Raw genomic sequence first — 144,179 nt, 5'->3', positions numbered from 1 at the left:
ATTCTAGAAAAACCCATGCCTTTCTGAGTAGGGCACGTACATAAAATGCCAAAACTTGTTATAAAAATACTAACAATCCTATGCATAATTGGATGCATTATCACTAGCCAGTAGCCAGACAACTTGAAAAGGGAAGAAGCACTAAAAAAGCATCATTTATTGATGAACAAAACGATAAATTATTAATATAAATTTTAAAGATTTATACTAATAATTATATATTGTACTAACATTTAATCTATTGATAATATGTATTTTTTATATTAATAAATTATTTATTGGTCTTTCTCCTTCTTTTACTAGTAATTTTTATTACTAACGAAAGCAATTTTAATACTAAATAATTTTTTGTATTAAAATAAAAATCAAGAATGAAATTTACTTGAACACAAGACAAATATTATTATATATAGAGAGAAAATAATTTTGGGAAAGTCCTTATAGCCTATACCTATACTGTCATGTAAAAATAGAGAAAATAATTTTTACATTATACACTATTTTTGCAGAAAATTTCAAGCTTGAAGAATTATTTGCCAACAACATAATTTGATTGTAGACTACGAAATTCGAACATTTAAAAATTTAATCTTATTAAAAAATATATATTCGGAGTTTTGATAAAATTTAAGAATAATTATTGGATTGGATAGTAACAGGGATCACTGACTTATTTAAATGAAAGCAAATATCGCATATCATTTTAGCCAAAAATATTTTGGATTTTGTATTCAAATATGTATATATGCTTCCATTGGGTTGTACAAACTTTTGATATTTATTTAAAGCAATAATTTGAAATGGTTTTACATTAAATTAATATAATGTTGAAGAATCTGTCTAATCTCGAACATTCCATATATATAGAAGTTGGTTTGCAGATAACCTTGCACATCGAAGATGCTGAGTTGTTTAGGCACTTTAATAATGTCGTCACCCTAATGGGTTTCAGTAGCGAAATAATAACAAAAGAACATAGAAACATTCACATTTTGATTGGAATTTATTTGTGTGGAAATCCTACACGGCAAACATACAAAGAGGTGCGATCAGACTAAAAGCTACGATGTTGAAAGCCATTTTGTTTTCTAAACCTAAGAATTTCTTTACTTTTGTTTTCACTCTTATCAAAGTCTAAAAAATGATTATGATGTTGAGACATTACACTTTAATAATGATTATTATTATCACGTTAACTCCTAACCCTCTAACCGTACGTGGCCACAAATAACGCTTGTGTTGCTTTACTTCATTACAATAGAGCATGATTGATAATACAAGTTTATAGTATATTTAGTTAACAAAAAAATAATTAAAGAGAGTTTATTAATTTAAAACTTAATTTTTAGAAAGGTAATTGAAATAGCCTCTAGTGTCTAAAAGCTAGCCATCACTACTTATTCTTATTTTCACTCTTGCTTAAAAAATACTTACGAAGGAAAACATTTGTTTTTTGTTATCTATTAGCGGATAATAAATAAATATTTAATTCTTTAATTAATTGATTAATAATAAATTCACATTTATTTATTTAAATAACTAACTTAACAAAAAAATAAAACATTATTTATTTAATTAAATGGCTAATGATAATTAATTAATATTCGTAATATTTAATCCTAATATTCTACTAATACAATATTATATATCTTTTTAAAGTTATTTACTACATAAATTATTTTTAACTTATGGAATATTACCCATAACAAAAGAAAAAGTATCAATATATTTCAGCTAATTATATAACTAGAATTTCGCAACTTTCGGTTAATTTTAACAAATAGAAACTAATCAATTGTTTATAATGAAAAAGAAACATGTATTGTTCTGATAATCATTTTAGCAGCAAAGAATCAAAAGTTTGCATAATTTCTTGATCGTTTGAAGTGAGATGCTTGGGGAACCCTGTGACCCTAATAAAAGTACATAAATGGTTCAGAAACCCGGCCAGATACATTTGATCAATTTATCCAATCCAGATTTCAAACCAGGTACATTATGCTCTTTCTTTATTGCCATAAGATAGCATTATTGATTGTTTGTTGTGCTATGGAACGCCAATAAAATAAAACAAAGTTCCTTGGTCTTTTCTTATTGGAATAAGATTAATTGCATTACTGTCAAGACTTTTATTATATCTTTTTATATAACTTTCTAATAATCTTTTATTATTTTATAAAATTAATATTAAAAATATGTTTATTTACTATCTTAAAATTATATGCATTAAAATTTTGTAAAGATACAAACAAGAAAAATAACTTTCTTTATGCAATATTAAAAGAAAAAAAAAAACCAGCGATGCTTTGTTGAGTGGTTTTTGAAATCACGATGCGATAACAATATTTTTTTATCTTTAAAAATATTGTAGTTTTAGTTTTAATCCTTTTAAAAATCATATTCATTTATAGTTTTTTTTTTTAACAAAAATGATGTGTTTTTAGTTTCTTTCATTATAGATTAATAATGTTTATATTTTTTAAAAAAATTAATACAACTTAACAGGAAAAAATAAGAATGGATTTAATTTAATTTATTAATCAATATCTTTAGAGTATTGATTCACATTTTATTTAAATTTAAAATATTATTTAATTTTAAGTTTTAAATAAATTTTAAACTTTAAAATGATAGACCGAATACTGCTCATTGGTAATGTGGAAAACAATATAATAATATCTCCATTAAAAATAAAATTAAAATAATAAAGAAAGCAATAAGCATATTGATTGTCATCAACCCCACTAAAAACAAATTGGTCAACTATTAACTTAAAATATATCTCCATTAAAAATATCTACATAAAGTAACAGGAATAGAATATTATTCATAGAAGATATTGAAATTAATCAATCTCTATAGTACTTGATTTAGATAGTGAAATATACTCAATGTAACTTTTTTATCGATAAAACTCAAATGTTGGTAATACCAAGTTATAGGTACAGTTGTTGTCCCACATGATCTATCGTAGCCTGGCACAATTGTCGAATGTTATAGGGACTTAAGTGATAGACATAGCATGTTAAGTTGTGATCCATATGTATGGAAAGTTGTGTGTTATAGACAAAGAAAACCACAAGTAAGCCTCGGATAGCATATCTAACCTAGTTGCGTAGATGACCTTTGGTATCTTTGAGGTATTGGTGTTACAACATTTATGCAATGTTTTACTCTGCTAAAAATATACTTGAGAATGTTTTGAGGTAATGTCATTTAAGTGAGTACCAACTCAAATTTATCAACATAATCTTAAACTTTTCGTTGATAATCTTAAACTTTTCTCTTTTGCTTCACTTGAATATAGGAAGATAGAGAATCGTCGAATGTATTTTCAGAAGATAGAGTGATATCAGTTATATATATTATGACTACCTTGGATAAGTATTAAATTTTAAATTTATGTAGTTAAGATGTCATTTAGGACATTGTTCTCTAAGTGAATAGAAGTCAAACACACCTTAGCTTTTGGGAGATATTTATAGAGTCATTCCTTTATCCTGATCCAATTAACCTTAAGAAATTTAATTTTTGAAATTCTAATGGCATACTGATTTTGTGATGAAAACAGTCTTTGTTGGAACTCAAATGATGGTACTGCCATTCTCACAAACTCCAGCTTGCAACATGTCAAAGTTATTGGTTGATGAACATTCAGGTTAAGGAATCAATTGATTACTGGACAAGAGTTTAAGTTTGCAAGACGGGTAGTGACTTGATTTTTCTTACATCTCTATAGTGGATTTATTAATATGATTATAATACAATTATTGTAATACATCGATAAGTGTGATTATAATGTATATATTATAATACATTGATAAATGTAATTAGAACACACATATTATGACATATTAATTGATGTAAAAATACATAAAATGATACGATCTTAGTGTATGTGTTAGAATATTAATGATATAATTGTTATCATGTTTGACTTGCTGTAAATTATTTAATATAATACATAAGTTAGCATTATTTTGGCATATAGTATTGGATAAAGTTTTTGTATTACTTGTTTTATTCATAAAATAAAAGATTTAGTGGGCGGTGAATATTTACCCTTACAATTATTTTTCAAGAATTGAAATAAAAAATAATTTGTTCTAGAATCATATTCTCAATAGTGTTATAATAATTTTGATTAAGTCTTAATTAAAAATTAATATTGGTATATAAACAATTATATGTCACTTTTTTTTTACTTAAAAGAGTAGATAAAGTTTACTGTAAATAATAATTTGAAATATATTTGTAATGTTTAGTAATTAATTATCTCAATTTTACTTTTACCTTAATAGTAAATTTAAATTACAAAAATACATTTCTATTATGAATGAGAATTATACATAAAATTTTAAAATTTTAATAATTTCTATTGTTTTAAGATTTAAATCAACATAAACATTTCTTAATTCGTCAAAAATGTTACATGTTAAAGCTAAATATATGGCATTGGGTGAGGATGTTAAATAGAGCATATAAATACATAGTTTTATGAATAATTTTGGGTTGAATCAACAAGTGCCTTTTATACATTGTAATAGTTAAAATGTTATTCATTTGGTTAAAATTTCAGTGTACTACAAGAAGACAAAACATATTAATATCAAACTACATGTAATATTTAGTTTTATTAATTTTAAATTCAAAATATATAGTCTTAAACTTAAAAAAAAATATTAAAATATTTCACTTGCATTCAAAATATGATCAGAATATTATTTGTAAGACTTAAAAATTTTCTTCTTTAAACTAATTTAAATCAGTTTAGTTCAGTATTTTGATAATTTTTAACATTAACTATACTTTATTAAATTTTTATTATTTTATTTTTTATTAATTTTTTATTCCTTGCTTATTTCTTTAAAAGATAACATCAAAGAAGAAAGGGAGAGATTACTGTTACAAAATTGTCATGGATTAGATTTAATAAAAAATTATTGAAATTAATTATATAAAAATAAAAAATAAAATTTTATAGATATTATTATTTAATATTTTATATAACTTACAAATTTAAATTATAATTGACTCATAATTATTACTTTAAATTGTATTTAAAAATATTATTATATATAAAAATTTTAATTGATAGTATACAATATTAAAATTAAAAAAATACTATAAATTAAATTTAATAAAAAATTATTGAAATTGATTATTATAAAAAATAAAAAAACTCATTATAAAAAATTTAAAATAAAAAATATTAATTAAAATTATAAAAAATAACTTTATAAAGATTGACTTTAAGTTAGTCAAATAATAACTATGCAATAGGTCACAAAGCTTCTCCAATACTCCCTTTCTTTTTTCAAGAAAAAGAGCTCTTCTAAGGTTTGCTTAATCCTCACGTCATGCTAGCTCCATTTAGCCATTCAGTCGCTACCATACTCCAGGTGAGTTTTTGGTAAGAAATGGAGCTTTCTAATGAGAAGGAACACTCAAAGGATGAAGTGGATCTTTTTTTTTTCATAATAAGAAAAGGTTTAAGAAAGCTTCATCTTCCTCTGTGGATGCTCTAGAGCCTCAGTCCCAAGAAGAAGCTCTTGTTGATGACGATATGACTCAGGTGTTTTCTAACCCTAGCTCTCCCTCTTGCATATTATACAAAGATAAGGTTCCTATTGGTAATGCTCTAGATTTAGTCTTAGGAAGATGAGGATATTATTAACTCTATTCTTGAAGATTTTAACATTCTCCTAAAAATAGAAGACCCAGTAGATGATAATATTAATAACGTAAACCTTTGCTTTAATCTGAAAATTCCTTTGGAAGACTATGAAACTTGGTGTCATCCTTGGAAGCTTACCCTGATAGTAAAAATGTTAGGAAAATCTGTCAGCTTTAATTTCTTGAATAAAAAACTTAATAGCATTTGGGAAAAATCTGGTAGCCTGAAAATATTAGATTTGAATAATGATTTTTTCATTGTCAAATTTGAGACTGTAGAAGATTATAAACACGCCCTTTTTGAGGGACCTTAGCTTATCCTGGACCATTATCTCTTAGTATAGAGGTGGAGGCCTCTATTTAGGCCTAAAGATCATACCTTTAGGAGATTAGCTGCCTTGATACGCATTCTTGATTTACCCTTAGAATTATACAATGAAAATTTTCTATGACAGGTTAGAGCTTACTTGGGATCAATGCTTAAAATTGATCCCCACACATCCCAGATAGCTAGAGGAAGGTTTGCCAGAATTTGTGTTGAGCTAAACCTAAATAAGAAACTCATACCCTCTTTCAAAGTCCTAGGTCTTGAATATGAGGACTTGCACCTCATTTTCTTTCACTGTGGAAAGTATGGGCAAAAGTTATAGAATTGTGTTGATAGGCCTAACGTCCCTGCAAATAAGGATGATCTTATGTCTAGTCCTAATAACCCTGTTTTGCCTAAAGGTGAGGAACCTATCAATCCAACCTTCCATCCTAAGGATAGTTATCACGACATCCAGGTTGATAAGCCTGTTGAGGAACATAATAAGTTTGGCCCCTGGATGATAGTCAAGAAGCCACTTAGGAAAAAGAATGGCCAGCCTAGAACCTTTGTTGTTACTACCAGAATGGGAAGAGTAAAGAGTCTCTTTCAGGATCAAGATTTGGAATATTAGTGAAATCTCTTTCTGAAATGAACCAGGAATTTTTTTTTTTTATAACCTAGATTGTTCAGGCAACAAATTAGGGGATGGTATGATAGGGGTTATACACTCTAATCTTTCTAAATCTAGAGTTGTAGGACCAATTCTAGTAGACCATTATGCTCACAAACAGTAAAAAAAAAACCCATGAGACAAAAACCTAAGTTGAAACTTAAGCAAACTAGGAGGGAAGGGGTTCTTAGTTCTCATCCTGATAATGACTCTTTTCAAGAACCTGTTGACCAACCTTTAGTAAAAACCTAATATAATTAGAGCAAACTTTTTTTCTCTTATGCAACAAATGCAGAAGGACTTAGAAGAGTCTCTCCCTAAAAGTTGTTTCATCCAAGACCTATTAGGTATAAGTATCAAAAGTGGTTGGGCTCATCAAAATGAACTAATAACTTCTCCTAATGACAAACCTCCTGACAGCACCCCTCTAATGGGCATAGAGCTGTTAGATAACACTTGTTTTAGGGTAATTGACCCTTAGTTGTTGGATTCCAACCCTGATTATTCCCAGCATCAATGAGATGCTTCATAACCCTTCCCTTTCCTCCTATTGAATTGTTTATTCTAGAACTGTAGGGAGGCTGGCCACAAGTCCTTCTCTAGGAGTATCAATGACCTTATTGTCATTCATAAACTCGACTTCATAGCTGTCTTTGAATCTAGGATTAGTCTTGATAAAGCTAATAAAATAATCAATAAAATTAATCTAGATAGTTCTGAAAAAGTTGATGCTTTGGGCTTTTCTGGGGGTATATGGTGCCTTTGGAATACAAGGAGGATTAAAGCTCAAGTCCTTTCTAAATCTAAATATGTCATCCATCTTATAATTAGCATTTTTGGTCAGCATGATTGGATCCTCTCCTCTATTTGTGCTAGTTCTCAAGAGAAAAGTAGAAGTGAGTGTTGGAAGAAGCTCATTAGTTTTAGTCAGACAGTAGGCTTCCCCTGGTGCCTAACAGGGGATTTTAATTCAGTTTTTTATAATAGTGAGAAAGTTGGTGGTCATCCTGTAAACCCTCTCTTTACTAAAAAATTTGCTGATTGTCTTTATGAGTGTGATCTTCAAGACTTGAGTTTTAAGGGCTCTCCTTTCACTTGGCAAAGAGGAAACTTAAAAGAGAGACTAGACAGAGTGGTAGTTAATAAAGATTGATGCCTAGCTTTCCAGAACAACTATGTTCTCCATATCCCCCTCTTGACATCTAATCATATAGGTATTTAGCTCAGAATTAAGACTAGGGAGTCTTCCACCCCTACTAAAAAACCCTTTAAATTCCTTGCCCCTTGGTTGTCTCATCCTGATTTCTCCAATCAAGTTAAAAATTATTGGATATTATTCGGTTCTTAGTCGAAAAATGTTGGGATCTCTCATAAACTCTCTCAGGGTGACAACCCTTTCCTTACTAACCTCATGCAGTTCCTCTAGAAGGATTATAACCTAATATTGGACCAAGAGGAGGTTTACTGGTACCACAATTACGAAATCCAATGGGTGTCGCTAGGAGACAGAAACACAAGGTTTTTTCATAGGGTTGTTGTCTCTAAGAGATAGAAGAATGTTATTGAATCTTTAAAATTTGAGAATGATACTTGAGAATTTAATCCTTCTAAGCTTAAATTGATGATTTTAAACTACATCAAAAATATTTATCATGATCCCTCTCCATCTGAATTTAGCTTGCCTACCCATCACTCCTTTCTAGCCTTAAGTATTCCTGATATCTAGCGTCTCTGCTCTACATCTTCCATTGAGGATGTAAAAGCCTCTTTTTTTAGCATTGGTAATTTTAAGTCTCCAGGGCCTGATAGGATGCATACCATGTTCTTCAAAAGCCAATGGGAGATTCTAGCCCCTTTCATTTTCAAGTTTGTTCTTGAAATTTGGCAGGACCCTAGCAAGATTGTTGCTATTAATAGTACAATTATTATCCTTATTAATAAAATTAAGCATCTTATTTATATTAAAAACTTTAGACCAATCTCTTTGTGCAACGTTAGCTACAAAATAGTGACCAAACTAGTTGCTAATATGTTAAGGGACTTTCTTCCCTACTTAATTTCTTCTACTTAGACCAGCTTTATACCAAGTAGACAGGGCATTGACAATGCCTTAATTCTTCAGGAGTTAGTACATTCTTTCCATAGCTTGATAGGTAGAAATATCTACATGATCATTAAATTAAATTGAGAAAAAGCCTATGATAGGCTTAGGTGGAGCTTTATAATTGATACCCTGCATAAGATAGGCCTAGACCATAATCTGATTAACCTGCTTTACCATTGCATTTCTTCCCCTTCCTTGTCTATTAATTAGAACAACAACTTAACTGACTCTTTTTCTTCCTCCAGAGGTATCCGCCAAGGAGACCCTATCTCCCCCTATCTTTTTATTCTTTGCATGAAAAGGCTTTCTTAACTTATTAAAGATAAAATCATGAATGATATGTGGACCCCTTTTTCCTTTGGATCCCACGGCCCAAAAGTCTCCCACTTACTTTTTACTGATGATGTGATTCTGGTAGCTAAAGCAAACATTAATCAGGCCATTTCTATTAATGATACTTTGCATGATTTTTGCCAAGCCTCTGACCTCAAAATTAATTATGATAAATATTCTTGGTTTTTCTCCAAGAACATTGATGCCTCTCTTATTCACTTTATTAGTAGTTGTGTAAATGTTACTCCTATCAACAAACTTGGAAATTATCTTGGGATCCCCATCTCTCATCTTAAACCTTCTAGGAGCCAATTCACCTTTTTGATTGACAAAATTAGGCAAAAATTATCTTTATGAAAAATAAATTTCCTCTCTTTAACTGGTAGGGTTACCCTGGCCCAGTCTTGCTTAATGAGTATTCCTACTTATATAATGCAGTCTTTCTTAATCCCCTCTTCCATTTGTAATGAAATGAACAACCTCTATATAAGATTTATATGGGGGTCTTTAGGTAACAAGAAATTTCATCTTGTTGGATGGCAACACATTTGTAAACTCAAAAATGAAGGTAGATTGGGTTTTAAGGGCTTGTTTATGTTAAATAAAGCTTATGTTATGAAACTTTGATGGAGATTAGTCAACTCTCTTTGTGACCTATGGGCTCAAGTCTTGAGTCACAAATATAACTTTAGCCTTGGTAACATTTTGGGTTTTAGGAAACACTATAGAGAATCTCATCTTTGAAAGAATCTCATGATGTTTTGGCCCTAATTTTCCTAAGGCCTGGGTTGGTCTGTTTTAAGGATGAAATATCTATTAGGTTCTAGTTTGACCTTTGGATCCCTAATCTTGGTAAACTCTCCAGTTTTTCTAATAGTCCTTTGTCTGATCAAGATCTGGGCTCCCCTGTGGCTCTCTTTGCTGCTAATGTGAATTAGGTTTGGGACAAAATCAAATTCTTTCTTCCTATATCTATCTGTGACTCCATATCTTATATTAAACCCCCTGATAAGGTTAATGGCCCTAACACTCTGTATTGGACCCTAACTGATAATGCAATTTTCCCTATCAAGATTGCTTACCAATTATTATTTTATTCCATTCCTCATTCTGATTATTGCCGTGACCTGTTTAAGTCTATTTGGAATTGGGATGGTCCTCCTAAATTTTCTTTCTTCCTCTGAAAATTTGCGCATGGAAAACTCCTTACTACGAGGAGAGAGTCAAAAGGGGTATGACTGATTCCCCTTTTATGTCCTATAGGTAGTGACAATACTGAATCCATTATGCATACTATAAGAGACTGTTTCTATGCTAGGACTGTTTGGGATCATTTTATCCTCCCTGAGCACTGGGCTCAGTTTTTTAACTTTGGTTTATCTGCCTGAATGTTATCTAATTTATCTAATTCTTGTACGAGAACTGTCCATAACTGGCCTATGATTTTTGGCACTATTATGTAGCACATTTGGAAAGATAGGAATGAGTTTATCTTTCAAAAGCATTCTGCCCAGCCTCATTTGTTAGCCCAAAAAGCTATTCTTGATGCTAATTATTTTTCTGGTTGTTGCAGGAATAACTCTTATTCTTTGGCTAATTTAGCAATAGATCGTAGAAAGGTGAAATGGGTTCCTCCTCTTGTTGGCCAGCTGAAACTTAATATTGATGGGGCAGTATCTAGAACTAGTGGTACAGTTGCTTATGGTGGCCTAATTCATGACTACAATGGAAAGTTCATAGCTGGATTCTATACCAATCTTAACCCCTTCTCTCCTTTAGAAGCTGAACTTTGGGGCATTCTCATGGACATCCAATTTGTGGTTCAAATACCATTCAAACTATCTAGATTGAAGGGGATTCCAAGGAAACCCTCAATCTTGTCCTTCAAGTCCAGCCTCTTTCTCATCCTTTGCATTCTCTGATTTGTAGGATTAGAGAATCGCTTAATATAATTAATTTTGCTAGGTTTGCTCATTCTTGTCATGAGACAAATCTTTGTGTGAATGCTTTGGTCAAGATTGGTCTTAATCCCCCTTTCCCTTTTCTCCAATTTGATGTTCCCCTGTCCCTCTTATTCCCTTTCTAAATTTGGATGCTGGTGGTCGGTGGATCTCCATGCCTTTTGTCTGAGTGTCCTTGTTGTTTTTGGGCTGTTAAGTCCCCTTATTTAACAAAAAAAAAAAAAAAGACTTTAAGTTACCATCTTTATATATATAATTTATTTCAAAAGTTAATTATATGTTTTTGCTTTTTTGCATTTTTAATTTTTGTTTCGTATTCAAAATAATTATTTTATGATTGTAATTTTTTAGGCTAAATTAATAATTTTTGTCTTCTAACTTAAAGGTTAAATTTGATTTCATCTTCCTATTTTATTTTGATTCATTTTTATCTCTAATGTTTTAAAATGTTTTAAATAAGTTATTTTCTATTAAAAATATTAAACTCATTGTTATTTTTTGTCTTTTTGTACTACATGTACTATTTTACATTATTCAATGTCTTCTTTTCCAAGTATATGCACTATCTATCATTCTTTCAAATATTTGATTTTACTTTCTTCCTTGAGTTGCAAGATAGGGAAAGATTTAAATAAAAATAATGATTAACCTACATTATATAAATATAAAGGTTTGAGAGAACCTATGAAGAAGTCATTGTGTGCTTGTATAATTGACTATTTTTTATTTAATTTTTTTTCTTACGTTCTTCACATTTCTTTTTCTAGATTTTCATATAATAAGTTCTATGCGTGTACAATTGGGCTAATTTAAGTATAGAAGAAATATATAAAGCATGTATCATGGTTAAGAAATTGCCTCCATAATACTTTTACATTTGTTTATTTTTTATTCTTTATCCTCTCATTCTTTATGCCATTCACATGATAACTTTACCTTTAATTTAAGACCTCATTCATGGTTAATACTACTTATTATGATAATTTTTTTTAATTATATACTTTATTGCTAACATGAGAAAATAGAATTGATTGTTGCTCTTAACTTGAAGTGACTTGCAATCCTAATAAGCAAAATCAAATATTTGAATAAAAAATAAATAGTGCACAAATACGAGAAAAAAGACGATAAATAATGCAAAACAATATACATGACAAATTTTTTTTTATCAAAGTTAATATTTTTAATAGAAAATGAATTATTTGAAATATTTTAAAAAGTAAGATGATCAAAATAAAATAAAATAAAGTTAAATGATAAAATCAAATTTAACCCTTTAAGTTAGAAAATAAAAATATTAATTTTACCTTTTTTAATATTTAAATTATAATTTTTTAAAATTATTTTTAAAAAATAAATTAACAAAAATTATATAAACAAATCTTGAAACACACAAATCTATTTACTAGTTAACTAGTTTAACAAAGTTAAGGAAAAGAAAATGATAAAGTTACAAAATTAATTAAAAATTAAATTAGGTGAAAAAAATTAAATTAAAATTTTATATACACTTAAAAGAATAAAAATATAAAGTTAAATTATATTTTTTGTCTTTTGTTTAATTAAGTTTTTGGCTTATTTTATAAAAAATTTATCCAATTCTAACATTTAAGTTTAATTTAAGTTTCACTACATCTTTTCATTTTAAATTTAATTTTCTAATTTATTTCATAAAAATTATTTTAATTTTAATTTTAATTTTTTTAGTAAAGAGAAAAAAATCATTTTTAATTTAACCAATATTTTTAAAATAGCAACATTTTGACAAAAAAAATTATATATTTTTTACACATTTTACAATAAATCATCAGAAGAAACTTTTCAATCATCACTAATTTTTTTTATTTACTCAAAAAATATTTATTTATTTTATCAAAAGTATTTTTTATTTTTTATTTTAAATACTTAACAATCATTGTCAACTTATTTATTATTAACCATGTTTCATAATCTACAAATTTTATTGTTAATCATATCAACTCATATTTACATTTAAACCAAAACATCCTTAAAATTAGTAAAATTAAAAGATAAAATGAAGTTAGAGAAAAACTTTAACTATAAAATTATTTAAATAATTAAATTTAATAAATAAAATTAAAAAAATAAACTAAAATTAAAATCAAACACTTAAATTAAAAAATTAAAAGACTAAATCTAAATATTGTTTAAGTATAGAGAAAAAAAAAATCATTTCTATCTTCTTATAAGATTCAAAACTTAAATCCTTGAGGTTAAACACTGAACAATGAGTGAAACAAAGAAAAATAATTATAAAATATAAATAAAAAAATCTCCGACTAGTAACTTGTTGATAAACGTGCAGTGACGTTTCGATTATATTCAATCAAAGACAATAAAATGAATTTAATTTAAGTATTAGTATAAGGTAAGATTTAAATTAGTTGCAGTTGTTACTTTTTTTAGCAGAAAACCTAACAAATATAACTTTCCAAGTTCATTTTATTAATTATGTCAAAATCAAAAAGATTCTTGTAAGAATAATGTTATACTTTTATTAATTATGTCAATATCCATAGAAAATAAAAGTATATAGATATAAATATACTTAAATCTTAAAAAAATTAAAATTTTGATTTATTTATTTATTTGAGAAGTATTATAGATATAACTTTTAGAACAGTTGTCATAAAAATTAAAATTATCAGCCAAAAGATAATTCAAAATTAAATAATAATATAAAAACTATTCCCATTATAAGTATATTTTAATCAAATCTTGAATATATTATAAAAAAATTATTGTAATACATATTTAATTAGCCAACTCATCCCTCAATTTCGAGTCATGACATGGGATCCCATTTTTACATCATTTAAATCGGAGAAAATTGTAAAGATTAAAAGTGTCTAAATTCATGGGATTCTCCCCTGTAGCAAAATTGGAATCTACAAGATAAAAACAGCTATGAAAGTGCGGTGAATATCATAAATATTGCACACTTAATTGTCGTTTGCCAAATACAGACTGTAACAGACACATAACCTATATTTACCGCAGTGAATTTGGCAGCGGTGACTCTCAACCAATCACCTCTCTCCACGTCATCACCCCTCTTCCATTCCCTATATAACCCTCGCCGATTCTTCTCATCCCTCCAAATTCCCCCCTTTCTCTTTCCATCATTTATCTCTCTCCTAACACCAAGTCGGGTCGGGTCCTACATTCTCGGAGCTCACCGTTTTCCTCGCCCACCAGAGAAATGACGGGATCCCTAACGGCAAGGCTCGTCCTTCGTCGGTCTTTACCGCCGACTCGATTATTCTTTAGCCGGGGAGTTTCTCTTCCGGCGACGGAGAAGACGAAGGATGCCGTCCCCGCCGTGCCAGAATTACCGGCGTTCGATTACACTCCGCCGGCGTATTCCGGTCCCTCCGGCGATGATATCCTCGCGAAGCGCAGGGAGTACCTCAGCCCTTCCATCCTCCACTTCTACAAGACTCCGGTGAGGTCACGCGGCAGCGGATCATTCCCCTCTAACATCTTCCGACAATAACTGTTTTTATTCTGTTATTTCATTGTGCAACGGTAACTAATTAACTAACTAACTAACAAACAAATCATGGGTTGTGATTGTGTGGGGGAGGTTGCAGCTGAACGTGGTGGAGGGGAGGAGGCAATACCTGTTCGACGATAAAGGAAGGAGGTACCTCGATGGGTTCGGGGGGATTGCTACGGTGGGTTGCGGGCACTGCCATCCTGATGTGGTCGCAGCCGTCGTGGAACAAACGAAGCGGTTACAGCACTCAACGGTTCTATATCTGAACCATGCCGTCGCAGATTTTGCTGAGGCTTTGGCTTCTAAGCTTCCCGGTAATCTTAAGGTGAACACTTCAATATTTCTTTCTTTTTGTTACGAAAATATTTAGTTTTACCCGTCGTCTTAAACTATAAAAATTAGCGATACAAATAGGACCGAGGTAGTAATATAAAAAGCTGTGTCAAATCTTTTATTGTGAATTTTCATTTTGAATGTTTATTAGTTAATTTTTTAATTCATTCATTGATGTTATTATGTATTTAAGAGTTGTTGGTTACATGATATTCACGTCAATAATAGATTATGAAATATTGCCTATATAATATTTCTTACTTACCAAATAGTAATTAATTACTTAAGATTTAAGTATCATTTAGAATCCCCACCTTCCTTTTTTAAATTTAAAAAAAAAAACTCTATTTTTGAATATTTAATCCCAAAATAATGTTTATTAAAATACTTAAATTAAAGACAAAAATATATACTAATAAACTTCACTTAGAATATACTAATAAACACAGATAAGAATCTACTGTGATAGAAGCAAATACGATTCTCTCGTTGTCCCAAATAAATAAGAATATACTAAAAAAAATTATAATATAGTAAAAGTTGTATAGAGAAAATAAACATGAGTAAATGAGATTCGTTTATTAGTTGGAAGAGATAACCATGTTTTGATCATGTAACATGGAGTACGCAATAAGTATTGTTAATAAACTGCCTTGTCAATTTATAAGTATGTTCGTATCATGGGACTGGGGTCTGGAACGGATGCTATGCGTGGCGTAGAGTGATATCGATGAGAATGACTGGTTTCGGGGCTGATGATGACAATGACGTTGTCTATGTAATTGACACGTCGAGCCACGCAAACGACAAAACTCTCCGTTATCTAGTTTAGCAGGTGCAAATAAACAATCCACTGTTAACATGTTTTTTAGGCCGAAAAACCTTCATTAAAACATATTTTATTGCATCACAAATTAATGTCCATATTATTATACCAAAGTATTGGATATCCCGTTTGATTATAAGAAGGTAGATATGTTTCATAAAAATTAGTGTCTAATTTTTATACTGTTTGTAGAAAAATATTAAGTACAATATTATTCTTTCTTTTTATTAACAAATTTCTTTAATATATTATTTGATTTGAAAAATATATTTATAAATGTGTGCGTATGGTAGATTAATTGAAGTTCGCATAAGAATAAAGTTCCTACACCAAGAATTTCTATTTTTGTCAGTTAAGATTTTTATTATTAACAGTAATTATCTTAATTGTTTTATATAAGAGTTGGAGAAGTAATAGACTAGTGTTTTGGCAGTTTAATTTATATCCAAGTATATATGTTCAAATCCAAGCCTTGTCTATTTTGAACATAGGTGGCGTTTTTTACAAATTCTGGAACGGAAGCAAACGAATTGGCGATACTGATAGCAAGGTTGTACACCGGCTGCCATGACATTATATCTCTAAGGAATTCTTACCATGGTAATGCAGCTGGAACGATGGGAGCCACAGCTCAAAGCATCTGGAAATTTAATGTTGTACAGGTATTTACTTCCTCCTTTTTTAAATATTTATTTTGAGTTTTTAACAGAATCGTTTTATAAATGCTATTGTTTTTACTTAAAATGTTTAACTGAAGATTTCATATTAATCATTTCTTAATAAATCATGAACTTATACAAAAATTATTTCCATGAATTGAGAAAGAAATAATCAAATCTTTTTTATATGAAAATATTTGCTAACAGTTATTTATTATTTGATCGAGTCATTCAAATAATATTAGAATTTTCATCATCTTAACTTTTTAATTTTTATTTTAATTCCTTAACCTATACTCTCTTAACACTTGTTAGTAATAAACGTAAATAAATAGTAAAAGAGGTGGCCGGGCCATTTTAATTCAATGAGAGTCTTGAGATCGATTCTTTGAAGATCTATTTGCTTTAAAAATTTGAGGGGGTCTTTCGTGCTCATAGTCTGACCCAACTGATTTGAATTACTTAGATGGTGAATGTAGTAGTTAGATATCAGGGATTTTAAATCTAATACTAATAATAATAGTAATGGAGCTGTATGGCCCCTTTGGACTAGGACCCGTGGTAAAAGTTGCTTGCACAACTCAATTAATAAAGAACGAATCATGGTCTTAAGTTCACTTGGGACGAAGTTGACCTAGCTAATGGAGTGGACTAACTCGTAAGTAGCTGACGCACCCTTTCACTAACTTTATATGTACGTGTGTGATAGCAACAGCAACGGAGTTTGGCCTCGCTGGACATTTCTGTCCACCACGAAAGCGAACCCTTCATTATTGATAGTACTTGCAACGGACTTTCCTATGGAAACTAAAGATTTTTTAAAGAAAGAGAAAGAAAGGCAAACCATCATTTTAAATAAATCAAAATAATAATAAATTAGCATAATATTATATAGCTCTTTATTTAAAATTAAAGTATTTTTCCTTTTTTTACTTTCTATCTAAGTACTTTGGGATCAGTGCTAAGGTGCCGTGACGATGATTTCTTACAATGATGGAAAGTGTGGACCCCCTTACGCTAATAATATTATAGTTACGTGGTGTCTATATATATATATATATATATATACTGCTAAATAAACAGAGTATGCTTGTTAAGGGAAAACAATAGTCTTTGTGGCAAATTGCCAAGCTAATTCACACTTATGATATTTCTTCTATATTCTGCATTATTACTTTACATTTATGTTCTGTTCCGCTTCAATCTTAGGATAACATTTGATACACAGTGAATTGAGATGATTCTGTGTCCCTTTTTTTTTTTCCACCTCTTTAGTGGAATTAAAATATTATACTTTTTAAACTTATGTTTAGCCTTGTTCTATTCATTTATATATATATATATATATATATATATATATAGGAGTATTTGTTACACTTTTAATCACTTTTTTAATATATTTTTAATTATTATTTAAAATTTATTGAAAACATAACTAATTAAATTATAAATAAGATTCTAGTAATTTTATAGTTTTCAAAAACTTTTAAAAAAAGACCGTTAACGAATGTGTTCACGTTCCTTCTAAGTTCTGACCTGTCTAACAAAATGCTGCATAACCTTTTGGGAGCGAGTGTTTAAAGTTAAAATGGGATGGGAAATACTATGTGGCTAATTTGTTGTTTTGTTTTTGCTGGCAACAGAGTGGTGTTCATCATGCGGTAAATCCAGACCCTTATAGAGGTCTTTTCGGTTCTGATGGTGAGAAGTATGCAAGAGATGTCGAAGAGATCATTAGTTTCGGAACTTCAGGAAATGTTGCTGCTTTCATATCTGAAGCTATACAGGTATCTATCTATCTGTGAAAGCATAAACTGGTTCAACTTGTTATGATAACAAACTGACTAATAAAGCAAAGAGATGTAAAATGCTATATTAAGTTTACTAGTATAATTTCCTATCTAATATGAAATAGTGATAAGATGAACGTTTTGGTAAACAAGCAGTGCTCTTGTTTGTGGTAGGGAGTGGGGGGCATCGTTGAATTGGCTCCAGGTTACTTGCCTGCTGCTTACAGTAGTGTTAGAAAAGCTGGAGGTCTTTGTATTGCTGACGAGGTTCAGGCTGGGTTTGCTCGCACTGGATCTCATTTCTGGGGATTTGAGGCCCAAGGTGTTGTACCTGACATAGTAACAATGGCAAAGGTAACTTTTCTCCCCTCTTCCCAGTTGCTACTCTAGTCCTTTATTTTTATATATACATTATACAATCATACTTGACTTGTTAAGTCTGTATGCTCTTAATTGTTGGCTTATTTCTTAATTTTTCCTTTTTGCAGGGCATTGGAAATGGCATTCCTCTTGGTGCTGTTGTAACAACTCCTGAGATTGCAAAGGCCTTGACTCACCGAAGTTACTTTAACACCTTTGGTGGGAATCCTGTCAGCACTGCTGCAGGATTGGCTGTTTTAAGAGTAATAGAGAAAGAGAAGCTTCAAGAAAATGCTCATGTAGTGGGCTCCTATTTGAAAAATAGGCTTAATGAGCTAAAGGACAAATATGAATGTAATCTTTCATTACTTCTTATTCCTTTGTTTCTCTAGATTAATACACAACAAAACCATGCATGAATTTCACTCTAGGACCTTTAGAGAGAAGCATTAGTGTCACACAAGAATCAAATTTTTTTTTAATCTATCCTTTTATAATTTCTTAAGAAACTTCTTGGTTTTCTTGTGTAGTAATTGGTGATGTGAGAGGAAGAGGTATGCTGCTTGGAGTTGAACTTGTCACTGATCGCCAACATAAAACACCAGCAAAGAATGAAACCCTGCATGTGATGGACCAAATGAAAGGCAAAGTCTCAGTCCCTCTTGAGTGTCTTCTGGTCTAACCATAATATCGGTTTTATAATGACTAAATAATAAGCTTTTCTGCTGTTACCACAGAATTAGGAGTGCTGATTGGAAAGGGTGGCTATTATGGAAATGTGTTCAGAATTACACCTCCCCTTTGTTTTACCAAAGAAGATGCAGGTTGCTCTTGGCCTCAAGCTCTCACATTTGTACACTTTCGATTATTATGTATTACTTACAGCCACTGTTTATTTTTTTGTGGGTGCAGATTTCCTCGTGGATGCTATGGACTATACTTTGTCTAGAATGTGATGCTTGAATAAGATCCTAGTGTAGATAAACGTCTACTTTATTTTTATCGTGCCAAGTAAACTGTATTAGATCATCTATCTAGACTCAAGCAAATAATATTTATAAATTTTAATTTCAGGCTTAGACCTATTGCATCCCAATGTCACCGTAGAAACTAGAAAATGAATGAGCCCACAACTCGTTGTCTCGTTTATCTTATATCGACTACTGGTCCTAATTTTGTTGGCTCATCCTCTCTGCTATTCTGCCACAAATCTTATTCGGTACTTTTAAAGGGACAAATTACTTTGGGAAAATATTAATGAAGACAGAGTATTGGTTGAATAATTAAGTGTAAATATTTTTATTAAAAAATATTACAATCTACTTCCTTCGTGAACTTTTATTGATTTCTTAACTAATAATCTTAGAGCATTTATTAGTAAGAATCGTTACTTCAACACCTAATTTTTAACATCGTTTTTCCCATTAGGCAAACCTCCCTCAGTACATAACAACGTATCAGAAACTTAGCTTGACTTTTAATTCACTTGCACTTGAGATTCTCATTCGTCGCAGGCTGGTGAATATCTTAACCCTGTTAAAAAACATGCAGTGATGTCGAAAAATTCAAAGAGGATCGAGACTTCTATGGTTTTATGTCCAAGAATTGTTTTTTCACTAGGGATATTAAACCTCGGTTAGTTAGTATGCTTAAAAAAGCCAACTATTGACCAAATGAATCGAGTTTTGTTGGCAAATGAGAATTGATCTTATTTATCGAATCAAGCTCCATGGAGAAAAAGTTCTTGGTTTTGGTTTTAGTTTGATTCTTACTCACCTTAGTTACTGCTTTTTTCTGTTCGTAAAACAGAGTTAATAAAATTAAGAAAGATATTAGCTTTAATTCTAGCAACTAATAATAATAAGATTTTATTAAAAATAATATTTATTATATTTTTACAACTTTAATATAATGAATATATTCTTTTTCAATAAAAACGTCTTATCTCTTGATACTAAATTAATACTTATATGTGAGTTTAGCATAATTTACCATACATAATGGATGATAAGAAAATTTTATCCTAATAATGCAATGGAATCTGAACGAAGAACAAACAGGCCCGTAATCGTAATATTCACATGCTACAATCCAAGGCATTAGATGGCCAACCAAAGAATTACATAGGTGACATTAAAGGCGCAGTTCCTTAAATATTTTTTAATTAAAATGTTATCTTAATAATTTATATTATAAAAGTTTATATGTAAGATTAACACAAATTACTGAAATAAAATTTTTACTTTAATTAAAAATAAAACTAAAAATAAATAAATAATAACTGCAGTTAAATTTTCTCTTGAACTAATGCAAAGACAAAAGATAAAAAAATAGAAAAAGTAAGAGAAACTATCCTTTTTCGAGGGAAAGCACCTCCTAACCACAAGGGTCCTCAAATATGATTCTCCATATCCTTCATAATCTCAACAAATCCTCTTATAAAGGTGCTCTCATTATAACGTAACAAACTCAACAAAAAAACAAATAACAAAATAAAAAAGTAAAAATAATCCAGCAAAGCAAAACATAATCATCTAGAAAATATCTAATGTGGTCCTCATTTCAGCTTCTTGGGCATGTGGAAATCTTTCAAGTATTTGGGCCTGAACTTCACCCTCTTGCCTCGACCCAAGGATAGTGTGCTTTCATCTTCATCTTTCAAGTCATTGGGCTCTAACACATTCATATCCTCCTCGGGTTCTTCTGATTCATACATAACATCCCCCTCTCCTTGAGCAAATGCCTTGTCCTCAAGGTGTAAAGTAGGAAAATCTTGTGTGAGAGAGTGCAAGTCCTCCCAGGTTGCATCTTCTGGGTAAAGCCCACTCCATTGAACCAAAACCTTATTTGGGGAGTTATTGTCAACAACCAACACAGCCACTGGGTATACGTATGGCTGAGCGAGATAATTCTGATATGGTAGTTCCAAAGGAACATCATATGACAATCTCTTGAAGGGCTTCAACAGTAAAACATGAAACACGGGGTGGAGTTTAGAGAAGGGAGGTAAGTCCAACCTATAAGCAACGTCGCCAATGCACTCCACAATCTAAAAGGGCTTATAAAATTTCTTAACCATCTTTTTCAAACGCCGTCCAGCAAGAGAAGTTTGACAATAAGGGCGTAATCGCACCATGACAAGGTCATCAACCTTGAATGGAGTGGGTAAGCAGTGTCTATCAGCATAATGTTTAATAGCCGCCTGCGCCTTAGACAATTTTGACATCACCTTTGCAAAGATCTCATCACGTGTTTGCAGTTCTGTATCAACAACTTCTAAGTTGGAGCTCCCTATGTAGTAACGAGGCATCGAGGGTGGTGGTTTCCTAAAGACCACCTTATAAGGAGTGATACCTGTAGAGGAGTGTACTGAAGTATTGTAGCACCACTCTGCCCAAGGTAGATACTAGCCCCAAGAATGAGGTTTACTATGAGCAAATAACCTCAGGTACTACTGCAATAACTTGTTCAACACTTCGATTTGGCCATCACTCTGGGAATGGTACGCAGTTGACATACGCAGTTTAGTTCCACTCATCTTGAAAAGCTGCTGCTAGAAATTGCTAAGGAAAATTGAATCTCTTCAGAGATGATGATGAGGGGCATTCCGTGGTGTTTTCAAACCATGTCCACGAATAATTCAGCAACCCCAACCCCGAATGCAGTGAAATTCAGAGGTAACAGACCAAAGTGCCCAGCCTTAGAGAATTGGTTAACAATCACCAAAATTGTAGTCTTACCCTTCCTTAGAGAATCGGTCAACAATCACCAAAATTGTAGTCTTGCCCTTGTAAGAGGGTAAACCAACCACGAAATCCATGGCAATATCCTCCCAGACACCATTTGGAGGAGGAATAGGGTGAAGCAACCCATACGGTACATAAGTAGGGGGTTTCATCTGTTGGCAAACGAAGTAGCGTCCTACAAATTCTGTAACATCTTTTCGCATTCCATGCCAGAAAAAGTTATCACTCAGTCTGTCATAAGTTTTCTGGACTCCCATGTGCCCATCTACAGGAGTAGCATGGAACTTGTGTAACAACAATTGTTTCAGTTCAGAATTATCCCCCAAAAATATCTTTTTCTTGAAAAGTAATAAGCCATTCACAATTGTGAAATCCATAAGAGAGGAAGGATCAGTTTGAACTTGTTATAAAATTTCAGAAATTGCAGAGTCCTTACTGTAAGTGGCCTTCAGTTTGTGAACCAATTCAAATTGAGACACAGTCAGGGCTAACAATGATTGTGTTACTGTTAGAGTGATCTCAAGACCTTCAAATTGATGAGAGAGAGCATCAGCAACACAATTAGAAGCCCCTAGTTTATACTTATTCACATAATCATACCCTAAGAGTTTGCTTAAATAATATTGTTGTTTCGGAGTTTAGATGACTTGAGTCATCAGCTCTTTCAAACTTTTCTAATCAGTGAGTATTGTAAAGCGTCTTCCTAATAAGTAGTCACGCCATTTTTTGATCGCCTCCGTTAGAGCATGAAGTTCGCAGACATATGTTGAAGAGTGCACCAAATGCTCACAGAATTTCTTGCTAAAATAGCTAATTGGGTGCCCTTGCTGCTGCAATAATACAGTCCCTATTCCATGACTTGAGGCATCTATTTCAATCTAAAAGGGAAGATCAAAATTAGGAAGCCCTAACATTGGCGCTTTTGTCATGGCCTTCTTGAGATTATCAAAGGCTATTTAGGCATTCAAAGTCCAATCAAAAGCCTCTTTTTTTAGCAGATCAGTCAAAGGAGAAGCTATGTTGGTGTACTTCTTAATAAAGCGGTGGTAGAACTCTGTCAGTCCTAGAAAGCCCCATAATTGCTTAATACTACGGGGAGTGGGGCAATTCACCATGGCAGATATCTTCCCTTCCTCTGGTTCCACCCCATTGTTGGATATGACATGCCCCGAATAGTAAATTAAAGGTTGAGCAAATACGCATTTGGACCTCTTTAGGCAGAATTGATGCTCCAATAAGATCTGAAAGACTAACCAAAGGTGAGTTGCATGGTCTTCAACGTTGTTCCTATAGATTAGAATATCGTCAAAGAAGACTTATAAATGTCCTTAGTGCTCATACGTATCTGGTGATAAACAGAACATAGATCCAATTTGGAGAACCAATTCAGCCCCAAAAGTTCATTGATCAGTTCATCCATAGTAGGGATTGAATATCTGTCCTTGCTTGTTACTGAATTGAGGGCCCTGTACCTTATGCAAAAATGCCATGTTCCATCTTTCTTACACACTAGTAGGACCGACAATGAGTAAGAACTCAAACTACTTTGTATTACTCCAGCCTCCAATATCTCAGAAATTTTTTTCTCTATTTCCTGTTTCTGGTAATGCGGGTAACGATAGGGTCTAACCACTACAGGATGGAATCCCTCCATAAGAGGAATTTTGTGGTCATGGGAGTGGCAAGTGGGATGGTATGTTATTGAAGAAGATGATCAATGGTGGATGGTATGTTTAAGGGAGGATCCTGGGCCTCAAAGATGGGTATGACTTAAATGTGGAAGTATTTGAAGATAGAATCTGTGGCATGCAATCGTTTAAGTTGATAGGCTGTTATTTCATCCATTTTGGACCGAGTAGAGCCCTATAATTAGATAATTTTACCATCCTTCACAAATTTCATAGTGAGGCTGTCATAATCCGTTCAGATAAGGCCCAATAATTTGAGCCAACGTATCCCCAACACAACATCTGCCCCTGTAATGGCAAAAGATAGAAGATAAAGAAAAAAAAATGCAAGAGAAACTATCCCTTCTTCGAGGGAAGGCACCTCATAACCGCATATCCTTCATAATCTCAGCAAATCCTCTTATAGAGGTGCTCTCATTACAACGTAACAAACTCAATGAAAAAAAGAATAACAAAATGAAAAAGTAAAAATAATCCAACAAGGCAAAATAGAATCATCTAAAAAATATCTAATGTGGTCTTCATTTCAGCTTCTTAGGCATGTAGAAATCTTTCAAGTATTTGAGCTTGAACTTCACCTTCTTGCCTCAGCCCAAAGATGATGTGCTTTCTTCTTCATCTTCTAAGTTATTGGGCTCCAATACATCCATGTCCTCCTCAGTTATTCTTATTCATACATAACAACTAATTTCATCTTTATATATTTTTTAGGTCAACAACTTATTTCGTCTTTTGAAATGAGCTGTGAGTTGCAGCTTGGCTGCTACTTAGTAGTGTACTTAGTTTAGTTCAATCAAGTAGCTGGACATTGGTTTTCTGCCTTGGGCCCTGGCTTGTTTTTGGGCCTTTGGTTTTCTTGGTGTGGAATCACGTGACTAAAATAAATTTAGCTTTGATTTGACCAAACTAAAATTTGCTTTTGACAAATAAAAAAAAGACACACTTTTATCCCCAAAATGAAAATGTAGCTATTTATGATTTGATTTTAACAACAAACTAATTACGATTAATCGACCCAGGATGTTGGAGATCACTTCCTAAAATATGGCACTAAGTCAACTTCTAACGTCCAATTATCAAGCTAAAAAGATTAAAAGATGGGAAAAAAATATATGAAAATTTGAGTCTTTATTTATTTTTTGAGATAATGTAAATATAAATGATTTATAATATTTTTTAAAATTCTTTTTTTTAATCTTGAAATGGAGTACCATGATCTTTACTTAAAATTTTGATGATAAAAAATAAAAAATATTGATGAACGAATAAAAAAAGAAGTAAATAAAAATAAGAGCATTTAATAACTCAATTTAGGTCACCATGAAACTAAACTGAATATTTAAATAAATTAACCAATGCCAATTTAATCACAAGAAGATAAGTATGTTAGATAAATTATAAATTTATTTAGTTTACTTCTTTTTTTTTTTAAAGCTTTGAAAATAGTAGTCAGTACAAAATACAAGATGAGACACTTTTAAGTGTCTCTTTTATATTTGATATATATTTTGTAAAATATATATTAAAATAATATAATTACAAACTTTAACAACTTAATTATGCATCACATCGTCTAACATAATAATATCAATTAATTTTCATTATTTTCTTTGTATTTTTATTTTTTATTTTCAGCCATTATTTTGGTATTTTATATTTTTTTAATTTTTTTTTTCACTTTGGAAAGAAATTGGACTTGCTTAACAGGTGAGGTGAGACTTGTCCGTTAAGATGTAGAATTTTTATTTTAAATTTTGAGCTTAAATTATATCTAATTCTTTTTAACGATATTAATGAATCAATTTAAATGGATCCACTAATCCATTTTTTTAGTTATATTTTACTTTCACCGACTTACATTTTATTTAATCATTTAAATTTAATATTTTATCATCACATCAATTTTTTTTCATATTTTTTTCCATTTCACTTAAACTACTCATGAACTGATCAACTTTAGGTGGATAAATAACATTATACAAAGAACTAGTAAACTTCTCTAATGAGTAATAATCTAAAATATAACTTAGTCAACCAACTTGACTAATTAGGGAAAATTACAAACATGGGATGATATCCCAAATAAATAAAAATGTCTTAAATTCATCCCCATAGCACTCAGCTTTATGGATTAATTAAACATTAGGATCGACAAAGTTTCAAGCATCATCGGAGGATAAATAGTTATTTAAAATTCTTAAGGCATATAATTTGGTTTGAATGACACAACCGAAATTATAATTTAGCTTTTAGAATTTTAATTTTAACTTGGCCTAAATTAAAACTAGTTTGATATTATAAAAGAAGTTGTAAATTAAAATATATATACCCTTAAATTTTTGATGTGTGGAATAACCGTCCTTCATTAATTTATTTTTAAAATAGCTCCAAAATAATGTCAATAAATATAATAAAATTTATATGTAATTTAGTTCCTGAATCGTGTAAGCTCTTAAAAATCAAAGATTTAGGATAAGTTTGTTTCCAATTTTATAGTTCTTTAATTTTCTATTTTTAGGGATAATTTTAAAAATAAATTAACAGAAGGATTACTTTATACATATAAAAATTGTAGGTCAAAATATAACTTTTTAAAATTTAAGGATTATAGATTTTGTGTTTGTATTCTGTAAATAATTTTTAAAATCAATGCAGTCTTGTATAATATAGTGTTGGGCTTCCATTTCTTCACCCCAAATCACTACCATTTTCATGGTAGCTATTAGGATAATCCTTTTCCTCATATGCCAATTACTTATGTCGCATCATCCCTAATGCCTAAAATGATGCATCTCCCACTTTTGTCTTAAGGATTTATCGATCATTGTAAAAACATAAAAGAAACATCTTATTATTATTTTTAGGTTAACCATTACTTTGATGTTAGAATACTATGCATTGGGTTAGGGGCACTTAGTATAGTGCAAACTCCATCCTTTTGTGCAGGTATGATTCAAGTATAAGCTACTGTTGACCAAAAAGAAAAAATATATAAGCTACTAAAGTTTTTGTTTCAGACTATTAAAATTATTGATCAAAAGAGGTTTATAAAATTATATTAATTAAAAACATTATTAATTAGTATATAAATAATATTAAGAGTAAATATTTTTTACTTCAAAAATAAACTTATTGTTTTTTTGTGAATTATTTTTTTAATTCATTATTATGTTATTTATCTCATTATTTGACTTTTATTTTTCTATAATCCTAATTAAAATACATATTTTTTATTATTTAATACTATTATATTAGAGCAAAACATAGTCACCAACATATAAATTGTAATAAATATTAATTACTTAGTACACATATAATTCATATAAATATTTTCAGCAATTAAATTTAAAGTTAATAAAATATTATTTTAGATTAATGATATCTTAATAAAAATTAAATTATTATTTTAATATCAATTTAAAAAATACCAAATAAAATTTATTACAATGATTTTTAAAAATAAGTTTCAAATATCAATAAAAGTGTGGTACTGACGTGAAGTTGTTCTACTTTAATCTTTAGTTTTAAGTTTAAATTTTTAAAGATATAATTGTATTAAATGCACTAAAAGAATAATTTTGGAAAGGCCTATTTTAAAATTACACAGGTTATACAAGCTCCGGTTATACGAGCTATAATAGGGTTTCCTCATGTGACTAGAGTCTTAAAAATTAAATAATTTATATACTTAATTTGTATTAGAATCTTAAATTACTGATTAGTTAAAATAATATTATATTAAATATTAAATAAAATATTTAATTATATTAAGTGTTATTCTCAAAAGTGAGTCGCAGTAAAGCTTTTAAGAAACTCAATTGAATATATAAATTAGATTAATAATTTATTAACATTGTACTATAACTCTCTTTATAGATTTAATATTTTTATTCTTTATTTTTATTTTTAATAAAATATTGATGTTTAAAAAAATAATTAATTAAAATAAATAAATATTTGTTTTTAAATAATATTTTACTGAATTCTGATAGTTATAATAATTTATCACAATAATTTTAGGAATGTGGGGATTTTTTATTATTGAACTGCAGAAAAATAAATTTGTTAGAACAAGATGTCTTTTAGGTCAATTTGTATAACGAAGAAAATGACATCAAATAAAATTTTAGGGTTGCAGGAATTTTCTTTATTATTCATTTTTAGAAAGATAAAACTGTGAGAGCACGATGTCAAGTCAATTTGTCAGAAAAAAAAGAAGAAATATTATGAGGAAAAGGATATATCTTCCAAAGTTTTAAAAAAATAAAATGGAGAATATTGCAGTTATAGAAAAAGATATTTATCGTATCGTGATGCAAAATTTAAACTATTAATATGAAACATAAAATTGTTATAGATTTAGAAACTATTTTATATGTCCTCTTTTATACATTCCGCAACACTTTCACTTTTTTTTTCTCCATTTTAAAAGATTAAATTTTATGAAATACAGTACTTGAATAACATTGTTATATCAAGGATAAATATTTACGTTCATCTTGTTTGGTAGATGTTTATCAAATTAGATTATTCTATTTTTTGTTTATGAAAAAACTACATTGGATCCCTTGATAAATAAAAAGGCGTGTTGTGCTTTAAGCTATTTTAATATAAATATTTCTCATTGCAGTGATGAGCAACGATAAAAATGACATTCTAGAACATTTTTTTCTTTCTTTTCGATTTTTTATGTCACCAATAACTAACTCGAAATATCATACTATTCATTTTGGTTTTAGAATATACGATAAATGTATTAGATTTGAAACTTTATCTAAATTTTCTATTTCACCTTATAAAATTATAAAGTTGGTATCAGAGGTTCATAAATAACTGTAAATAACACGAAAAGTCGCAAAGAGAAAACTTACCATTAAGAAACTTGTTCAAATTTAACAAAAGAGCACAATTGAATTCTATAAGGAAAAAAAATGATATATATATATATATATATAATGTTTTCAAAATTATGGAAATAAATAATGTTAGTATGTTTTAAGAGAAAAAAAATACAATTTACTATATATGAAAAAAAAAACCAACCGATGATTTATAAATAATGAGAAAAGGCAAGAGAATCCAAAGATTAAAGCACTTCTCCAATTGACAACTTTAATTACAAATTAGCAAATAGTCTCATCTTCCTCAATAATTTTACAGAAAAGAAATTTCACAAAAATAAATTTATTCACACATATATAAATTAATAACTTGAGAATGACATTATATATATGGGTGCCTATGAGGCCAAGTGGCAGAAGAGATTTAGTTAGTTGGTAGATATGGACACAGAAGTGTCCACTTTCTTGAGTTTCACGTTTTCTTAAAAATTTGACCATTTACATTCCATTTATTTCGCCTCATCTCTCTCTCTATCTTCTCTCTCTTTCATTGATCTGAAATTTTTATCATAGTTTCTTTGGTCAAAATCCAATTTTTCCCAGAAGGTTGAGACACTAGATGCTAATTTCACAACTCCTTTTGACCAAATTTATGTTGAATTTGTATTCACATTCTCCAGTATTGGTATGAAATTTCGTTACATTGGTCATACTTTGCTTTGGATCCAATAGATGCATGTGCACGGCTAGTGGCAGTTCTTTGTGCTTTCAACCTTTGGAATACATTATCCATTCAAATTTTCACCAGCATTGTTGGACATTAATTTTGATGAGAGGCCTAAGTAGAAAGCACACCCATCAATGGAGATCTTAATGCAATTTATATCTCTTGAGCTTTGTATTTGGCGGTTTCCTTGCAAATTTTTTCAGATGGAATGGCAGATCCTGCTAGTTATGGGAGTCTTGATCGTGATATTGAGCAAGTTAGTTTTACCTTACTTTTCCCTTTATATTCCTTAATTTGTTTTCCATATTGCTCTACTTAATATGAGTTTTTCCCTCCTCTTGTTAACGGTGATAATGTAAATAAATATATGTTTCTTTAATCCATTTATTTTTTGTATTTGTGTAGAAACAGGCTCTATATTCATAGCAAAGAAAAACCAAAATTTTAGGGCCATTGTATTGATACCTAAATCTCAGCATATAGTTGGCAATTAAAATAGTAAACATGCACAGTAGTAAATACTTTGTCAACACTGTAGGATGATACGGGCTAATTGCACTAGATGTGGTTTGCAATCATGGTCTGGTATAGTTGTGGTTTTCCTGTGGTATAATTCTGTTTTTCCATGCCTAGAAAAGTATGGCTAAAGATAATATTTGCCTAATTGCAAGTTGTTTGATAACAAGGGAAAATGTGAGAAATGGAAAGAAATGGAAAGTTTTGATCTATTGTATATGTAGCGTAGAAAATCATAGTCATAAGAATGAGAAAAATGTTTATTTGAATAATGGGGAGTAGAAAAAGAAGAAGATGCAGTGATAAGATAAATAGAATATGGAACTCGAGTAATATTATTTGACATAATATCAATACCTAATTGATATTATAAGAGGAATAAGCTGACCATTTGCAGAATGGGAACAGTATTGTGCCTTTCTTGATTGTTTTTAATTTATCAATTATTAAAACTACTTTATTTATAAAAATGGCAAGAGAAAAAACAGTGTAGTTATTAAAAATAAATTTAGAAATATTGAGGATTGTGTTAATTTAGAACATCACTAACAAGGATTTAATGTACGTTTCAATTATTTCTAAAGGCACTCATCGCTTTAAAGAAAGGAACTCAATTAATAAAATACAGTCGGACCTGGTGAGATTTGTTGTTAATATAAATGTAATTCAATATTACCATGCATATTTAATATTTAGAGTAGGCATATTGTGTATGATGAATTTGATATATCTAAATAATTTCATGTCTAGTGACATCAACAGGATGAAACAACACTAATTTGGATTTCTCATAAGAAGGAAAGGAATTTGAAAGTTTCTTTGGTTTCCCGTATTATCCCTGGACAAAGAACTGTAAGTTAAATACTTGGTCTCTTTGCATGCAAGCTAATATTAATGGTCATGTTAACAATCTTTCATTTAAAGTAGCTCACATTTTCTCTGACCCTTTCTTTGTAGGCTGTTTTCAGAAGATATTTGCAACCAGAAAAATAATATCTTCCATTTTCACTTTGTTTATAATAATGGGGAGCGGACACTTGATTTGGTTAGAAAATATACTAATTATATCGTACTTTAATTTCTTAATTTGATGAAAATTTGAATATATTGATTTTATTTTCTTATTTATAGATATGCAAGGACAAAGCTGAAGTAGACGTATGGTTTACAGGCCTTAAGACATTAATTTCTACGTCGAAGGTTAATAAGTATACTAGAAGTGAGTTATTCGATGTGAGTTTTAGAAGGAACCCATTGAATGATCATTTTGCCCCAATTGCTCATTGTTTATGTGATTACATGAAGTTTATGTTTGTTTCTTCAGCTTTTTCATAGATAAAATTTTTACAATTCATGCAACTAGGAACTAGTTTATCTAAGTTCTAAGTTATAGGAAACGTTATAATTCTACCAACTTGAACATTGATTTTGATTTTTCATTTCTTTTCTTGTATTGTATATATCATATATATGACCTCATAAAACTCTGCAAATAATGTGAAATATGTGTATACCCGCATACATATAATTAACTTTAAGTATTATGGCTAATATTATTTATTAATCATTATTTTAAATATTTAACAACATATATTATTAAATATTATCTTTCAAAATAAAATTTTCATATAATTTATAATATTTTATTATAAGTTTTAAAAGAATAAAAATTAATGCAAAATTATACAAAGTAAATATTTTATCATGCAAAATGAAAGTTGTTCATTTACATGTTTAGAAAAGTGAATTAAAAAAAAATTGTTACTTCGTACAAAGACTATTCCATATAAGTATATTTTAGGAACAGGTTACTTAAGTACTTTTCAATTTTTAATTTTCAGGATGGTGATGATTTTATTTCAAATAGTCATATGGTGTAACACTAGCATTTACTACAAGCGTTGTTCATGAAAGGGTCTCTTTTGATTTAGCTTCTCATCAGTGTTTATTGAATTTAGAAAGTACAGATGTGGAGTTAAGAGTGTGCAAATATGCAACCAAGAACAAGTATTGGAGATGGTTTTCGTGTTAGTGTATCAAGTACACCTAGTTGTTCAAGTGGAGGGTCAGGACCAGATGACATAGAATCTCTAGGTGATGTTTATATATGGGGAGAGGTTTGGGCAGATGGGGTTTCACCGGATGGATTTAACATTCAAGCCTCTTCCACAATAGATGTATTGATTCCTAAGCCATTAGAGTCAAGTGTTGTTCTTGATGTTCAACAGATTGCTTCTGGTGTAAGACACATTGCTTTAGTTACTAGGCAAGGAGAGGTTTTCACTTGGGGAGAAGAATCTGGAGGAAGGCTTGGTCATGGAATTGATAAAGATTTTGGTCGCCCCCAACTTGTTGAGTTTTTAGCAGTTACTAATATGGATTCTATTGCATGTGGAGAGAATCATATGTGTGCTTTATCTACATCTGACGATATTTTCTCGTGGGGTGATGGTAAATATAATGTTGGACTTCTTGGCCATGGAACTGATGTTAGCCATTGGATACCAAAAAGGATTAGTGGTCCCTTAGAAGGACTTCAAGTTATATCTATTGCATGTGGCACATGGCATTCAGCATTAGTAACTTCTAATGGAAAACTTTTTACCTTTGGCGATGGAACATTTGGTGTCTTGGGTCATGGAAATAGAGAAAGTGCATCCTATCCAAAGGAGGTACAATTATTAAGTGGATTGAAGACCATTAAGGTTTCATGTGGAGTATGGCATACTGCAGCTATTGTAGAAGTTATTTTTCAGTCTGGTTCAAATGTTTCATCTAGAAAGTTATTCACTTGGGGAGATGGTGACAAATATCGTTTAGGACATGGAAATAAGGAAACATACCTTCAACCTACATGTGTTTCTGCACTTATTGAATATAACTTCCACCAAATAGCATGTGGGCACACTATGACTATTGCCCTCACTACATCTGGTCACGTCTTTAGTATGGGAGACCCTGAAAATGGTCAATTAGGAAATCCTTTAGCTGATGGAAAAGTACCTATCCTTGTACAAGATAAGTTAGTAGGTGAATTTGTTGAAGAAATATCATGTGGAGCTCAACATGTTGCTGCCTTAACATCAAGAAGTGAATTATTTACTTGGGGAAGAGGTGCCAATGGAAGACTTGGACATGGAGACATAGAAGATAGAAAATCTCCAACATTGGTGGAATCTTTAAAAGACAGACATGTTAAAAACATCTCTTGTGGCTCAAACTTTACATCTTGTATATGCATTCATAAATGGATCTCTGGAGTTGACCAATCTGCTTGCACTGGTTGTAGACAACCATTTGGTTTCACTAAAAAAAGGCATAATTGTTATAATTGTGGACTCGTGCATTGTCATGGTTGTAGTTCAAGAAAGGTATTGAAAGCAGCATTGGCTCCAACACCAGGAAAACCTCATCGTGTGTGTGATTCTTGTTATAATAAGCTTAAAGCTGTTGAGGCAAATACTGCTGCTTCTAGTCTTAATAGAAAAATTACTGCCCCACCACGTAGTTCCACAGAAAGCAGGGAAAGATTTGGTCAAGGAGAAATAAGGTCTTCAAGACTTCTCCTACCAGCTATCACAGAAACAACAAAATACCTTGAGATAAGAACTAATAAGCTTGTAAACAAACATGATTATTCTTCTATGATTCCAACTTCTCATGTTCCATCAAATTTACAATTGAAAGATATTGTATTTCCAAATTCAACAAATTCTATGCAAAATGTATCAAAGCCCACTATAGCTCCACCACCAACTTCACCTCTCAATACAAGACCATCATCCCCGTATGCAAGAAGGCCAAGCTCAGCACGTCCTAGCAGCCCAGGATTTTCAAAAAGTCTTATTGATAATTTGAGGAAAACAAATGATCGTTTGAATCAAGAAGTCTCAAAATTACAAAATCAAGTAAATTTACAATAATTTTATTGTATATTCTTTGAGAATTAACATCATATATTATCATTAATAAGTTTGTGGTTATACTTTTTATATAGATTCGAAATTTAAAGCTAAACAATGAGAAGGAAATTCAAAAGCTTCAGAAAAATATTACGGAAGCTACCTCCTTGGCAGTAGAGGAATCTTCTAAGCATAAAGCAATGAAAGAATATTTTGAGTCGACAATAGATCAGGTATTTTTATTTTATATATTCCAAAAAAAATATCTATATTTGTTGACTTTTTTAAATGTAATTTTTATGCTTCAAACATTAAACAATAGTAAATAAATATATGAATAAAATAAGAATCCAAAATTAATGTGGAGGAGGACATGTTAAGCAATTAATGACAAAAGAAAATATAAATTTCTCTTAACATAATTCTTTAATTGGATATAAAATCTTTCATTATATGTAATTTTTTATATAAATAAAATCACATTAATGTCTTGTAATCTATTATTATTTTCTTTTTATTACATAAAATTAATTTTAATACTTTTTGAAAATGTATTACCAAATGCAATAATATTATAACAAGTAAAAAATATATAAATTTTAATTAAGAAAATGAATTATAAAAAATACAATAGAAGATATAAATATATGAACTATTAATTTAAATACAAATTCTTTTATCTATGGATTGTGGTAAAAAAATAGACATTCTATATAAAATTTTTGTTGCATTAAATAAATATATAACTAATATTATATTAATTATAAGAGTGAGTCTATTGTTCTTCTAAAATATCTATTGTCACTTTTTTAAAAATGATTTTTATATAAAATATTTGTTTATTGGTTGATTAAAGTAATAATAATAGTATTTAATGGAAAAAAAAACTTAAATGATGAGTGGCAATAGACATTTTGGAGTGGTAATAGATACTTCATAATTATTAACATGTTTATTTGAATTTATGCCATGAAATCTATAAAAATAAAATATTTTGAAAAATAAACATATGCTCATTTTTTTTTAATTTCTCATGTTTAATCATGCAAGCTAAGAAAAATAAGATTTTAATAAAAAAAAATGAAACATAAAAAAGAACCAATCAGTCAATATTTCAAGGACATAATTTTAACTTGTTTTTCATTTTGTCTAGTTGAAGGAAATGATCGAGAAGTTGCCAGCAGAAATTTTAGACAATGAAAATTGGAGAAGCATGCTTACACAAGCCATAAATTTTCTAAAAGAAAATTCAGAATTTGAAACATCTTCCATGTCATCAAACATGGAATTTCAACAACAAAATGTTTCTAATATGTCTATTTCAAATAGTGATTCTTCCAATCTACAAGAACAAAGAATAGTAGAAAATAGTGAAACTGCAGGAGTTGCGTTATCATCTCAAGATGGAGGAAATGATGGAGGAAATGTCCTTCAAGAAAGTAATAGATCTTCATCTAATAACGAAGCAATAGTACCTTCGCAAAGTATGAAAAATGATTCAAAATCACAGGACTCTTCAGGAGAAAAAGAAGCACAAGTAATTGAACAATTTGAACCTGGTGTTTATGTGACACTGATAGTAAGACCTAGTGGTGTCAAAATTTTCAAGCGAGTTAGATTCAGGTATTAAAGTTACTTATTTATTTTATAATTAAATTAACATTAATTTCTATGTTAACATGCTTTATTGTTATGTTTGAAACAATTATTATAACACTCACCTTCATAAATTCAATATTATTATTACTTTATATGAGATTATGTATATTCAATTTTGCATGTTTTTGTGGGACTAAAATGTTAACTATATCTGTACTTAATAAATAATAAATACATTGTTTAAAAAATCTACTAAGTTTTAAATTATTCAATTACCATGAAAGATTTATATATCATAAGTTGCTGTTTTAATTTTTTTGTGTGTAAATTTCACATTGATATTTTTTAAAATGTATTTCTTTATGCAGTAAACGGAGGTTCCATGAACATCAAGCAGAAGAATGGTGGAACAAAAACAAAGAAAGGGTACTTAAGTATTACAATCCACAAATTACATATCATGAATGTACTGGGTCATCTAATATCCCACCACCCCCATCATCTCTCGAAGAAAATATTGATGCAGAGCCTTCCTAAACTTGAATCACAATCTATATAGGCATTTCTTTAGTTTGATAAAATGATAAATTATAGAAAATATCATTTATATATCTAGTGTAGCAAAATTTGTATCTACGTACATTAATTTAAGAATTTTACAACATTCTAAAATATAACATATATAATGTGTCCAACAAAGATAAAAATAATATATTATGAGAAGGAGAAATAAATAACTTAGATATAGAAAAAAATTATTTTTTTATTTATTAATTATAAAGTTATATGGATTATGAGATTTATATAAATGATCATAAATTAAATATTTTAATGTTTTTAAATCATATAATAGTCACATAAAATTTATGTAGTTTTTCATTTGTGAATTATCTTATAAAATTAACTATTTCAAATATTTATTTTAGTAAATTCATTTAAATAAAATGACTCACTATGTATCTAACAAATTGATATTAATTAGACTCCTCAAATAAACATTTATGAAATATTAGTAAGTCAAGTGACTTATAATATAACAGCATCACCTCCAATAAAAAAAATGCAATGTATCACAATTTGTATAAAGAAATGCACTTCTCACAAAAAAAAAATTCCTACTTAATTGTACTAATTATTTTGAAGTTATTAAATAATTTACACCAATTTTACAATGTAAATAAGGGGAACGAATCTCTTATAGCTTGAAAAAATTACAAAAAGTGAAATTTTTAATATTTAAATAAATCTCTTTTTCTCTTTCCTATATTAAAAGTATAATATATTAAAACTAAATTAAGGATTAAGATTTCATGCAATATTTTAAATCTTGCAAAGAACAATAATATATAATTTCATTGTTGTGATTAGTATCATAGTAGTAAAATAAAGACATACAAATGATCTAAGCAAAATTTTATCACCCTAAATAACAAAATTAAGTCAATTGCTAATAATTGAATTTATAAAATTAAAGAAATAAAGAGTATTTTATCCGCATGGAATAACTCACTTATAGTACACTTGTAATAAGTTTGATGAGGTGTTAGTATCCCACAAAAAATTATCTTACAGTCTTTGTTATCTTTTTTTTATTTTGAGAAACTTTATTTTATTTTAAATTATAAAAATATAATAATTACTACTTGACAAGATCATTTAATATTTTTCACCTTCTATATTGACATGTGTTTTGCATTAGAAATATTACTAGGTTGGGTTAGTAAGGTTATAAAGTATACAAGAATGAGAACTCATAGGTGCTTAACTTGTAGGAGTAAACCAGGCGAACGTAACAAATGTTATCTTCAAAAAATGAGTTTACTCTCATCTCTCAACATACCTCTTTCTTGTAAGAGGTTGATTAATGTCTTGAGATGCAAGCGATGTCTATGACAAATATTATCTCCTTTTCAAGGCATAAAAGGCCCCCATTAAGTAAAGTGCACCTAAAAGCTCTCAAAGACAAATAGAAGCTTGCTTATGAGGTCTTGTTTGCCAAACCTGAATGTCATTCCTTCGCTCAAGCATATTAAAGAACATTTGTCCTCATATGCTTTCTTATGCCTTAGTGTCCACAAATTATGAACTCGTTTCATCATTTGTCATTATTCCACGCTCTTGGTTTGTGAACTTAAGAAGTGCACTTGTGAGAGAATATCTTTTAGAAGAATCCTTTAATTTTTAGAGATGGTCCTAAGACTTCTTAAGTAAAAAAAATGTAAAAGAGAAAGAAAATTGTCTCTCATCTTTCATCCTTTATTCCTAATATAGTTTTTTTTTTCCTTGCTCTCCAAGTAGCACAATAGCCTTACCAACTATCTCATCTTTATCATTTCTTTTGATACCGCTTTCTACTTTTGGGTATTGCCTCACTTTGTAGCTTGAACTCTTTCTTACCACTTTTGGACTTAGTCCACACAAAGCTAAGAGCTAAGGTGTGATGTCTCTGTTCTTGGAAAGGTGACCTTGAAGGTCTTATCTACATAAATGATTGCTTATTGACATTCATAGCAAAAAAATGCTCATTATTCTGCTCTTTACTCAATAGTTTAAGGCTATGCCTTATTTCCCTTCACTTTGTTGTGAAAGCTTCTTTAGTTTTTCTTGGACTTTATGCTTTCATAATGTTGAGACTTTTCCTTCAAACACATCAAGTGTACCGAGTCTGTTGCAAGTAATAACTAATAGAGTACTAGAGTATCGTCCTCAAAGAACAATTCAAATATATTAATTAGTAAGATAAATTAATTAAGCTTATATACAATAGAATTGATAGATGATTTTCATGAAATATTGAATAACAATTAAAATGTAAAGCAATAATATAAAATATGGTAAAATTCAAGTTAAAAAGTTGGGATTGAATTTCATCTCTCTCTCTTTCTGTATTCTAATAATTCAGCGATAAATATAGTAACTATTTCCAATAAATTTGATGCAAAATACAAAAGTCTTATATTTCAATTCCTTGAAAATATATTTTTAAGATAATTTCTCAAACAGTTAATAAATTATCCAGCATTAAAATCAGGATTTAAAAGTAATCAATAACTTGAAATCTATTCCTAGAGTAACCAATTATTGAGTAATCTCAACCAGATCTAGATCTAAATAATATCTTTCCAAATATAACTCATATCTGAGCTCTAGAAACCATCAAATAGATAGATTCAACAATTAAAACAGATTGAAATCACCAAATCAATAGAAATGAAGAAGAAACAACTATATTTATATAAATTACTGAGAATACATCAAGTTTGAAGATTTACATTCAATCTCATACAAGGTTTAGCTGCTCATGGCAACCATAGTAACAAGAATTGAGATATAAACGGAGTAGAACATCAAAAATTGAGTATTCCTACTCTTTTCCTATGCTTTGCGTTGCTCTCCCTCTCTGAAAAATGTTTATGGAACAGTAACTCTCTTAAAAAACATAAAAGTCATCTTTTATACTGGTTTGCTCGAACTTCTCTCGCTACAACGAGGATATTTCGCTGTAGCGAGACATGGAGATAGAAATTAGGTTATTATGTTTGCCTCTCGCTGCAGCTAGGGTTCTCACTACAGCAACACAAGAGACTCTCGCTACAGCGACACATTCTCACTGTAGCGAGAGGAGCACATATTCACCTTCTTCACAATAAAGCATTCTCGCTACAGTGAGAAACTTTCAAAAACTAACTTTTTTGCAACTTCATGTTTTATATGCTCTTTTTCTGACTTTTTCCAATCTTCTTCAACTTTAAATGATGTCTCTCATTTGATTCCAACCACAAAATAGATCAAAAAGAAATCAAAATACTACAATTGTATTCTTTTCTTAAAATATACAGGTATTTGTAAAAGTTTCAAGTTTAAGGGAAATTTAACAAAATAATCCAACTTTTAACATGAAAAGTGTTAAAGTCACCATCTAAAATCACTTATTTTATACAATTATCACACAACACTAATGTCATTAGTGCTCAATAACTATGGTGTTTGCCTTATCACCTGATCTCATATCTCTTTCATTTATTTTTTAAATCTTTTATTTCATATTATTAGAATGTCCTATTTCTCTTGGTTCTCAACATTAGCCTCTGTGTGCTTGGGCATAGTTTTATGCCCAAGTGCATTAACTTTGTTCTCTTATAGACTTTGCTTTTTCTTCCTACAATATTTCAATCGATGACATGTAGTTGTTAGCAAATTTTGTTGTGTGTTATCTTAATTTCATTCTCCCATTGTCCTTGCCACTTTTTTATTATATGACTTATACTCAATTCATTTGTTTCTTTCATACACTTAAGATTTATTTTCTCCTTGGATGGCTTGACATCCTCAAGGATGAGCTCATTGATCACTTGGACATTTTCTATCTAAGCTTGGTTTTTACGATTTATAACTTAACTATTTGTATTTATAGCTTTCTTAACCCAACTGAGGAAACCATTATGAAATTTACTACTTATAAAGACAAATTACCATGCAAAGTGCTTCCAGCGACAGCCAAGGTTTCAAGTTTAATGTTCAAATTGAAATTGGCTCTTTCATGACTAGATAAAGCAAAAAGCGAGCTTTTCTGAACTTGTACCCATATCAAACACTCTTTGACTTGTTTTATAATAAATTAGAGTTTAAGTTCTACCTTTTTCCCTTAGTTTTGTTGTTGCAATTGACTTGTTAATGCAAATATTATATGTGAATATTATATAATGTTTTACAAATGTATGTTATGCATGAATGTATGAATGTTCATGGATGCATGTTATGTTATAATTGATTCCAAAAGCTTTTTAAGTTCACTCCACCCTTGACTGATTGAGCATCTTCAAGGATAAGCTAATCAATTATTTGGATATCTTTTGGAATTTTGGTTTCAAAGGTTATGGCTTGATCTTTTATATTCACAACTTGTTTAGCCTATTCTTTCAATGGAAGAAATTATGTTTCTCACTGCTCTAAAGGGTGGATTATTGCAATAAGTATACTAGGCGAACATCGAGGTTTCTGCTTTGATTACTTAACTAAGTTTGACTTGCTCTATGTTAGCTAAAGCAGAGGGAAAGTAAAGCAAGCTCGCTTCCTCGCTTGATGAGTTAATCATCCCAATCTGTCAATCTTTCTCTTTAGAGTTGCTTCTTTGTTTGTTGTTTGTTTTGTTAGTTTCTCTTTTGAATGATTGTACTCCAATGTTGGCTTTCCTTTAATAGCTACATGTTACTATAAGTTAAAGTTGCTTACATTGTCTAGCACTTGTTTGCTCTTTCAATATGCTTTATTATTCTTAGTCAAGTGTATTCATTAATCAATAGTAATAGAATGTTCTTGCAGTACACACTTAACCTATATTTTCAATCTAACACAAGTCCACATTCATCTTTCAATCATAATATATATATATATATATATATATATATATATATATATTCACATGTATTTACACATATATATACATCACCACATAAGTCAAACGCACATTTAAATAATAATCCACATATTCATATTAATCAAAATACTATTACAAAAATTGGAGTGTTACAAAATTAATTCTATTATTTGAATTAATTATGAAGATAATTATTTAATAAAAAGATTAAAATATCACTTGATAAGTTTATATTGCATGAGACGCAAGGTAATGTTAGAAAACAAAATTCTTAATGATTTAAAGTATATAAAAGTAGAAATGTTACATAATAACACTACAAATCGTTGCATTAATATGATAAAAATATTTTAATTCAATTAACTAATAAGTAGATAAATGAATATATTTTTTTATAATAGAGAATAGAGAAATATTTGAGAATGTATATTTTTAATAATAAAAAAAATTATAAGAAGTATACTTAAATTAGTGATATATATATATATATATATATATATATATATATATGATTAATTAGAGATGAATACTATTGAGTCTTAATAACTTATATTATTTAATAATTTAAATAGAAAAATATTTTAGATGATAAATTTTAATTAAATAGAAACAATTATGTAATTGATTAATTTTAGAATTCATATTTAATTTTTTAATATTATAAAACATAAATAACATTGATACACATAGGTTTTAATAATTTATAATACATAAAAGTAGAGTTATTGTACATTAGCATTATAAATTATCACGTTAATAAAAATAACTTCAATTTATATTAGTTGATTAATTAGTAAGTTAATAATTAGAGACAGAACATATATAATAATTATACGTTAATTTACAAATTAATACAATTATATTATTATTTATTTATTTATAAAAAATAATTTATTATTCATAAAATAGAAGAGAGTAAATGATAAATATAAAATTAAATCATATCAACATTCTATCGATATATAATAAACAAAATAAAAGATAATAATTCTAAAGAGCAAATAACTAATATAACAATTAAGAGATAAATAAGAAAATAAAATAAAAAATTATTGTTAATGTTAGAATAAAATAAATTTTATAAATAAAAATACAACTCAAATAAATAAAAATTTTCATTATTTAGTGTAACTTAGATAACTTGTTACTAAAAAAAGAAAAGAAATAAATTTTTTAAATTAAAAATAATTAACTAAATTATTAAAAAAAGGGAAAGGATCCAAAATTTAAAAACATTATATTTAAGGGGTTGAATTTTTAGAGTAACAAATAATTTTTATTTTTTTAAAGAGAGGTTAAAGAATAAATGGAGATAAGTTTGGTGGAAACTATAGTTGAGGTAATAGGTTGAGGAAGAGAAACTTTCATAACTGAGGGTAATGGGTTGAGAGGTAAAAGTTTTCATAGTTAGAGATATGGGTTGAGAGATAGGAAAAAGAAAGATGGAGAGAAAAAGATTATTTTTAGTTGGAGATGAGTTGAGAGAATGAACTTCCATTAATGAGAATGGTGAATTGAGAGAAAGGAAAGAAAGTGATGAAAGAAAAAACTTTATTGGTATATTTAGAAGGTTAGAAATGATTAAAAGTGGGTTTTATGAGCTTTATTGTATGAAACTTACATTCATAGTGTAAATATGTTTAAATATACATAAAAATTTCATAAATGTATGAGAAACTTATTTAGTGTTCTTGAAACTTTTTCTTGCTTTCCTTTGCTTTGCTTAATTCTTTTCTCCACCTTTTTCTTTTTCTTTTTATGCTCAAAATGTCTCCTCTCAGAGTTTTTCTTAGCCTCTCTCTTATGTCTCTCCTTTTATGGTTCTTTTCCCTTCTTTTTGTTGGCATGATTTTTGCTTGCAATGCTTTTACGAAAGGTAAAAAATTCTAATTTTTCTTCTTCTTTATGTATAAAGCAAGTGTTGATTTATGGATTTAACTATTTGCAATGTTTCTTTTTCCAATTTTAAAGTCAAATTTAAATTTTTCTATTTTGTTAAAGTAAACTTTTATTTTTTTAAAACATTTTGTACTTATTCCCTTTTTATAAAAATAAATTAAGAATTTTTTAAAAACAAAACTTGATAATTTTAAACAAAATTTAGATATTCACATTAATTTATTTTTAACTTTTGCAATAATTTCAATATAGATGTGTGATTTTTTATTTTTTTTGTATTATTTATTGTAAGATAACATGTATAGTTGCATTATCATATGCCCTAAATTTATAAAAATAATTTTGATCTTAATATAATTCTCTTTTATTAAAATTTAAGTTAACAAAATCCTCTCATAATATTTAGATAAAATTACATGATTTTGAGTTTCTCAGCCTTTAAATATATACCAACAAAGACTAGACTCGTCAAATTAAAATAATTTTTAAAATAATTTTTTCTTAAAATATTAATTAATTTTTAATAAATAAATTTTTACCTTTTAAAAATAAAATAATAAAAATTATTGTTAAGGATTTAGATAAATATTTTTAAAATTATAATAAATTTATTTAAGAAATCGTTGTTTAAATGAATGTTATACGATGTTAATATCTTTTTTACTTATAAATTACTCGCAAACTCATTTTTTTTCTTCTAAAAATCATGTATTTTTTTTAAAAAAATTTAAATTTTTATCAATTAAACTTTAATGATAACTCCTTTAATCTTTAAAAAACATTTTATCTTAAGTAATATTTTTTAAAATATTTTGCAGTTCCGTGTAACATGCCTAATCATTTAGAAATTTTCTCCTGTGAGATATAATTCTTAATTCTTATTTATTTGTAATTCAATCATTTTATAAGATTAAAAATATTATTAGTAAATAATTTTTTATTTTCAAATTAATAAAATAAAATAAAATATATGGTGTACAAAAATTAGAAAATATACAAAATAAGACGATAGTTTCACTAATTTCTAAATAAACTTCAACGGAGAGAAGAATATGGCTTTAAGTGAATAGAAAAAAAAAAATTAAAAAACAAACATAGGAGGCTAGGTGTTTTCGATTTTAAAAGAAGGTTAAAGATGAAAAATCATAAAATGTTGTTGAATGCTTAGAGTTTGTGTATGAATAATTTTGAAATAAAAACAAAATAAAACAAAACAAAGATAGGACATGAAAAAAGAGGACGCAAAGCAATTAATAATAGAAAAATGTTAAGAAGAGGAAAAAAAAAATAGAATTTGTTGAAAGATGTGGAATATGTTAGCTTTTCTATCCTACAGGTGCTAATTAGGTATAATTTTAAGTAAGGTTAAAATTATTTATGAAATTTAATAAAATTATATTCAAATTTAAAATGCTTCAACTATAAATTTTAAATATATCATTTTTATTTCTATTTATTTTTCGAGCATATTAATTACTACCTAAATTAATATTCAAAATGGGTTTACAATTTTAACAAAATACTATATAAATACCCTTAACTTAAATGAAGATAAAAATATTTTCATGTTATCTTACTCTTTTAATGAAACCTTACTTTTTATATATAAATATTATTGCTCAAAACCAAGTAATTAAATTCAAGTAGTAAATTATTGTCTCACTAGGCTTTCATCTTATAAAATCTAAGAGTACCAAATTTGGAGCAACCTTCGACCATTAATGAAACATGAACAAGTGATATAAGACAGAAAACGCACACTAGGACGGCCTGTGAGAGAACACGCAAGGTCAGAATCTCAACTCTACTTTTCATAACAAAACAAAACAATAGTGCTACTTCCAATTATAGTGTGTGTGAATTATATCATGTGTTTGTATCTGAAGTTGATAATAAAATTTAACAAACTATTTTAAGTTTAAGTAAAATTAATCAGATTCAAATTTTGTTAGTAGTTAATTCTGTATTGATGTTATTTTTAAAATAAATTATTTAACTATAAATTTTGACATTATTTTTGTAAAAAATGATAATTTTTTTAAATCAGTATAAACAGTAAAGTTCAATAGGACATAATTACATCCACTCAAATTTTGAATTATTTTTATTAATTGATCTTATCGGTTGGTATATGTGATGGTAGTATATTATAATTTTTTATTATAATCTAATTTAATTTATTAATTATATTTAATGTATTATCTTTTATCAGTATAATATATTGTTAAACTATTTTTCAAAATTGAATTGTTAAATCATTAAAAAAATAATTATCAATTTTTTTATTTTTCATCCGATTTAATTCAGATTCAACAATATGGTGAGTGAATCTATTATTGAAGTTTTTTTTAATACACAATAACTTAAATTTGAGACTTTATTCCACTCGCACTAAGCTTTATTGGTATCAACACTATATATTTTTAATTATATCTATGATGATGATTTTATTTAATTTAATATTTTGTAAGCATGATGTGCAAAATTTAATCTCTAAGTAATATATGATTAAACGATAATATATAAAAAGAATGCACTTGAAGTCAATCAAAATGGGAACAAAACAATAATCCAAAGGTTAAGTATAAGAAATGAAATGATTTTAATAACGTGAATTATATAACTAACGGTTTAAATTTTTTGCCCTGAGATGAGTCGTTGACATTAGATCAAATTTAATCACATGGCAACAAATTATGTGCGGTGTATCTTCCAAATTAAATGGTTAATGATTGACAACTTTTGGCTTTAATATATGCAAAAGCGATTGAGACCTTTGATGCGGTCATGAGGCATATGTCATTTACATATATATGCTCTTCCATTGGTTTTATTGGTAGGCTTGTCTCCTCTTTCCTATATCTTAGTGTTTAAAATTCGACAATTATTCTCACACCCAATTGGAAAACTAGACCCATTATATAAGTAACACTTCATTTTCATTATCAGAATCAATGTGATTAATCATATTCCAACCGTTTTGGGTTCTTTCGAAATGTGTTAATATTGTTATTATTGTCCCTTTATTGAGACAAAAGTTCCCACTCAACTTATTCTAAAGCTCTCTTTGTCCCATGAAATTCAAATTAGTTTATAATCATAATTTTATATAATGAATACAATTATATTAAGTTTAAATTAAAAAAGTTGGTTAAAAATAATAGTAACAATAATAATAATAGCCGTAAATAATCAAGCAAAAGAATTATAATAAATAATGATAGAAATAATAATTAATAAATATAAAATAAAATTAATGATAATAATCGTGAAGGATAATAAATACTAACGTGAATAATATCAATGATAATTAATAGTAGTAAAATGATAACAACAACAATGCATTTTAGTCGAATAATATTGATTGATTGATTATAATAATGATCGGAGTAGCAGTGTTGTTGTTAATAATAATAATAATAATAAATAAATAAATAAGATAATAATGATTATAAATAACAAAAAATAGAGAAGAAGATACTTGTATAATGTATTGGTGAAGTTAAAAAATTTGATTTTGAAATAAGAATTATAAATTAAGAAGTGTTAATTTTTTTTTTTTTGTGTTAATTGTACTTCAATAGAATTAGGTCTTGAAACTGTGAATTCAATTTTAAAAGGACTTTCAAATATCTTGATTAAAATTCGTAGTTTTGATAGCTAAATGTCAAATGCTCAATGTTAGAAAATGTTTAAGTTTGAAACGAGTTTTTTTCAAACGGATGTGAAAAGACATTTGTTGAAAAGGACAAATGTTAAGGTAAGCATACAAATTATTTGATGCTAGATTAGAGAAAGAATATGCTAAAGTCGAAAAGGAATATAAAAAAGGAGAGTTTTCGAAATGTTGAAAAACTGAGTATTGTGGCCAAATTATATAATTTGAATGGCAAATTAAAAATAAAAATAAAAATAAAAATAAAAATAAAAATAAAATGCTTGATGGTTTCGATTAAGTATCAAAGTTCATGTCCTATGGTTCTGACGAAATATTGAAAGATTTTTCAATATCTTATTTGAGAGCAATTCAGAGAGGCCCATACTGCAGTCTATTGTGTGTAAAATTTCAAATTATGTAGTTTTTTTTACCGTTGTTTAGTATTACATTCATGAAGATGTGTCAAATGCTAGACTATATACTACGTGTCAAGTTATTAAGAATCATCAATTATGTAAATTTGTTTATAAATACGTTTTCAAAAGATGTAAAAGGAATACTAAATTCTTTAACTCACTCTTTTTAATACTTGAATAAAATTATTAAAAATTATAAAAATATGAAAGATAATTATTAATTAAAAATTAAGTAATATAACTTACATGATTTTTATATTTTAATAAATTATAATTAATAATTAAAAATGTGTTAAATATTATATTGCTAGCTTAGACCCTCAAACTTTCTTAAATGTCTATTATACTTGCAATCATGGCTCTTATAATTCTGTCATTTCTTTTACATTAATGCAGTTTGTTATATGTTCTCATTTGTTGTTCTCCTTTTGTTCTTTGATTTGCTTCTAAGTTCTTTTATCTTCATTTTCTTGCTCCCTTCTTACATCCGATTTTTTTTATTTCCTCTTGAACAAAAATTCCCAATAAACACGTAGCCAACTTCAATTCTAAACTCCAATTGTAAAGTCAAACGGGCACTAGTCACATATTTTATTGTTGCTATAGAAAAACACAACGCAAATTTTTATTATTATAATATAGAAATACAATATTTTCACCAAACTACTAAAAATTCAATCATAACTAGACTCCATACCCATGATGTACAACTTATTTTTCCTGCCTTCAAAAAATAGTATCATCACATAATAATTAAGAAATACATATACTTATTTTATTTTTATAAAAAGTATTATGAATTTCTTATTATACCCGTTTTAAAATTTATTTATGCAATAAATGAATAAAAAGATGATAAAAAAATGAGTTTTGAGATATAATTATCTTAAAGATAAAATTGGAAAAAAAATAATTTTATCTTGGAAATATAAAACGACTATTATTTTGAGAAAAACAAAATTGACTAAGAGTATAAAATATATAATATTTTATTCTCGAGTTAGTGATTATTTATAATGTATTGATGATTATATTAAATTTTACGATTATAATGAATTACTCACAAAAGAAATATTAAGATATTTATTTTATTGAAGATTTAAAAAATTATTAAAGATTAATTTAGATATTATAAAATTATGATGATAAATAATTTCTTCAAATGACATCAAAATGGTCATTTTATTAAGCTATAAATCAAAATAATTTTTAATATTTAATAATTGAAATAATTGATTTCTTAAAGATTTAAAAGACTAAATTAATATAAAGCGTAACTCTTTAAAAGACTAAAAGAATCAAAGTATTTAAATTTAATTTATAAACTTATTTTTTCGTATATCTTTTTTTATTTTCATATTATAATTTTAAATTATATATAAAATTAAACTGACTTCTTAATAATTTTAAACTCATATAAAAGAAATTAAGAGTTAAAAGGTAAATTATCCTCTTCTATTCATTTTAATTTTAGAATTTAGTTAAATAAAATAATTATTTATAATAATTTTTCATTAACTAATTACTATTAGAAAAAAAAATCTTATAAAATTGAAGTATCTAACTTTTTTCAACTCATAATTATCATTTTATTATTGAAATATATTAAATTAAAATAATATTACTTCAATATTATTAGGACTTAGAAGAAAATATTTATGTCAGAGTAAAAAAAATTAATAAATATTATATTAATGTATTCTTTTATTTTTTATTTAATATATATAAGAATAATTTTTATATTAAAATTATTGTATTTCTTATATTTTTTTCATAAAAAGTTATTGTACATTTAAACAAAAATAAATGAAATAATAATAGTAAGAAATTGAAAAAATGAAAATTAAGAAAAAAATGTCATGTATGGAAGATATGTCGTGCCACTTTAGGATTTGTGGTTTACACTAATTTGCAAATGTTAAATTGCATGTGTATTTATTTAAACAACTTGGTTATGTAACCTCACACGCATACATATATCCCAAATATTTTGACATAATATAGTACATATTTTTATTTTATAAAGGAAAAAATAGTATCCCAATAAAAGGAACTCCCCCACATTGTATTCACCTTTCTTTGGGTCCATTTCCAACCAGCAACCAATGTTGCTCAAGTAACACCATGGCCCATGATCAAGGTATCAGCTCAACTTAGAGCCTAAACATATTTGGACATGTTTACCATTACCAAAACATTTAATTTAAGCAAATAATGATTCAATTAATGAAGAAAGTGGAAGAAAAGATTCAAGAAAGTATAATTGGTTCGTGAGATTCCACCAAAAAGTGCTTTCATCACCATGCTCAACTCAACAACTGCTTTTAGTCTTTTGCCACATAACCCAGTGTTGAATTGCAAAAGTATGTTGGAAAGTTATGGTCTAACGTAAAAAACTAAGATTGAAAGTGGAAGAGTGAGTGAGTGGATTGCCTTTTCTAGAGTGAAAGAGGTGAACTTTAGGGGAAATGGGAGAAATTTGTCACTTGCAAACCATTTGTGGATATTGTAATTGGACCAAAATATTTTGTTTAGTGCAACCCACATAGAGTTTCTTTCTTTGAAACTAACGAGTGTTTGTGTGCGTCAGAGACAAATGTAGAAAAATGATACAAGACATACAACACTTCATTTATTATTATGTGGCATTGTTCAGAAGACACCTTGCAAAGCTCCACAGAACCTTCCCATATTAATAATAATTTGTCTCCGCAATGCTTTCAAATTTTTAATTACGATACTTTCTCTGTTAGGACTTTTAATTTGTTTTATAGTTGAAAATTTACTTTTTGTATTCTTTTAATAAAAAATATACTCTAATTAATTTATGTATATATTTAAATTATATTCAATAATTTCAAGCTAATTTTATTAAAATTAATTTTACTCAATTTTTTGGGGGTTGTTTTTGACTCCTATTTGTAAGTACAAAAATTTGAACACGTTTCAATGCATATTATATATATGTGTCATTTTCCTAAAACAAAATTGAATCGTTGGAGTGGCCAAAAACTCCAATTTGCATTTAATATGACTAAGTTTGCTATTTGCACTCAAGAGGGAACTAGGAAACAAAGAGTTTCGTAGATTTTTCATTCAAAATTATGGTGAATTATGTAATGTTATGACAAAATGTTTGTACCAACTTATTTGCTGAAAGATAAATTGTTAATTTTCATTTAATAAAAATTCAATTTATTTTAGAGATAGTATGTCCCCCAAATTTTATCTTAATCATTAAAATTTTGCCTCGTTATAGTGATTCTAACTTTCGAATACAATTTACATGAAATATATAAGATATTTGGTACAATTTATATTTTTTATTTGATTTTTTTAATTCAAAGTAATTGAATTGAAGGGAAGGATATAAGACAATGAATCCAACTCAAAAGTAGATGCCTCCAACTTGGAGGAGATGGTAGAGAAGAAGGCTCATTCATTCGTGAGGCTACAGGCTTTATAAGGATTAGATGGAAGAGTGGTCATCTTTGTACACTTACTTTTTTTTCAAAAATATCTTAAAATATATTTTTTACTTTAATTAAAAATTATAGAAATTATATAAGTGTCACTCATAATTTAATATTTTTTTTATTTTTATAGTTTTTCATAAAATTTAATTAATAACAAATATATTAAAAAAATATATTACTAATATCGTCATAGTTTTGTTAACTAACTATTAAGTTAATATTTATCCTTAAAATTATAATAAGAATATATTAATAATATTCAGTATTATATCCTTTCACATATTCTTTAACCGTTACTTTGGAAAAAACGATTGGTAAAAGTATGAATAAATTACTATTCTAAATGCAAAGTACTGTTTTAGGACTTCTATATATACGTTTTTATTATACTTAATATAATCGAAGATATTTAATTATTAATTAAAACAATGAATAAAACATTATTTTCTTTGACTGGATAATTTATTAAAGAGAATATAAAAGCTCAAAACATACATCGCAAAGCAAAGAAGATGTATGATTGTATGAGAAAGAAAGTATGTCAAGAGTGATTTTTCCTCGTCAAAAATGAAAATGACTTCAATTATCATAAAAATAATTAAGTTAATAATATAAGGAAAAAATAAATTTGCAGTGATTGCTACTATTTATAAGGTTTAATTTTTTTTAGTTTTTATATTAAAATTTATGTATGATTTTAATCTTTGTAATTTTAATTGTTCATATTTAATCTCTCTAATTTTTAATTGTTTAAATTAAGTTTCTCATCCAAAATTTTATCCAATAATTAATAAAAATATAACAGTAAGATAGTATATTATTTATTTGGATAAATTATTTAAAGAAAGATACTGAATAAAATGTGTAATATTAAACCTTTTTTATTTATATTTAATTATTTTATGCCAATTTTTTATAAAATTGTAAAAATCAAGGATATATTATATATTTGTTAATTATTGAATAAATTTTTAAAATAATAGACTGAATTTGAATAATTGAGAAACTTAAAAGATTAAATCCGAGTAATTAAAATTAGAAAAGATAAAATTACACATTAAATAGAATAATATATGAAGATTAAAAATACAGTTAAGCTTATTTTCAATTTTTGAATAGTAAGTTTGTTAATTAATAATAAGGATGATATGACTTTGTTACTCACAGCATAACTTGTTTGTCTTGTATTACGGTGTCATATAAGGTTGAGAAATTGACTCTTTTAAAGTATAATATGTGTTTTAATAGATAATCCAAAATAATTACCATGAAATGTGATAAAATACATGCATATACACAATAAATTATAAAATTATTAAGATGTTGATAATCAATTTCCCAATCAACACGATCATTCTGTAGTTTGGATTAAAAATGCATCCCCATTGTAGGGGAATGAATTCCTAAATATGATCCAACCAAAATAGGCTAAGATGCATGCACTCTCCTATTGAATTTTACGAACCCATACTCATCCAGAGTAAGGTCTCACATCAGTGCTATTATGCAAATTTCAAATAGTTCTTTAGGTACAATCTAACCATGTGTTAAGTAGATCACGCTGTATAGATGAGCCAATTCAATTAATTTAAGTTAACCCATCACTAGGTTAATTTAAGGAAGTTGGGTCAGTCATTTTCAGTGGACTAAGAAATTATTAACTTGATTTAACTTGTCAAGATTTATTAGTTAATTAAGTTAGTACATTAAAAAAAAAAAAAAAAACTTAAACCTACCTGAGAGTACTCTCATTCTTATAAATCTCCAAACTCAACTTTAGGTGTTTGCAAATTAAAGATAATTGATTTTAAGAATAAATATCCTATCATTTTTTATATTTTTACCATATAATTTATTTAGTTATAAATTTAAATTTGAATTAAATTTAAATTAGTAAAAAACATTTAAATTAAAGTACATCGTTTTTATTAATATTGTGTGTTAAGTCTAGATTGATATTTTAGCATTGTATGTATCTTTTAGAAGAGAGAATTATATTTGATTATGTAATATAATACTTAAAATCACATATTAAATGAAAGAATTTTACAGTAATTGATTGAAATTATTATAATTTTAATATTTATTTATTAAAAAATGTCTTAAATATTTGTTTTTATTTAATTTGATATATAATATTAATAATTATATTTTAAAAAATAAAATAAATACAATTTAATTGATTTTTTTAACTTTCTAATATTAATTAAGTTTAATTTTAAAATTGATATACCATATAAAATTAAAATATATTTTCAAATAAATTAAAGATATTTTTTAAACAAACTAAATTTTAAGATTGTTATAATCTTCATCCGTCGTAAATTAAATTAAATTTATAAATTTACTAATTATATTATAATATATTTTCCAAAAAAGAAAAATATACCTCTGGCATAGAAGGCAAATCCAAAAGAAAAAAAGAGCAGTTAACATTGAGATCCAATCCTCGAGCAAAATAAGAACTTTAATTTTACCTTAATTTTATTCCCGTGCCAAAAAGGAGAAAATTATTACAATTAATATTAATAATTTTTTGCAATATTTTTTTTTCTCCTTTTGCTTCACAAAATCGCAATTTCGTATCGCTCGTTTCCGTTTCCATTCGAGGAGAGACAGTGCCTGCCGCCACTGTTCTATGCGCCCCCTTCATCATCATCATCATCATCGTCGTCATCATCATCATAACCATCATCCCCACCATCATCATCATCATCATCAACAACAACAACAACAACAACAACAACAACACCGCCACCACCATCACCATCTTCATATTCCTCACCCTGAGAAAACCTAGGGTTCCCTCTCCGCCAAAACCCTCCCCTATTCCATGTACGATCACTGAGGAGGGTTTCCGATTTGGATGGCATTGGGAGATTTAATGGCCTCTCGCTTTTCCCAATCCACCGTTCTCGTCGTTCCCAACCACAACCACCACGACGATTCTACTGCCTCCTCCTCCTCCTCCATCGTCCCTGCCGCCGCCGAAGACGGCGATTTCCCCCATCGCCGTGACTCCGAAACCGCCATCGCCAGCAGCAGCACAAACTACACCGGTAATGCCGCCACCAGCATGGCCTATCTGCCGCAGACTGTTGTCCTCTGCGAGCTCCGCCACGAGGCCTTCGAGGCCGCTGTTCCCGTCGGACCCTCCGACAGTGGCCTTGTCTCCAAATGGCGACCTAAGGATAGGGTGAGTTCAATCGCTGTGTTTTTGCCTCTGGAAATTTTGATTCGCTCGTCGAACCATGTTCTGTGTGTCCGTGTTATTCGCATTCTGCTGTGACGAATTCTTGATTCGCGTTTCGGCTGACGTGTGCATGAAAAATAGTGTAATTCCTCTATGTTATGTGTTCTGCCTCATGAAAAGCAATATTTTGGGCAATGAAAACATCGTTGCAGTGGTCAATGCCTTCATTTGTGGATGCATAAATAACGTCATCACGTACTTGTTGTGGATGTAATGTTTGACCTGTTAAATATCAAATTTTGCAAAAGATGGGTTTGGATCCAGCAAAGTGCAAAGAGTAACGTGCTGAGTGGTAGTGATTAATGAGAAATTTAAGAGTGAGAGTGAGTTCTATCATATCCATTGATGCAGCTTCTCTCTTTACTCTAGTGTCACTGTACATTTTAGAGGATCTCAAATTCAATCGATTCAAATAATGATAACAGTAATAGTAATAGTAAACTTGAAACATGCATTGGGGAAATTTCTTATATTGATTATACACTCAGTAAAATTGATAAATTGTCCTAGAATTGCTCGACCAAGTTAGTAATTTATGAACTTAGGCAGGGAAAATAATAGGCCTTGGGTAAATCCTTGTGGCTTGTTTGTGTAGATGAGAGGTTGGTAGTTTGTTACATTGTTAAAATAGCAGAAGTTGGTTTACACTTGACGGTGATAAGTCTGGTCGAATTATACAAATGTAAAATATAAAAATAAATATGCATGCTGTTTTAAAAGAAGTGTTGATTTAAATTCCAACTCTCCTTAAAATTGTGAAATAGGCAAGCCACTTCTTCCTAGTCTGACTGTATAGCTGAAATTTAGTGTTAGTGAGTTTTCTTTTGCCAATTATTTTTTTTGCTTCAGTGTTCTTCCTTTTTACAACTAGTTCTACTTTTTGCAAAAATAAATTGAGGTTTCTTCAACATAAGCAGCTATTTGGTGGTGGTTAATGTTCTAGAGGCATCAGTAGAATGAAGTTCCATTCACTCTGGCTGTCTGACATTTACAATCTTCTAAAATGTCTTATTATCATAATGGATGTAACTTGAGAAGGTAGAATGAGATTTTTCTCTTTAATGCAATATTATATTTATTGCTGCATTTGAAATAACATATTATGATGTAGTGTGAAATGTGTTCTAAATCACAATGGGTTTTGTGGTGACAGTGACTAGCATAATTGCTTTCAGTGCTATAAAAGAAATCTGCTTTATTTTTCTGTTTAATTATTTACAGTTGGTTCTTTTCTGGGGGAAGGGTGGAGCCCAAATTGTCTATATAATTTTCCTCCCTTATTTATAAATGGTGTAATAGTCTACCTTTGTGAGGGATTTCTTGAAGTTATACTGGCATTGTACATTTTTTTTTCCAAATCAGAATAAATTTTCATTCAGAGTTTCTGTTTTTTCCTGCTAAGATGTTCTAACTTCTAATGAATGTTTCTGAAAGATGTTTGTATATTTTATATGTGGCAAGAAGTATGCTTTGTTTTAACTCCTAATTTTGTGATGCAGATGAAGACAGGATGTGTAGCTCTAGTATTATGTTTAAACATTAGTGTTGATCCACCAGATGTAATAAAGATATCCCCTTGTGCCAGAATGGAGTGCTGGATAGGTCTCTTTTTAACGTTCTAATGTCATTTACTTTTAATTAATTTTCTGTATTTTGTGCTGCTAAGTTACTTCCTGGCTTTGAGATTTTTTTTTTGCATTTTTTGTTTTATTATTGTTTGGAAATAGCTATGGGTTTCTTAATAATGTTATAGTTTTGTTTTTTTGTCATAACTATTTGTTTTTACAAGTTCATATCGCTGTTCTATCCAAACCAATAGTAAATGAGATTTTTTGGCTGTAAAACATATAGCATGCTGCTTTGCACTTATATTATATCATATCGTTGAACATTTAGACTTGTACTTTTACTTGCCTTATCCAAGCCTACTTATTTAGAATTAGTTGGTTCTTTGTCAATGAAAAATGTAGATAAATAAAGTAGAACCTTTGTGATGTATCAAAACTGTAGATGCTTGCAATTATGGTTGTGGTGCATAGGCATTTTGGAGCTTGACTTTTCAATACTGCAGATCCTTTTTCTATGGCACCACAAAAGGCATTGGAGTCAATTGGAAAAACTTTGAGCAGCCAATATGAAAGATGGCAACCAAAGGTGCAAATGTTTACCTAGTTATACTAAACCCTATATTACCTTTTGAAATTGATTTTTAGTTAACCTTGTGGGCGTGTTTACAGGCCCGCTACAAATGTCAACTTGATCCGACAGTGGAGGAGGTGAAGAAGCTTTGTACTACATGTCGTAGATATGCAAAGTCGGAGAGAGTTTTATTCCATTACAATGGGCATGGTGTGCCAAAGCCAACTGCGAATGGTGAAATTTGGGTCTTCAATAAGGTCATTTTTTCGCCTTCCTAGTTGTTAAAGTGAGACAATTATTTGATAAATGTTGTTCTGTTAATACTGGAAATGTAGAATAGACAAGGATGTATCTGTATAGATTCCCATGTCCAAAAATGTAATTTTTTCTTTAGAGGGAGGTAGAAAAAATGAAAATGGGAGAATGGAAAATGAGTGAGTTTGAAAGTAGGAGAAATCTATGGATAGAAGGAATGTGGGGTGGCCAAAGTATGAGAAGAAAATGGGTAAGGTAGAAATTTCACTATTTTTAGTCTATGTAAGATGAGTATAATGTATGTTACAAACCCAAGAATCAAATTGAAAAAATAAAAGAAATATTTTATTGAATTGAATGGAAAGAACAGAAAATAGGAGAAAGAATGAGATCGCTCCTCTAAGGGGTTCCCTTCCACAAAGAGCAAAAGCTCAATTGCAAATGATAGCAAATCTGAATCCCCTTCCCTTTACATCTTTATCCTATTTATTTACCTCACAAATCCCCTTCTAACTAACTTCTTTCACTAACTAATTATCCTAACTTTTTTGTTGTTGTTGCTATTCTAACTATCCTAACTTTCATTACCTAACTACAATAACTATCCTAACTAACTTTCCCTTCTTTCTCTCTTAGCTCCTAACAGTATTTTAATTATATTACTTGTAAAGTCTCTTATTTTGTTCAGCTTATGGGTTGGGAGATATTAAATAATCAGGAAAAAGACCAGGAAATAATTTCAAAAATAGGGGCAGATTTTTCCACAGATGAGAACTAGGGTTGACAATAATTATAAGCTGGAAATTGCAAATGTTTATACTTGTAACTTTACTATGATAATAAATGACAAACCTAAATTGGATCTAAATTTTTATTTATCAGAAAGGCTGGTTAATTTAACTCTGGCTACTATACCCAGTGGATTCCAATGGAGTAAAATGTCCTCTGTTACTATATAATAATGAAAACAACTTTATGACATTGTTAATCACATTCTTCTTCATATCTTATTCAGAGTTATACGCAGTATATCCCTTTACCAATCAGTGATCTTGATTCCTGGCTGAAGACTCCATCAATTTATGTTTTTGATTGCTCTGCAGCTGGGATGATTGTGAATTCCTTCATTGAGGTATTCACTCAAAATCATGTTAAATACTGTATAAAGGAAACTGCAAATATATAGGTGCTGATTTTTCCATTTTTGTAATTTGGACTGCCAATTTTGTTACTGGACTTGTTATTGATAGCTTCACGAATGGAGTGCTTCCAACTCCTCTGGGTCCCCAAGGGATTGCATTCTGCTTGCAGCATGTGAAGCACATGAGACTTTGCCTCAGAGTGCTGAATTTCCAGCCGATGTGTTCACATCTTGCCTTACAACACCTATAAAGATGGCATTGCGATGGTGAAGCTTCTTTCATTAATTCCTGCTTAGTTTTTCCTGTTCAAAATGTTTCATATGTTAAACACTGAGAAAGGTCTAGTATACCTTATCATTATTAGCAATATACATGGACTTCTAAATAATGCACACATTTGTAACATGAGTGATATCAGTTTACCCACTCAATCTTTTGCCTTATTATATATTTCACAGATTGAACCCTGAGTTAATTTCTTATTAACATCTGAAGAGTAGCATTTTTTATGATTTCTGATTGTATACATCATAATTCATAATCATTAATACCTTGAGTTTTTTTTTTTTTTGTTATCAGCTGATCCTATTATTTTTGGTGTAACTTATTGCTGCTAGACTTTATGTCAACTGCTGTAGGGATGATATAAAAACACCACTGATAAAGACAATTTTTACTAGAAGTTGATTTTAGTTTGACAATGTCTTTATTTTATGTAATTCCTAAGCTGTTAAGTGGTAATAAGTGTATATTTTATTCTAAAATGGCTATTAATAATTTGTTTTGTGATGTAATTTATCTCTAGGTTTTGTACTCGTTCATTACTTCGTGAGTCACTTGATTATTCACTTATAGACAAGATCCCTGGCCGCCCAAATGACCGAAAGACACTTCTGGGTGAATTGAATTGGATCTTTACAGCAGTAACTGATACAATTGCCTGGAATGTTCTTCCTCATGGTAGGTCAACCCTCTCATCTTCTTACTGACTGACGGAATTACTGTCCTGTATATTTTAACTGCAGTTATTTAGCAAGAATTTTTAGTTGGTATCATGTATTTTTATATTGATAATTATTTTTTGTCCTGCAGATCTTTTTCAGAGACTGTTCAGACAGGATTTGCTTGTTGCAAGTCTGTTTCGAAATTTTCTACTTGCTGAACGAATTATGCGATCTGCAAATTGTTCTCCTGTCTCTCACCCAATGTTACCACCAACCCATCAGCATCATATGTGGTATTGTTTGTGATTATTGTTAATTTTTACATGTGTTGACAAACTTTGTCAGCAGTTTATGTTATCATCCACATTTCACACTGCAGGGATGCCTGGGATATGGCTGCTGAGCTCTGCCTCTCTCAACTTCCGTCATTAGTTGAGGATCCTAATGCTGAATTTCAGGTATCTGGATTTTTCTTTTTGCAATAGCTCCTCCGATATAAAGTTCATTCTGAAATTGATTATTAAATAATAAGAATTAGCTCAGATATTATGGTATAACAAGAATAATTATAATACTAAAGATCATTTATGATAAGTTTTGTGCTTAGTGGATGAAGCATATGGCTTTTCTCTTTCAGCCTAGTACTTTTTTCACGGAGCAGTTGACAGCATTTGAAGTATGGCTTGACCATGGTTCTGAAAACAAGAAACCACCAGAGCAGTTGCCGATAGTTCTTCAGGTGCGATGCATGCCTTGGTTTTTGTTACCTTTGGAGTCATTGTGGTTATTTATAATACTTGTGTTATGTAAACTAAACAATTTTTAGGAAATCAGTTATCAGGCCATGTTTCCAATTGGGTTTTGGTGGGTAAGATATAATTAGCTTTTCTAGGGTGAAATTATTTCAAATTTGTTGATGTACATCATCATCCTTATGATGGACTTGTGGAAATTAGTTAAATGGTTTGTTTATTGAGTTTAAACTCTTAGCAAATAGCAATATGGCTAGAATCCAGAAGTAGTAATGGCAATGAACATTTTCTGATTTGTTCATTCAGCCAACAGTGTATGGGTAGTACTAAATGCTTCTCTCAAAGTGTTTCATTATTCTTTGTTATTTATTTATTATGGGGACTTTCTAGCAAGTTGTTTTGTATAGGTTTGCTAATCTTACTCGTACATTTACGGTGATCAGTTGTGCTATAGAATCTCATTTGCATAGTGACATTTCAACCTTTTGGTTTATGCATTTACAACTCTCAGTTCAGTTTTTGCCCTTTTCACTATATGTATATTTTATACTTCTGGGAAAGTTGTTTTGCAGTTGTTGAGGCTTTGCGCACATTGATAAGTATTAATTTTCCTATTTCAGGTTTTACTTAGTCAATGCCATCGATTTCGGGCTTTAGTACTCCTTGGAAGGTTCCTTGATATGGGGCCATGGGCTGTAGATCTGGTAATTTTTCTCTCAGCTCATTGACTTCTGTTGCAACTGTTTTACCTATTTATAAAAGGTTTATGATATTATGACTTGATACCAAGTTTTTTTTTATGTAGGCATTATCTGTTGGAATATTTCCTTATGTTCTAAAGCTGTTGCAAACAACTACACCAGAACTGCGGCAGATTCTTGTATTCATATGGACAAAGATTCTTGCACTTGACAAGGTACTTGTGAAAGAGGATAATTTGTCTTTAAGACGATGTCATTTATGTGAGTTTTGCTCAATATGTAAGTCATTGAAGTTTTGCTGTGAGCCTGTGACAGACAAAGATGTTTTTACTGTAACTATTGCAGTATATAAACATGTGTACGTGGTACTGGACAAACTGAGAAAAGTTGAAAGAGGAAAAGGAGAAGATAATAAAAATAGGGAATGAAGCATTTACACTTTTTTTAGATGAAAAGAAAGGTTTTAAAATTTGAAATGGAGGGAAAGCTTGCAACCGGGAGTTTAGAAGTTTGCGTTTCTTGAATTTTCTTGATTCCCTAATTTTCTTCATTGCTTTTCAATCAAACAATAATTTTTTTTGCAAATTCCAAAAATTCTTTCTACCCTATTTACTCTCTCCATTTGAGCATAGGGTAGGGCCAATATGCTGGTGCTCAATCATTCAACACTATTAATAAATCTTTATATAGGCAATCCTATTTTAACTTTTCTTTGGAATGACAAACATTCAGTTGGCCATTGATCATTTTATTAATTTAATTCCAAAGTTAATAAAAAAATGCAAACCATGTTATCAAATTCATGTGAACAACTCCTTAATTATACAATGGAATTAATAACTGACTAATTGTGAATATTACAAAATTTTCTATTTTTCCCTTTAATATGTATGTCCTATTTTATTTTCCTCAAAAATTTGGTGTTGAAACTCAGTGTTGTATGTCTATTGTGTCTGGCAATGATGATGTCCCATTGCTGGGTTGCAGTCATGTCAGGTTGATCTAGTGAAGGATGGCGGTCATATCTATTTTATTAAGTTTCTTGATAGCATGGAAGCATATCCAGAACAACGTGCAATGGCTGCTTTTGTTTTGGCTGTGATTGTGGATGGTCATAGACGAGGCCAAGAAGCTTGTATTGAAGCTGGTTTGATCCATGTCTGTTTAAAGCACCTTCAGAGTTCATGTCCTAATGATTCACAAACAGAACCCCTTTTCCTTCAGTGGCTTTGCCTGTGTCTGGGAAAATTGTGGGAAGACTTCTCAGAGGCACAAACATTTGGTTTGCAGGAAGATGCAACTACTATATTTGCTCCTCTACTGTCTGAACCCCAGCCAGAGGTTTACTGCACTTCTTATTGGCTCTTTTTATGGTTGCCAGCTGATTATGATTTTGGTGTATTAACCAAATAAATTGAGTCATGTAATTTATTGTTTTGCAGGTTAGAGCATCTGCTGTTTTTGCACTGGGTACCCTTCTTGATGTGGGATTTGATTCATGTAGAAGTGTTGGAGGAGATGAAGAATGTGATGATGATGATAAGTTTAGGGCTGAAGTTAGTATAGTTAAGAGTCTGTTATGTGTTGCTACAGATGGGAGTCCATTGGTGAGGGCAGAGGTAGCAGTGGGTAGGTGATTAAGCATAAAAATTTATTTATTTTGAATGTTTTGTGAAATGATTTTATGTTCTTTATGATAAGTAGTGAGGCTGGTGCTTATTTATTTTTTTAATAGATATCATCCCTGCAAATGCCTAATCATCTGCAAACAAGTTCCTAATGGTTAGTTGTTTCTGAACTTAGAAAAAGACGAAAAAAGACTTTAAACTAATTAACTATTGTAAATGAATAAAAAAGAAAATTTAGATAAGAAAAGTGATTAAACTTGCATCTAAATACTTCATTTGTCACTATTATTATTTATTATTTATTATTATTATTATTATTATTATTATTATTTATTTCTGATTGTTATCTCTAGTTTGTTAATTATGACTGCAAATTGGCTTGCAGTCTAAGATAACTTAATGTAGTCTTTATAGCTGGGAGGACTGGTGTGCTTTAGGGTGGGATGGATCTGGGACGTTTTTCTGACTTTTCTTTTTTGTAAACTTTCAGCCCTAGCACGATTTGCTTTTGGCCACAACAAGCACCTGAAATCTATTGCTGCTGCATATTGGAAGCCCCAGACTAATTCTTTGATAAATTCCTTACCTTCATTGGCTAATATAAAAGGTTCAGTTGTTGGATATCCTAACCAGAACCAACATATACCTCATGGAAGTATTGTTTCACCTCAAATTGGTCCTATTAGGGTTGGTAATGACAAATCTTCAGTGGTTCGAGATGGACGGGTCTCTTCTAGCAGTCCTCTCACTACTTCAGGGATCATGCATGGGTCCCCATTGTCTGATGATTCTTCTCATCATTCTGATTCGGGAATACTGAATGATGGTTTCAGCAATGGAGTAGTTAATCACACTGGGCCAAAGCCCTTGGATAATGCTTTGTATTCACAGTGTGTACTTGCTATGTGTACTTTAGCAAAAGATCCATCTCCGCGCATTGCAAATCTTGGTCGCCGGGTGCTGTCCATAATAGGTATTGAACAAGTGGTTGCAAAACCATTGAAATCTAGTGTTGTTCGGACTGCTGAAGCTACAGCTTCACCTAGTCTTGCCGGACTGGCTCGGTCCTCTTCTTGGTTTGATATGAATGGAGGTAGATTTCTCTGTCCAATTTATTTAACTGTTAATGTTGTGGGATAATTTCCTATGTAGCTTGGTAAAGTTTATTGCTTTGTATCAATTTATTCTTGTGATAATTTATTGCTTTTCTATTTATTATTGCTTGCTGCTTTTGCAGGACACTTGCCTTTGACCTTCAGAACTCCTCCAGTCAGTCCACCTCGCCCAAGTTATATAACTGGAATGCGTAGAGTATGCTCATTGGAGTTTAGACCCCACCTGATGAATTCTCCTGATTCTGGATTAGCTGATCCACTTTTAGGTTCCAGTGGAACCTCTGGGGCTTCAGATCGCAGTTTTCTTCCACAATCAACTATATATAATTGGAGTTGTGGTCACTTCTCCAAACCACTTTTAACTGCTGCAGATGATAGTGAAGAGGTATTAGCTAGAAGAGAAGAGAGGGAAAAATTTGCATTGGAGCACATAGCAAAATGCCAGCATTCTGGTTTGTATTTTTTTTTTCTAATAGTAAGTCTTCACAGATGTTTGGTTGATGACTTTATGTCATTTTATTCTTTCAGCTGTTAGCAGGCTGACAAATCCAATTGCTAAATGGGACATAAAGGGTACACAAACAGCATTGCTGCAACCTTTCTCTCCTATAGTTATAGCTGCTGATGAGAATGAACGAATCAGGTATGAAAAGTTCATCAATACCATCATTAGTTAAGTTGAGACTGTTGTAAAGCTGGCATGTCTTTAGACAAAGTGCCAGATAGTGTTTCTTTTTTTCTTCTTCTGTGTTTAGAGAATATTAGGACAATTATATACACGCCATGAGGGTATCTGTAGCTAATGGTTAAGAGTTATCAATTTTTAAATCTTGTTTAAATTCAGGGTTGGTAGTACAAAGCAAGACTGGTTGACATTTATCAAATATAGACTCCTTGGCATTTAAATGACAAAATTCTTAGCATAGTTTTACAGACAATAGCAATTGTGTTTTGACTAGATCGAATTTCATTGCTGTTCGTCTTTGTATTTCACCGTTTTGATTTTTGTTGTTGAATAGTGTCCTTTGGTGTTTTCCACAGGATATGGAACCACGAGGAGGCAACACTGCTAAACAGTTTTGATAATCATGATTTTCCTGACAAAGGAATTTCTAAGCTCTGCCTTATAAATGAGCTTGATGATAGCTTGCTTCTTGCTGCTTCATGTACTTTTCTCTGCTGTTTAATATTATCTATTCTTTTCTCAATTTTTTTTCAGAGTATATAATATTATGTAATCTTATGATGCAGCTGATGGAAACATCAGGATTTGGAAAGATTATACTCTGAAGGGTAAACAAAAACTTGTCACTGCATTTTCTTCAATTCATGGCCATAAACCTGGTATGAGGAGTCTGAATGCAGTTGTTGATTGGCAACAGCAATGTGGTTATCTGGTATATGGTTCTTTGCTTATGGTTCTTTGCTTATTTTTGGGAATGTGGGATTCCTTCCTCTCCCAATCAAGTCCCTTAAATAGAAACTCTTATTCTTCCTCTATATTGTGATGTTAATGATTTTTTTATTTTATTTTTTGGGGTGATGTTCCATGTCCCAATTATACATTTACCAGTATGCATCGGGTGAGATGTCATCTATTATGCTATGGGATCTTGATAAAGAGCAGCTTGTTAATTCTATACCTTCATCATCAGATTGCAGTGTCTCAGCTTTGGTAAGCCGCATCTATTTGTGATGTAGTTTGTCTTGGTAATTATTATATTTGCTCAAACAATTATTTTCGCATGATAGTTAGGCAGAGGTTATACTTTAAGGTAAATGTACTGATTTATTTTCTAAGAAAATTGAGCTAAATCTTTTGCTAGGTTTGACATGACAACTACCTTAGACGTCTTAACTTGTAATTCATGATGTCTTGTAAAGCCTCTTTTTCATAATAATGGTTAATTGCCTATTACTTTGAACAATCCCTCCCTCCTCACTTTTCTTGGGCTTCTTCAAATTACTGCTTGTGTTTGAACGTGAGGACTTAAAGTACCTTTGTTGATTGAATGTTTACCTTCTCTAGGGCAAATTTTCAATCCCAAATAGTGGTGCTGGTGCACAGTAGCATACCTCAAATCTACTGTAGCAAGTAGCGAGATGCTGGCTATTATTATCATATTATAATAGTGATAGTGTTACTTTCTTCTTGAAACGGCAGCTTTCAAAGTCTCTCTAGGCTAATGAAGATAGGGCTATAACTCCTGACTTGAGGTTTTGAGAATAGGATTTGGTGGAAACTGGGATCAAACATAATTACTTTTCATTCTGATCAATTGTTGTACCGATGGGTGTTTGTGAAAGAAGATTTTTGGGAATGATGGGCACTCATCATGTGCTGCAGCTTGAGGAAAAGATACCTCGATGAAATTTGAAACCCAATCAGGATAACAAACGCCACTGTTCAAAGTCATTGATATGCACTGGCTATGCAATCCCTCTACTTGATTTGATAATTGATCTCTTGCTTCCAGATCTGCCTTGTGGGTCTGTTGAAGGGAGGACCGGAAAAAAAGGGTATATTTCATATATGGTGGGTGAGGGGATGGCCGCACATCAGCAGTAGGAAGGTCCAAGTTAGGTGTCTGTACAGGGGAGAATTGGTCTTGAATTTAGTTTAAGGTTACAGAAAATTGTAAGGAAGTATTTGGCTAATGTCCACTTCCACTGTTTTTAGATTGGGAATTGGGAACAAGCCAACCAGCAAACAGGTAGTTACCAAACACTACCTTCATTCTTTGGAATGAACAAAACCATATGCCTAGATTGGCGACTTAAGGATTTGGGAGATGAGCCCTTCTCTGCACAGGGAAATTTGCCTGGATCTTGATACACCCATGCATCTCTTTTTCCTGCTACCTCACTCCCCATCCCAGCTTGGTTTTGTTACATGCCACAGAAAGACACCCATTCTTTTTCTCTCTTTGCTGACACTTGATTGGATCCTTAGGTCCTATTTTTGAGACATGGTGACAATATGAACATAAGAAAGAATAGTCTGTATTGTGAGGAATCAGTTTTTATTTAGCTATCTGCGTCAATGGAATGGATCTCTTTTTTAGCTTATCTGTATGCTCACCCAATTGGATCGGACTCGCCGTTCCTAGTTTTGACAGACATTAAATAGTTTATGCTAAACCTATATATATGCTAAGAAAAAGACATTCATAATTGATATTTTAATGATCAAAAGCCATAGAAGGCAACACAACATAGAAAGAGGAAACTTGAGAGACCTGTTTCAGATTGTGGAGTCTGGTGCAACAAAGAAGAAAGAATAGAGCAGGGATGTAACAGTAACTTGGGAGAATGGAGTAGAGAACAAAACAGAGATCTGTAGAGGTCAACAGGCTGGCTTGAAAAATACTGCCAGAGAAAGGTGGATGGGTGTTATTTATCCAGTGTCAAGACTCAAAAGTGTTGCATCATGGTGGGTAAACAAAGGAAACTAGGAATTTTCATTCAACTCTGAAAGGGGGGTGGGGGCTGGTTGAAATTGCTATCTTGCCAACAAAAATAATAACCCTAAATGATGCTGTTACAAGGGGTAAAACTGGGTTTTAAAATTCTATCATTGTAACACTGATTCAGTGTGAAGGCTGTGATTGTTGCTATGAACCAAAACTACTTGGCAAACTTGACTTCTATGGTGGTCCAGGGCCACTGCCTTGCAATGCTACTATAATTCACTATTAACTACTAGTTCTAGAATTCAATTCTTTACCTGTCTCTGTTTTCATGCTTAGCCCATGTCTATTTTGGATATTATGAGTGAAGGTTACCTTCTCATACCAACCTCTTCAAATATGTTGAAAAGATTTAGGATTTGGAGAATAAAGAAACTTGGGATGGCTGGGGTATGCTTTCAGATAGTTTACTGTATATTTTCATTTTCTTCTTGATGACGATTTTAGGAGAAGCTAAAATCATTGAGCTAATTGCTCAGACAACTCGGGGGTGCTTGGTTGTGTGCTATCATATCTTTGAACTGTTTCTATGGGATTTGCTTGCAGTATTATTTTTTTCAATCTGTAATAAGATAACAATGAAGTTCTTTATAAACAAATTTTATCCTTTGATTTCCAATCATGTGTTTCAGGCTGCATCTCAAGTTCATGGGGGACAATTTGCAGCTGGTTTTGTAGATGGTTCTGTCAGACTTTATGATGTTAGAACACCTGAAATGTAAGCACCTCGGATGAATTTCTTCTATCATGGTGCAGTTATAATTGTTTTTATTGAATTGAGAAACATTTTTATTTACCAGCTCCTATATAATATTCTTTTGACTTTTGACATGGTTACTTGCATGCATTTACATATAAGTTTTATCAAGTAAAAACCTTTTATGGTTCAATTTAGAAGCCTCCATGTCTTTAATTAATGACAATCATGCTTTCCAGGCTTGTCTGTGGATTAAGGCCTCACACTCAGAGAGTAGAAAAAGTTGTGGGGATTGGCTTTCAACCTGGATTAGACCAAGGAAAGGTAAAGAGTACCTTGCTAGGCTTGTCATTGGACTTTTAAAATTGATCATGTGATATCATGTTTAACGGCTCAAATTAACTTTTTTCATTCTCATAAATATAACTTTCTCACTAGATACATCCCCTATATAGTATTTGATGGCTTCTGCATATAATTTGTTCTTGGTTGAAATTTAGTGACTGATCTGTGAATGTAATTTGAAATGGGTGATGAATCATATGAAATAATGTCATTTTTTCCTTCAGATTATCAGTGCTTCTCAGGCTGGGGATATCCAGTTTCTTGACATAAGAAATCATAGCGGCACCTATCTCACTATTGAAGCCCACAGGGGCTCCCTCACAGCTTTAGCTGTACATAGACACGCTCCAATTATTGCCAGTGGTTCAGCCAAACAACTCATTAAAGTTTTCAGCCTGGGAGGTAATCAACTAGGCACCATTCGATACTATCCTACCCTAATGGCCCAGAAAATTGGTTCCGTAAGCTGCCTCAGTTTCCATCCATACCAAGTATTACTTGCTGCGGGTGCTGCGGATGCATGCGTATGTATCTATGCTGATGACAACACTCAAGCAAGATGAATCCTCATTTTTTCCCATGGTGATTTCATCGGTTGTCTCCAGCTCAGAAGAGTGCATCAAACATCTCTCAGGAATGCCACTCATATTTCTTGCAGCTGGATAATCCTGTGAAGATGCTTTTATCCCTCTCCGCTGTGAATACATCTGAAAATATTGGTAGGGGTACATTCTGCTGATAGTGTATGCAAGATATTCATTAGCCTCCATGGTAGAGGGTTGCACTCGACAGGAAGAAAATCGTGCTTATTGATTGGAGGCTTCGGCAAATAATGTCATCTTCGTAAATGTGTGTAAATATCAATTTCTCCATAATTATATTTCATTCCTGTTTTGCGTGCTATTTTCCACCCTTGATTTGTAAATTTTTTAGTCAGAATACAAAAGCTAGTTTGCTGACAAATGTGAGTGATTGACTCCTGATAAATGGGGCATGTCACTCATGGTTGTAGTTTCCGTGGAATTGGGGACCCTTGTTTTTAACCAACATGTAATTAAATTCAAGTTTGTCCAAGTGTGAAATTTCTGTCAAGCTAGTGGTGCACATTCTATTGAGCTTGCGACACGGTGCTGTGATAGTGATTTCATTCGTTGCACAAGGAATATTTGTCTCGTACGATGTCCCAAGCCTCCTGTGTATCTGATTTAAGTATTACTTTTGGTGCATCAACCTTAATGCTGGGGGAAGGGGGTGTTTTTCTCTTTTCACGGTCATGTCATGTACAAATGTACAGTTTTCTCCATAGGACACTGCGTATGAATGAGTCTGAAGTTTACTAACCTCTTCCGCCGCGTTGTGGTCCTTGGGAAAAACAAATCTGGGAGACTAAAATATATGTTCTTATAGAAGTCAGTCCGATCTAAGTTCTCAACATGTAAAATGAGTATCTTAAAAAGTAATTAATCATGTCCCCCAGCATGAACTAATCATGTCAAGGGTATGAAAAATGACTCTATCTTACAAAAACAGAGCAAAGTTATTGTATGAAAAATGTTACTCCTTTTTAAAATATCGTATTAATGGATTAAAATCAGATAATTGACCGGAGTTATCTTCAATTGAGTGAGTTGATATTGACGCCCTTTTTTCTTTTTGCCTTAAAATTTCTGAAAAAGATATCCAATGCAAATTTGTAATTCGCAAAACAATTCACGTCACTTCGCAATAAGTTATACATAAACTTCAATAACATTAAATAGTTTCAAACTAAATCTACTATATTATGACAAACAAATTAAATTATCTTGACAAAATAATAATGGTATTTCTATAGTGCCTTAAAGATTAAGACGATATTTTATCTTTTTTTATGTAGAATAATTATTACTTATAACTGCTAATGTTACCTTAATTATGTATAATAGACAATGAAAATGTATAATAGTAAGTATTAATAAAAATTATAGACAATCATGCCACGTTTTTAAACATTAAAACTATGTTTGAAAGTGATCTTAGAAGCAAAAGAAAAAAAAACATTTTTTTCAACAAATAATATCAAATTTAACAAATATACAAAATAGAAAAAATTTAAAAAACTTAATGACTTGTTTCTTTTTATAAAAATTATATAATATATAATATTTAATAATAAATTTTCCCTCTTTCCTTTCAAAACTGCGCTATCAAAATGATATAGGCTGCTCGATTAAGGGGTATGAAAATATAGAAAGGATCGACAAGCGTAAATCAACAAATTGATACAAAAGGCAGAATAAGATTACATACAATTTGGCCGATGGAATGAATCTAAATGTCTGTGTTACGTTCTTAGAGAACCATAACCAAACAGAACACAAGAATATAGAAATTCGACTGATCTTTGTAATTCAAAATTCGGCACCAGATGTGCTATTGTGAACGGATTTGTCTTACATTAAATACATGTATCTTTTATCAGATCAAATCATAACGCCAATCTTGAAACACATTTCTCTTAGAACATGATTTGACTGGCTATCAATAATGTGAATGATAATGACAATGACACGTGCATGCATTTATGGTGGCATAAGATCAATTAAGTTGCGAAAGAGAAGCACGACGAAAGCAGAAACTAAAATCTTATAATATCAAAGAATGTTCCCAAGTCTCGTCTGAGGTAACACTCAAAACAAATGACTTTATGATCTACTCATAAATAGGAAGGTGTCATTTGTATCATCAATCTGAACAACTTACATAAGCTCCAAATGTGAAGAAGCTAACAATAACGACGATATACAGCATATCAACACATTTTTATACATTAGAATAAGGTTTCACTTACGCCCCCCAACCATACCAGGTCCCATTGTCCCGGACAAGTTGGATGACGTGCCACTTCCTGTCATCTTTACCTTTCCATCTGCATTCCCGAAAACATTCAAATCTTCAAATAACCTGTAAGAGGGAACAAAGGGTTTTTGTCCGGTAGCACTTGCAGGGTTTCTCACTCCAGAATTCCCCCTAGGGTCTCCGCTAACTGTGGATCCGCCAGTTCCTCTGGAAGGGAATGAATAGTTATGTTGCAAGGGCGCAGATGTATATGACGCTGTTGGATTGGGTTGAGGAGTTGAAATTGCATTTGCGGCAGATAAATGGTTTTGATAGTTGGGATATCCTGGTGTGGCCGCCCATGGTGGGGGAGGATATCTTGCTGGGTATTGAGGATTCTGATTCTGAAATTGTTGCCGTGGGTGAGATTGCTGAACTTGTAGCGGTTGGGGCCTAGACTCTACCTGTAGCTGAGGTTGTGGTGGAGATTGTAGATGGGGTTGGGGTTGAGGATGAGACTGTAAGTGTGGTTGGGGTTGAGGGCCTTGAGGCTGAAACTGTAATGGTTGGGGTTCATTTTGAGGTTGCAAATGTTGTTGCGGAGGGCAATATTGAAGATGTTGACTCTGCAGTTGTGACTGAGGTTGTCCTTGCAATACAGACGGCGATTGTGGTTGTGGTTGGGGTTGTGATTGTGATAGTTCTGACGGGGGCTGCGACCACGCTTGTTGGGTTTGTTGATGAGGCTGTACTTGTTTTGATTCATAATGTGTATGTAATTGTTGAGATGAGGATGGGGTCGGGGGTTGTGATTGGGATTGATACATATGTTGTTGAGGCTGGGTTTGAAATTCTGACTTAGATTGAGGTTGAGCCCAAGGGACAACATAACTGTTGTATGTTAAATTTCCAGGATATGTTTGGGAAGCATAAGAATACTCTTCTGTTCTGGGGGGAACAGGCATCTGATGCATGCCTTGGCTAGAGGCTGATGGCACATAGGTTGGCTGTGGGGAAGATGGTGTTGTGGACAAAGTGAGACTCAGTAAGTCAATAATGTCCTGATCTTTTGCAGTACTAACTGGTGCAGGTGGGGTTGGAAGAGCTAATGCATTGGATGGGACCGAGATTGACGTGTCTGGCACATGTGGAGTTGGGCTGCTAGTGTTCATTGACACTGAATTTTCATTGTATCCAGTTGTAGTATCTTTTGAAGTCACTGGCTGTGCCCTAGAATGCCTGCAATAATAGTACAGAGTTCATATTGAGTAAAAAATGATTAAAAAATACTCACAAACCCTAATCAAACAATATAACCATGACCTACATACAATACATGTTGATGTACAAATTTATTGGAAATTCTATGATAAAGAAAACTATGGATTTATAGGGCAAATATATATATGAGAAGTGCTTTATGCAATGATTTCAACTCAATGAAATGAATAAAAATTCACTTGGCCATGCATATCCATACATAAATAGACCTAAATGTAGGCAATAAACACTTATATTTTCAGATAAGTTACACATCCTGGTGTCATATGTCCATAACCATGAACACTGAAATATCAATTTAAGATATATTATCAGTTCAAAGTAACCTTCGAGCTAGCTGTGCAAATTCATCTTCTTCCTCTTCATCACTCTGGCCCTTAGTTTCAGATAAGACTATGGTTGAAGGGCTAGCTTTAGATGTTGAAGCAGATTCTGCAGGGCTTGAGCTCTTTATATCGGTTTGATTGACACTAGAGTGAACTTCAGTTGACACAGTGCTGGAACTTTCTCCTTGAATTGGAAAGGGAGTACCGGAAGCAATTGCATCATGCCTTGCAAGCAAACTTTGAATACTATCATTTAATTCAAGGCCTCGTCCAAGAAGCTCCTCATCCCTATGACAACCAAGATAAAAAGAAGGCTTATTCCACACATCCTGTGGAGACAAGATATCAAAAAGCAACACACAATTATGGTTGGGTATGTGCCATGTGCTATTGTTGAGGGGAACTAACCCAGTTGTTGTTAGCATCTGCATCAATTTTTTTTGGTTTGTGCGACAGCGATCCACAAGATCAATGATTACTTCATCTTTTACAGCCTACAAAGCATAATAACCAAACAATTATCATTTTAGTGGTGGCAATTAGCAAGGACAATTCTAGAAGGCCAAGCAACAGAGTTCAACATACTGCACGGTCACCAGGGTTCACAGCCTGTAGCATGTCACTCAAAAGGTCCAAAACATGCCGCATGGAATCCAAGCTTGACAAACTACGAATTTCAAGAGTGAGTTAGCCAAAAGACAAAGTTGGCAGCACACAAGTTCAGTGAAACAACAAAAACAAAAGCAAGGGTGAGTAAACAAAAAATCAGAGTTTCACCTTAAACTTTCTATCTCTGTTGCCATTGTTTCATCAAGTGTTTTTGATGAATTGCTTGGCATCCCATATCCAGCTTGCATATTTCTTATCATTGGATGAGTAGGAGGTGGAGTAAATATCGGAGCTGCATCTGGTGAACGCTTGGGAAAAGCTACCCCAGATCGCTGCAATTTATATAATCCAACAGAATAATTTGATGATATGATCTAATGGTCAGTGAATTATAACTCACATGTAATTATGGCTTATAGATATCAATGCAATCTTCTATCCTGCACTTAAAATGTAAATTAGTAAAAAAGTGGATGAGGTTGAGTTTTGCCAAGGAACATTTCTCCACACTAAGGTTTGGAAGGAAAAAAGTATGTAAAGCTTACAATTCACCCAATTTAATTATGTCACAAGAGACTTGCAGAAATAACTAACTACATTTTTATGCAAAGCATTTAAACAAATTATTTTGAGGTCTAAAATTTAGTTACAAAATTCAAATTTGTATAGTTGTTATAAAAATGTCTATTTTGCTTTTGTCCTTAAAATTGAAAATATGGACAATCATTTCACAGGGGTATCTGCAAATGTCAAGTGAACATCATTTCTAGCATCCCACTTTACATGTGGGACAATCAAGATAGACATTGATAAAAACCAATCGAGAAATTTGATTGAGTAGACAGTTGTGTATACTTTACCTTTAATTCCTCATACGCCCAATAGTACTGAGGATATTTTCCACCTGGTCCCCCGAATGCCTCTTGCCATGAGTCCAGCAAGATCAAAATTTTATCCCGCACTTGCATGTCTGCCTAAATTATCATCACATGAAACAAGAAAACCACAAAAAAACAAAAAAAAAGTTAGCTCAAACTAGTCATCGAACAGATATAGAGAACAATCCATATATTGTTTTAATAGGATACCGTCCATATTTAGGTTATCTAATAAATCCTATGGACACCAACTCAACATTATAACATTTTTATTTCGATTGAGAAACACCACCCATAAACATTTATCATTTATTCAGATAGTTTTGAGCCAATGATCCAGTAGTAACCAATTTAAGGTGGGAAAAAAGACTGGCATTAATATATAGAAACATAATGATGAAGACAGTGGTTGAATCTAAGATCATAAATTAAGGAAAACCTTCACTGGAACATAATGGTCATTATTAATGTACAGCAGTAGGCCATTGAACTTGATTTGGACAAAAATGGAATCAAGCAAAATGCAGTTAAACCAACATCCTCAGATGCCATAATAACCAAACATAAATTAAACCTTGATTTTTGCATTGAACTTTAATATTAACCACTTTCCATAGTAGTCCTGAACATGCCAGTTTAGTAGAGAGAAACAACGGTTCCCAGTCTAAAATGGATTGCAAGTGCTTAACACAAAGCCAATATGAATCCAGATTAATAATATCATCTTCTGAATACTTTCTTTATTTCTTTAAGGTTCAAATTTTTAATTTTTACAAATATAAAAATTGTATACAATGAAAAAGGGGAGCCAAAGACTAAACACTAAGGCTATGAGCATGGTAGTTTAAATTCTGGAGTTGAATCAAAAGTCACAAGGCACGAACTATTCAAATCGCAGCAAAAATTGTTCCCTGGTAAAATCATAGTGAAATCGGGAATTAAATCATAAAATTGGGATTTCAAAGTTTCATGAAATCCCAGAATTGGATCTGGATCTTGGCCCAGTTTGATCATAACTCGATGGATATGTCCCAATTTTGAATGGTCGACTTAAATTTCTGTTTGAATCCTAAGTCCCAAGATGGGACTCAGTTAAGATGTGCATCTCCCTTTCTTTCTTGCTAGAACCCTGGTCGACATTGGCGACCTCAACCAGTCCAATGGTGTGCAACTTGCTCGGCACCCAAGTCAGCAGGGTGCAACTGCTTCTTGTCCGACTGTGACTATCTTCTGCATGATCTTTTGATGGTTTTGTCTATTTAATCTTGCTCTGTTCTGCTCTTTGGTTTTCGTCTCATCTTGCTCTGTTTTCCTAATCTTGTCCAAGTCTGAAAATGGCTTGGCTTCGAACTCGGGTGCTTATGGAATATGGAATATGATCTATTAATGCAAGTTTACTTAAGTGTTTTTAGTGATTTAATGTTTTTTTTTTTTAATTTATGCTAATTTATATGTATAATATGAATTTATTATATGCAAGTATATAATTTTTGTTTCACGCATAATATACACAAATTAAATCAAAACACCTACAAAGTTTCCAAATTCCAACTAACACCACTTACCTTCTTCCTTACAATTTTGATCATCTCCTCCAATATGTTCCTCTCAGCAATTTGAAAGTGCACATAATCACCACAGTTCTTCACCATTGTCTCCAGAAGCTGGGGAATAAGTAGACAACCAGAAACCATAAATCAAGTTCAAAACAAATGAAATTGAAATTTAAGTATTGCAGTCGCAGGGCACGGCCACAAACAAAACAACTTGAGGAAAATATGGAAAGCACAGACCAAAGGCCAGTGCCAATGAAGTACCGTGAGAGCCAGTAATTGAACTTTTGAGCTCCTATGTTGTAATCTCTTCTTCACAGCTTTTACCACATCTTTTGGCAGCCTGAGAAATTAAGCATGTGGTACTCATCAAAAGATTTAGAACAAAAAGCAGTGTAAATTTGCGAAAGACGAATTTAGTGTAGGAATAACAGGGATAGAAAGGAGAAAGAAGCAAGTTGACAAACTAGTTTGTACTATCATCAATTTTTGTTGCACTTAGACACCAATAATTGTGCATGAAAAAATTAGAAGTCACCAAAATAATAAAAGCTGAAAAGAATTTCATAATTCCTATAATTAGCAGAAAAGAACAAGCGAACAACCAGTTTCCACTATTTTCCAGATAATACAATCCCTTTAACCGATTCTTAACAAAACATGCAAAAATTCCCCAACAACCCCCATAGCCCCCAAAAATAATAAAAAAAATTGCAAAATTTTTGCCATAAATTTCATCTCATAACAAAACCCACATACATATGCACCGAACATTATATTAAAAAACATAAACATCAAAAGCATGTGGCCGTTGATCAAAGTCAACCCCTCAAAAATAAAAATAAAAAGTCATGAAATTGATTTGCCATCTTTCTCCTTTTCTTGAAGTTGAAGATTACCAATGATTAGAATTGATGGAATCACAAATTTCGATGTTCATGGTCCAATCAGGGCCCATAAGAAGATCGCTGGTCGCCTTCTCCACTGCGACAGTAGCTGAAGAAGAAGAAACAGCCATCATATTTTCCCTCTCTCTCTCTCTCTCTCTCTGAACTTTCAAGGAACACCAGAACAGATTCTCGGTTCAACGACCCAAAACTGAAAAACGAAGAAAGACGAAAACTTTCCACAAAGTTTATTCAAAAACCACCTCAACGATTGTTTGGAAGAGAGGAAAATTACGAAACCCTAACGGAATTCATGAATGGAACAATCGAAAACAATAATCCAAAAAGTCGTCCCTTGTTTTCTCAAATAGCTAAAAGTATTTTTTTTTTTTTTCTCGCTCTCTCTCGACTAAAAAGGGAAATCGGGGAATTTTCTCTTTCCCATTATTTTCTCGCAACAAAAAAATTTTCCCGGAAAGTTCGTAATTTTCCTTTTTCTCCCTCTCTCTTTCGTTTTTTCGCTGAAAGGGGTGCGAGTTTAGTGCGGTGTGATTCGACGCACTCGCTCTTCTGAGACTTCGAAACCCACGCGCCACGTGGCAGATAATCATGAACAGCAAATTTGAATTTGGCTTTCCTTTTTCTTCTTCTGAATATATTCATCATGGTGTCACCCATCAAAATTCTTTGACTTCTAATTTATAATTTCAAAATCTGAAGCAGATATTGGATTGTTCAGACTTCTAATTAATAATTAATTAAGTTTTACTCAATTAATTAATTTGAAAAATTAAATGTATAATTAATTTCTTGAATATATTATAGCTAACTTAAATATCATTTAACCAAGGGTCTTGTTAATAAGTATTATTTAATAACATATATAATGTTTTTTTATTACAATAACAAATATAATGCTAAGATATTAAAAGTCTACAAAATATTTAATTTAAAATTCTTTACAAATATTTTTAAAATAATTCTTATAACATCTGTCATGTTAATATGACTTGTCAATAAGTTTAGATTAAAGTCTTTTAAGACATTAATTCGTGATTTGATATTTCAATAAGCTAGATATACTAATTCTTTTGCACGTAGCTATATATTCAATTTTAAAACATTATTTAATAACCGATGAAATAAGTTAAATTATATTAATTTTTATATTAGCAATAATTTTATATGAAATATAATTTTTGTACTAACCGATAAATTATATATTATATTAACTTTGTGTAAAGAATTGTTAAAGTTAAATAATGATAAAAATATAATTTTATTTTTATAAATTTTAAAAGCATGTATTTAATTAATTTTAATGTATATAAATTATTACTAAATTTTATTGACAAAATTTATATGTAAGATTTTAATCTAATTGATTTTACAATAATTTTTTTGATAAAATATTATTTTTACTTATCTAACTTAAATATAAATATATAATTGAAAAATAATAAAAATATACTTAAATGATTCTTATTTTATATATTTTAAAAATATATATTATATTAATTTTAATCTATATAAATGTGATATAAATAATTTAAGATTTATTTAAAACTTTATTGACATAGTATATGTAATTTTTATTAACATAATGTATATGATAAAACTTTTTAATTTAATGGCTAATTTTGAGATAAAATTTTTCAATAAAAACTATTAAATAGTATAATTATTGAATAATTTATACTGGCTGAGTTTAAAAAGAAATTGTTATGAATAAATTTTAGACATTAATGTTCAAAATAAATTTATTTAGACATTATTTTAATTTTTAAGTTGATGTTTATTTTAAATTATAGTTGACTTATTGGTGTGTACAAAAAAAAGGCAAAAAAAACTAATCTTACTGACTGCTATGTTAAAAAAATTTAATATCTTATGTCTTAGAGTTTTTTTTTTTTATCTAGTGAGAAAGATACAAATGATTTCAATGAGGATAACTTTCTGTGCTGCGGAAAAGTTACATTATTATTTCTTAATATTTTTATTAAATTAAAATAGAAGCGGAGCCAATAATAGAATATAATATATATTCTAGACGTTTAGATACTGATTTATGCTTAGAAAAAAAAAATTAAAAAATGCAAAATGTTATATGGGGAATTAAAAATAAAATATTTTGTGAAAGTTTTTTCTTTTCATTGGCTAATAACATTATATAAGCGACTAGAAAAGTGAAAATGACACACTGAAAGCAAACCAAAAAGAGAAAGGGGAGAGGAAGCTCTTCGGCTGATTTGCTGCCATTCTCTTCGTTTAATAATAATAATAATAATAATAACTACTTTATTATGAAATTATCCTCTATATAAAAAATTATAGTGTAAAACAATTTTAAAAAGGTGAATTTAAATTTAATAGTTGAGAAAGACTAGTAATATACTTTTAACACATTTTTATTGATATATTTTTAGTTATTATTGAAAATTATAAAAATTATATGGATTTTTTATTTTTAATTTTATTTAATGTTTGTTGCCCATTTTTTATAATTTTTAGTGAAATTTAATTAATAATTAGAAGTATACTAAAAAGAGTGTATTTTAAACACTTCTCTTAAAAATGTTGTCAAAATAAGCTTATTATTAGTGACCTAATCATAGATTTAAGAAATTTTATTTCTTTTGAATTAAAAAAAGGGTAATGTTACTTAGATATCTTTTAATAATAATTTTTATCATTAATTAATCATCTCTCACCATCTTCATTTCTCACTGACAATTATTATTATCATTATTATCGTTTACCTTTATCATAACAATAACATTATTATTATTGTTAGAGTATTATGGTCAGTATAACAATTATCAGTTTTATATATAATAATAATAATAATTTTTTATATTATTAGTATAATAATAATTATTATTATTCTATTGCTATTATTATCATCATTGTTATGTCATTATATATAATTTTTACTAATCTAATCATTACAACACAGTATTTATTGTCATAATTACTATCTTACTATTTTTATTGCTTTAAATTTTTACGATTATTATTAATGCCATCTCTATTCTCACTATTATTAGTTCATTCGGTAGTTATTAATAAGATTATTACACCCTGTTATTTGTTTATATTTTATATTGCTTCAAGTTTATAGTTATTATTAATGTCAAATTTATTTATTTATTTTATCTATTATTATCTCAACGTTAAATAAGTTTAAATTGAAAAATAAAAAATGATTTATGTAGTTTAAATTCAAGAGTTGATATTAAAATTTAAAAATTAAGAAAATTAAAAATCAGTTTGAATTTGAAAAATAAAACTTAAAATTGATACATATCGAAGAAAGCCTAAATTGTTTTAAACACAAATTTTCATATTTTATTTTAAGAATTACTATATATTTTGTACTTATTATCTAATTATAATTATAAAATAAGACATATGTTGATACAGACAAACTTAAAAAATAAATAAAATAAGTTTTTATTATAAAATTATATAGTTATTAATATCCCCTTTAACTTGCAAATCGGCTCCGCCACTATTGACCAGAACAACACTTCCAGCGTGAAGTACCCAGAAAAGCACCAACTTTGCTTGTGTGCTTAAAAAAAGTTAGATAAACAAAATCTAAAAAATGAAAAAATAAGAATAATAGAAAAGGATAATAAAAATAATACTGTTTATTTCAACTATTTTGATTTAGCTCATTTTATCCCATCATTAAATAAAAACAGTTTAAAAACTTTCGTAGTGTACACAACAAGAAATTAAATATCAGACATCATATATAATTAATGTATTCTTGTTTCATTTTCAAGAATTATATTAGTGTCCTGTAAAGCTTGAATAATTTCACAAATATAAAATCACAAAAAAAAAGCCATAAATCAAATAAATACAATTACTTTGTCACTAAAAAAAACTTTTTTGAAAAAAGAAAAGTGGGCACTCAGAGCCAGAAAGTGATAAAGTGAATGAAAGTGAAAATGACAAAAACCAAAATTATTGTTAGTGGAATATGGACTCTTGGGTGGAGAGTTTAAATAGAAATATTATATTTTGAGTGATTTTCGAATAAATCGCCAAATTTGGACTTCGAAAAGCAAAAGAATTTGCATTTTACGTCGTATTAGCGGCCACGCGCGTCTGACCGTGCGTGATTCTTCATTTTCTTAATCATTCATTATTCATCAGTTATTATTGTTATATGGCCAAAGACCACAACACGTGGCAGTTTCACAATGGTTGGATGAAAAAAGTCCTCAATCCTCATCGTGATTAAAAGGGCACTTAAGGATGCCCCATTTGTTATATTATAATTATAGTAACATATAACAATTTTAAATTTTATTTTCTTATAAAAGTATTTTCAAATTGATACTGTATATTAAGATTTTACAACTAAAATTTAATATAAACAATATTTAAAAATAATAATTAGCAAAAAAATAAATACTCAATATAAAAAATTCTGCAATAAATATTATTTGGATAGTTTGCAAGTTAATATGAAAAATTGACTATACATGACAAATCCATAAGTTTTAATCTGATTAGCATGGATATGAGTTTAAATATTTTTATACGTATGAATATGTTTTAAGTGTTATTTATGTACGTTCTTATAATATCTATAATTTTTCAAAAATAATTTTATTAAAACTTTGATACTTAAAATAATCAAGAACTTGAGAATAAATGTAATATAAGTGAGGGCGAGTAATCTTTGAAATGTAAATTCAACACTTAGATAGGAGATAGAGGCTCTAGCGAAACCATCCATAATGATGTGAGTTCTTTGAGTAGATGACAATATATCTTTACTGTATATAAATAACCTTCAATGGTGTGATCTCCCTTAAAATACACCCTTCAATAATGGGATTTTAATGAATCATTGTTCTTAAAAGATGAAGTTTATTGTTCAATAGCAGGATGATGTATTTTCAATAGAAATGAACATATTTAATGCAAACTATACCAAATAAAATTTGAAGAGATATTTGATCATTTATGTTTGGAATGATAAAATGGTGATCATAAAGTTTTATTGATAAGAGTTGATGATCACATGAGTAAGATACATATATATATGAAGTCAATTGACAAATGGATATTTTGTTAAAAGAAAAAGAGGAGTCTTCCATTTTCTATTCTTAGAAACACTCACATAAAAAAAATAAAAATAAAAGGAGAAAAAAAAATACATGATTATAATATTAGTTGATTAACACTTCTTACTCACCTTTACAATTCTTACACAAACAAAATTGCTAACTTAACATACAACTATTCAATCCTCTAGTATATTTAAAAGACTACATATTATTGCAAGGAGAAAATATAAAATGAATCTTCATATTTATAAAAAAAATTTATCTATTTCTTTTTCAAATTTTTGATGCGAGACTTTACTAAATAATTCACCATAACTCAACGTATTGTATAGATGGTAGGGAAGATATTTGACAAATTTTTAGTACACTTCTTAATGGAGTTTGTCAAATCATAACGAGAGATGTTTATTAATTGTAAATTATAATAAACTATTTTACTATACAAAATAAACTAAAGAGATAAAATTGTAAAATTAAGAAAAAACATTAAAATAAATTATTTAAATCAAAATATATTATCTCTATGTCTTAAATAAAATAAAATGGTAACATGTGAATATAATGAAATATAATGGAACTAGATGCAAAGCATGTCCTAATTAACCTACTGTTATTTCTACGTTTTTTTTATTATGTTTTTAGAAAGAAAATAAATTAAGAAAAAGGAAATTTATTTAATAGAAAAAAACAACGACTAAGATTCTGTATATATAAATCAAAGGTCAGGATTTTTCCGCCGTTTGTGATTTATCTCTAAGTTAACGGGAGTTATTAGAGTAATGATTGTACTTTGAGGATCACATTTGTGGCTTCTATCAGCGCATTTTGGTTTTGCAAGCACACTTTTGTGGCTTACAATCGTTGACCAGTAGCTTTGGATTAGTAACCACACATTCATGCTTACAATCGTTGACCATTAAATCAGAAATATAGTTTGGATAGTCCTTATGTCTAAATCTCGTACTCTCCAAACAGGGCCACGGTGCTTCCAAAAGAGATGTTTGGGTTATTATTGTACATAGATACATACAACCCTAGGATGTCTTCAACTGAAATGCATGTAACATCCTACGAAGTTTGCCATAGTTAATAATTAAGTATAATTAGATTTCTTAAATAGGTTAATAATTAGCTTTGGTGGAGGCTAATCAAGTCATTAACAAAAAAAAGTATAAATTTGTTATTAGTCATAATCCTAATTTAGGTAATAACTAGAAAACATCACATCTACGGAGAAGCCTAAATTATGTTTAGTCTATCTTTATTAATGGGTTAGGCTTTGGGGGATGAACTTTCCATTAAATTTCTAATAATGGGATCTTTTAATATAAAAAATTGATTAATGATGTTGAGTTATCTATCTTTAAATCTGACTTAAACACCCTTGTAGTTTTGTTTTCTTTTTAAGAATAATGAGATTAAAATAAGATCAAAAGTATCTTTCCTGCTTAAACTTATAGTTTAATTACTAATATTAAATTACCTTGTAGTTTAATTGCTAATATGGCAGACTAGACCATGCATGTACACCCTTAGTTGCTGGACTTGACAGTATATCTAAAGGTGCAACTTGTCATAAAAAAATATTCACCTTATATGAATTATATGTGACTTAAAAGAAGTCTTATCTTTTTTTATGTGCCCAAGACAATCCTTACCTTTTGTTTTTCTCGTTGAAAGTGTTAAATTTAATTTAGTTTGTTAGATTTAATTATGTTTGTAAAAAAATTAATCAATGTGCTAATAAACTAACTAAATTAGAAATAGAATAATGTGTAATGTATTCCTTTTAAGCGTTTTGATAAGTCTTAACTTCTTTTATATCCCTTTCTTTGTTTGGTGTGTTGTTTTAAGCTTTAGTCCCATTATGTAACAACAACAAAAATAGTATAATTCTTAATTATAAAAAAATGATTTATTAAAAAGATAAATTTTATTTTAAAAATTTTTATGCTTTAAACTAAATAATCTGATTAACGGGTATGAAAATATACTTCTTATATATACATATACAGTAATTTACTTATTATAATGAGTTTTAAATTAAATAATGTGGTTTTTCACGAAAATTAATTGATGTATACAAATTACAATATCTAACTTTTATATTATTTTAAAATTAACATAAGAAATAACCTAATTAATTATTTTATCTGGATTTAAAATCAAATGTTTCACTTCCATTAAAAAAAATAAATTTATCGATAACTATTTGATATTTAAATAACAAATATTGATAGATTAAAGGGATACATTTTTTTATTTTTTAAAATTAAATTTTAATTTTGAATCTTATATCTATTTATATATGTGGCCTATAATACTTATTTATTTAACTAAAAAATCATGAAAAAGTAATTATATTTTAAAATTAGTATATATAAATTAAAATTTATTGATATTAAATGTTAAATTTAAATATTTATTTTTTAATAATTTTTTATAAAATATATAATTAATGAATGTGATAATTGAATTATCTTACGTAATATGAAAATATTAAATTTCACACTATCTGAATATTTATAAATATATCATTCAGAAGTTTATATTTATTTAAATTCATCCTTAAAGTTATAATATAATTAGATAGTAACTTATTTTTTAATAAATATTTGTCTTTTTTATTATTTTGATTCAACTATTAAATTAGAGACCGTTGTATATACAATTATCTAATTAATAGAATTATAAGATTATATATATATAAAAGAGCAAAAAAAATTTATGTGTAAGCTTAAAAATTTTTACACTTAATTTAAACATTTTATTTAACTTATATCTAACTAATTATAATTTATTATTTTGCTAACTTAAATTAAATAAAAGTCTCAAATCAAGTGTAAGAGTTTTTAGATTTACACTTGTATGAGAAAATTATTTTTCATATATATAATTAAAATTTTGTCTTAATAATAATGTTAAATGAAAATTATATTTCAAAATAAAACTATAATTTTATTTGAAAATTATACTTAAATTTTGTTTTTACTTTACTAAATTTTAAAAGTAAAAACTAGTTAATCACTGTATTTAAAAAAATTTGTAAAAAGAGAATGAATAAATGAATGAAAAAGAGATAAAAATTGCACTACAATCCTATTCCAATGATCTTCTAAAAAAAATCTTTATAAAAAAAAAATAAATTTTTTTATAAGTTATAAATAATTTATCTTCTCAAAATTTAGATAAGTTAAATGAGAAAATTTATTAAATCTTCTAAAATATAAAATATAAATTATTTTTAACTTATAATTTTTTTAATTTTTTATATTAATTTTTTTATAAAAATTTTCGTAAAAATTTTCTTAAACCGGATTGATATTGAGTTCTAGTCACTTATATATAGCTTCCAATAAGGTGTTTTTTTTTTCATACAATTTAGAATTGACTAATTAATTCACTTATTAAATAATATAATTATATCTTACTGATTATATATATACTATCGAATTATATAATATTATTAATAGTATATATTTATTTATTTTCCAAATATTATATATATTTGGATAAGATAGTTCAAATTGAATCATATAAACTTTTCTTTTATATTTTGTTAAATATTACAAAGTTGATCTATTTTATGAAAATAATAATCTATTAATTAAATAAGTAAAAGTGAACTTTTATAAATATTTTTTTTAAGGATTGTCACCATTTCGATACTTATATACATATGGATAAAGTGAATTTCCTTCTCCTAATCTCCTCCATGATCGAAATACTCAAATGGAATATGAAAGCTAAAGAATTATTTATATTAGTCATTTTCAAAATAATATAATAATTAATATTTGAAAATAAAAAAAATCAAAGCATAACTTTGAGTTTAAATTACTCATCCTTCTATAATAGCAACAACAATAAATTATATGCATATTATTTGTCAATTCCAAACTAGTTAATACAGTGCAAAGGGTAACACAGTGTTTATTCCTGCACTTAGACACCGTATTAACTTCAATTAATTTATCGCGCGAATAAGTGTTGAGAATGACAATGTATCTTATATTTATTAGTTATTAATAAAATATGCTCATAATAAATAAAATACTCATGATTAGTTATTTCATTTAAAAGGTTTATGCTTGAATATATAATTAAGTTATATATTTATAAAAATTATTTCTAATAAATTTGGTGTATTATATATATATATATAATAATAATAATAATAATAATAATTTTTTAAATAAACAACCAAATGTATAAACTAGTCTTGTTTTCTTGTTTTTTATACACTCATATACACAAATTAATAATATATTATATTTTTGTTAATTATTGAATAAAATTTAGGATAAAAAGATTAAATTCAATCAATTAATTAAAATTAAAAAGATTAAAAACATGAGAAATGAAAGTGTAATGAAACTATTTTTAATTATTAATTTTCATTCCTTCAAATATTTTATAAAAACGGTATCATGTTAGTGTAATATTTCAGAAAAGTCTTTTGTATATTGATTGAGAAAGACAGACTAATTCTTTGCCAATCTATATATGTTCTCATCTTCGAGAGAGAGAAACAGAGAGGTGTACCATCGAGGGTAATTATCTTAAAGATATCAGAGAGAGAAAAATATCCCATCATCATATTGAATCATAATAAGAACAATGGCATCTGAATTTAACATTGATGCAACAAATGATGAAATATTTTGCACATTCTAGCCAACAAAATCTAGTTTGATTATTTTATGAATTAAGCAAAGGGGACAACTTAACCTAAAAGGCACTATATTAGATATAAGAGACTTAAGGTTTAAGTATTATATTTGGTGTGTGATGTGATATCAATTTTTTTTTTATAGTAATGAGAGGTTACTTTGGTCAGTAATGCATTGAAAATTTTATTATATATAATGATCAATCCTACCTGAAAGACTTTGCGAGATACATACAACACACGAAATATTTATGATTTCAGACTTAGAGAAGCTATCCACACTAGTACATTAAAGCTTTAGAGGTAGCTAGAGAAATACTTGGTTAATAAATCAAAACTTTTTTTACTAATTAAATACTCATGGGACAGCAATGTCATATGCAAGATTGCTCCACTATGAGCAGTCAAATCTTACTTTTTTTTCACATATTAGCAGAAAAGGAAATTTTGTAGCAGACAAAATACATCTTCAGCAGCAGATTATATTAATCATGCATGGTGGCATGGTGCTCCACCAAAAGTGTGGTTAACTCTTGCTTCTGATTCTTGAGTTTTATAAATTGCCGAGTTTTGATTTTAAAAAAAATGAATTAATAGATACACACGAGTCAGAAGCTGTTCTGGAGTTCCGAGTGCAGCAATACTTTCTGTTATCCCGACAGACACAAAATATAAATACTCCTTCAATTTTATAGCCACAATTCACATTACTAATGTCAGCATTTGCAGATCGAAACATTGTGTTATAAAATATTTTTAATTGAGGATTAAATTAATTAATTAGAAAATTTTAACATTTGAGTGGTTTTCTTAATGGACATCATTTGAGTGTTGTACTTTTGTTTTTTTTTTTTTGTTTTTTTTAATTAAAATTAGAATTTTAGCTTAGTAATGTATAGCAACCTTAAATGTTGATTTTTATTATTTGTATTAGTAAAACTCAAATTTTAATTGGAAAATTACGCTTAAAACACTTACTACATCATTTAAGTTTTGTCTTTAATTTCTAATTGCTATAACAGGCATGAACCTGTTATAGATATTCCGTAAAAACTGCTATAATAGATCTCTTCTCCTTTTAAATCTTTTTAAAAATAAAATTTATTATTTTAATTATTCAAAAATCTATTATAATCATTTTTTTTGTTCAACATTGGATAGCGTATTGTGATGGAATCGCTATAAAAAGATAAATCTGATGTATTGTTCTTGGTAAAACAGTAGAGTACTCTGATAGCTTTTCCTCATGTTAGGCTAGAGCTCAAATCACATTGGTATATTCCACTAAGTAGGCAATGGATCTCTCTAGAGGGTCTAATTTTAATACTTGTGAGCTTCAAGATTGTTCTTGATTTTCATACACTACACCTACATGCAAAATTGTATCATCTGCATGCAAGATTTGGATATTAATTTAAGCAATAATATTGTATCATTTACATGCACATCAAGCTTTAATGAAGAAACTTAGTTGGAGTATCATTGATAAGCCTGATACTTCATGGGTAAATGTGTTGAAATCTAAGTATAATGTGGCCCATGTTTGATCGCTAATGATAAGAAGCCTACCAGTTGCTAAAAAACTTGGGGAGGTAGTTGTTTCGATTCTGGATAATATTTAATAGTTGATTCGTGATTATATAACTATTAATAATGGCTAGACCCATGGATCAAACAAAATATATATTAATATTCTCATTTACTTTCTTGTCCAACCTGATCTAGTATCGTTCTCATAACGCCAAGGATGATGAGCTTAATGTAGGTATGAAAACGATCTGCTACAATATATGTTTGTGTGATTGAGGGTTGATGAGGAAGCAGGGTGTGCCTACAAAGGCAATTCGATACTTAAAGTTAGTAACAATAATACAATAGTGTATGTACCTGATCGATGTAATTATTTTGATTTGTTATGCAGGGCTCAAATACAGATGAGAAATATGTATAATAACAATCTAGTGTGACCCTAAGGGGAGGGAAAAGTGTGGCTTGTTGGCTATGATTTTCTTTGATGAACGCACATGGAACATGGAATGTATAGGCATTGGTGCTTAAGCGAGTCTATATCCAACTCAATTGAGTATTGAGTCGTTGGTGGTCTGAGAATGCTGGTTTTGAATTTTGGACCTTTTGGAGTTACCCAAGAACACGGCTAGTACTCCAATTGTGATTGTATATTTACCAATCTCCTCATTTAGTGATGATAATGGAAAATGGGATTGAAATAAATTCAACAGTTCACCCCATTTAAATATCGTTGAACAGATTGTTAGAATTACTAATGGTGCAAGTTCTTTAGCGTCTAGAATAAGTTGGGCTAACACGAATTCTAAAAAATTGACAAAATTAACAAGATTTTAGTAACAAATTAGTAATGTGAATAGAAGAAAAAATTCATAAAAAAATAAATAATTTTAAAAAATCATTTTAAAAAACCAAAACAACTAATAATAATAATAATAACTTTAACCCTGTTGTTCTAAATCCTTTGTTAATCTATGACCGAGTAAGATATATGAAAATAACGTTAAAACCTTTTAATGTAAATTTTAAACAATTAAATGTTCTGAATTATATGTAGTATATGAACATATACAAATGGGTACAGATATTATTATTATTATTACATATGAATATAGATTAGATTCTTGAAAAGTGAGACGTATAAAGTGAGAAAGTAAATATTTATCCAATTTTTTTATAAAATATTTAATATTAAATCAATGATAAATAAAATTTTACTTTTTTATTTTATATATCTCTCCACTTTAAGAGGTTTGAATCCATATAATACGTACCTCAGCAATAATCCTAGAAGATTCACCTACATAAATATTACAACAATTTTTACTTTTATCCATTCTTACTTTAAAGTCACAAACACTTTCATCCCTGTTGGGAGCCAGGAAAACATCAAAATCAATTTTCCCCTCCTGCTTTACTGAAGAACGCTTGAGCTTAAAGAGCGATTCAGTGGGATCTTTACTTTTTTCCCTTGAAAGCTTGGAACCGATTCCTCATATTCTGCATAAACAAAAATTAAGAATAATAAACTAAGATAAAATGAAATTTTAACTTAATTAGTATATATTGTTGAAAATATTAAATTAAACTAGCTAGATTAGTTAGTAAGTTTTTTATGAGACATTTGAATAACCAAATCTTCTTGTGTAGAGTGACAATTGGGTTTCCAGAAACATCATATAGAGCACGACGGTTGTGAAGTGTGAAGAAGGTTTTCTTAACTTTGAAAATTACTTCATCGTTCGTTGATGTACGTGACACCTTTCTTTGTATCAATTTTTAGATTGAGAGAATTACGAGAATATTGAGAGCCAATAACTGAGATGCACTCTTCCATGGAAAGGGGAATTGTGAGAGAGCACAGCAAGCACACTTTGATTTATGTGATGTTTTTCGAATATTTGCCAGTTAATTAAATTGGAATCATATGAGATACCCAATGTCACAATGAGGTAGATGTACACTTAGTCAACGGTTGCAGGATATGTTAAGTTTTATTGCTTTCCAATTGCTTCAGAAGATAACAAATGCAAACTAAAATATGTATGCTCACTTCTAAAACTTTGTTAGCCAAAAGCAATATCATAGGAGTTGACCATCCCAAAAATTATTCCCATGGTAAGGAAGGAAATGACAAGTGAGATAATTATGAAAAATGACATTTATATAACTGAGTCAACTATTCAAATGTAAACTTTCTCAGTTAACTTTTCCATTAAACACTTATATACACACACATCACATATTAAAAAATTGATTTCCACTCGGAAGGTAAATTTTTTTAACATAGACATATCTTAGTCAAATGCCAGTTAATGCAACAATAATTTTATGACCTAGGTGCATTATCACTGGTGTTGTCATCGAATTAAAAGTTAATTAATTTATTTTATTAATCTATGCAATAAATATTGACATACATTATCAAAATAAAAAATCAATATTAAAATGAAGATTAATTTGAGTTGTAAGCGGCTTAGTATCACTTAAATAAGGTCTCGAATTTAAGTCTTTATATATATAAAAAAATTTTAATAATAAATTCACTCACCATATTAATTTTAATCGATAAATAATATAAAAAGTACTTATAATACTACACATAAATTTTATCTTAAATTTAAGTTACTTTACAACGAGTAACTTAATCTTAGCTTAGGTAATTATATAAAAATATCATTGGAGTTTTAAACATAATATATTAACTTTGTTTGTTTCACTAGAGATGGAGTTATTTATTTCTGTAGAACAACTTAGACAAACTTTATAAAATTACAGAGCGATAAACTAATGTAAATTGTTTTCTTTCTAACTTATAAAAAAAATTGAACAAATCAATTTATCTTTTATGCATGATCTATCTTTATTCTTTAAAATATATTTGAATACACAGTAATAATAAATATAAATGTAAAACCCAGTGAAACTTTAAGTTGAAAAAAATTTGTTTAATTAATATTACATTATATTGTTAATTGAAGAAATTTTTATATTAATTAAATTAATCAAGGAAACTACAATAATCCTCTAATTGAATAACATATTCAAGGGGAAAGTATTAATCTGTTTTGATATAAAAATCCATAAAATTTATGTCAGAAAATGAGGATGGCATATATCTACATGGCAAAGAGAGCACGCATTATTTCGTTTTATGAATAAGGACTTGAAGTATTGAAATTATATTATAAATTAAAGAAGGAAATAAAAGTATTTATTATGAAATTTTAAACATTTTTTAAGCAATAAATAATAGGAGTTAGTTTTCTATGAAATAATGAACCTTATATAGCTATATAAAGAAAGGGAGTAATTTTTATTTTAATGTTTTTGTCATTGGAGAATAGTTTTCACCACAGAACTATTGCATTAAAGAGAGTATATATTTTACGAATACAAAAAAAATAAAAAAATAAAAAAATAAAAAACTCACAAGATGGGAGATGCTATGCGTATCCAGCTCAAATTTAAATATTTTTTAAGGGTAAATACTAATAAATATTTATAAGCATTGATTAAGAAATTAAAAATAACTTTTAATTGAAAAATTCATGTATTTTTTCTCATAGTTTCGAATGCATTTTAATATAATTTTAATAAAAAATCACTTACAATTCTTCAAGATATGGGTATTTTTATTTGCCTATTTGAATTAGAAAGATGAAACAACTAAACAAATACAATAAATATATATTGAAAAAGTATATATAGCACCATTGATAGAAGAAGGTATACAACAAGATTTGCTGAATGTATAACATTTCTCTAATCATCCTTTGCATCATCATTAAGCTCATCAAGAATCACGATTAGCGCTACTATAAACGCATAATCAATGTTGGGATACACAGTGACCATGAAGTGATCTTTCCCCATTACAATACTCTGAACTGTATGTTTTTTATGCATCTGCAATCAATCCCAAAGAATATTTTATTTCGAAAGTAATTAGAATAAATAATGAAGTTATAATTTACTGAAAGTAATTAATTTTAACCAATTATATTTTTTGTAAGAAAAAAAAAGAATAATTGACTATTTTGGTTATTTAAATAGAGAAGTTTGACCTGGGCAACAATGGCGTTAGATTCACCAGCATAAACAATGCAAGATCGTTCCATCCAACTACCTTTGACCTTAAAGTCACAAACATTTTCGGTGGTGTTATGGGCTAAAAACACATCTAATTTAGTCTTAAACTGGATCAGGGATGAGCGCTTCAGAGTAAAAATTAGATCTTTTGGATCTGTGCTTTCGCCCCTAAAGGCTTGCCATCGATCGTGTGCCGTCATTATCTGCATCAATAATACAATTTAACTATATATAACATCAACATCATTAGATTAATTGTGACTGATAGGTATATGTAATGTTTTGTTTAACGGATAAACGTTGATGCGTGAGAAAATTAATTACTAAATGATAAACATGCTGAATTTCTTGTTTGTAAAATACTTGTGAATAATCACCAGAAAGGGAAAAATAAACTTCTGAAAAATTAAGATGAAAGGAAACCATTTATTGGCAAGAAAGAGTCTTGGAAATAGAGACATAAGTTACTGGTTAGGGAATCAAATAATATAAAACTGTTCTTATAAAATCATATTGAAAATACGTTAGAAATTATTCGGTTAAGTATAGATCGACAGTATTTATAAAAAATTTAATATTTTAATTTTTCAACCAGTGCTTTAAAAGTACTTATTAGTAAAAAGTTAAAGAGAGAACGAGAAACCTTCCGGCGTAGGGTTGCGATGGGATTGCCGGCGGCATCAATCAAGACTCGTTGATCACGGAGAGATAAGACAGAACCCTTAACTTTGAAGACAACGTTGTCATTGATGTCGGTGACAACGAAGCTACCATCCGCAATGGTCATGACCTTCTTGACAATAGCCAGATCTATGGGGTACGGAGCACAATACTGAGGACCGATCACGGCGACAGGGACAGGCAGCATCGGTGCAGAGGGAGAGGGTTGTGGTGGATAAGGATGCTGATTCGGATATTCCATGATTCAAATTATTAATGAAGCTGTTGATAACTTTCCCTTTGGTTTGTTTTTGTTATGTGTGGCAGGGTGTTCATATATTGGATTTTTAAAAAACTAATCTAAATTCATTTAAAATCTAATTATATGGATTGGATTATAAATCAATCCATTTTAATTTTTTTAAAATTAGTTTAAATTTAGTTTTAAAATTTGGATTTAGTTTAAAACTAATTTTAAATCATTTTTACATATGGTAAAAATATATCATTATTATTTTTTAATTATTATTAAATTATTTAAATAAATAATATAACATTATATATATATATATATATGTATATATATATATATTTGTTAATCATCAACATTTATCAAAGATAAAATATGAATATAAATAATACTCTAACTCATTACATTAACAATACATGTTAAGAGAGTATTTGTATATATTTTAATTTTTTAATAGTATTTTTTAATTTTATATTTTATTAAAATAATAAATATTTAGATATATTGTACTTTATATTATTTATCCATCACACAAATTAATTATATGAGTTGAATTTTAAACTATTTTATTTTATTTTTTTAATCAGTTCAAAAATAGTTTTAAAATTTAAATTTAGTTTAAAATTAGTTTTAAATTTAGTTTTTGTTGAAACTAGTTTCAAATTTGATTTTACGTTGAATTAGTTTTAAATTTAATTTTAAATTTAATTTTTAATGCAAAATTAATTTTTAATATATTTGTGAATTATATTTTTAAAGTAAAACTAATTTATTGTACAAATGTTACATTAAAATAGTTCATTTCAAAAAGATTTTAACAATATTTATTAATATATTATATTTTATAGAAGTATATAAAATATTTATTATTATTTTTAACTTATTTTTAATAAATAGAGTTTATAATAAAAATTTAAATTAAAACCTATAAAAATAAAAATTAATAATATAAATAATAATAAAATTTTTATGTTATAATATTTTAAAAATTAAAAAATAAACATAAATATAAAAATAACAGTAGTAACTAATTTAAAAATATTTGTTATATTTTAATATTTTTAAATATGTTAATTATAAGAATTAAGATTAATAAAAAAATAGTAATAGTAAAATATAGTTACAATAAAATTTTGTAAATTAATATAACGCCAAAATTTAGTAAATAAAAATATAAGGTTGCTTCATACATATGGATTTGGATAACTAAAAATAAATCCGGTTTTAGAAAATGGATTTAGACACTAAACTAGTTATACAAATATAGTTAATAAAAAAACTGGTTTAATATGAATCTAGATTTTTAAAATCAATTTGACATTAGTTATGGATTGGATTTATGAAATTGGATTTTTTGACCACCCCTAATGTGTGGGATAGATGGATGGATGAAACTTTCCTGTATCATTTATATAAATATGATGAGGAATTACTAAGTAGTATATAGAAGTTAGACAATGAGTTGTGTTTTCGTATGAAATACTCTTTGTTTGGCCTTTTCTATCTGTAACAGTTGGATGCGATCTAGGATTTAGAATATTGGAAAATCATTATTAACGAAGGTATATATATATATATATATATATATATATATATATAGGAAAAAGATTTTATACCAGTATAAGTCTAGAAACTCTTATACCTAATCTGAGTCTTTCATTTAACTTAAATTTAATGACCAGTAGAGTAATAAATTATAACCCGTTAATAAAAGGTTCAGATATAAAAGTTTTTAGACTTACACCAGTGTAAGAAGATCCTGCCCCATATATATATATATATATTCTAAAAAATAGGGTCAATAACCCAAAAATAAGAAGACTCTTAAGCAAGAGACTAAGGGGATTAAGGCCGATCTTTTCAAGAGCGTCACTTTAATGGTTAGTCTTTGTGTAGGTGTGGGCAAATATAACAAATTTAATATTTCTAAGAGAATCTCTAACGTTACAAATCAATGAGTGCAAAGAATAGGAAGGAGGCCAAACATGATTTATCGCCTCTATAGAATTACTTTCAATCTATATGGTTTGGATACTTTTTTTCCTCTTTGTAACAGTTAAATGTGATCTAGGATTTACAATATTGAAAAATCATTGCTAATGATTTTAACCTCGTAGGATTGGAAGGGCAAGATACATATATTGCTAGAAAACAAGGTCAGTAACCCAAAAATAAGAAGACACTTAAGCAAGAGACCAAGGGGATTAAGGCCTATTTTTTAAAGAGTGTCAATATAATGGTTAATCTTTGTGTAGGTGTGAGCAAACTTAACAAATTTAATACTTCTAAGAGAATTTCTAATATTACAAATCAATGAGTGCAAAGTATAAGAAGGAGGATGAACCTTAAGGATGAGATTGATCGCCTCTTTAGAATTACTTTTAATCCATATGGTTTGGATACCTTTTTGAATCACAAGCTGGATATTCAAATAAAGATCTCAAAGCTCAGCTTCGAGGGGAGAGTAGGGGTGAAGATTGGTAAAGAATCCAATTATAAGATGCCCTTAATTGTCACGAATTAGACTACTACAGGCCGCATTGCCTCTATTTCTTGACATAGCCCTATCAACATTAAGCTTCATCTGGTCTGTAACGGAAGGAACTCATCTTCCCTTACAATGATCCAATGCTAATATGGTTAGAGTTTTGGACCCTTTCCTACAACAATAAGAGAAATAAGCAACATCAAATAAAGCTTTTTGAGCTAAATTCTTATTGAAAAATAAATTTATTTCTATCCTTCCAAATATACCAAATAACAATACCAAAAATCATAGGCCAATTATGAAAGTTTCGCATACAAATATTAGTTATATTAGATCTTAACCAGTTAGTCAAACCATTACTAAAGAATTAGGCCTAGTGACCAGGAAGAATAAATTGATTCCAAATAATTTTGGCATAAAAGCAATCTCTCAAAGTATGCATCATGGTCACAATGTCATCACCACACCTAGGGCAGACTGGGAAATCAGTCATACCCCTCCTGACTCTCTCCTCATTAGTGAAAAGCTTCATATAAGCAATTTTTCTAAGAAGAAAAGCAAATTTAGGAGGACCTTTCCAATCTGAAACATTTTTAAATAAATCATGGCATCAATCAGGGTTTAAGGTAGAATTAAATAGTAGTTGATATGAAGTTTTGGATAATAGAATCATTCCAAACAGTTGTTATAGTAAAGATACCATTATTAGTCAAATTCTAGAAAGTAGTATATGACCCTTAACCCTATCAAGGGGTCAATTTGGATAATAGAATCGTAGACCTAACTAGGAAGGAGGGACTTGAACTTATCTCAATCCCAATTTTCCTTTACAGCAAACAAAGTCACATAGGAGTCCAGATCTATATCAGGTACAGGCCTATTAATATAATTGGACATATTATGAAAATAAAAAATCCAATGATCGATCCAAAACCTAATAGACATTCCATTCTTAACAAACTAACCTAGGCCTAGGGAGAACTAAGGTCAGACCAACCTGATATTTTTCCAAAGGTAGTACTTTTTATAGGATTTCCTAATACTAGAAATATTGCTAAGGTTGAAAGTATATTGATGACTCAGGACTTGGACTCACAGACTAGAGGATTTTTAGTCATCCTCCAACAAAGTTTCATTAAGTAAGCTCTATTGAGTATATGCAAATCCTTAAAACCTAAACCACCCTCAATTTTAGATTTACAAATATACTGTCAGCTAATAAGATGACATTTTTTAGTACCCAAAAAATCCAATGTAAATTTATTACAAATGTTGTTTATTTCATTACAAATGAAAGAGAGAATTAAAAGGGTTTGCATTATATAAGTAGAGATACTTATTAAGCAAGATTGAGCCAAGGTAACTCTACCAGTTAAAGAGAGAGAATTCATTTTCTATAGGGCTAATTTCTACCCAATTTTATCAATAAGGAAAGAGATTTGGTTCCTAGAGGGTTTATGATGGGATATGAGAATACCAAGGTGCTTCTCAAACTGGTTAACAACCTTAATATTTAAACAAATACTGGTAGATTGACTAAGAGCAACATCAATATTTTTGGATAATAGAACGAAGGACTTATCATAGTTGATTTTAAGGCGAGATGTCATACAAAATTTCATCAAAGTCTTATTAATATTATTAGCCTGGTTAATATTTGCTTGAGCAACCAAAATCACATAGTCAGCAAATAATATGTGAGAAACTTTAGGGCCTTGGGTACCAAAAGAAAAAGGGGTTCATTCCTCATTCATGTTTTTATCCTTAATAAGGTGAGACAGTCTTTTAATACGTAAGACAAATAGATAAGGGGAGATTGAGTCTCTTTGGCGAATACTCTTGAAAGGAGAGAAGGATTCAGATAAGCTATTATTCAAAATTAATGGACATTAAGGAAGATGAATTGCAGTGATGTAATAAGCTAATCAGATTGGGGGTCTACGTCAATTTGATGAAGAGTTTCATTTATAATATTTCACCTAAGCCTTTCATAAGCCTTTTCTAAATCCTATTTAATGATCATGTAGTTATTTATGCCTTTAAGGTTATGAAAAGAGTGAACTAGTTCTTGAAGAATGAGGGCATTGTCAATATCTTGTCTTCCCAAGATAAAGCTAGTCTAGTTGGGAGAAATTAAATAAGGAAGAACATCCCTTAACCTATTAGCAATCAATTTTGTAACAATTTTGTAGTTGACATTACATAAAGAGATTGACCTAAAGTTCGTAATGTCTTCAAGGTTTTCAGTTTTAGGTATAAGAATGATTATAGTATCATTAACCATAGCAATCTTGCTGGGGTTCTGAAAAATATCAAAGACAAAATTGAACATAAAAGGAGCTAAACTCTCCTATTGGTTTTTAAAAAATAAAGCATGGATCCCATCAGGTCCTAGTGACTTAAAGTTATCAATGCTGAATAAAGAGGCATTAAACTCCTCAATGGAAGGATTAGCACAAAGTTTCTAGTTATCAGAATTTCTCAAAGCAAGAAAGGAATTTTGAGTATTCAGATTAGAATCAGAGGGAGCAGGATTATGATATATAGCTTTGAAGTAATCCATAGCCATTAATTTGAGTTTAGATGGATTAAACTCCCAGTCACCAGTCTCAATTTTTAGGGATTCAATGATATTTCTATGTTTTCTAAAAATAATAGTCCTGTGAAAAAATTGAGTGTTTCTATCACCTAATGACATCCATTGGGTTCTCTAATGATGATATTGATATACTTCTTTCTAGTTTAGAATTATATTATATTCTTTCCAAAGAGTTACATCATGTTGGTGAGGAAAGGATTATTATTTAGAGAAAATTTTTGAAAAATGTCAGCAATTTCACTTAAAAGTCTTTTTCTTATGAAAGATGTTACCAAAGGTATATATGTTCCATTTAGTAATATAAGTTATAAATTTATTAACATTATCTAAGAGCTTTTGACTTTATTAGGGAAGTTAAGGTGAGATAACCAAAGAGAAAGAAATTTAAAAGGTTTTTCAATAGGATGGAAATTATCTCTAGTTCTAACTTTGAGCCAAAGACCCATGTGATTAGATTTGAGGAGGGAAACATGAAGGACAGAGTTATTATGAAAAAAATAAGTGCTAAGCTTTATTCACCATTACCCTATCTAGTCTCTCCTTCAGGTTGCCTCTTTGTCAAGTGAAAGGAAACCCTTTAAAACCCAAGTCCTGAAGACCACACTAATAGAGACAATCAACAAAATTTTTGACTAGTTGAGGATTAATAGGATTACCTCCTACTTTCTCACTCTTATAAAGCATTGATAAGTGTATAAAATAAGTGATTTGAGATGGTAAATTAAACACTTTTGTGTTAAAAGTTGGATTATTTTGTTAAATTTTCTTCAAACTTGAAACTTTTACAAATACAATATATTTTTGAAATGAATGCAATTTTATGGTTTTAAGCTCTTTTTGATCTATTTTGTAGCTGAAATCACAAAAGAAACATCACTTAAGGTTGAAGAAGATCAAAAAAAGTTAGAGGAAGGAATAATTGAAGCATGAAGTTGCAGAAAAGTAAGCTTTTAGAGGTTTCTCGCTGCAGCGAGAATTTGCAGCTGGAGAAGGGTGAATCTGTTCCCCTGTTGCTACAGCAAGAAGTGGTCGTTGTAGCGAGAAGTCTTTTTTATTGCTGTAGCGAGAGTTAACGTTGCAGTGAAAATAAAACAGAATGACCTAATTTTATCTCTATTTCTCGCTACAGCAAGGCCATGTCGCTGTAGCGAGAGAAGTTCAACTAGACCAGTATAAAAGGCAACTTTAATGTTCAAGTGGGGGGTGCACTGTTCAAACTTCATTTTCCAGAGGTCCAAACGGCGCAAGACATAGAAGAAGAGTAGGAATACTCATGTTTTTTATGTTTTATTCCATTTGTATCTTCATTTTTGTTGTTATAGATGCCATAAGCAGCTAAATCTTCTTATGGGATTGAATGTAACTCTTCAAACCTGATGTATTCTCAGTAATATATATAAATATAATTGTTTCTTCTTCATTTCTAATGATTTGGTGATCTCAATCCGTTTTTAATGTTTGAATCTAGTTATTTGACAATTTCTAGTGTTCAGATCTGAGTTATATTTGGAAAGGTATTGTTTAGATCTAGATCTGATTGAGATTACTCAATAACTGGTTGTTCTAGGAATAGATTTCAAGTTATTGATTGCTTCTGAATCCTGATTTTAATGCTATATAGTTTATTAACTGTTTGAAGAATCAACATTTGAGAAATTATCTTAGAAATGTATTTTCAAGAAATTGAAATATATGATTTTCATATTTTGCATCAGATTAATTGAAAATGATTGCTATATTTATTACTAGATTACTAGAATATATAGGGAGAAATAGATGAAATTCAATCCCAGCTTTTTAACCTAAATTTTACCGCATTTTATTTTAGTGTTTTACATTTTAAGTGTTGTTTAATATTACATGAAAACTATTCACCAATTCTATTGTATATAAGCTCAATTAATTTTTCAGTATTCTACTGGTTATTACTTGCAACAGACTCAGTACACTTGCCGTATTTGAAGGAATAGAACCAACAAGCATAGAATTAAAATCTCTTACAAGGCACCAAAGGATATCATCAGACTAACTAAAATTTATTTAGTTTTTCCAACACTTAGCTCTACTTTTTTCTATAGGACTAGCATAGATGGAAGAGAGAATCTAATCACCATAACCATTACTGCTGATTCTAAGATGTATGACATATTTGGTCTTAGAAATGACACTAACTTTAACCCTCCTAGTATTCCAAAAGCACCAAATGCCCCTTAAAAAATCCAAAACATCTACTTTCTCCTTACCATCTAAATTAATTTTATTAATTATTCGATTAGCTTTCTCAAGGTTGATCCCAGGCTCAAACAAAGCAACAAAATTAAGTTTATGAATTACAATTAGTTCATTAACAAGCCTACTGAAGGACTTATGACCAGCCCCCTTACAGTTCCAGAATAAGCAATTCAAAAGGAAAGAGGAGATTTATAAAGCATCTAAATAATGCTAGGCATTACAAAAGTTGAATTCCAACCGTTAAGGGTCATTAGCCCTAATACTACTATTGTTTACTAATTCTATGTCCATAGGGAGATCTCTATCAAGGGGTTTATTAGTAGGAGAGGTAATTGGCTCATTTTGATGAGCTTAACTACTCTGAATAGACATGCCTAAGAGATCTTGGATGGAATAACCCCTGAGAATATTATTCACAAAATCTTCTTGAATTTGATGCATTAGGGAGAAAATTTCTTTTTGACTATAGTTGGTATTGACTGGGGGCTAGACAACAAGTTCTTGAACATGTTTTTTATCAGGCTAAGAATTTAGGGCCTTATCACCCCTAGACTTCTCAAGTTTAAGTCTAGGCTTTTGCTTTATTAATTTCTTAGGAAGTTTATAGGCATTAAGATCTACTAAAATCTTTCCTCCAACTCTAGATTTAGGGATATTAGAGTCTTCAAATTCTATCTTATTATTTCCCAATGTACTGTCTACTAGCTCTAAATGCTTAGAGGGAGCTTCTTGGCTAATCTCATAAGGAGAGTTTAATAGGGCTCCAAACCTAGATCCTTAATAGGGCTTCCTACTCTTCCTATTATAAGTAGTTACACTAGAGATTCTAGGCTGTCCAACTTTCTTCCTAAATGATTTCTTGACTAGCATCTAGGACCAAATTTACTTTGCTCCTCAACAAATTTATCTTCCTAAACGTCCAGATCAACAAATGAGGTGCAGGCCCTCGTATTCATCCATAAACTCCTAACTTAGGACTTTGAAAGAGGGAATAAGCTCGTTACTAAGGTCTAACTCAACACAAATTTTGATAAATCTACCTCTAGCTAATAGGGGAGCATGTGGATCAATCTTGAGCATTGACCCCATGCAAGCCCCAACTTGCCATAAGAGTTTTTCATTGTACAACTTTAGGGATAAGTCAGGAATAGGTATCTAGGCAACTATTCTCCTAAAGATATGATCTTTAGGCCTGAATAAAGGCCTCCATCTTTGAACTAAGAGATAATTGTTCAAAATAAGCCAAGGACCCCTAAAAAAGGGCATATTTATAGTCCTCTATACTCTCAGATTTGACAAGAAAAAAAATCATTACTAAAGCTCAATTTTTTCAAATTACCATTCTTTTTCTAAATGTTATTAAGCTTTTGATTCACGAAGTTAAAACTAATAGATTTGTCTAAGAACTTCATGATCAAAGTCAGTTTCCATGGATTACCCCATGTTTTGTAATCTTCCAAGGAAATTTTTAGTTCAAGGTAGAAGTTCTGATTTTCAGTATTATTAGTTACAGGTTCTTTTATTTCTAGAGAGATATTAAAATCCTCCAAGATAGATTTAATAATATTTTCGTCTCCTAATACTAGATCTAGGTTATTATTAGAGAGAACCTTATCTTTATGTGATATGCAAGAAAAGGATTTAGGGTTAGAAAACACTTGAACCATCTCGTCATCAACCAAAATATCTTCTTGCGCTTGAGTCTCTAGCACATCTCCACAGGAAAAAAAAAAGGTTCTCTTGACCCTTTTTTTTTTTGCTGCAAAATAGGAACTTCTTCCTTAGAACGTTCTTGTGCATTCAGAGACATAATTCCTTCCATACAAATCTTGATGGGGAAACGATCTAAGGTAGAAACCTTTCCTTTTGCCTTCAGGAATCTAGTCTTAACATAGTAGTAGCTAAGCAAGACTAGTAGAACCCTAGGGTTAAACAACCCTAGCAGAGCTCCTTTCTTGAAAGAGCATGGAAAGTCTTGGAAAGCTTTGTGAAGGTTTACCAAAATACCTTTTTCTATTGTTTTAATATTTTATTTTTAATTTTAAATAAAATATTATAATTTGTAATACACGAGGTTAATATCTTGATATTGAAACTTTATATAATATATTTTTTTCTTATTGTAATTCAACATTGTGTTTGAAGTTTTCTAATTAATACTTTGTATTGAATTGTAAAAAAGTATAATAGTATTTTAACTAACTAAACTTCGAGTAGTAAAAATGGATATGAAAATTTAACTATTCGATATGTAGGGAAATAGCTAGGGATCGTAATCATTGAGGATAATAAATACAAATAATTTTTTAAAATAAACTTACAAGGATAAATATTATATAATACCCTCCTTATTATCATCCTTACGCTAGGTTCTATCTCATTTTACTACACATGAACACATTGTTATATGCAACAATAATTTTGGAGGGCCGGGCTTTAATTATTATATTGAAATTCTTGCTTAAAGAGAAGATTTAGGATAAATAAATAAAAGAAAAGTACTCATTAACAAAACCCCAATTTTAACCAGACTTAGAGAATATTGTCTAGCATCTTTGCTTGTACGAAGCCCAATGATCCTCGGTCCAGGCAATTATTCTCTGTTTCGTGGTTGAATTTAAATCCAGACAATGATTGCCCCAGAATAAAAACCTATACAATTGCACAACTAGCTATATTATTCAAGTGGAATGACATGCATTGTTATGCAGTAGGAATTTAAAAGCAATTCCATTCTTACAATAATTTTATTTTATATATTTTTTTTTGTAAGTTGTATATAGACAGATTATTAGTAACTTAACTTTACATATCTATAGTAAATCAAACTTCATCTTAACTTTTATTTACTTATTTGAAGTAGAAAGATTTTCAGCTAAGAAAATATTACAATATATATTGGGAATATAGCACCATTGACAAAAAGTACAACAGGATTTGTTGAACGTATAGCATTCCTCTATTCACGTTCATCCGCATCCTTGTTAATCTCATCCAGAATCACGATTAGCGCCACTATGAACGCGTAATCAACGTTGGGATACACAGTGACCATGAAATGATCTTTCCCAATCAAAATACTCTGAACAGTGTGTTTTTTATGCATCTGCAATAACAATCCCACAAAATGTTATATTGTATTGTATAAATAAATACTAAAGTTGTAACTCGCTGAAAGTATATTAAATCTGATTAAATTTTTGGTAAAATAAATTTTGTTATTTAACGAGAGAAGTTTTACCTGGGCAACAACAGTGTTAGATTCACCAGCATAGACAGTGCAAGATTGTTCAAACCAACTACCTTTGACCTTAAAGTCACAAACACTTTCGGTGGTGTTATGGGCTAGAAACACATCTAATTTAGTCTTAAACTGGATCAGGGATGAGCGCTTCAGAGTAAAAATTAGATCTTTTGGGTCTGTGCTTTCGCCCCTGAAGGCTTGCCATCGATCGTGTACGGTCATTATCTGCATCAATAGTGCAATTTACTATATATTATATAACATCAACATCAATATATTAGATTAATTGTGAATGATATAGGGATATATGATGTTATGTTTAACAGATAAACATTGATGCGTGAAAAATTAATTAATTGATAAATGATAAATATGTTGAATTTCTTGTTCGTAAAATACTTGTGAACAATCACCGAATAAGCTGGAAAAAATTAAAAGGAAGAAAGTCGTTATTTATAAATAGCATGTCTCCACAAATTTGTTTACACATACAGTCAACGGTATTTTACGTTAGTTGTGTGACAACATAAAAAAGAATAGAAAAAGATTAGTAATATTTTTGAAAGTATATCTTAAAGGGTCCTCCTTATTATCTAGTATTCTAGTTTATTCAGTTCAGATATATATAATCTGTTATTTGATTTATTCAATTTAGATATATAGAGTCTGTTATTTCTCTAGTTTATCCCATATTATTTTTATTTTTAAAAATATTATGAAACAGTGAGATTGCTTTGATAAAATTGATCAAGATTTTCTTGAAGTTTTGTAATTTAAAAAATATCTCCTTAAAGAAAACTTATCTTAAAGATCCTTCTAAACATATGAAGTTTTGTCAATCTATAAAATTGATTTCACAATGGATTTAGAAATTGAATTTGTAACCAAGAAAGTATCCTTGTATTGCACCGTTTCCATGGTTTAAATAACGAATTTATAATTAATGGTTGAATTAAAGACCAATCTTGTTCTTTGATTGTAATGCCAATTTTACTGCATGTGCTCAACTATGATAATTTTTGTCATCCAATAATAGTGAAACTAATAACAAAAGAAAGATTTTCATTTGGATGCAAAAAATAGTTTTCATCCGTCATTGAAGATGAGAAGACTGTAAAAGCAAGGTTTCTTGAAATTTGAGTGTTTATGCTCCATCCGCAAAATACAGAATAACCTAAATACCCGTGCTTAACTTGGAATATGCAATTTGTAATAAGAATATAGAGTAATTTTTCTAAGTTACCATATTATACTTTAAATAAATTAATAAAGTTAAAATATTATATTAATCTTGTATTTAAATTTTTGAGATAAAACTTTATTAGTGTAATTAAGATGTGATCATTTACCACGTAAAACTAAACTAAAACAGAAAATAAATTAAGGAAGATTTTGAAGAAGAAAAAGTGAAAGTGCATGGATGGCATATATAGTTAAAGGGAGAATAAGGAACCTTCCGCCGTAAGGTGACGATTGGATTGCCAGCGGCATCGATCAAAACGCGGCGATCACGGAGAGTTAGAAGAGAGCCCTTAACTTTGAAAACGACGTTGCCGTTTATGTCAGTAACGACGAAGTTGCCGTCTGAAATGGTCATGACTTTCTTGACAACGGCAAGATCGACGGGATACGGAGCACAGAACTGAGGGCCGATGACGGCGGCGGGGTGCGGCTGCATGGGGGCGGAGGGAAAGGGTTGGGGCTGTGGCTGCCGTGGGTACGGGCATTGATATGCCATCCCTCCCTCTAATTATTGATGAAGCTCTTCCTACTTTGTATTTGGGCTGATGGCTGAAACTTTCTTATACTATCGTTTATATAGTGAACTTGATGCGAAATGAGAAATAGGTACAAGCAGCTTCAGTTAAAGTTATTCTTGACCTTTCCTTTGTCAACAACTTGGATGCTAGCTACCTAGCCCGAATATAGCATAATCATTGCCCATTTTGCAGTTTAATAATATTATTATAAGGCAAATTTTGTTGTTTTTTTGGTTTAATTCTCTTAAATGTTTTTAATTTTTTTAACGTGTAAAAAAATTAATTATATTTTTTATCAGTTGTATATTAATAGTGATATTATTTGACTTAATATTATTTTATTTTATTTTAAAAATATGATAAATTGGTCCTTTTATTGGAAAAATATGTTAATTTTAGTCTTGAAATAACCAATAACAGTTACTAAAAATATTCTATTATGATTTTAAAAATTAAAATATATATGTATGAAGTCAACTAACACTGTTAATCAAAGAGTTAAATAAAATTGATAAAAAAGATAATCTATTAAACATTGAAAAAATTTAAATAAAATAAATCAAAAGATAAAACTAATAAAAAAAAGGTAATAAAAATTTTAAATGATGTGCTTGTTTGCACCATTTTATGTAACTGTTCTTTAGAGTTATGTGCATGGGATTTTTGGGTGTCAGTTTGCAACTAACCTAAATGGGCATGTATCATTATGTGATAGGTTGCTTATTTTATTATTATATATGTGGCGCCAATTCCTTGTTTCATAGTCCTAATGTACAATTTTATTAAAACAAGCATAATATACAACTCATGAATTAAAATTATGCCGTTAAATTAAATTTTATAATTACTATAATATAATTAAACATATGATTTTTTATAATGTGAATTTTTAGATACATATTAAAAAAATTAAACATATAACTTTGATGACAAGCATTGTACATAAGCAGGCACGTCATGAGTCATGAATCATGAATCATGAGTCATGAGTCATGAGTCATGAGTAATGATTCCCATTCCCAAAAGAGTTGCAGAAAATCAAGTGTGGATCAAATATGTGTGGATAGTAATTGACAGAATTTTGCGAAGCTTAGTGCAAGGCCACATCAGGTATCAGTTCTTTTGAATACTTCAGAGTATTATTGTTTCATCTTATGGAAAGTGAGGTCAGAGTCAGAGAGAGGAGAAAATAACTGTTTAATCAATTCATTTTTTTATCAAGTAATATTATTTTTATGATTATATATGTTAAATTAAAACGAGTTAAATATTAAAATATTCAATAGTTTCAAAATTTTACAAAATTTTGTAAATATAATTTACTTATTAAAAATTTAAATAAACAATTAAATTAATAAAATGTATTATTATAAAAATTATTAAATTGAGTAAATTAATTAATATTCACTCTTAAAGATACACAATAAAATTTATGTATGGTAAATTTTTATTAAAATAACAAAATATTTGTTCAAGAAATATTTTGTTTGACAAAATTTATTTTAAGCTTATTTAAGGGTTTGATATCTAAAAAATTGTAAAATTTAAATTTAATTTTTATAAATTCTTTTATTAGAATATAATTTATATTTTTTTAGTCTCTTTACTTGATTAATCCATTAAGATACTTAATAAGTATCAGTTTTTAGCTGTATCGCGTCAATTAAAAAGATTAAAAATAAATTACAGAAAAAAAGTAGAAATTATATTCTAATAAAAAATTTATAAAATTAAATTTAAATTATACAATTTTTATAATACTTAATTAATTAAGTTTTTTATTTTAATAATTCATGTACTTGAAAGGCAATAATAATGTCTAGAAAGGAAAAATCAGCAATGACCTTGTGTAATAACGGGTCAACAACTGCAACATATGTTCTTGAATGTGAATGCGATTCATTTTCATACTGTGACCAAATCAAAACTATTAATTAAATCTATTCAACTTAATCTTAAAAGGTATGCACCTCATGATGGATATTTGAATTACTTTATCAAATGATTATCACTACTCATTCTTGCATTTTACAAAGGAATTAGTTGAGGAACAATGTAAGTCTCAACTATTGACTTCCAATCTTCTATATATAAGATATAGAAAAATATAATGATTTTTCTTAAATTATTTTATATATTTTTCTTTTATAAATCTATATAAAATAATGATATATCATATTATTAATATTAATATTATTATTAAATAAAATTTTAAAGTAAAAGACTTAATTTGAACAATTTAAATTAAAAAAATAATTACTTCAAAAAATTAAAATCACACATAATTAATATAAAAATATAAGTAAACTAAAAGTTTATTAAAATATATATTTGTTATTAAAAAGAAAACACTTATTTTTTAAATATAGAACAGATGGATATTTATACATGACTTAGGTACGTGGGATCCACCCACATTGGTGTGCATTTACACTCACAAATCCTCACTTGTTAAAGTCATTAAATCTTATAACTACAACTATATTTACTTCCTTTTGTTTATTTTATTTTTATTAGTGATTTATTGTATTATCAATGAATTTTTTTAATTTCACAAATTAAACATTATTTTTTAATTCTTATCACCTTAAATATTAAATAAAAAATAATGGTGAGAATAATAATAAACTAGTAGCACATGTTTAATTTTTTTTGGACAAAGACAAAAAAAAATTACAAAATATGTAAACTATCTATAAATTATATTTGAAGAATCTTAAGATAAAAGTGTTAAATAAGTTAGTTAATTGTTAGCTACTGAATTAACTTTGAAAATAATATAAGTATATGAATTTTGCACGTGATGATGAATATCATATAGAATAAAACACACTTCAATAGAAATAAATTTTGATTTCTTTGAAATAAAGTTCACTGCTTCTAAGAAATTAAATTCAAAAATCATGATATGATAACTTTTCAATTTGACTAAGTTGAGACCCTAAAAAGTTACTTTCAATTCAGCACAAAGAGTAGACATATTATCATCAAAAGAAGTAAACATATTAGTCATTTATCACTATAGTATCATATAACATCACCGTAACTCATATGATTCATCCTATAATTACTATCCACCTTAATTTTATTGTATTGAAAAGATGGTAGATTCTATGACATCTCTCAAAAATATGAGTTTAAGAGTTAAATTGTTTGAAATTAAAAGAGAACAATCCTTCTTAGATTGACTAGTGAAATTCAAAACATGATTGATACTTTATTTCTCCTTATTAAAGATCATATTATTTCTATAAAACCAAAAGCCATCAAAGAATGAATAAATAGAAAATGTGCAAAACTAAAGTCGCAATTTAAGTGATAGCGTCATAAAAATTACAATGAAAAAATACACCTCAAAGCAAAATCAAATTTCTTTAGAGTATGGATAATCTTTAAGACAATGATTAATGTCTTTAAGCTCATAAAAATACTTAGAACAAGAAATTGTAAAAATAATGATGATGCAAAACATTAGTGAGCAAATATCCATGACAAATAAGTCAAATAAAAAATATAACATTCTATTACTAAAAAGTTTTAAACTCAATCTAGATCTAAAATTAGTAAACTGTTGCATATCAAATCACCAAGTCAAATGTAAGTTTTCTTTGCAGAATAAGTCTCTTTTGTATTTTTCTAATATCACTCATCTTCAAGTTTTTGTCTGTTTGACCCAAGAAGATAGTGTATATAGACTTTGATGTGTTGCGAAATATAGATGGTGAGTCAGTATAATTTTCATGTATCATGAACAAAAAACTTACTAACTTAAAGATTTGTATGTGAGATGTGAACAAAATCAATCAAGTTAGCAATTAGGTCAACTCTAGTCTAATCACAATATTATATATATAAAAAATAATTTATTTATGTCCCTATATATCACCTAGATCATTAGAGTAAATAATTTAAATATTTGTTTGTTTTGCTCATAAATTTAATTTATCTTGTGATGACACATATTTTATTATGAAATTTCTAGTTGAGATTAAACTAGATATATATCTCAATTTCTTTAAATAATTGTATTTCATCAAATCAATTTTAAAAGGTAAAATTATTCTTTTCGTTCTTTAATTTTAGGATAAAATTCACTTTCTTCCTCTAATTTTTTTTATTCATTTTCGTCTTTGAAGTATATTTTTTTTTTCACGTTAGTCCTTTCCGTTAACTTTGTTATATATTCTAATGGAAATATCCTATGTAGCGCTAAAGTGGCTTAATACTGTTTTTTAATCATATGTGGACTTTTTTTTATTTACAAAATAATTAAAAAATGTAACTCTTTCACTTCTCTTTCATCTTTTCCTAGCTCTCCCACCTTTTTCTCCCCAAATCTCTAACCCATCAGCCCTACCTCCCCCTCTCACAGCCCTCTTTACCCCTTTTCCCAGCTTTCCCTCTCCCGCAAGTGAAGCGCTATTAGCAACTAAAAAAAAAAAAAAACCAAAATAACAGGAGATTCATATTTCATAAAAAAAAATTAAAGAATTATACAGAAAAAGTAATGAAGTTTGTGGTTTTAGGAAAATCTAAAACAACCTAATAAACAATAGAGTGAAAAGTTGCAAGCTTTAAACGCAGAGAGATGGAGATAGAGAAATAGAGGTGAATAGATGTATTTTGTAAATCAAATTTGATTCTTGACAGATTCTAATAGAGAGAAACCAAGTAAGGTTTATGTACAAAGAGATGAAAATTTTGGTCACTTAAAGTCATCATACTTCCTAACTTTTACAATAAAATCTAAATGAATTAGCATTTGATACAAATTTCACACCAAATGAGTTTGATAAGTGAAATTAAACTACCTACAGCTATACTTAACTACCTTACCTGTACTCAAGGACTTATTTTGCATTGGTGGTGAAAGTGTCCTTAAGTTTTCAATACCTGATTTAATTAAAGGAATTAAGACATGATATAAGGTACCTGTTTTATATTTATGCTATTAGATGGTAAGTTAGTAGCCAATCAAACAATATATAAATAAGAGAGTTATGATCTAAATTGCTTAAGGCATTTATGACACAAATTATTTGAGCTTAAAAGTCTATTCTATCCCAATTCTAAATCAAAGTTACATTCAAAATTCTAATATTATTGATTGAAGCTTAAAAGTCTACTCTATCCCAACTCTGAATCGAACCCATGTTCAAAATCCTAATATTACTAATATATATTGCACACAGATTTGGTTAAAGCTATGTATTTGTTAAATTAATCCAATTTGAGAATTTTTTTCTCAATATTTGGAGTAATTAGTAAATTTGCATGGATGACCGATGAAGAATTTGCAAAAGAGATTATTGCTGGTGTAAATCCTTGCATGATTTGTCATCTTCAAGCAAGTCTAAGTGTTTTTATCCTTAGTTCCTATGTTAAACTAATATTCATATGGCATAATTGAGAGAAAAACATTGTTTGTCATATTTGTTCACAACATTCTCTAACTAATGGTAAGGATTTCTATTCCAAGGCAAGTTAGATCCCATAGTCTATGGTGATCAATCAAGTAAAATGATCAAACAACAGTTGAAGACTAATGTGAAAGGAGAGGAAAGGGTAGCAGAGCTGTGAGAAAGGAGAAGGAAATTTGAAGAAGGGGAAAAGGGAATCGCGAGGTAGGGCTGGTGAGTTAGAGATTTGGAGAAAAAGAGATGGAAGAGCTGGGAAAAGATGAAAAAGAAGTGGAGAAGTTGCATTTTTTAATTATTTTTTAAATAAAAAATTCTACGAATGATTAAATAACAGCTTTAAGCCACTTAAGTGTCACATAGGATGTCTCTATTAGGTTATGTAACAAAGTTAATAGAAAAGACTAACGTAGGAAAAAAATAATACTTCAAAAATAAAAAAAAAATAAAAAATAGAATATGAAAGTGAATTTTACTCTAAAATTAAGAGACGAAAAGAGTAATTTTGTCATTTTAAAATATGCATATCTTTATAGCTTACATTACTTAAAAAATAAATTAGAGAAAATAATTTGTCATTAACTATATAACATTTTCCTGCAAAATCATATAAACAAAAAATTTATGATAAATAAAAATTTATTTTAACTTTGAGTGTCACTAAACTGTGAAAAGAATACATGTATTTCATTTTTAATTTAGATAAAAATAATTTAAATTATATAAATTTAAAATATTGATCACTAACATGATGGAAAGTAGTTTCTCTCTTTAATTAAAGAGAAAATAAATTATTTTCTAATTAGAGAGAAAAAAATTCACTCTCAAGGTAAAGAAAGAATTTTTTATTATTAATTAGCTAATTTAAATAATTTTTTGTTACTCATAAAAGAAAAAATTAAATTCCCTCTCTAAGGTTGACATCGTCTTTAAGAAAAAAATAGTTTCCCTTAATAATTTTATAAAATGTTTTTGTTAGAATATCATAAAAATATCAGTACAGTTTTATATTATAATAATAATAATAATAATAATAATAATAATAGTTAAATATATTTTTAAACTGTATGAAATCACTAAAATTTACTTTTTAATCATTATAGAAAAGTTTATTTTATTTTCTAGTTAATTTGTTTGGAATTAGTCTTTATTGTTACTAAGTTTTTGTTAATTATCGATTTCACTAATAGAATTTTATGTCATATTTTAGTTGTCTGTAATTTTTTAAAATGATTTACTGATAAATTAAAATTATTTCTAGTATAAATTTTAATAAATTGATGTGATTTTTTGTATTAGTACATGGAAAATTTAAATCCCAAGTTGCTATAAGAGATGGATGAATATGTCCAATTTCTCTTAGATCTTAGAGATAAATTAATGTCATGATTTAGTAAGTAGAGATTAAAATAGAAAAAATATTAGAGACTAAAAATGAATTTTAATAATCTTATAGGGCTTAAAAACATATCTAACTCTTTTGAACAATATGATTACTTAGAGTTAGTTAAAGTAGCAATTAACTGAGATTAATAGTATAGACTAATTTAAATATTTTACATTAACTAGTTAGGGGCTAAAACAAAAATTTCTTTTATAATGACTAAAAGTAAATTTTAATAATTTTATAAAACTGAAAACATATTTAATTTTTAAAAACAATCAACAACATCAATTCAAAATAAATCTAATATACAATTTTTTTAAAAGTAGCCAAAGCTAACATTGGTAGAAATGTTAATTACATAAATCAAAGTATACATACTTAAAAAAATTAAGTAAATATATTATAAAAAATTAAGTAAAAATAATATATATATATATATATATATATATATATATATTTTAAGGAACATTCACACACAAATGCATTCGATTCTCTTTAAATGATTTTCATATTAATAACTAATTAAAGTAATATCTATAAAAGATTTCATAGTCGTTGAAAACTTCTATATGAGTTTTAATTTGGGGCCTCATCCACTAAAATGACCTTAGGATAGAGTTTAATATACTTTCCTCAAAGTTGGATATTGTTCAACCACAAATAATATCAGGGTAACATACATATACTACATAACTCAAGTTTGGTCTACTTTAGTGTTTTGGTACATAAAATTTACTTTGTAATATATAACTCCTTTAAACTTTGATAAACTATAAAATAATGATAAGGTGTTACATTTAAGGAAAAACTACTCACACGCTTAAGTTATATGAAGAGTCTAAGATGTTAGCATAAAACTTTTCCTAAATTATCATCGATATTGGCTGAGTTACTTTTAAGCGTAGAGGAAGCGATATGGGGTTTAGGATTATTTAACTTAATGATTCTAACATGTTTCAAATGTATTTTTAATCTCTATAAATATAGTGATTTTTGTTTTTAATTTCTATTTTTGTTTTGTTTTTATCTTTGATTTTTTCAATTTTAAATTTTTTTTTTTGTCTTTATCATTACCTTATTAAATAACTATTGACTTAATTAATAAATATATCTAATTAAGCACTGTAATGCGTACCAATTCATGTATAAAAATCTCATATACCTCTAAATTGATTGCCTTACTTGTTATGATAATCGTATTTGCGGAGATAACTACCGTTACCTCATTTTCGTTGGCTTCATTTAATCATTTATGTTTGAAATTGTGAATTGTTGTAGATATAATTAAAAAGTAATGTGCAAATAAAATTTTAAAATAAAAATTCAAATAATAAAATAATTAACAAACTATTAGAAAAGTAAAAGAATATATGATCATTATTGTTTTTTTTAGAGCAAAAAAAATAAATTTATCAACCAAGGCTGGGTAGTGTAACATCCCAAATTTTGTAATAATATTTTAATTACTATATATGTATATATATATATATATATATATATATATATATATATATGGGAATTTTCATATTGAATTATTGATGAGGATGTGTATTGGATGGTGGTGTAAATACGTGAGATGATTATAGATGTGTACAAGTGTGTTTGAATATGTTTGGGACCGGATTGAAAAATTGACTAAGTGTCAGGTGCAGAGAGTTGTTACTGCAGCGAGAGATGTCTCGCTGTAGAGAGCTCTAGGAGGAAGACGTGAAATTGTCGCTTTCTCGCTGTTGCGATAAAGCGACAATTTAAGGTGCATTTCTGGATGCAGTCTCGCTGCAGCGAGATCCTCTCGATTCTGCAGAAATCAAGGTATAGTTTTCTCTAAGTTTTTCACTGTAGCGACAAGGGCGTCGCTGCAGTGAGGCCTCTCTCGCTGCAGCGAGAATGTGTCGTTGTAGCGAGCATGTCGCGATTAGAGGGGTATTTGAAGGGTTTATGGTTCGAGCAACCCATTTCTCATCCCTCCCTTTGAAATCCTTTCGATTCTCTCTACTCCTAACTCGTTCCTACCGATTAAATTGCCTCCAAAGTGGTTTGAGAGCTAGATTAAAGGTTAAAATCAAGTTTGAGACGCTTGGAGGTAAGTTTATCAGTAGGGTTTCGGTTTCTTGCCCCATCTTCTTGTATTCTTGGTTTCTCATGGGGTTTCCATGGTTTAGGGACGAAGGATCCGTGTGGAGAGCTATTCTATCGTTGATTTCGTGGTGGGTTTCCATTCCAAGGTAAGGAAGAGTAAATCTCAAACCCTAACCTCTCTTGGGTAGCTAAAATGAGGGATTCGTAACTATTTTGTTTACTATTTAAATGTAATTTGTAATAAAGGCTATGAATAAATCTGTTCTTAAAGGAATATTACACTTTCAATGCGAAAATATCATTTGGGAGTAGTTAGAATAATGTCCAACCTTAGGATAGATGACTCTATGGCTATTATTGAGAAATGTGAGTGATGGATTGTATGACTGGGCCGAATCTGGAGGTGTCCGACCTCCGGCACCTTGTATTGATTGTGTGACGTGTGAACTTGTGTGATGAAATTTTATGTTGGATGAATATTTAATGATGATTGAGGTATGTTGAGATTGGTTGATGATGCTTGCATGATGAATGACATGATTATTGTATATGTGTTGTTTAATAGTTGAAATATGCCTAATGAGTGAACCGGTAACATAAATGCAAGTGTGTGTGAGCATGTTGATGATTGAATAAAGTAAATGGTTAGAAATGGGTGTAGATGACATATTGAATGTTGTTGAAAATGAATATAAGTTGTGTGTTGTGACTAAATGTGGGCACTGTATGTCGTATGCGAATATGAATGTGAATGAAATGCTGGAAAGAGTAATTGTAATAAGAGAGTCAGAATAGATGAATAAATATAATTACAATACAAGTATTGTGGTACAATCCAAGGACGTACTCATAATGTATGTATTGTAATACACCAAATTATTTGGTTAAGGCTCACGTATTATGACTCGTTGCTCTATAAAAGAGCGTGGAAAGAATAAGAAATATGGTGGTAAGTTTAGATAGCTACAGTGATACAACTGGGGGTATAGAGTCCGGAGAAGATTTGAAAAATCTTGTGGAAATAAGAGTGGTGAATGCTTGTGTAGATAGTGCACAACGATTTGCTGAAAATAAAAGCATTCACAGGCCACACACTCATTTCCTGACGAGGCTCCTGACTATATCTTTGCTAAAAAGGGCTGGGTCAGCACACATGTATCCGTGTTGCTGCGGCTAACCGGCAACTATCTAAGCTATGAAATCCTCAAGGGATCCTAGGGGCATTGAATGTAAATGTGAAAGGGTGATGTGCATGAGGTAGTATAGAAATGGTGCAATTGAAATATATGCATTGTGTCATGTTAGTTGATGTTGTCGCGATATATGTGTTGTAGTACATCGACAGGTATGATTGAGACACATGTGTGGTGACATATTGATTGACATGTTGTAAAACATGCATTGTGACGTGCATGATAGTAAGCAGATGCATGTTATAAAAGTTAGTGAATATGATTAGTTGTTTATCTTGCGTGTATTATTTTGTGATAGTAAGAAGTTTGATTTGAGTGTTATTGTGAATTAATCCTTGTTGATTGGTGTTATTAAGTACGGTCTATGCATGTGAATATTTATTTATGTTAAACCAGATATTTAGTGGGGCGAAAGATACTCACCCTTACCAATATTTTCAGATGATGAATGTCAAGAGAGAAAGGTGTCTGCTCGTCTTAGAATCATAGTCCAAGGTATTAAAGGGAAGACTGCTCTGTAGAGATTAGAAATGTTTAAGAAATTGTACTATTTTATTCAAATTGTAATTTGTGATAATTAAATTGTGTAAAGGATTTTAAAGGCCAAATTTAGAATTTATAGTATTTGGGTCAATTTGGTTAAAATTATTTCATTATCGTCCTTAGCAAAAATATCAATTTTATATGTATTCGTAGTGAGTTATATGTTTTGTTAAAAATAAAGTTAAATTTTATCTAATTATCTCAAGTTTTAAAATTTTATCTTTAAAATAATATGAAACTTTCACAATAAAAAATTTGTAAATTTTGTTATTATAGAGTTTGAGAGTGAAACTAACTAAATTATTTTCTATTCACATAAAAGTTTGTTTATTTAAATAAAAAAAATAAAGGTGTTATAGGTAACAGGCTAGCTATTGAAAGCAAACTAGAACTACAATCATGACGTTCTTTAATCCGAATACCATTTAGAAGAGAAGAAAAAAGAATAAAAGAATCGAACACACATCTTCAAGAAATTGAGACATTTTGAAAATAATCCATAAGAAAGTACAAGCCTAAAGCTTAATTTTCCTCGCGAACTACGCTTGCTCATGTCGTTGTTAATCAAGTTTCAAGAGTTACTATTAGCGCTACAACCAATGCATAATCGATGTTCGGGGAGACGGTCACAAGGTACTTTTCTCTGCTAAATATTGTACCAAGCTTCTTATTTATCTGCAAAAAAAGCAAATATCTCCATAAATTTTGTTTTTCAATTGTAATTAGCTCTGCCAGGCATCTAGAATTTCAAAAGCAAAAACAAACAATATACAGAATATCTTTAAGCCAAATGCAAACACTAATGACTTTAAGACAAAGATAAAAAAATAAAAGAAACTATTAAAAAACTTTGTGAATGCATTTTTTTCTAGTTATTTTTAATGCACTTAAACATGATTTTTAAAGTCGACAAATGAGTCGATCAGCTTGAATATATTTATCAAAACATACAGAGTTTGTGTTATTAAATTCAAGATTCAAATAAATTCATATTTTTCAATCCGAACAATTAAACCCAAATAAAACTGAGCTTGATGCAGGTTGATTCAATTTCTTAAATTTGCTATCCAATAATAATAACAATAATTTTAACGCATCTTTCTATCTTTAAATTTATTCTTCTATTATATTTTTTGAAATTAATTATTTTATTATTTGATATTTTATTATTAAATTTTCATTATAAACATATACAACGTGTTGAAAAAACAAACCTGGGCAACAACAGTGTCAGAATCACCGATGTAAACATCCCAAGAATGTCCAAACCAAGTTGCTTTGACCTTGAAGTCACAAACTTCAGTGGTATTGTTTGCCAAGAACACATTTAATTTGGTCCTTAGCTGGAACAATGAGGATCGCTTCCGAATAAAGATAAGATCCCTGGGTTCTGTGCTTTTGCCTCTAAATGCTTCCCAGCTATCATTTGCTGCCAGTAGCTGCATCATCGAAGAACTTTCATGTTAAGTTTCAAATCCAACCTTTAAAATATTTCAATCGTTGATTATGAAATGTTGATTACGTAATTGTTCAATTCGACGTTATACGAAGAATGCTACATTTTTTAATTTTGTCTTTCACATGCATATATGCCTTTGTTATACTCCGTATTAACCTACCTTAAACAGATAACATGTTTCATTGCTCACAATTATCACTCCATATCAAATGTTAGGACAAGAAGATGTGACTCCACCTATGCATATCGCACACTTTCCATGTTAAATATACATTGATATATTGATGCACATGATAATAGTATTAATGTATTGAATTATATTAAAATTTATAACTTTGATAAAAAAAATAGTATATATAATATTTTATCATGTGCATACGAAAAAAATAAATAAAATTTTTTACAAACAAAATTTTATTAATTTAAGAGGCGCATAAGTTAGACAGATAGGAAATGAAGATAGGAATTGAGAAGTCGATGAACGAACCGCTCTTCGAAGATGGACAATTGGGTTTCCGTAAGCGTCAAATAAGAAAAGGTGTTGGCGGGGTGTTACTATGGTTACGCGAGAACTCTTAACAGTGAAAATGATGTTCCCCTTGATGTCTGTGACAGTGAAATTATCACCTCTAGTTCTCTCCTTCGTGATGATCAGATCAACGTGATTTCGACCTGCAATGGCAGTTATATATATATAATTAATAATAAACCTCTAATTATCAACATGCAATATATGTCCAACCCGCATAAAGATACATACCAGGGGCAATGTACTGAGGTTCGATGATGGCAGTGGCAAAGGGTGGTGATGGGTTTGCCATGATATCGAAAGTTGAAGTTCAAAGAGTGGCAGAAGAATATATGTGTTTGCTTGTTAATGTTGTTGTAGAATCAGATGTTTGCGGTACTAAACCTTGTTATATATATATATGTTATGCGATTAGAAATGGTCAACCAAGTTGGAGGGAGGTTTCTTGGCAGATAAGTATGAACTTCAAATACCAGATGACTTGGTTGAATTGCATTCTTTCTTTGACTCTTGATTTGTCTATTAATTAGAAACGTTCTTGTAAGTGTATTGCTGCATGCACTTCAATTGAAACACGCTCTATTACTTGTCATGATTGATGAACGTGTCAACTTTTTGTTTATGAAATAAAAAGAAATGAGACTATTATGCGCAGGTACGAAATGAACTAAGTCTGAATATATAAGAAGTTACGTAGTACAAAAAACAAACGTAAACATCATCCATCCATATTATATAGGATTTATTTTCAATATTGTTATAGAAAAATATAATTTTAATTTTTATAAATATAATTTAATTTAATTTTAATTATCTAAATATTTTGTTTATTTTACTCCACATAAATTTTTAAAAAATTAAAATATTTTTTCACTAATTAATGATGATATGACAAACATCTATTTATATTATTATGTAGTATATATGTTTAAATATATATTACATCATTAATAAATAGTGATGGAGACTATTTTAAAATTAAACATGTTTATAAAAATTAAAAATATAATTTATTTTATAATTTTCTTTTGATTTTATATAAATTTAACTTAAGGTGCTCATGATTGTCAAGTCAGCCTAAAACTGACAGAGAATAGTCTTAATTATCGAACCTAGTTGAAGTATTTTTGGATGGGGCTCAAGTCATATTTCAGGCCGATTTGATTCACCGTTTTGTAACGTTTTGAGACTCGTAATTATTTTTTGTTGACAAAAAAAAGATGACTTGTAGTTTTTTAAAATAAGGATCAATTGAATAGTTAGTTGACCTAAATTCATACCATATTCCTAGTTTTATTTTGATATCAATCATTGATAAATTACTTTTTATCAACAATCTTTTATTAAAAGAAGTTTCAGTTTAAGGTTTTGGTTTGTGTTCATTCTTCGGACAATCCCAAATCAGAATTGGTTATTCTTTGTTCATTCTATGCTATTTCTCTGTTCCTCGTCAAATCCGAATGGTGAGACACCCTTTATCCAAGAGTGCCAACAAATACCTCAGAAAATTCAGAAAATGGCCACACTCTCCTTACAAGACTTCATGGCACCACAATTTTGGTGAAGAACAAGCTATGCAAATCCTCAAACAAGCAACTATTGAAATGCGTTCTTCCCAACAATCCCAAAGACACAACCTTCACTACCCTTTTCTTCTCTCCACTCTTCTTGATTCCTTCAAAGGTTATAGCTGTGACCCAACTCCAAAAGCTTACTACTTTGTCTTCAAAACCTTAACCAACACTTCCCAATTGCAGGACATTCCTCCTGTTCTTGACCACCTTGAGCACATGGAGAAGTTTGAAACACCTGAATTCATCTTTGTGTACCTTATTAGGTTCTATGGTCTTGCTGACATGGTCCAAGATGCTGTTGATTTGTTCTTCAGAATCCCTAAGTTCAGGTGCACACCAACTGTTTGTTCATTGAACTTGGTTCTCTCACTGCTTTGTAGGAAGAGAGAGTGGCTCAAAATGGTGCCCCAGATCTTGTTAAAGAGCCAGCATATGAATATTCGCATTGAGGAATCAACTTTTCAGGTTTTGATCAAGGCCTTGTGTAGAATTAAGAGGGTGGATTATGCTATTAAGATACTGAATTTTATGATAGAAGATGGGTATAGTTTGGATGGGAAGATAAGTTCTTTGATAATATCATCATTGTGTGAACAAAAGGATTTGACCAGTGTTGAGGCTTTGGTTGTTTGGGGGGATATGAGAAAACTAGGATTTTGTCCTAGTGTCATGGATTGTACAAATATGATTAAGTTCTTGGTGAAGGAAGGGAGGGGTATGGATGCTTTGGAGATTCTGAACCGGATGAAAGAAGATGGACTTAAACCTGATATTGTTTGTTATACTATGGTCTTGAGTGGGATGGTAGCAGAGGCGGAATATATGAAGTTAGATGAACTGTTTGATGAAATTCTTGTATTTGGACTGGTTCCTGATATTTATACTTATAATGTGTATATAAATGGTTTGTGTAAGCAGAACAATGTAGATGAGGCACTTCAGATTGTTGCTTCTATGGATGACTTAGGATGCAAAGCGAATGTGGTCACTTACAATACTTTATTGGCTGCCTTGTGTTTAGCAGGGGATTTAGGTAAGGCAAGGGGGATAATGAAGGAGATGGTGTTGAAGGGTGTTGAGCTCAACTTGCATACATACAGGATCATGCTTGATGGTTTGGTTGATAAAGCTGAGCCTAGTGAAGCATGTCTTCTGTTGGAGGAAATGTTGGAGAAGTGTTTATATCCTAGATCTTCAACATTTGATAATATCATTTTTCAGATGTGCCAAAAGGGCTTGTGTACTAAAGCTGTGGAATTGACCAAGAAAATTGTTGCAAAAGGTTTTGCCCCAGGAACCAGGGCTTGGGAAGCATTGCTTCTTATCTCCGGATCTGAACTTAGGTACTCAGAAACCACATTTTCTGGCTTGTTGAGTCCAAATTAATATCAGTTATTAAATTGGCTTGGGTGATATATCTGATTTGGAAGTTTATTGGACTCTATATTTGATTTAAGAGCTAAACCTCATTAGTAGTTAACAAACTAGATATGTCATGAAATCTTCAACCAACATGTTGCAAGAAAAATCACTAATTGTTTAATCATGCTTCGTGTATAAGCCATTTTTTAATAACATTCATGAGGTAATTCCTTTTGCAATTAAACACCAAAAACATTTGTTTTAACCGGGATTTCATGTACAGAATCTAATTAATTTTGAAAGAGGATTTAGGGGTCTTTTCAGATTAAGAATTCTGGTGTTGTTGGTGCTGCACTCTTTGAAGAGTGTCTACAATTTAACAGTTTGTAAGTAAAGCTCTTACCTTAATCCTTACATTTATAGTTTTCCTTGTGACTTGTGAACTACACTTGTATAGGCTCAAGTTAGTCTGGTTTGTAGACTTCTGTTTAATTATCGCGAAACTAAAATCATTAATTTCCATACCTTTTCATTGTTTATTGATATCTCCCTTCTAATAACCTAGTCATCATGAGTTAGATGAATATGTCTGTTAAGATCCACTGTAATGTTAAACGAGGGATGCAAAGATGCTATCATTGTTTATTCCATCGCCATCTTTGTTCATTCCTTTAGAAATACACTAGAAAGATACTCGTGCTCCCTCACGGGTTTCAATTAATAATACGATATACTTATTTTAATAGTATTTATGAAGATAATATTAAATTTTATTGTCGAAATACTATATATATATATATTCTAACAAATTTCACCTTACGTATAAATATCAAAAGGAATTCTTTCAATTTTTTTGTAATTATGATGAATGTTGGAGCGCTTGAGTTCTTTAATAGAATTCTACAGTATAACGGATCAGTTAGTTTTTCGGAATCCTTTTATAAAGCCAACTTATCTACGTAGTTTTTCTATAATCTTTTATCAATAATCACTTGAATTTTTACATAGCTACTTTGTTTAATGAAATAATAAATGGATGAAATTTAATTTTGGAATTTTTTTTTTTTGGGGGCATTATTATGCATGGTATTCATATTCTCCTATTTGAATCCTGTAAGAATAGTGTAGTGATGGCTTTGAAAAATAAAAATATTAGTCTGTTAAGGGGTTTGAGAGGCTAGTTTAAATTATAACGAAGGTATAACAAAATCTCATTCCCAAATCCAATGGACCAGACCACATAATTATTCTACAATTGATATTTTTTATATTAGCATCAATTTATTAAGCATTATTACAAATATATTAAGAGACAACCAATGTTTGACCCATTTTATACTTTTTGTATTGGAAATATCACTCACTATACTATGAGCATGTAAGATGACTTATTATAATGCACTACTATATTAAATTGTAGAAACTCCATTTATTTTCCTCTTCTTGGTAGCATTTTGAACACCTATTCCACATGCATTCCTTTTATCTGTCCTGATAGAAAAGCCAGTTCACTTACCGTCTAATGAAAGTCTTCTTAAACATGAAAAAAGAAGGATTTGAAATCAACAAAATGGGAAATTAATTTTTATATTTATTTAATTAAAATTTGTTACTAAATGATGCTCATGATTTGCAAAACTTAAATTATAGAAATAATATGCTAAGAATAAGTGATTGCAAATTTACATGAACAGAACATACCTCCTAACAAATGGATCAATATTTGTTATAATCCCGTCATCAATCTCATCAAATTCCTGAAGAAAAATTGAGATTATTAGAAAATCTAATAATTAAGGAGACCGAGTTTCCATTAAATATACAACAATGATAATTTCTTGAGGTAAATCGGTAGCTTTGGAAGCATTCGATTATCTGTTTCCAGCAGGCTCAACTTTTTTTCTTCTTCTAATTCTGTAGTTGTATATACTATGCCAAACATGTTCATGAGAAATCAGAGATTGGAGAAGGATTTTACACTTGATCCAAACTTTTTATTTAACTTACATCTATTAGCTAATAAAATAATAAATTATAATTCGTTAAATGTAAATTAAATAAAAAAAACTCATATCAAATGTAAAATTTTTTAAATTTATACTAGTGTAAGAAAATTCTTATATATATATAATTACCCGTGTATAAAAAAAGTAAGAGATATAAAAAACTATTATAATTATAGATATTTTTAATTAAAATTAATTAATTAACTGATTTTCTGAATCTATGTATTAGAACGGTAAGCAATGAACAGACAGAAAAAAAAAAGTACATACATTTGTTTAAAAAAACAATTTTAGTAGAATAATGTTATAGTTTATAATAAATCTGTTGAAACAAACGCAAAATCTATTCAAACCCCTCCCTTTAGTTGAGTTGGTTTTCGACATTATTATTACTGCAGAAAGATAAATCAATATGGTGAAAAAAAATTGCATTTGTTCACCAAGAATGTGTGAAAATAGAAATAAATAATAATAATAATAATAATAATAATAATAATTAAAAAATAATTAAATATATATATTAATGTAATTCAGTCAATATAACTTACGCCTACTAGTAATTCAAATAAAATATGAATATACTATATCTTTTTAGAAAAATGTCATTTTAATGTTTTAAAATTGATATATATTATAGCTTATAACTCATTATAATAATTTATAACTTTCTATTACAACACATTATTAAAATAATTATACGAAATAAAATTAATATGTGAAATAGAACATTAAAAATAAAAAATTGCATTTTCATTTCATTACATGAAAGAATGCAATTAAATAAGATTTATATAAGAAAACAAAAATGTATGTCCTAATTGATTACTTACTTAAAGATAAGAAAAGAAACTAAAATAGTTAAAAATATGTATTATTAATAACAATTGAGGCAGTCCAATTGATTTATATTAAATCTTGATCATCGGCTGTTACAGCCATTATCCCTTTCACAAGTTGGAGGATGCTTGAAAAGAAGTGCATGAAATTAGTGAGGTTTTGAGTAAATATGTTATAAGGAGTGAAAATTGAAAGGAGTCACATGACTCTACATGAGTTTTTTGTGAACAATATATCAATCAATGTTCAAGTGTTTCATTCATTCATGAAAAAAAATGATTAACAATAATGTGAAGAGTGGTCACAGTAGAATGTTGAAGGTTATGTTAAAGAGATCTTCAAATTGTTGAAAAGATAAGTTAGCCATTGCAACATAATAGTGACAAATACAAGTACTCGATATTCTACCTTGGTGGATGATCGTGATATGACGAATTAGTTCTTTGAATACTAAGAAAGAGACCGTCCTTAAAAAACAATAACAAAAAATAGATCATTGGTTGTCAATACAGCCTCCCTACTCAGTATCTGAGAATCTTAGCAATTGGACATCAATACTACAAGGGAAGAATAAAACTTTTCTTAAAGCATTTTTGAAATAACAAAAGAACTTAGAGTTGCACAATGATGAACTTCAATGGATTTAGCCATAAATTGGCTAAGTTGTTAAGTGGCAAAGGAGATATCAAGGCATGAAATTGTCGAATACAATAATCGTCTAACAAGGCAACAACAAGCAAGTGTCTTGAAATAAAGTTCTAGAATCTTGAAAGCGTATTGTAGGATTCAGAAGAGAATTAGTTGGTTTACAATGATTAAGTCCAATATCTACTAGAAAGTCAAGGCAATGCTTGCTTTGACAAACAGTTATACCAAAATAAGAGTGAGTTACCTCAAGACCAAGGAAAAAATTTAAAGTTCTAAGATCTCAATCTAAAAGAAAGAGAATAAAACATTCTTGATTGTTAAAAACTTTAAAAGAGAATCTCCAACAAGAATGATGTCACTAACATAGATGAGCAAAATCATAAAGGAATATGTAGTTGTTTTAACAAAGAGAGAATGATCTACATGAGCTTGAGTGTGTCTGTGATAAAACAAAATACTAGTTAACTTTTCAATTCATTTTTTGTTAGCTTGTTTGAGTTCGTAAAGAGATTATTTAAGTAATTTACAAACTTGATTAGGTTTAGAAGTGACTACTCTTTGAGGTACCATCATTTATGTGTCCTCTTATAGATATCCATGAAGAAATGCATTATTAATGTCAAGTTGGTGTAAATGTCAAGAGTATCCGAACAATAAATAGTTTTGGAACTAGTATGAAAGTATCAAAATAGTCAAGCTCTTCAATTTGGTTATACAATTTTGCCATTAGACATGCTTTGAATCATTTAATTGTACAATCTGTTTTGTGTTTTATTTTATATACCTATTTATTTCTAATAGACATTATATTCAAAATGAGGTCTATGAGAATCCAAGTCTTACTAGATTCGAGAGCCTATAGTTCAGCAACCATAGCCTCTTTCCAACAACAATGCTTACAAGTTTCAATTTATGAAGTAGGCTCCTTGATGGTTGATAAAGAAAGTGTGTATCGATAAAATGATAAGGAGAAATTACCATATAATATGAAAGATGAAAGCGAATACATATATTTAGTGAGTATCAAGCTACAAATATAATTATCAAGGTGTGTTGGTAGTCATTTTGGTCTAGTTGACTATTACGAAGTTGAGGTAAATATCTAGGTCACATGAGGATCATCTTGAGATCCATAATCTTGAGGATCATTTAGAACATCATCATCAGATTTAGCAATGTTGTTAGGGGTCTGGAGCATAGAGGTTAAGTATCATCTTCCAAATAGATTTAAGTAGGAAAAAGTGGTGGAGATCAATTTATTGAACACTTGAAAAGGAAAGATTGAGTCATTGCGAGAAACAATAATCTCCTTAATAGAAAGATTTAAAACAATGAAACCTTTTAAACCAGTTTTTACCTAAGTAAAGCACATTGTGTACTACTTGTGTCTCTTAATAACTGAAGTGCTCAAATAACATAATAAGCCAAATGTATACAAGGTACAAAGATTAAATACCTAACCATGCAGACGTTCAAAGGGGGAAGGATTGTTAAATATCAAAATAGGTATACAATTGATTAGATAGGTAGCATGAAGTGTTGCATATGGCCAATAAGATTTAGGCAACTTAGATTAGAACATAAGAGTTATGTTCACATTAAGGATTTGTTAATGATGTCTCTCTACACAACTATTCCATTAAGGTGTTTTTAAAAAAAATTCATTAATGAATAATTCTATTAAAGTATAGAATTTCAACATATTAAACTCTGGACCATTATCACTATAAATTGTCTTAACATGAGTATTAAATTAAACTTTTTCTATTTTAATAAAATTATGAACATAAGTTTATACTTTTCTTTTAATTTTTAGCATAATCCATATATAGTGTGAATAGTCATAAAAAATGGTTGAAAAATACAAAAATATTGTAATAAAATAATAGAGTATAGACCTAAAATGTCAAGATGGACAAGATCAAAAATCTTTTTTGCATTATTTTTACTTATAGTGTATGGCAAATGTTTTTGTTTAGAGTAATGAATAAAATATCACATGCTCTATGCTTATACAAAGAAATTTATGGATATCTTTTACTAAGTATAGACATTTTGTTTTGAAAAAAATGACCTAAGTATAGATGCCAAATAACTCTAAAGGTTTGTGATGTTATGTTATTCACCATAGATCATATGTCTTTATTTAATTCTCTTTGTTATACTATCTACATCCAAGTAATAGAGTCCATTAATTTGCTTGCTCAAACCAATCAATATCTAGTTCTTCAATTTTGGTATAAGACAACAATCAAACTCAAGAGCTACAAGACAATTAAGTAATATTATTAATTTTGATATTGAAATCAAGTTAAAGATAAATTGTGAATGATATAACACAACAATTAGATAAAAATATTGTGAGAAATATATTGTGCATGCATACAATATTAAGATCTTATCTTTATTAGACAGACTAACACCAAATGGATCAATTTGCCTCATTGTTTCAAAATATCTCAATGAAAAACAAATTAATATGATTAATGGCACTAGTGTCTAATATCTATGTTTCTGCAAATAAATTCAATGAATTAATCAAAGGTGAGCTAAGGTTACCTGTAACCTAATGGCTCCTTGTGAAACAAGAATTGACTGCTCTTGAAATTACTTGATTGACATTGTGCATTGTTGATGCATGTACATTCTGTAATAAATTTAGAATATGCTATTATTATTCAAGAGTAATCATAGATGATGGATTGGATTTTTTATCTTTGACAAAAATTGTATCTTCATTCTTTGTATTGATACTTTCTTCTACAAGATTACTCACAAAACTGAGTAATCTTTTCAAAATTGAGTAGAGTTTCAAATTGTCTTTCTTGTTATAATACCATAGACAAAATACAGTTGAGATTGGGAAATGGGTCCATAAATAAGATATGAGATCATACACTCGCATATTGTTCATTTAATTCAGTCAAAAATTGCATTACATAATCTTGGTTAAATAATTGAGAATTATACATTGTAGCACATTAACAAATTACTACATAAGAGCATTGAGAAAATGTTCAGTAGTATTCCAATTCCTCCAATAAAACATTCAATTTAGTAAAGAAATATATGACTGAAAATGCTCCTTGTCATAAAGCATATACCTCTTGTTGTAATTGAGATACTCAAATCAAATTATCTTATGAAAATCGCTCATTTAAATCATTTTAGGCATTTACTACATTTTCAATATACATAATACTTTATGCAATTGATATCAAAATTAAATATTTCATGAAAGCACTAAATTATTGTTGTGCTCCTAAGTTTTATATAATAAACCTGTTGATTTTGGAATATCAATTATGCAATCAACAAACCTATATTTATTCTTTAAAATAAAAACTCACCTCATTACATGAGTTCATGAATAGTACCTTTCACCAGAAAAAAATAATGAAATAACGATTGTAATAGGACTTTTATTTAAATAAATATAAAAGATAAGACTTTCATTTGGATAATTTCTATTTGTTTAAAACTAGAAGCATAGCAAGAATCTGGATATTATCTAAGGAATAAATCTGATGTGTGAAATAAAACTCCATGAATAAAAAAAATTGTATTTCCATCTCATTGCACATAAAAATGCATTACAATAAAATTTATATAAGAAAATAAAAAATGCATGTCTTAACTAATTCTATTACTAAAAAGATAAGAAAAAAAATTAAAAAAGTTAAAATGTGTATTATTAATAACAATTTAGACAATTTAATTAATTTATGCTAAATCTTTATCATCTACTACCTCCATTAATAATAACTACTAAAATTCAAAAAGTAAAATCATACATCTCAACGCAATTTCTTTTGAAACACATAAAAAATTTATAAATATAAATGTAATTTAAAATTATAATTAATAACGTTAAAATATACTTAAATGCAAACACGTGTATATGCTAAGTGCATCTTAAAAATAATGTGAAAAAGGTGAGTTTGGGGAGATTTTTAAAGAATAGAAGAGGTCCCGTATCCCCATTACAACAAAATAAAATAGGTAAGATATTGTCTGATAATATCTCGTACAAAAAACTTTTCTTTGTACTGCATTAATCAACGTGCTCTGTGCTGTTCGTGCTTTTCAATCTGTCTCGTGTGACCCAGATTTGATGTTTTCTCATATCTGCCACCTGCATTTACCTCGGTTACTATGGATGTTATGATTAAGGTAAATTTTTCGGTACGGATACAACAACTAATTTTTTAAAATTTTGAAATTCAAAGATGAGTTGTATAAATTTTGAAGGATATTGAAACACTCATCTTTTACTAATGGATATATTAAAATTGATTTGTATATTATTTTATATCCCACGTCAAAGATTTAAAAGGTAGAGACAACATATAGTATCTCCTACGGTGTATGTTGAAAGAACATTTCCATAATGGACCACATCGCGAGTCTCCATCAACCTTCATAAATTATGAAAATGATCTTTATTGCAAGTTAAAGCCCGGACACTAAGCAATAAAGAAAAGTGATATTAAATATATTAATGTGTAAACGATCTGAAAGTGATTTTGATGTGCATATATAAGGTTTCACAAGATCATGAGTTTCCTATATATTATTTTGGAAAATCACACTAAAAAGAACAACTCCATATATGGAACTGTGGATACAAAATCAATAAATGAATGCCAAAAGAAGGTGGCAAAAAAAACTTGTTCCGTTATCGTTAATGTATTTTTCTAAGTCAATGGGCTTTCATTGGAGGTCAATTTTACTATGCTTTTGTAACTGAATATAAAATGTCCTATAGAAACACTGTAATAATTTTATAGAAAAATGATTATTAATTTCTTTCATAGTGAATACTTATCGGTAAGTTCTTTTTAGGGGCAGCTTTATTATTTTGCTGTCTTCTTTTAAAGTTTAATTTGATCATGTAAAAAGCTTAAGCTAATATTCTAAAGAGTTTACTTTATCATCAAACATTTGAAAAAAGCTATCACAAGTTCATCACTTTTCATAGCCTAACATGTCTAACCTTGATATGACTTAATCATTTTAAAGCTTTAATCTAATAATAACTTAAAATAATCCATTTATCAAGTTTAAAACTGGTTTTGACAACATACGAATAACTTATAAAACAAGAAAATTAATATGAATAAATTCTTTTCTCAAATTTAAAATAACTTATATTCTTTAAATTTTAAAACAAGTTAAATTAGTGATAATGTTTTTTAAAAAAATAGAAGTTATTTTTAATTTACGAGAACAGCTTTATTTATTTTAATAAAGTTCAGGTTGGATGAACTTTTAAAATTTTGTATAGAAGAAAAAAATCAATATATAAATGAATAATTTTTTTATAAGTTAAAAATAATTTATTTTAGTTTAGATTACTAAAAAATATTGTTTGATTGACTAATTAATTTAAGTAAATTTAAATAATATATTATTTTACGTTTATATTATAATATCTTAAACATATGAATTTATTAATTAGTTTATTTAACACCTTAAGTTGGCTAATCTGCAAAAAATTTAAAGTAACTAGTCTATTTATTTAAAGGTCTTATTATGAATTTTATTTTTAACATATTTTTAGGTTAAATTTTTAAAAAGATTAAACTAAGTCTTTAAACAATATTTATGTTTAATAAACAAATCAAGTATTGATCTTATGTTTGAATACACATTTAAAATAAGACTTTACCTAGCTTGATTTAATTCTGTCTCTATCCCTAAATATAGTGCGCTGCATGACATATGAATCACATTTAAAACACAAAACGGATGAAAAAAAAGAAGAGTAAATTGTTGTTAGCGGTATCTAGTCAAGTAAACAATATATATATATATAATGTGTGTGTGTGTGTTCGCATGAGAAGTTAATATATGTTTTAGATCATTTCAACAAAAATATATCTGTTCTCTTTCAATGAATCTTAACATTATTGGTAAATAATTTAATTTGAATCCCTATTATGAATTGATTTAATAGCATGTTTTGATATTGGTTGAAATAGAAGAAAAAAAATATAGAGAATAAAGGAATAAGATACTGAAAAATAGAATAAAAAAATGTTTTGTTTGAATTAACTAAAATAGAAGAGAAGGAAATAAAAATAAAAATAAAAACCTTCTTATTTAGATAGGTGAAAAAGAAAGTAAAAGTAAACTATTAAATTGTGTTAAGAATTTATTATAATAATCATAAATAATTTAAATTAATCCTAAAAATGTAATTTTTTATTAAAGTTTTTAATAAATAGTTTTCATATTATATAAGTAATATGAAATAATTTAATTTAAAAAACCCACGTCCCTATGCAATCTTCTCCCCAATTTGAGATTTCTTTTGGTAAAAAACTAAACTACAAAATGATGATTTCAAGATTGAAGTTTCAAAGTTAATATAATATCATCTAATCTATTAAAGTTCAAAAGTCAATAATACAATTATAACAAATAGTTATCAATAATGTTAGAAGTTGAAAAAAAAGGAAAAAAGATACTCTTACAAAATTTATTAATAATTGTTTAATATCATCGTTCAAAAATTCTCATTTGCATTAAAATATATTAAAGTATACTATATATTAATCTTTCATGAAAAAATAAATAGCATAATTTGAATATCTTTCGTGAGAAAAAACTTCATCTAATTTTATAAAAAATATATAACTAATTTATCAATATCGATAAAAAAAAGTTATATATCATTAAATTTATATTGTATTTAAAATTATACATAACATAAAATAGTAAAATTAGTGTATTAAATAAATAATATTTTATTAACATAAATCTTATAATAAATAAGGGTATAAAATTTTAATAATTAGTGTATTTAAAAATAAATTTTTATTTCTATAATCTTAAAAAAAATATCAATAGTTAGTTGTTTTTATCAATAAACTTGAAGGAATATATTTTACACCCAAAATAAACGTTGCTTGGGCATCTCATCTCTAAGTAGAGTTGACTTTGTCGGTGCAAGGAAACTAAACTGCTTTATTACGAGGCCCACATACCTTAATAATTATGAATATGAAGAATCTTATGAGATAATTGCTGAATGGGGTGACCCAAGTGATATAAAATGACCAATTTTCTTCAACAAGATGGTAAAAAAAGAGAATTTCGATTGATATTTTCCCACTTAAGCATGTGAGTCAATAATCACTAATTAAGCCGACAAAATTAAGCATCGTGCAACACATCAATATAGCAATAAAGACTCATAAAATGAATTTTTGGGTTTTAATGGAAATGGAATGGTCCTTTAGTGTTCCAAAATGTGAGTGAGGTAATGAATGTTATCATAAATTGGCATATCAATTAAGATGGGCAAAATAATGATGGTAAACTCTCAAGTCTTATCCCATCTCTGTATCCATGACCCTATGTTTCCTTAGATGCTATATATGCAAACAAAATGGACAGTCTTATTAAAACTATAGGGTATAACAACACTTACATACATACATATATATACCCACCACACACTTCCAAAGTTCAAAAGCATCTTTTTGTGTGTGGTTAATTAGAGAGAGTTCCTTTAAGTAGGTGTACGGAAGGGGTAACACCAAAGTTATGATATGGGGACTCTTCCTATGCCATTTACATGTGCTGTCTCTTGGACGCATTATATTGTTGTTTTGACTTCATTTCCTTCTTTTATTTTTCTGAACATCACCATCACTTCTTGTCACAATACAACGCCTTTGGAAAATGTATATGCTCAAGTCATTTTTCTTTTTCTTTTTCCTCTATACGACATAAAATGTTATAACTGCGCCTAACTAAATAGTTTTACATGTTTAGTAGCTAATAAACTGAGGAGGGGATGATCATGTTCACATTTCAAAAACTGAAACTAAAGTTGTATTTTATGTAAGCCAAATACAAATTAATGGGTCTTAGTTAAAAAATTATTAATCTCCCTTTATTTATCTTATTTTTCGATGCACTTTCAATATATATAATTTTGAATAATTTTTTATTTATTTTATTATCATTACCTTATAATATTTTGGTTATGTAATCTTGGAAAGCTTGTCGCTTAGCTATCGATATTGTCAAAGAGAACTTGCCCGTTATCGGATGGTGGAGTATTTCTATAATTGTCTGAAAACTTAGGATACCAAGCAAAATTCAAATAATCAACAAAAATGAAGACAACGAAGAACTGGATCATCTAAACTTCTACAACTAAATTGATGACATCGTTTTAAATAACCATGACTACAATCACCAAAATTACGAAAAACTGCAGGCAAATGCAATTGATGTAGTACAGTTGGAAAAAGATCATAAACCGCAATATTATTGCCTCAATTGAAGTTGGAAATTGTAAATTAAAACCATAGATGATACTACAAAAGAATTTGGGCACCAATCCACGCATATATTTCAACTCTTGTATTTAATTTCTTTACTAAAAATTTTCTGTTGTAAAATGAACAAGAAATGAAGCTAGGCAAAATACATAGTTCAAACTAGGTATGCATGTGTGATACTTATGGAAATGAGCACACTACTAGAGGAGAATGAAACACCTGCATTTCCTTTTAACCCTTTTCACTTCCTATAGTTAAATTACGATCTGTCAAAATTCCCTCTCCATTAATTTGTCTTGTGTTTTTTATTTTTAAGATCCATTTTGTCTTGTTCAAAGCCTTCCTTTCATTTGATATTGCAATGATGGCATGATCGGTGTTCTAAATTGCATTATGCAACCGCAACTGCAGCTACAATTGTATCGCAACTACAATTGTAGCCGCATTTATTCACAATCTTCTACAATATTATGGATTGTGACATAATTGCAATGGCAAACGCAACTACAATTTAAAACACTAGGCATGATCTTAGAAAGTATAGGTACTAGAAAAAATAAAAGAAATTTTCAATGACCACGAATTTACTGTGTAAAATTATACGCCAAAATGTACCAAGATTTGCCGAATCAATGGTTAACCCATGAAAAGCATGTCACTACTTCCTCCAAGTGCGCCCAACAAATGAGGTTTTTTCTTTTGAGGAGGATAAACCAGCCACTGACTCATGTACCACTTTGGTCATTTTCAAATAATAAAAAGCATACATGTAAAGGCGAGGCAAGGTCATTAACGTTAATTAGTGCTTCATTGAGAATGACATTTTTTTGTTGTCACAAAAATGATGAAACTGAATCCAAATGAGTTTTTCACGGCCTGATAGTATTGCATGATGATCTTTATGCAACATTTGGGTTTTCCACATCAAAGCAAAATCTTTTGTGCGTTGAGTGGGGGAAGAAAGAGAGAAAGTGAGAAAACGGGAAACCTACGAATTAGACTGACTCACACTAACACCTTTCATCATTCTGACAAACTCACATGCTTAATATGTCATCTTCTTTGATTATGACACAATGAAAATTGTTCAGTTCATGTTTATCCATCATAATATCAATGAAACATATATACACCAATATTCCAAGCCACTCACTTAATATCATTCAAGTTTCAACATTTATCCAACTTCATTATTGCTCGTTAATTGATTTAATTAGTTTATTTCAAAGAATTTAATCATTATTAACATTTTTTTTTTAAATTCAAACGTTTCTGAAACTTATATCGGTGTCTTTAATTACACTAATTTATAACAGTTTCTCAATATCATGCGGAGTGCATCATAATGTTGAAAAATAAAAAAATTAATGAATACGATAATAATGATATATATATATTGTATAGTATTACTCACCTTCAATATGGAACACAAACAATAGGAATTGGGTGCTTGAGTTTTGAACTGAAGCCAATAAAAATCCCATCCTCCAACATTTCCAAATGCAATAAGGTGTTGTTGTCATGATGGGGAAGAGGGGCACATGAAGGACTAACTCACAGCAACTAACAAGAATGTGATTGTGTGTTCATGAGTTAGTATTGCACGTGCCCTGCTTCTCCATCTTGCTCAACATGCACCTTCTGATCATGTCACTTGCAATTGCTAGTACTGCTTCTCTGACTCTCACAAGAAAAGGAGCTAGCTAGAGAGTTATTTATCATGAGGAGGGAAAAAGATTAAAAGAAATTGAGAAAAGGTTAAAGAAATGGTGAATTTTGTGAGTCCTATCTGCAACTTAGATGCTTCTGAAGCCTACTCATCTACAACAAGAGGCAATTGAGAGTGTTTTTAAAGGTGGGCATGGGATGGGAACATGAAATGAAAGGCTTAGTTGGGTGCGGGGCCTGAGTTTTTAACCCAAACAGCTTGTCATAAGTCATAAATAACAGGACCACACCACTTGATCACTCACCATACTAATTGAATTACAGATATACCCCATCATGGACTCTAAAATTAGGGAAGCAATCTCATTTACATTTGAATAATTTTTGCAACACAATGTCTTGAAATGGTTAAGATATACTAAAATAATAATAATAATAATAATAATAATAATAATAATAAAATGTGTTAAAATTAACCTGTGCTTAAATTATTTTAAGAGTCATGCTAACCAGAGAAATTAGTTAAAAATTAATAATAAAAATTATATTAAGGTATTGAGGAGCATATTATTATACTTTTCAATATATTTTATTTTTAATTATTTAACCAATATTTTTAAGATCCTGATTAATATGTTAAGTTTTTTTTATTGGTTGTATATTTATAAGTACTATACTCTACAAGAATTGCTATTCATATATACCCCCATTATATAGTGAAGAAATTAATTTATGTTGACATCACCTGAATTACACCACTACATAAAAGTATTATTAAACTATATTGAGCGTGTATGCTTTGGACAAGAAAGACAAAAATAAAAAATAAAAAATTAACAGATTAGGAAAATGTGCCGACCATTTATATATATATATACACCAAAATATGGAATTTTATTAAAAAAAATACAGAAATACAAAAAAATTTATAAATCGTCAATTTAGTAAAAAAAATTTCAAAAATCACCGATGGTGTATTTTAGTATTTTAAAGTTTTTTTTATAAATTTTCCAATAAAATTCATTGGCATTTTATAGTTTAAAAAAATTAATCTTTTTTGAAAAATCACTTTGATACTTAATTTTTTTAAAAATAATTTTCAGTTGTTCAATTGCTGAATCTTGCACCTGTACCGGCAATTTTTGAGTTTTTATATTTCCGTAATTTTTTTCTAAAATTTTATATTTCGATATATGTTATTTTAAAATACTAAATATTAAAAAAAACACCATTTACAAGGGATGAACATAATAGATACTTAAATTTAACTTTTATATGAGATTCACCCATGTATTTTGTTAAAAGGTCAAAACGACCTTGAGAAGGCATCAAGTGAAGTTGAAGGATCCAACCATTTATGAATAGCACTAAGATAAACAGAAAGAAATTTTTTTTGTCAATGTTATATATTTAAAACCTTCATAAAAAACAGAAAAAAGAAATCGCTGAATACTTTCTATGCTGTCACTGCTCGTGGCTTAAATTAATGAAGGGGGCTTGAATAGTAATTAGAAGAACTCATGGTACAAGATTATTAATTTCAATTCATTGAACTAAAGGAAAAAATAAAATAAAAAGCACTTATGCTTCAAATTTGGAAATTTTCCAATTTTGTAAATTTATTAAAAAAGAAAGTAGAAAGTACAAATCTCCTTGCCACACCACTTTACTGGGATTTCAAAACTAGGACTAATTTATCATCAATTAAATGCAAATGTGGCCAAAATAAAAAATGTTGTCACTTTCATATCTCACCATGATACACAACAAAGTGATCAGGAATGATTCTGGATAGTAGAGCTAAGTTTCTTTAACCACCATAACCGCCAAATGTGTATTGGTCTAATGCAATTTGCACCAGTTGTAGCACGCCTTGCCTAGTAGGAATATAACATGGCAACATGTACGTGAAAATCACAAGAATCTTATTCCTACCCATATAGATTTATGAAATATCATAAACCCCTTATCTTTTGATCTGACTCCAACTTTGGTATATATTTGTATTTTACACTGTCATTTCTATGATGAAAATGAGTTGGAAGGTGAACTTGTAAATGTGGGTATAGAGAGGATTTTGAATAGACCAATCTTTCTGAACCATTTTCTTGGCCTCATAGAGAAGTGGACAACATGATGAGCCATTCCTTTCTTTGCCCGAGGTTGTTAACATTATTTTCATGTCCACACATTCAGACGGCTGATTGCCACATAACATGCCCAATTGTGTGTCATGATCAGAAATGTTGCTGTCTGAAATTTGGGGACACTTCTTTTCCTGAAAAATGAACTATAAAAGAAAAAAAAAATATGGGGTGAGGGTAACTCCCTCCAAAGATTAGTAATTTGATTAATTCAAATGCAAATTATTATGTTTAAGAATTGACATAGGTCAACTAATTTAACAAAATGTTCTATTATTTGCATTATTGTTCCACCAATTATGTTTGAAAGCGATTTCAGTACAGTGCTAGGAACTGCAGATAGCGGTTGTGTATGGTATCCACAATGAGTTTATCATGCTTACCAAATCCTGGATTGGTCAAAGTACTTCGTAGTGGAAAATTTTCTTTGTTTCAATAATCACTTGATAGCTTTTTTGTTTTCTTGTTTTTGTGGTCATGAATATTCTTTTTCAATCAAACCTAACAGCAGCTTCCATTCTTTGAATTGAATTATTCAAAAGATCAAGTTCAAAACACTGAGGCTTCTTTGTCCTTGTCTTCATGTTGAGGAGGGTTAAGTGGAAGTGGTAAGGCTTCAAAGCTTCATGATTTTACTGAATGTATGTTCTACTATACCTACTTTTGACTTCCATGTCTCTTTGTTCATACCCATGAGAAGACCACAGAAGCTTTTCTTTTCATGCCTTACACACGGGAGAATGTTCAAAGAAAAAAAATCTTTCAATTTCTCATCCCTTTTCACCCAGAACTTTCAAGAAGAATGTACAAAGCTCTCACGTGTGATCAGGCTTCTAATCTCATAGTTTTATCTATATTATTAAAAAAGAAGTGTCTTCATTTAAACACTTCTTCCCTACTTTAGAGAGGGAGCCATAGTTTCTTTATAGGACTAGTTAGGCAGAAAGTGACATCATTCTCTCTCTCTCTCTCTCTCTCTCTCTCTCTCTCTCTCTCTGTTTCATAAAGTTTAAAACTTGTAGGATTTTTATTTCTTTGGCCAACACATGATAATCTAACACGTTTTAGAATCAGCTAGAAGAGTCTGAGGGTTGAAGAAAATTTTGGAATTTTTTTATATAAAAAATTACATAAAGGTGTCCAAGTGGTAACTTGAGTCACTATACCGAAGGTGAGGAACCCAAGTTCGATTCTTTCCCTGAGATTTATATATATATAATTCCCTAAGAGGGGGAGGCTGGTTTGCATATATCTAGCTACTTAAAAAACATATAAACAATATACACCAAGTTCCGTAATTTTCACATCAGCAGAGGCAAATATATAACTAGCAATTCATGCTAGCTAAGGATAGTCAAGGAAATCGTCAGTGGCCTATTAGACAGAAACAGAAACCAGCAATGCCTAATGTGTAGCAACCTATGATATAAAGCAGAGGGGTCAAAAATAGCTATGTAGAAACAGTATAAAGACACATATGTGCTCTTTGATTCCTAGGCCCCTGTAGATTTGTTTTATTGTAACAAGCCCTACACAATGGTTTGATTTAGAAAAAGATTGTGCTATTCCACAACCAACTTGCATAGGTGTTAATATGGTGCCACTCTTTTGGCTCCAAGAAAGGGCCATGGTAAGTGTAAAAAAGGCATTGGTGGGGCATGTTTTTCCCCCAACACGACATGCTATGTGTGAAAACAAAAATTAGTGCGTCCTTGAAAATTTATTCCTTTGGGTCCTGCATAAGGCTCAGCTCAGACATTTTGGAATTTTGGAACCAACCAAGGCATGACGTTTGGCAAATTAGATAATGAAAAACCAACCTTAGAGAATGGAGTATCATACTGCACATGTATGGCCAAACCTTGTATATTAATTAAGACCAACTTATTCATTTTGTTAGTAGCAATGTAGTTAATCCTTTCAAGATCCATCCATATATGTTACCTTTTTGGCTGGCTAGTATTGATGATATGCATTCCACTCCACTAGGACCCTGACAAGGATGTGAGTAGAAGAAGACAATATTAACCAAATAAATTATAGTACTAAAGAATAGGGATATATGAAAAGAAATATATTATTATATAAAAGTATAGGAATATATGAAAAGAGAGTTAGATTTTGGAAGGCCTTTTGGGATTTACTAATATATTATCCCAGACACGTCAATTTTGTAAGCTACACTTGACATCACATTCTAAAAGAAATAGTTAACTATCAAATGAAATTAGTGCTTTATGTGGTGTTAACCAAAATAGGGGGTTGGACAAGAAAAGTAGGTAAGGTGGCATTGGACTCTATTTAATGGGCATATCACTTGCTACCACAATATCAAATAATGGAGCCGAAGAATAATTAAAACTAGCTTAATTAATTAGTAGGAAATAATTAAATATTTTGCAAGGAGAACACCCAACACATCTTGTACCAAGTTTACTCCGATCAAAGTCTAGTGATCAAACTTTCACTTCAGATAATAACTACAACATATTAGGATTTCATTATTGAGGTGTTGCAATAAAAGCCTATTATGTGTATCGAATTAAGTATAAGTATACCTATGTTGTAACAATAGTACTGCGCTGTAAATAGAATGAGGTACTTTTGGCTTGCTTTTGTATTGGCAACATTTTCACAAACCTTCAAAAAGTTGGTGTAGATTAAGTTATCCCCAAATTCATATACTCTACCCCTATAGTATGAACATAGCTTTATCTCCTTCATAAGTTTGGAATAAAGAATTATGGCTTATTACCTGGCACCATCATATCGTCATGGTAGCGCAAGCATGTTAAGAAATCTACAAATTTCCTTTCTTTTTTGTCAAACCTGACTTATTGATGAGAGACTTAGATTAAGCAAAATCTTTTACGGTAGGGACAAGAGGCATTTTCCTAGTGAAATGCATGATGGCTAATCTAGTCCAATCAAATGGAAAAAAGCAAGAAAAGATTATTCAAAGATCTCATTTTTCATATCATGTCTCTAATGAGATAAGGATAGTGTAAATCAAATTATGTATTATATGACCTCATCATAATGTGTAATTGAGTAAGAATGTAATAAACCATGTAGTAATAGTTTAGCTACTAGTTTAACTTATATAGTAATGGTCATATACAGAAAATTGCACTCATCTAACGAGTATAGCCATAGACAACTCTTTTCAGGTATGGCTGCATATTTCAATCAATACCTTTCAATGTTGAAAAGGAAGGAATTTTTTTCCAAGAGAATACCTTTCAGTCATTTTGTTGCTTCCATGAGTTAGACCAATTTTGCTTAGGACTTGGAAACACAAGATTATTCTAATAAGCACGTAACATGTGAATAGCATCCCTTTGAATTCAAGGGGACCAAAATGACCTCCTCAATCATTTCATGTTCTGTAGGAAATGCAAATTTCAGTTGCACTAATTAACTTCAATGATAATGGAACCGTCCACTCGTTTAAGAAAGTGGATTTTGGGATAAAATCATGATGTTCCTTATTATTAAAAGAAGAAAAAGAAAATAAGTGCGAGATTTTTATTTTTAATGAAAGAGAGATTCAAATTTGTCTTCTGGGTCACAATGTTCATGAAAAGCATTTTAATATTCCAATCTTAGTTAAATTGGTCCATTAATTTATATGTATAAATGTAATTTAGATATTGTTAAATAATTACTTGCAAAAGTAATTATCTTTTATGTTTTATGAATGAACCATTTAAATTTAGTTTGCAACATCTTCTAACCTCCTTTGTAATTTTCTCGTGTTCTTGAAGTGGCCTTGTGTTAAGACTTTGTTTTAAAATTATTTCTTATCACGTTCCCTTAACATGATTGAACTTTCCAAATTTCTTAAAATAAATTCCACAACTATATGTTTTTTTCCCAGCTAAAAGAACCTCTCTGATATTAGCCAAAAGAACCTCTCTGATATTCCTTAGATTGTTCTTACAAACACTTCAACTAGAATCAAACTCAATGAAAGAAAGAGTATGTGCATGTACTGAAGCACAAGAAAAACTAAGAACCTCCATACACACACACACACATATATATATATATAGTTAAAATCAGGTACATCATACTACAATCTTTTAAAATATGCTAAAATGAGGAATTAAATACAATACATTTAGCAAAAGAAACATAGAAAAGAAGAAATACGAAAGGTTGTCGTTTTCAATTTTCAATTTCATGTTCTCACTCAAATATCCAGAAGACACAAACTTATATCAAAGAATTGGACTGGTTACCAAAATGCACCCCACCAGAGAGTTGCCATGTCCATCAAGATCAATTGGATGGTAAATTCCTTTATATCTCAGATTTTGCATAATTATTGAGCTTAGAGGAAAGCCAATAAGAAGAAAACTTGGATTCCAATCATAAGCGAATAAATGGAAAAAAAAAAAAAAAAACAAAGGAACCCATGTCTGTATAACCAACCACCAATCCTACTAACATATCTTTAGCATCTCATGCCTGTAATATCAATAGTTGCTGATAGGCCCTTCTTTCACATGTGCAGTGTTGTGCATGGCCAAACCCAACATCAAAATTCGTTACCATTAGTAATTGATTTTTTTCGCTTTCAGATATGAAACTTGGCCATCACTAATCCAATATACACAGAAAAACAAGGCACACAATATGGTGGTCCTGCTTAGACTAAACATATTGTTTTCAAAGTCAAAATCATGATTTTATTATGATTTTGATATCAAACTGACATGTTTTACACAAGGTGCTTTTAAATAAACATTATATATCAGGCACAAGTATTTGTAAATGTGAATTCTTTTAATATTATTTAAAAAAAAACCCATACCAAAACACAGAAGACATATATGACAAAATCAAAGAAAATAAGCTTAAGTGACAATAAAAATATGCATTAAAATATCTTATTTTGGAAAGTAAAGACTGGTTTACTATATAAGATCCAATTATATGTACTTAACGCCTTATTTTCGATCAAAATTTTATACATATATGAGCTGCTGATCTTTTTTTCTTTTTGTCAATTGGTTGTTGGGGTATAAATGCGGATAGCACCAGTCCAGCTCTATGGTTACTGTATCTTGGCCCAACTAATAATTTTGGTCAATTATTATGGCCCAACGTGTTTTGGTAAATTTTCATGGCCCAATTTAACATTGCTGTCTGAATTGACATTGGGGTGATATGGGTATCCTTGCTTATAGCTAAGACCAATCGGATTAAGGGAATGCTTTTTATCCTTTATTGTTAGATTTGCATTCCTCTAGATTTTTTTTATAGAAATTAAAATTAAGAAGTTATTTATAAATCATTTTTACGATTTACTTTCTAAAAGAGAATCCAATGTATTTTTAAATTTAAATTTACAAAAATATATAATTACTTTTAAAATTTTAATTTTTAAAAGAGTATTCCAGAATTATATTTTTTTTTGAAAAAAAATGCTATTCCAAAAAAAAAAAAAAATTTCCCTCAGATTAATTGAGTCTATAGCTTTAGTGGTAAAGTTAGGAGTTGTAAGTTTTAGTGTAAGAATTGCATCATGTTCAGGAAAATATCATCCATTCCTTATAAAAGGATAAAAAGAATAATTAAATAATAAATTCTTATTAAACATATCAAGATAAATTTATAAATATTTATAATTTATTTTAGTCTTAATTAAATATTTGATTTTTATAAAAAAATTGCATAATTTAAATTTTTCTTATTAATTTTTTATTATAATATAATTTCTATTTATTTTTGTGTATTTTGTTTTAATCTTTTTAGTTGATATGGTTTAACCGAAAAATTGACATTTAATAATATTTTAATGGATTACATCAATTAGAGGAAGTGGAACTTAAAAAGAAAGTACAAAAAAATATATATAATAACTATATTCTAAAAAAGATATATATAAATTAAGTTCAAATTATGTAACTTTTACAAGACTCGAACACTTAATTAAATCTTTATTTTATCACATATAACAATTATTTAGAGTTATAAAATTAAATAAAGTAAAAAAAATGAACACAAACAACAATTAATGAAAAAATAGTATCTTATAATACCAGCTGTTACTAATCTTATTGCAAGAGTTATATATTTTTTTTTAATTAAACATATAACTATCACATGCATATGTTTTTGGAAGACTGAAGTCACATACATATATAGTTGGTATATTTATTATTTTTATATAAAAAATTATCAAACAAGTTTAAATAATTATTTTTATTATAAAATAAATTAGTTTAAATATATTTATAATTTTCTGAAGTGTAAAAGTTAACCTATATTCAAAATTTGATAATTGTAATATTTGGATATGTTTTTCTGTTTGTAATAAATATTAAATCACATAAAAAATGAAAAAAATTAATTTAGTTTACATGTTTATTTTATGTGTACATATATAGTATTTTTCACTTTTTTGTTATTTTATCATTTTATTAATGATGATTTTGTATTATTGTTAAGAAAATTTATTTATCTAAAAATTAAAACTAAAACTTAATAATATAATTAATTAACTATTAAAAATAATATGATTAATTATCATTATTAGTTACTTAAAGGTGTTTTAATAAAATTGGTTAAATTGATGACTCAATGATTTTTTTTATAATATTTCTTAAAATTGAATTCAATCCTTATAGTTTAGTTTAAAATCATTGCAAATGTTTCAAACAATGTAAAAAATCCCTTTCATTTTATTTGGGGTGAAGTTATAGAAACCTTATAGGGATGGTTTTGTATATATATAACGCATTCTTTGAAATCACCATTTTAAATGTTTTTAAACTATTGAATTTGAATACCAATATGCGTTGGTTCGAGTGGAAGTGATTCAAATCTCTTAAATATTATTTTTTTAAAATTTAATTTCAACATCATTAAAGTATATATATGAAAAAAAATTGATTGAAACCCTTACTTTAATGCGTTAGACATTAGTCTCTAATTTATTTAATAGGATATTATATAAGAAAAAAATTAATTGTATTTATCTATGCTGACATAAAGTAATAATGTAATCTATAAAATACAATGGATAAATAGAAAAAAGTTATACCACATTAATTTGAACATGTAAAAAACTTGGTATGGAGTCATGTATATTCTTATCAAGAAATAGATGAAAAAATCGTAGTTTATAACTCTTTTTAACATTAACCCATTCTTTAATCGAAGAGTCAATTTCATCCCAATAATAGTATAAAGAGCCAATTTCACACACACACGGCGGATATATTAGAAATTTTTTACTTGCATATAAGATTTGAAAATTCAATAAATTCTTCTCCTATTTTCACATGATATCTCTCTCTATTATAAAAGTGAATATTATAAGTGAAAAACCTTATATAATAAAAGAGTATACTATTATTAACATATGTAGATTATCATTTTTATTAATTTTCTTTCTCTTTTTAAAAAATTATTCTTCATTGTATGGAAAAGTTTTTCTATTTTTATATTTTCCATCATTTTAAAATTCCTTACAGTATTGTTATGTTTGATAATTGATAAATGATTATTATGAATTATGAATTTATACCTTTGGATTATTTTTTTATGGAACATAATGATATCTAAACTCTCTTAACATACTTTAAAGTAATTTTTAAAATAAAATAAATTTAAACACTCATTTGATTGATTGCTCAAAAAACGAAAAATAAACAAGCAAATATATATATATATATATATATATATATTATTTTATTTTTCAAAAAATTAATCCATTGTTCCTTTGATTTTTTTAAAAACATTTTTGGGTTTTAGTTTAGTTTTAAAATTGCATCATACAAAAATTTATCCGCTTGTATTTGTTTTGTCTACCTTTATTAGCCTATCCTCTTACAGGACTAAATTAAATATTTTTGTTTAACATAAAATATCTTGGACAAATTAATGTTTTACTCTTTAAACCAATTTTTTTTTATTTTTGTGAAATATTATTATTTTAGTAATGTTTTTATAAACTTGCCCATAAATTGCCAATACAACCTCCCATTCTTGAACTTGAAGTACTACTACACTAGTTAAGAATCAAATAGCGCATCAGTAAGCCATCATAGTCCATTATTATTATTATTATTATTATTATTATTATTATTATGACTTTACTCTTCTTTGTAGTTGTTGTTTGTATCTGTATAATAAAATATTTTTCAGCTCATTATCTAAACAATAACTTGGATTAAGTCAAATTGATTAGCAAATCCCAGGTTCTGCCATGAATAGTAATTCTATCCACTCATTACCCTCATGCCTATCATATATTGTACGGTCAACTTTACCATTTTTACGTCCAACTAATTTCTCTACACTTCTACCCTTTGCCTCAAAACCCTTAATAGTGGTTTAGGAAAGAAAAAAAAATTGTGTTTTAAATAAATATATTTAAAAATAAAAAATATAAATTAATATATTAACATAAATTTAATATATTAATTAGACATTTATTATTATAAATTATATATATTATAAGTACATTTACACTCGTTTTACCTTTACATCTACCGTAGTTTTAAATTAATGGAAGACAACAAAGGTGAGTTATCCCATTAGCCAATGATCCTAACATCCATAGTGGCTAAACTTGGTAATGAAATCTGAATGTGTATTATGTGATTTTTATTGGTGCAAATTTCAAGTATAAGTATAAGAATGCAACTTTACTTGGCTAACTTTTTTTTTGGGTAGTAGTGAAAATAGTTTTAGGCTTGACTACTTAATATTTTTTTATACTAGATTAATAGGATATTTGGGGACTATAAAATGAGATATAACATGTTTCTGTTTGTTTCTTTGTTTACTAAACAAAACATAATTGACAAAAATTAAATCAATGGGTATTATCTAAATTTCATGATGCAACTTCACAGATTAGGGTCTCTAAATTTACCTTCTTTAGTTATTTTGTTCTTTGTTGCTTCTTAGACAGTTTGATTTATATATAGCAGTAATAGTGGGTTAGTGTTTGAAATGATGTGCTGTTGTTTTTAATCTTTTACTTTTTCTCCTAGCTTAACTCCACAGTTTGGTACATCGAATAGTAAAGTTTGGAATCTTTTGGATTAATCTTTGGTAATACATCACATTATACATCGAATATGATGTCAACATCATGTTGTTTTCATCCTTCATTTGTTTGTGTAATTAGCTACACTCATTTTGATTAAGTATATATGGTAACTTCACAACCAATTAAAGGGAAGGAAAAGAGATATGTTATAACACCAATAAATGAGA

The 144,179-nt window shown here is 29.1% G+C and overlaps 7 protein-coding genes and 1 pseudogene across 11 annotated transcripts; 4 read left to right on the top strand and 4 right to left on the bottom strand.

The window, feature by feature from the left end:
- The first annotated feature begins 14,265 nt into the window (after positions 1-14,265).
- LOC113863270 (alanine--glyoxylate aminotransferase 2 homolog 3, mitochondrial-like) lies at positions 14,266-19,549 on the top strand. Its single transcript, XM_027496794.1, has 9 exons — positions 14,266-14,520; positions 14,669-14,899; positions 16,225-16,395; positions 18,036-18,179; positions 18,357-18,536; positions 18,671-18,896; positions 19,073-19,186; positions 19,280-19,366; positions 19,455-19,549. Exons 1-9 carry the CDS (start codon positions 14,278-14,280, stop codon positions 19,496-19,498), a joined length of 1,440 nt encoding a protein of 479 aa, XP_027352595.1. The 5' UTR covers positions 14,266-14,277; the 3' UTR covers positions 19,499-19,549.
- A 10,203-nt stretch (positions 19,550-29,752) lies between these two features.
- LOC113862458 lies at positions 29,753-36,098 on the top strand (annotated as a pseudogene).
- Positions 36,099-52,960: 16,862 nt separating this feature from the next.
- Positions 52,961-68,012, top strand: LOC113861026 (regulatory-associated protein of TOR 1). 5 transcript variants are annotated; one of them, XM_027493623.1, is made up of 24 exons: positions 52,961-53,583; positions 55,140-55,242; positions 55,712-55,794; positions 55,878-56,036; positions 57,050-57,166; positions 57,285-57,442; positions 57,982-58,136; positions 58,269-58,413; positions 58,500-58,578; positions 58,758-58,859; positions 59,493-59,576; positions 59,678-59,788; positions 60,561-60,914; positions 61,016-61,206; positions 61,309-61,355; positions 61,692-62,294; positions 62,439-62,768; positions 62,845-62,959; positions 63,358-63,482; positions 63,568-63,713; positions 63,890-63,991; positions 66,419-66,504; positions 66,723-66,807; positions 67,053-68,012. In XM_027493623.1, exons 1-24 carry the CDS (start codon positions 53,254-53,256, stop codon positions 67,389-67,391), a joined length of 4,149 nt encoding a protein of 1,382 aa, XP_027349424.1. In that variant the 5' UTR covers positions 52,961-53,253; the 3' UTR covers positions 67,392-68,012. The 5 variants fall into 5 exon arrangements, with proteins under 5 accessions (XP_027349424.1, XP_027349427.1, XP_027349426.1 ...); XM_027493626.1 differs by lacking the exon at positions 61,309-61,355 and having other exon boundaries at positions 57,050-57,148; positions 61,016-61,202; XM_027493625.1 differs by lacking the exon at positions 61,309-61,355 and having other exon boundaries at positions 60,561-60,903; positions 61,008-61,202.
- Positions 68,013-69,335: 1,323 nt separating this feature from the next.
- On the bottom strand, positions 69,336-75,729 carry LOC113861048 (TOM1-like protein 6). The gene is made up of 9 exons (XM_027493649.1): positions 75,192-75,729; positions 74,557-74,635; positions 74,305-74,403; positions 72,722-72,835; positions 72,030-72,193; positions 71,838-71,919; positions 71,661-71,746; positions 71,253-71,540; positions 69,336-70,884 (listed from the first exon to the last, which is right to left on the bottom strand). Exons 1-9 carry the CDS (start codon positions 75,311-75,313, stop codon positions 69,651-69,653), a joined length of 2,268 nt encoding a protein of 755 aa, XP_027349450.1. The 5' UTR covers positions 75,314-75,729; the 3' UTR covers positions 69,336-69,650.
- A 14,504-nt stretch (positions 75,730-90,233) lies between these two features.
- On the bottom strand, positions 90,234-91,507 carry LOC113863469 (protein LURP-one-related 10-like). Its single transcript, XM_027497063.1, has 3 exons — positions 91,204-91,507; positions 90,536-90,763; positions 90,234-90,377 (listed from the first exon to the last, which is right to left on the bottom strand). Exons 1-3 carry the CDS (start codon positions 91,480-91,482, stop codon positions 90,234-90,236), a joined length of 651 nt encoding a protein of 216 aa, XP_027352864.1. The 5' UTR covers positions 91,483-91,507.
- A 9,945-nt stretch (positions 91,508-101,452) lies between these two features.
- LOC113863040 (protein LURP-one-related 10-like) lies at positions 101,453-103,822 on the bottom strand. Its single transcript, XM_027496420.1, has 3 exons — positions 103,487-103,822; positions 102,031-102,258; positions 101,453-101,895 (listed from the first exon to the last, which is right to left on the bottom strand). The coding sequence occupies exons 1-3, from the start codon at positions 103,769-103,771 to the stop codon at positions 101,749-101,751; spliced, it is 660 nt and encodes a 219-aa protein (XP_027352221.1). The 5' UTR covers positions 103,772-103,822; the 3' UTR covers positions 101,453-101,748.
- An 11,154-nt stretch (positions 103,823-114,976) lies between these two features.
- Positions 114,977-116,740, bottom strand: LOC113862457 (protein LURP-one-related 15-like). Its single transcript, XM_027495542.1, has 4 exons — positions 116,632-116,740; positions 116,359-116,543; positions 115,627-115,851; positions 114,977-115,087 (listed from the first exon to the last, which is right to left on the bottom strand). The coding sequence occupies exons 1-4, from the start codon at positions 116,690-116,692 to the stop codon at positions 114,977-114,979; spliced, it is 582 nt and encodes a 193-aa protein (XP_027351343.1). The 5' UTR covers positions 116,693-116,740.
- Positions 116,741-117,858: 1,118 nt separating this feature from the next.
- Positions 117,859-119,407, top strand: LOC113863722 (pentatricopeptide repeat-containing protein At2g38420, mitochondrial). Its single transcript, XM_027497399.1, has one exon. The coding sequence runs from the start codon at positions 117,861-117,863 to the stop codon at positions 119,358-119,360; it is 1,500 nt and encodes a 499-aa protein (XP_027353200.1). The 5' UTR covers positions 117,859-117,860; the 3' UTR covers positions 119,361-119,407.
- The last annotated feature ends 24,772 nt before the right edge of the window (positions 119,408-144,179 follow it).

Source organism: Abrus precatorius, unplaced genomic scaffold (genome assembly GCF_003935025.1).
Source record: "Abrus precatorius isolate BTA unplaced genomic scaffold, Abrus_2018 Scaffold3, whole genome shotgun sequence".
In the NCBI taxonomy this organism is placed as follows: Eukaryota; Viridiplantae; Streptophyta; class Magnoliopsida; order Fabales; family Fabaceae; genus Abrus; species Abrus precatorius.
This window is presented reverse-complemented; position numbering and strand designations above follow the sequence as displayed.

What these genes read in the sequence shown, in the direction of transcription:
- LOC113863469 (XM_027497063.1), bottom strand. Translation starts at nt 91,482, where the DNA reads ATGGAATATCCGAATCAGCATCCTTATCCACCACAACCCTCTCCCTCT. An exon ending in TCGCAACCCTACGCCGGAAG is followed by an intron (nt 90,764 to 91,203) that starts GTTTCTCGTTCT and finishes TTATTGATGCAG; the next exon opens with ATAATGACGGCACACGATCG. An exon ending in CTAACGCCATTGTTGCCCAG is followed by an intron (nt 90,378 to 90,535) that starts GTCAAACTTCTC and finishes GATTGATTGCAG; the next exon opens with ATGCATAAAAAACATACAGT.
- LOC113863270 (XM_027496794.1), top strand. Translation starts at nt 14,278, where the DNA reads ATGACGGGATCCCTAACGGCAAGGCTCGTCCTTCGTCGGTCTTTACCG. An exon ending in GCTAAAGGACAAATATGAAT is followed by an intron (nt 18,897 to 19,072) that starts GTAATCTTTCAT and finishes TTTCTTGTGTAG; the next exon opens with TAATTGGTGATGTGAGAGGA. An exon ending in TTTTACCAAAGAAGATGCAG is followed by an intron (nt 19,367 to 19,454) that starts GTTGCTCTTGGC and finishes TTGTGGGTGCAG; the next exon opens with ATTTCCTCGTGGATGCTATG.
- LOC113861048 (XM_027493649.1), bottom strand. Translation starts at nt 75,313, where the DNA reads ATGATGGCTGTTTCTTCTTCTTCAGCTACTGTCGCAGTGGAGAAGGCG. An exon ending in GGGCGTATGAGGAATTAAAG is followed by an intron (nt 72,194 to 72,721) that starts GTAAAGTATACA and finishes TATAAATTGCAG; the next exon opens with CGATCTGGGGTAGCTTTTCC. An exon ending in TGAACCCTGGTGACCGTGCA is followed by an intron (nt 71,747 to 71,837) that starts GTATGTTGAACT and finishes TATGCTTTGTAG; the next exon opens with GCTGTAAAAGATGAAGTAAT.
- LOC113863040 (XM_027496420.1), bottom strand. Translation starts at nt 103,771, where the DNA reads ATGGCATATCAATGCCCGTACCCACGGCAGCCACAGCCCCAACCCTTT. An exon ending in TCGTCACCTTACGGCGGAAG is followed by an intron (nt 102,259 to 103,486) that starts GTTCCTTATTCT and finishes CTATTGATGCAG; the next exon opens with ATAATGACCGTACACGATCG. An exon ending in CTAACACTGTTGTTGCCCAG is followed by an intron (nt 101,896 to 102,030) that starts GTAAAACTTCTC and finishes TTGTTATTGCAG; the next exon opens with ATGCATAAAAAACACACTGT.
- LOC113861026 (XM_027493623.1), top strand. Translation starts at nt 53,254, where the DNA reads ATGGCATTGGGAGATTTAATGGCCTCTCGCTTTTCCCAATCCACCGTT. An exon ending in AATGGCGACCTAAGGATAGG is followed by an intron (nt 53,584 to 55,139) that starts GTGAGTTCAATC and finishes TTTGTGATGCAG; the next exon opens with ATGAAGACAGGATGTGTAGC. An exon ending in ATCCTAATGCTGAATTTCAG is followed by an intron (nt 58,579 to 58,757) that starts GTATCTGGATTT and finishes TTTCTCTTTCAG; the next exon opens with CCTAGTACTTTTTTCACGGA.
- LOC113863722 (XM_027497399.1), top strand. Translation starts at nt 117,861, where the DNA reads ATGGTGAGACACCCTTTATCCAAGAGTGCCAACAAATACCTCAGAAAA.
- LOC113862457 (XM_027495542.1), bottom strand. Translation starts at nt 116,692, where the DNA reads ATGGCAAACCCATCACCACCCTTTGCCACTGCCATCATCGAACCTCAG. An exon ending in ACCTCAGTACATTGCCCCTG is followed by an intron (nt 116,544 to 116,631) that starts GTATGTATCTTT and finishes CTGCCATTGCAG; the next exon opens with GTCGAAATCACGTTGATCTG. An exon ending in TTGTCCATCTTCGAAGAGCG is followed by an intron (nt 115,852 to 116,358) that starts GTTCGTTCATCG and finishes TCGATGATGCAG; the next exon opens with CTACTGGCAGCAAATGATAG.